This window comes from Engraulis encrasicolus, chromosome 8 (assembly GCF_034702125.1).
Source record: "Engraulis encrasicolus isolate BLACKSEA-1 chromosome 8, IST_EnEncr_1.0, whole genome shotgun sequence".
NCBI classification, from domain to species: Eukaryota; Metazoa; Chordata; class Actinopteri; order Clupeiformes; family Engraulidae; genus Engraulis; species Engraulis encrasicolus.
The window spans coordinates 25,100,812-25,241,032 of record NC_085864.1 but is presented as its reverse complement, the minus strand read 5'-3'; the positions used below and the strand labels follow the sequence as shown (position 1 = coordinate 25,241,032).

The window sequence follows — 140,221 nt, the reverse complement described above, 5'->3', positions numbered from 1 at the left end:
TACTAAAAGTGATAATATGTGCACATATATACAGTAAATGTGCTGTAATGTATGACCTCCCTTTTAATCCCTTTTCATTTCGAGACGAATCGAGACGATTCAAGACAACACAGCCCCTTCTCTACCGGATTTTAATCTGGGGTGTACTCACTTTTGTGAGTACATGTTCAAACATTAATGGCTGTATTTTTTTTTTCTTAGTGAACAAGAAATGTAAGCAGTTGAATATGTTGTTAAAAGGTCACTAATCATTGTGTCAAAGTGACATTTCTGTAATGCTTTCCTATGAAAAGATATACTCTCAATCTGCAAAAACTGTGAGGGGTGTACTCACTTTCGTGATATACTGTATATACATGCATGGCAATATCATGGAGGATGTCATAGGGCCTTCAACTCTACTTTACCCATTACATGCTTTTTGGTATTTTGCTCTGGCCTAAACACAATTATGAAACACTTTGGGAAGAAAATACATATAATTAATCCAAAACTTGAAGCTAAAATGGCGAAAATCTCAACAGCCACAGTAAATTTTCCAGGTGAGCTGACATAAGCTGGAATAAAAGTGATCCAGACTGCACAGAATATCAGCATACTGAATGTGATGAATTTGGCCTCGTTGAAGTTATCTGGTAGTTTACGAGCCAGAAAAGCCAGGATGAAACACAAGAGAGCAAGGAGTCCAATGTAGCCCAACACGGCCCAGAAAGCGGTCACTGAACCAAGGTCACATTCAAGAATGATCCTTTCTTTGTAATGTGAAAAGTTTGTTATAGGGAATGGGGGTGACAGCGCAAGCCATAAAATGCATATTACAATCTGTACAACAGTGAACGCCACAACAGCAAGTCTCTGCTGCAGGGGCCCAAACCACTTCATGACATTACTGCCTGGAAGAGTGGCTCTGAAGGCCATTAACACCACTATCGTTTTCCCCAGAACACAGGAGATGCAGAGAACAAAGGTGATCCCAAACGCTGTGTGACGCAACATGCAGGACCACTCAGAGGGCCGACCAATGAAAGTAAGAGAACAGAGGAAGCAGAGAGTCAGGGAGAAGAGCAGCAGGAAGCTCAGCTCCGAGTTGTTCGCTCTGACGATAGGAGACATTCTGTGTTTGTAGAATACAGTAGCAACAGCGACAGCAATACAAGCTCCAACAATCGAACAAACTGCAAGTACAATGCCGAGGACTTCATCCCATGAGAGGAACTCAACTGGTTTGGGCAGGCATTCGGTCCTGTGGGCATTGGGCCAGTGGTCCGGAGGACATGACACACAGTCGACCGAGTCTACATGGAAAAGAAACAAACAGTGAGGTTTATATTGTATGAATTGTTAGGAATTGTGTCATCCTGACAGTCAAAGCTGTCAGCAGACCTGCCACTGGCTAAATAGTTGTAATCGTTAGATGACAAATAAATGTACACAAATTAAATATGCACGAATGCAGTATCTGTACCTGTGTCATTGCTTATCTCTCCCTCTCCACATGGTATGCAGTCATAGCAGCACATGGGCTTTCCTTTCTGTTGGGCCTTCCTGGTCCCTGGGGGACAGCTCTCACTGCACACAGACACGGGCACCTTGTAAAGGCAAACACAGCTGCAAGACTTTAACCACTGAATTTCAGAACAAAACATGTGGAGAGTTAGTAAGAAAGCATTTTCTCTAGGCTTACCTGTTCTTGGCCTTTCATCCACGTGATGCTTTCGCTGATCCTGAACTCCTGACCTTTGGGCTGTGATGCATCGTAGCGTCCCACTGTGATAAACTGCACACTTCCATCTTGCATCGTCTGCCAGTTAACAAGCTCATAGGTGGCAACCGGGTCCCCGTTAGAGTCAAAAGAAACTGGATTTCCATTTACGCTAAAGTTGACCTTTTTGAGTTGCTCAAGAACCTTGAAAATAAATGTGAATAATGCCATTTTTTAAAAATGCATGTAGATGCATCTTATGAATATTGATGAATAACATAAACAAATATGCATTCATAATGAATATAGATTGTGCATTATTCTTTAATGCTATTATAGATGTTGATTTAAATTGTTATGAAAATTGAAATGGTATTATTAAGTAGGCCTATAACCCAATCTTGTGACACAACCACAATAACAAGAAAAGATATTCATCAAATAATCATGACTATGAATTACATTTTACCTGACGTGGCTCAAGGACTTTGCTTTTGTTGCATTTGGATACAGAGCCTGGCATATCTTTGCATACAAGGCCATGGATAGCATGAGCTATGGCATAAGCTGCTTTGTAAGCCATGTTTGTGACCCGCAGCTGTGAGGTGTCAGTGTAGGGAATTTGAACGGCTGCCAGATTTTCATTCCCTTTGCATGTGACAACAGTGCTGCTATGGCCTGTTTTAGCTTGAAAATTGTGAAGGGAGCACCCAAATGCGCCCTCCCACAACTCAGTGAGAAATGGGTATTTTGACGCTTCAGCAGCCGTGAGGTCAAGAAGGAAGCGCCGAAAACCAGGGATAACTGAACGCTCAATACCGAAGCCGATGGCACCAGCACATATTTCAAATCGTAACATATCGGGGTCTGTGACCCAGGACTCGCTGCCAATCCACTGCAGAGGAGGAGGGGGACGTCGAGTCAACTCCTCCAGTAAGATTCGCATGTCACCTGAGGCGAGAAAAGCAACGATAACTCGTGCGGTTGAGCTGCGTATGACATCAGCCACCCTCTCCAACTTGGCTTGCGAATTCGATCTGTAGAAAGCCACCGAATATTCTACACAGATACCCTCTTTTTGTGCAGCTGCTAGGAATGACGCCATGCCGTTGTTACCGTAGTCAGAATCGCTGCGCACCGCTCCTATCCACGTCCATCCGTAATGTTTAATCAGTCGTGCCAAAGCAGCGGCCTGGTAGTGATCGCTTGGTATGGTTCTGAAGAAGGCAGGATGCTGCGTCTTATCGCTGAGGCAGGCACAGGTGGCGAAGGGGCTCACCTTCAAAAATTTGAAACATTTTAACAGGGGAACTTATTACATTCGTTAAATAGTTAACATGGCAAGGTCAATAGGGAAACAATATTTACAGAAGACATGCGTCCATTTGAGTAAAAATGAGAATGCACCTGTGGAATTCCGAAAAGACCAAGTACTCGAGACATGCTAATTGACGGCGTTGACCCTGACTCCCCTACAAGAGCTACAACGTTGGCTGTTTTGGGACAAGACGGCATCATGGCAACACGAGGGGTGAAACCGTTGGCGAACTGGAAAGCAACTTTTACAGCCACCGGTACAGCTGCACATGAGTCGTGTATAGCATAGCCCAGCGTGATATTGGGCAAGATATCCGATCTATTATTAATTTCCTTTATGGCAAATTCCATAGCACGTGCAAATCTGAGTTCCCGCGTGTCCATGCTGTTGAAAGTAAATCAGTACATACACTAGTAAATAGTAACATAGTAAAATAGGAATAGAATAGCAAAACAGCACACAATACACAACTTCTATATCATACACAATATAACTATTGAGACATTTGTTCTTATTATACTACTAAGCCATCCCCATTATAACACACCTGCTGCCAGTACATTTCATAGGTTCTGGCACACTGGTATAGTTGTGCTGCACTTTATCCACGAAATAGTGGATTGAAAATATCCCCCCTATCATATAATCTCCTTCCTTGGAAAATGCAGGGGGTATAGTGGATCCTTGCAGCCTGCAGGTGACTAAGTCAGAGTCAGCCTTCACAGTTGTACTAAGCACCACAGCCCACAGAGTAACTAGGAGCATGACAGACCTCGCCTTTATGACAGACATAATTAGATGTACATACTCTGCACACTAAAGACTGACTGAGCTTAGCGCTGTCAGGTACAGGATTAAATATCTTGTCCACCATGTTTCCTCCCCCTCCTGATCTCAGCTAAAGATGAATAATGAGTTGGGGTTGGGCTAAGTTTTTTTTTACTTTCCTGTCTTTAATTGGAAGGATAGGAGGTAATCAAAATTGCATTTACCTGTAATTTTCATTTTAATCTTCAAATTGGTGTGTTTGATTGTTTTATCCGAGACAAATATAGGGGTTTTGTGAATATCTCTTCACCCTCATGTCTTTATTTTCCCCATCACATCAACATATGTACACATTTTTTCCTCAGATCAAAACATTTCCATGTTATTTTTTTGCCATTGTTGAATGCCTTCATTGTACATTTCGGAAGTGTGGTTTATGACACAATTTATGAGGCATTACTTTAACATTTATGACAGAATACACTGCAATCCTTTATTGTGTACAGTAATGAATGTGTATGTTTAGATCTGTTGCACGACTACTTTATCTATTACACTTAAACACTTTAGGTTTTCTTTTGCCTTGAGACATGTACAAGTTTTTATCTTTTACCTACATGTCTTAGGGCAAATGAAAACCTAAGGTGTTTAAGTTAAACAGTAAGACATAATAAACCTTATACATATTATTTATTACAGGTTTTAACAGTTTTTGCTATTCTGTCTTACTTGGACCTGAACTTAATTCACCATTTTAGCCTCGTACAAAATAAAACGTCTTTCTTGTTGTTTTTGGTCAGTTGGTTCAACATTTTTTCCCAAAGATTTTGTCAATACTCTCCACCATTCTTAGAATTATTATCGAATAGTACATTGACCACAAAATATCTTATTCAATGTCGTAATTAAACTGAAAATAAAAACTTCAGAAATATGTATTGTTTAAAAGGGGGAAGAAATTAACATACAAGACTTTGTTTGCTATTAATGTGATGCTCTGTCCTTTTGTCATTTCAATGAAGCTGTCTGGGGGATAAGGAAATGGTGCTGTTGACAAACACAGCAGATGATGGTGCCACTCACAGGAGGCAGGCGGAAATTACCTCTGATGAGGCAGCCAAATGAAAGTTAGGTTTAGTGTAACAGTAGCTTAATTGTGAGTGAGGGATATTTGTAACAAAATCCCCCACAATAACGGATGGCAGCTAGCTTAATTGTGATTGAGGAATATTTGTAATGAAATCCCCCACAAGAAAGGTTGTCAGTTAGCATGATTGTGAGTGAGGAGTATTGGTGAAGGAATCCCTCACAAGACCTTACAGATGACCCACAACCTGAGCTCTTCAATCTATTGCGCATGTCAGGAATTTTGGGTGTGCCTCTATTGTATGAGAACATATTTCTGGAGGTTCTGATCAATGACATGCACATACTGTATCTGTTCACAGATGGTGTCCGCCATTGTCAGACGGTCTGACAATCATGGCCATGCGCAGTCCAGTACTAGGCAGAAGTACTACCAAGGTGTGACCGAGCAGGTATGATAAGTACAGAAGGAGGATTGTGTGCCTAACAAGGTTGTGCTGAGATATGCAACTTGTTATAGCCAATAAACCTCCGTCACATAGAACAGGGGTTCACAACTTTTTTTTTAACTTGGGGCCCACTTGAAATTTTCACAACAGTTAGTGGCCCAACTCTGACCCAAGAATCAGTAAATAAATGGTACAATAAATATTAAAAAGCAAGTCGGAAACACTGCCTTAGAATATTATTTCACTGATAAAGGCTTGTGGATAGGATCTGTCTGACATTTCTCACTGCCTCTGTCCATGGTACTGAAAGTGCTTTCGCCCAACGCTGTAGAGCAGATATATCCCTGTTGACCCTCGTTTCTGCTGATGGCCCTGGCCATTTGCAAAACATTGTTACACCCTGTCCTCCTAGCTGCCAAACAGGTAGCCTCTTACTGCAGATAGGGTCACCGGCGGGCCTATTCACTATTTGCTGAAATTACTTAACTACATCATAACAACAATGCTTGGACAGTACTCCGAGCCTTAAGTAACAGATTAACCCCTTAGCGCAGCACTATGGATCTCTGTAATGTCATGGCAATGTTGTTATGTTACGTAGTGGGTCTGGTTAGCCTGGGCGAATAGACGACTGTTGACTCTGTCAATCAGTCTGGCAAAAGCATACAAATAACAAAACGAAAGTGTGAATCAGTAACGGAGCTCGCGGGTGAGTTCTACGTCACCACTCTCAACTGTTTGCTGATTGGCGAAACACTGAGCGAACCGAGCTCGAGGCTTTTGCCAGACGATGTGCGGAGCCAAAATCTTTGGGTGGAGTACATGGATGGCGTCGCCAGGCTAGGGTCTGGTGGCCTGACCCCTGAGACTTCTGGGTACTGGGTGCTCTTCGAGATATACAAAGTGTAAAGCCTCATTGATGCTCTTTCGGTCTGTACAGGACCAAACTAAGATTCCAAATTAAATGTCAGATACAATGTATTACATTCTGCTGTTGACATCAGTATGTGTGTTATAAAGGCTGGAAAATTAAACTTCAGGGATGTTAAAAACCTGAGTGTTTGTTTTTTGCAAAACTATGCCAGCCTGGTGTATAAAGAAGCGTACCAGCCAGTCCTGATGCATCATGCATTCAGGGATTAAAGTTCTCCGGCATATACCGGATTTCCGGCATTTTGTAGCGATTGCCCATGGGTTAATTTGTTTTTTAAATACTCGGAAATAAATTGACGGTAAATAAATAAATAAAAAGACAACCGTAATCCCTCCTGCGTTTGTCAGCCAATGGTAGCAAAGGAGCTCACTAAAACTAACATTGTCAACCAATCAGAAGAAGAAGGGGGTAGGTCTTAGGAAAGCGTGCTACTTCAGTATCTCGCTCGAGTCGGACCACCACAGAGCCGGCGGTCTAGAACTACGAGCAATCGCCGACTCGCCGTTCTAATGCCGCGGTCACATATTACAGAATGTCGATAAGCATACAGCACAGACTTCTATTATAAACATATATCCGCAGTCCAGTTATACTATACAAGTCAGTGGCATACAGTGTTGATAGAGCTTCTCTGCTCAGTGCTAATAATTAGCTCTCCACAACACACAAGGTTCTGTTTTTTCCACAGACGAACGGTTCGATCCCTCTGTGTCTTTTCATAATTTCTGAACCCAACTTAGAACCAACATTTAACACAGAGCTGTCACAGCATCTCCCGGAGTGTGGAGCGGTCGAGTGGACCGTTTATCTGTGTCTCATCTCCTAATGTCAACCACTGCCTGTGCATTATGCTACCGGTAGTTCCATTCAAAATAATGGCTGGATAGCGTGATTCATGAATCAATCACCAGATTACTTCCTGGGGTTGTTGGAAGAGGTTGTAGGAAGATGTGCTTCAGTCTACAACTACTTGTGAGAACACCAACAGTAAGAGAATAATTGTTATTAGTTAGAATTTAACAAAAAAGCTTAGTTTCACTTCAGCATGTTACAGATGCCACACTCGTGCTGAGTTTTGTTAGCGCGCTAACTACCGAACTTTTATGCTAATGTTTTAGCTAAGAGGAGTCGGGTTACTTATAATAAACACCACCTACATATTAACTGATATTATCTCCGATGGAAAAATCAATGCAAAAGTATTGACATTGGCGCTGTGTTCAACTTAAAAGTGACTCAAATAGCGCCTAGCAAGATGGCAGTCTGCATGCAGACAGCAGCAAGTTTCATCCCACTAGCTGTAGTATAATACAGGTTTGGTTGTTGGGTGTATAATTCCTGTCATTGGCACGTTTTTAGTCTACATTCACATCTCAAGGTGCCGTTTTCATGATGATCGTGAGATCGTTAAATAATATGTCACATAATGGCTTGTTGATGGCTTTTAACAATCTGTTAATGGGCTTTAGTTTTCAGTGAAATTCTAGTCATTGATTGGAGGCTAAAAATAATACTGCTATATGGTGATGGACAGAACAACTTGGGCTTGATGATGAAGCAAGGCAGTCTTTTTTCTGAGAATAGCCCAATAGGAGAGTAGCCAAAATATTACAGGGCAGGCACTACCAATTCTGACCTAGAGCTAGCTCTATCCAAGGCTCTATTCAGACTGACTGTACAGCTGAGAAACCTAGAACCCATCTATCTACAGACACAGACAACATCTAGTCCATAGTAGCCACCAAAATGACATTAATGAATTAAGTTGATTTGCATTTGTAATTCGTTAAAACTAAAGGTATTTTGCATTATTATTCAGCCATGTCCAGGCATTTGCATTTTCTTTTTTTTAAAGGCAGGATTAAACACTTAGACCTAAGTAACCAAAGATTATGCTTTTACCCCTGTTATGTATCTAACATGTCATGGTATTTCAATCTTTGTTGGTCATATTCTGCTACACATACTTTTCTCATGCTTTTGTGATGAAATGGCCTATGTAACTACAATATTATGCATAATAAGTATGTAATTATGTAATAATGATTATCGCTACACCCTTTTGGTCTCCTTGGTAGGCCCTATTTGAGTTGCAAAAGGCATTTTGACCCTGACATGGCACCCACATCAGAATAAGATAAATAAGACAAACATAAGTGTAAATACTAAGCTTAAAAAGCAATGAAATTCTCGTTTCACCGTGTATCGAATAGGGTCGCGTGGACGCACCAAAAAGTTCAGGCTCAGGATTTTTTTTTACTTTAATCCCTGTGCATTGCATGGTGGACTTGTGTCTTATTGATGCTAAAGCATTTCAGATGGGCCTGTGGTGTGGGTATACTGGGCGTGGATGTACAATACGTGTATGACCATGATTCAGAGCGATTGTGTTATAACATTCTTCAGTTAAGAAACCTAAACTGTCCTTCTCGGTTTGTGCCCTGCAATCTCCTCTGAGAATTTTCTTACGTCCAAGCAAGAGAATGGCAGGAAGTAGTCAGAAGCAAGGGTTAGTTATGAAGGCAAAGGGCAAAGGGGGTTAACGTGAATCATTAATGTCTATTGTCACCTGTGTCCATTTGCTTCACCTAGGGAGTGGGCTTTTCAACTGAGGGTCAAGTATAGAGGCCACTTGCTGGTTTGCAGAGAGTGTTCTGGGACACCATGGTTACCATGCAGCGCTCAGGTGGATAAAACACATTTGAGGCAGTCACTGTAGTGTAGGGAGATATCCTTTGATTGCAAACCACTGTGAATTCATTGTATTCATTATTTTTAGTGTTTTGTGTATGGCGGTGAGATGTTTGAAGACTGGATTGTTTTTTTGCAGGGCAGCACAGTGATGCAAGAAGGTGGAAGAGACTGGAACGATATGCATATCTGGACTTCAGGAAAGGGCAGTATTAGCAGTAAGTACAGTGGATTAATGGTAGGAGAGGCACAACCCACAATGGTTGACTGTGGTAAAACACTTTATTTTGTAAAAGTAAATACTAAGTAAATAGACATCTGCTTATTTTATGTGATTCTAGGTGCATTAACTAATTACATTGGGTTACTTTTCTTTTCCCATTAAGTGATTCTTTGTATTCTTTTCTGGTTTTATCAAAATAATGTAACATTTGGGTGCAAATAAGCACAGCAGTAGGCCAAAACTGGATGCTAAAATGGCAAAAATCTCTACAGCAACTGTGAACTTTCCTGGTGAGCTAACATAGGCTGGGATGAAAGCTAACCAGACTGCACAGAAAATCAGCATACTGAAAGTAATGTACTTTGCCTCATTAAAATTCCCAGGCAGTTTGCGGGCCAAAAAAGCCAAAACAAAACACAGACAAGCCAACAGTCCGATGTATCCCAGAACACACCAGAAGGCCAAGTCAGATCCTACGCTGCATTCCAGAATGATTTTGGAGCGCTGGTACTGTGTGTTTCTGTTGGGGTACGGGGGAGCCGAGATGAGCCAGGCCGCACAGATGATGACCTGGACCAAGGTGCAGGAGAAGATGATGACCCTCTGCTGCTTGGGCCCCAGCCACTTCATGATGTTGTTTCCGGGCCGCGTGGCTGTGAAGGCGGCCAGCACCACCAGGGTCTTGCCCAGGATGCAGGAGATGCAGAGGGAGAAGGTGATGCTGAAGGCGGTGTGGCGCAGCATGCAGGACCAGGCTGTGGGCTCGCCAATGAAGATCAGCGCACACAGGAAACACAGCGTGAGGGACAGCAGGATGAAGAAGCTCAGCTCAGAGTTGTTGACCCTGACTACGGGCGTGCTTCTGTGGTAGAGGAACACTGCTAGGACAGAAATGGTCAGACAGGCCCCAACAACGGCGATCACTGTCAGAGTTATTCCCATTGCATCATGGGATAGAAACTCAATCTCTTTGGGTATGCAGTGTGTTCCTCCAATATTGGACCAGAAGTCTTCAGGGCAGGCCATGCAGTCTATTGAATCTTTGAGAAAGAAACATAAAACGGTATTACGTATACATTTGAAATAACACTCATGGTTTGTAAATGTGGACTTTAAACAATCTTAAGAGATGACCATACATATAGCTTTTGTTTATCTCTTAAGTGAATAATAATTACTATAATATTAATTAAAATAGAATTCTAATAGAGTTTATTCATTTGTAGGCCTCACCTGTCTCATTGCTAATTTTGCCGCTGTCACATGGTACACAGTCAAAGCAGCAAATAGGCTCCCCAGCACGGACAGCCTTCCGGAATCCTGGGGGACAGCTGTCGCTGCACACAGACACCAGCACCTGTTGTTACACAGTAGAGAGACAGAGAGAGAATCATGCAGTACAGTACATACGGTGATCTTTCAATGCAGTAATACCCTGCACTGGTAGTTCTGTTGAAAGGTAAAAATGTACTTTTTGTGATTTTTAGATTATATGCTTGCTCAGTCACCTGAATTTTTTAAAAAAAAATATATATATATATTTTTTAGGGGCATTTTTGCCTTTATTTCGATAGGACAGTATGACAGGCGACAGGAAGTGAGTCGGAGAGAGAGATGGAGGGAGGATCGGCAAATGACCCGGGCCCGGAATCGAACCTGGGTGGCCGGCGTAGTAACCCAGTGCCCTACAATTAGGCCATGGCAGGGCCACCTGGATTTGTTTTGCAGGGAATGAGTCTTTTTTATTTATTATTTGCTTTGGGATATTTAAGCCGCCTTTATTGGGACAGGAGAGTGGGGATGAAGACAAGAAATGTGGGGGAGAGACACTGTACATGTAGGATTGGGACATGTCTCAGGCACGGACTTGAACCCCAAGTGCAATTGAAGCCCAAGCTGAATATGGTACCGGTGTGTTAGCAAGCACACTGTGCCACATCCCATTCGAGGCTGCCCCCTTGCACTGGTGAGGCATGAATGCAATTTCGTTGTGTGCAGTGTGCACTTGTGCGCTGTGGAGTGCTGTGTCACAATGGCAATGAGAGTTTCCCAGGTGGGCTTTCACTTTTCGATTTCAGTAATGTTTTTTTTTTTGTATTATTATTTCACTCACCTCCACCGCACCCTAAAGAACTTCAACAGATGGCACCTCATGTATTCACAAACACACTGTGAGCAGCTTGCCTGGCTCCGGTGACCAACCCAGGTGATCATATTGTCCTCAATGAGCAGCTCTTTCCCGGCCTCCTGGGCCCCGTCAAATAGGCCCACATTAATGAACTCGATATTGCCCCCGTGGCCTCTCTGCCAGTTAATCAGGTCGTAGGATGGAATCGAGTCCCCTTTGTCGTCAAAGTTCACCACCTCTCCTGCTATGGTGAAGGAGACCTCTTGGAGGTAGTGCTGGAGCTTATATACATTAAAATCATACACACACACGCACACACACACACACACGCACACACACACACGCACACACACACACAAGATTTACCAGAGAACAGGTGGTAGAATCTTGAAAAAATAGAAATGAATAGCATGAATTACCATTTCATCAACACAAACAATGCCCATTTTAAAATGAGGCGAAAATGCTCAAAATTATATTAAAATCGTATGTAACGTGTTGTGTTTTTTTCTGGCAGTAATTCTTGACATAATTCATGAATTACAAATAAGATAGACTAAGTTCCCCAAAACAAGACAGCCTTTCTTGAAATGTATTTTTGCATTGTGGGTAGCTGTTACAGTCATGTATACCTGCCATGGATAAATGTTGTCCAGGTCAGCACACGAGGAGTTTGTAAACGGGCCCCGTCCTTTTTCACAGAGCATAAGGTTGTGCAGAGAGTGAGCCACGGCGTATACACCTTTGTACACGTTGTAGGAGATGCGGGGACTGGAGGTGTTCATGTAGGCCGAGTGCTGCTCGTTCAGAGTCTCCTGCCCTGTGCAGACGGGAAACAGACCCCCACCGCCATCGTCTCTGCTGTCGGCAGAGCAGCCATACAGCGTCTCCCACAGCTCGTGTACTAGGCAAGGCAAGGCAAGGCAAGGCAATTTAATTCTAAAGCGCATTTCATACATGGAAGCAATTCAATGTGCTTTGGAACAAGATAAAAACCATTCAAAAATGAGAGAAGACAAAAAGCATAATAACAATAGCCGCACAAGGCGTGCTGTAAAAGAAGACAAGGCAGATAAAAACAAGATAAAAAAAAGGCAGGAATAAAACAGGAAGGTAAAAGAATAACAGAAAAATAGCTAAAACAAAACATCTAAAAGAAGGCATCTGAAAACAGCTTAGTTTTGAGTTTGGTTTTAAAACAATGAACAGATGGGGCACTTTTAACATCCTCAGGAAGCTGATTCCAGAGCCTTGAGGCGTAGAAACTGACGGCTGCGTCACCACACTTTGTTTTAATGCTAGGTAAAACCAACCTAGCTGATTGGTGGGGTACTGCCAAGGGTCCACCGTGTCGAGGTAACCGCTGAGCGCCGGGATCTGGCCTTGCCGTATGCCAAACCCGATCGTGCCCCCCAGATAGGGGTAGTACTCGCTCCCCGTGAAGACGGAGGAGGTCACCCAGGCCTCGCTGGCGATCCACTGGATGCCCGTCACGTTGAGCGCCATGTAGTCCTTCAGGAAGGGCGTGAGCTCGCCCTCGGCCGAGAAGACCACCACCACCCGGGCGGAGGAGGAGTTCATCACGCGGATGATCTCCAGCGCGCGCTCGCTGTTGTACAGGAGGGGGATCATCTCCTGGTAGGCCACGCACACGCCTGTGCCCTCCAGCTCCTTCAGGAGGCCCAGCAGGGCGAAGCGGCCGTACTCGTGGTCGCCGCGCACCACTCCCACCCACGTCCAGTTGAAGTGCTGCAGGAGCTGGGCGATGGCCTTGACCTGGTATTCAATTCAATTCAATTCAGTTTATTTGCCGGACTCTTGGTCCACAGTCACATCATACAGAAGGACACATAAAAACACATATCAGGACAGACCAGTACAATCAGACAGGAGCCCCACACAGAACAAACAACAACAACAACAAAAAACACACACAAAAAAGTACAATATAAAAGAATTAAAATCTATACAGACATTTCATCCTGTGCGCTCTTAGCCTGGATGAGTACCTGGTAGTCGTCGCTGGGGATGACCCGGAAGAAGGTGGGGAACTCCTTCCTGTCGCCCAGACAGGCGCACGAGGAGAAATAGCTGATCTGAAAAGAATTGGCAATTTGACATAGTCTCAAGCTTCTGTTATTGTGCATTTGCTACTTTCAGTCATAGCACTACTACTATACAAATACAGTATGGCACAATTACACACATTCTAGGGCTGCTCGATTATGAGTAAAATCAATATCACGATTATTTCAGTCAATATTGATATCACAATATTTTTAGACGATATTCCTTTTAAAGACAAATTAATTGTGCGAAACAATTCACAATCTTCCCTCCCTTCAGCAGTTGGAGTGGAGGGCCATAGAGAAACACACAGTGGTGTTCTTCATGAGCATTGGGTAGCAAATCTGCTTTGTGCTCGCAATGGCTCAAGTGGAGGGGAATGCATTACGCTTAGTATAACCTACCTTTTGGCAGTATAGACAAATGACAAAAATGTTGTTGGAAATCGATATTATGAAATTTGATATTGTTTTATAGCAATATTGATATCACAATATTAATACGATATGTTGCACAGCCCTAACACATTCTACATACAGTAGTCTTACATGGAATGATTCATTACTCTTTTCATTGTTTGATGTATTGTATAAACCGGACATGTTTTTTTTTACATTTTCACATAGACAAACACATAGGCACAGTTTTACCATTGGTATTCTGAAAGGTTGGAGAATCCTGGACACTACTATGGACTGAGCAGAACCGGACTCTCCTATAACAGCTAACAGGGGACCAGCGCCCGAGCAGAGCGGACTGCCGGCCTCACCGGGTCCATTTAGTATGGCCAGGGCAGCCCGCTGGCCCGTTAACGGGTAAGCACAGGAGTCAAAGATCTTATAGCCCAGAGTGTGGTTTGGTAACAAGTCATTACTCCTGTTGATCTCCTCCACAGCCAGCCTCATGGTTAGGGCCCAGCGGAAGGCACGAGGGTCAAACCTGCATCATGATATACATAAAGCGTATACTGTACAATAAAGTAGGCTATATACAGTATAAAATATATACAGTATATGCAGATACACACAAATATTTATAAATGCATACAACTATATACAGAATATACAGGTATTTCAAATTCTGAGTCTCTTTTGTGCACAGAAATAAAAAAAAATGACAACTTTTCAATGATGGAGCCGGTCCTTTTGTCCTGTATACATCAATGAAAGACAACACAATACATGCACAGATGACGCTGTGTAAAACTGAGATGCATTCCTGTAGAGGCAATCAATTCATCCTTTTTTCTCACCCATTACACTGCACTGGTGCAGGTTTGTAGGTGCAGTTTATGTCTGGCATCTCCATGTTGTAGTGTAAAGGGAAGATGCCTCCGATAATGAAATTTCCCTCGGCTTTGAAACCTGCCTCGAAATGATTCTGCAGAGCACATGGTGTGGCTGAAGCCGAGGCAGGAGAGAGAGCGATAGAGAGAATGTATAGACAGGAATGGAGGAGGAGATGTAGAGACATCCTCTGACAACGCGTCAGTTGCCCTCACTGACGGGGGGTGGCTGACCGAGGCGCTGTTTTATAGGCCTAAAACCAACATGGCTGCCAATGCAGCAGTTCACCGACTGAATTATTTTATTGGACAAAATGACGTAATTGTAAAACCACTCACTTTGAAACAGTGGTGTTCACTAATATGCTTTACCAATATCTAAATGATTGATCTATAGGATATCTTTAGGAATTAATTAATGTACATAAAATATATAGGTCTTTGTTGGTTGATATGAGTCAACATAGTTGAAATGTGATCATACACCGACTTCAATGAACTGAGTGCAGTACCCAAAACTGTTTTTTATGGCCCTGAAATCAATAGTCCAGGTTTTAATGAAAACCATTGGGAAATTTCAATTCCCATTGTCATTGTGACACAGCACGTCACAGCACACAAGTGACCACTGCACACAAAAAATTGCATTTATGCCTCACCCGTGCAAGGGGGCAGCCCTCAATGGAGCCCCTAGGGAGCAGTGCGGCGGGATGGTACCATGCTCAGGGTACGGTAACATGCTCTGTCATGGAGGAGGATGGGGGAGAGCACTGGTTGATCACCCCCCTCACCACCTGGCCGGTCGGGAGTTAAACCGGCAACCTTTGGGCTTCAAGTCTGACACCCTAACACCCATGACATCCCATGACTGCCCTAAAATTTTATGTTCTATTTCGAACACTTAGTCAGTTTGGATAGGCCTCAAATTAGCTGCATAGCTAACTCTGGCACAGTAACTGTCCTTTACATGGCCCCTGTTAAATAAACCAATTAAATAAAGTAGCATTTTATGCCCATTGAAATCATTGATGATATCTAATATCACTTGTATGTATTTATGCTGAAAAAATATATAGCCTATAATTTACTGCAGAAAATCTATCGAGGAAATGAAATACATTTTCCATTTTTACAATGTGTCAAAAATAATCTTGTATTACAGTAACGGCAGTGTTGAAGTCAAAATGAATGTAGTTCAAATAATTTCTAACGTAATTAAGGCAGATTTAGTTGGTATTTGGAACCCAATGCTTGTTCACATATACATGTCATTCTCTATCAAAAAGTAATATCATTGCCTTGTTTGTGAATGTTTTATGAAAACAGCTACAGTACAGGTGCAGAAACATGTGAACTGCACAGGAATGGCCAGCAGAGGACACCCTAGCTGCACAATGCATGTAAAAAGTGCTTCCGAGCAGGGACGGCCTCTTCTGTGTCAACATGAGGTGAAAGGATATCTGAATGTGACATTTATGTGATAATCTTTCCTTATTTATATGTAAAAGTGATTTGTTATGTAGTACATAAAGTGTGCTTTAGAATTGGAGGATGGTGGAATTTTGTGAGAAATTATTTTTTAACTCTCATTGTATGACTTTGTTTACTTTAAGATCTTTGTTATGCTGTGACACAATATATAGAATGCTACTTATTAGCACAGCAAACGTCATAAAATGTCCAGTCATACACCTTTTTAGCAGTGCAAAAAGTGCAAAGTGCATTTTATTAGCATTTTATTCCTGAAATACAACCATTTTCATGATCTCAATACCAGAATATTACATGTTGTCCATACATGTCATACATGTCTCCTTCCTTACTTGTCTTTTCCCATTAAGTGATTCTTTGTATTCTTTTCTGGTTTTATCAAAATGATGTAACATTTGGGTGCAAATAAGCACAGCAGTAGGCCAAAACTGGATGCCAAAATGGCAAAAATCTCTACAGCTACTGTGAACTTTCCTGGCGAGCTAACATAGGCTGGGATGAAAGCTAACCAGACTGCACAGAAAATCAGCATACTAAAAGTAATGAATTTGGCCTCATTGAAGTTTCCCGGGAGTTTACGGGCCAGAAAGGCCAAAACAAAACACAGACAAGCCAACAGTCCAATGTATCCCAGAACACACCAGAAGGCCAAGTCAGATCCTACGCTGCATTCCAGAATGATTTTAGAGCGCTGGTACTGTGTGTTTCTGTTGGGGTACGGAGGAGCTGAAATGAGCCAGGCTGCACAGATGATGACCTGGACCAAGGTGCAGGAGAAGATGATGACCCTCTGCTGCTTGGGCCCCAGCCACTTCATGATGTTGTTTCCGGGCCGCGTGGCTGTGAAGGCGGCCAGCACCACCAGGGTCTTGCCCAGGATGCAGGAGATGCAGAGGGAGAAGGTGATGCTGAAGGCGGTGTGGCGCAGCATGCAGGACCAGGCTGTGGGCTCGCCAATGAAGATCAGCGCACACAGGAAACACAGCGTGAGGGACAGCAGGATGAAGAAACTCAGCTCCGAATTGTTGACCCTGACTACGGGCGTTCTTCTGTGGTAGAGGAACACTGCTAGGACAGAAATGGTTAGACAGGCCCCAACAACGGCGATCACTGTCAGAGTTATTCCCATTGCATCATGGGACAGAAACTCAATCTCTTTGGGTATGCAGTGTGTTCCTCCAGTATTGGACCAGAAGTCTTCTGGGCAGGCCATGCAGTCTATTGAATCTGCAAAGGGGAGGACAAAAGTATAATATAAATATATAAAGTGAAGTAATAAAATATGAATACAAGATTATTTAAATTGTTATTTTGGGGTAACATGGTGTAGCGCTCTAATGCATCTGCCCTAATGCATCTGACTACATGCTGCCCCAGGTTGGACTCATTTAAAAAAAAAGTTTTTTGGGGTCTTCTTCGTCTTTATTTGATAGGACAGTGTGAGGGGTGGACAGGAACCGAATTGAGAGAGAGACGGGGAGGGGCAGGCAAAGAACCCGGGCTGGGAATTGAACCCAGGTCAGCCACATGGCAGGCGAGTGACCTACCGGTTGACCACAGCAGGGCCAACTGGGTAATTTCCAAGCCCTACCTTGTCAGTCTCTTCCTTTCTGCTCTCCCAATGTCCTATCTGAATAAGGTTGAGCCCCAAAACATGTCCCAAAAACAATTGTCTTCTAATTTGTAGGCCTCACCTGTCTCATTGCTAATTTTGCCGCTGTCACATGGTACACAGTCAAAGCAGCAAATAGGCTCCCCAGCACGGACAGCCTTCCGGAATCCTGGGGGACAGCTGTCGCTGCACACAGACACCAGCACCTGTTAAAACAACACAAAGTCATATGTTAGCCCTAAACTTCAAATAAATCTGATCCTACTTCACTTTAACTTTTCAAGCACCATGTTGGTAGCAGGGCCCTAAATTAACCTTTTTCACCACCAGCCAAAATGGCTTGAGGATGTTGATCTTACTAGCCACAGACACTCACTAATGGGTCAAAGTGGCTTCTAGTTTGTCTTTTCTAAGAGCCAAACCGGAATTTCACCAGCATTTGGCCAGTTGAAGGGTGTTCATTTAGAGCCCTGGTTGGTAGTATGTAAACGTCACATTGTTTTTACATAAAAAAAGTATAACTGGGGGTTTACTTACTGCATATGCTGCCTATAGTACTTCAAAAGGTGACATTGTAATTCCAAAAAGGTGCCTCTTGCCTCTTTCCGCTGTCCTGTCCACTTGACTTTGTCCATATCAATAACCAACTCTTTGCCAGAACCTTCCGCACCTCCATCATATTCATATAGACCCACTGTCACAAACTGAATCTCTCCGTCAGCATCCCTCTGCCAGTTGATGAGATCGTACGATGGAATGGAGTCTCCTTTCATATCAAAATTCACTTTTTCTCCAGAGATGACAAAGGACACGTCCTGCAGATAACGCTGTAGCTAAAACAATAGATAAAACTGTGAATGTCATTATGAAGAATATTGTATAGTATAGTATAGTATAGTATAGTATAGTATAGTATAGTATAGTATAGTATAGTATAGTATAGAATACAATGGATCTTTATCATAGGTCAGTGAACGGTGTTAGCATTAGGATGTTTGGCTCACTAACATTGAACAGACCATCAGAAAACATAAAAATCCATGATAAATTGAACAGAATATATAGTTTTCTGAGCATAAGTGTTGTTATATGGTAAAGTAACTATAGTAAATATCTTTTTAAAAATATTTTTTATGTATTTTTTATATTTTATATTTTTTTATATACCTGCCATGGTTGGATATTATTAATATCGGCACAAGAACCATTGGGGAAAGGGCCAGAGCCAGGGATGCACTGGAGGAGGTTGTGCAGAGAATGGGCAATGGCATAAACCCCTTTGTACACATTATATGCAACCCGGGGGCTAGAGCTACCCAGGTAGGCCGAATGCTGCTCCTGCACCGTCTCATGGCCAGTGCATGGTTTCAAGGGGGTGTTCACACTTGTGGCATTGCGGGGAGAGCAAGCATACAAAGTCTCCCACAGCTCCTGCACAAGTGCATTAGAGGGGTAATTCCACGGATCCACCGTCTTCACATAATCTGTAAGGTTCGGCACATCTCCTTGGCGGACGGCAAAACCGATGGTGCCGTCCAAGAAAGGGTACGTCTCGGCGAGCACGGAGGCTGAGACCCACGCCTCGCTGGCGATCCACTGGATGCCCGTTATGTTTTGTTTGCTGAACTCTTTCAGGAAAGGATAGAACTCCCCCTCGCCCGAGAACACCACCACCACTCGGGCTGTAGATGTTCTCATCACCTCGAGTATTTTAAGCACTTTCTCGGTGGTGTAATCTTTCGGTATCATTTCGTGGTAGGCCAGACAGATGTCTGTGTTCTGTATTTCCCTTTTCAAGCCCTGCAATGCGAACCTGCCATAATCGTGATCCTCTGTCACCACCCCGATCCATGTCCAGCCAAAGTGTTTCAAAAGCTGGGCGACTGCCTTCACCTGGTAATCGTCACTCGGCACCACTCTGAAAAATGTGGGGAACTGTGTCCTGTCACTGAGACAAGCACATGTGGAAAAATAACTGATCTAGAAAAGAAAACCAACAACACAAGAGTGAATTGTCACACTACCAAGCATCGAATTGAGACATGCACTGCAGCTCAAGTCAGAATGGGAAGTTAATGTCAAGTAAACATTTTGAAAGGGAACAGATTATTTTGTTAGTTATTTACAGTTTTCCTCCAGTGGTTTTAGATGTAACAACAAATCACTTCCACCCACTGTTCATGAACCCCAGCTCCATAGTACAGTGTACGCACATGCTGTGTTGTTGCAGGCATTTTACAATGTGCAATATGTAACAGCGACAGCAAAATACATTGTAACAAAATCATGTATCAAACCAAATCAATATAATCAAACAGGCAATTTATGTACATTTTGGGTCACTTCTTGCGTTATTTTTTTACCATTGGAATTCTGAAAGGTTGTAGCGTCCTGGACACCACGATTGACTGTGAAGACCCAGATTCCCCAATGATGGCAAAGAGAGGGCTGGAACCCTCAGACTCAGAGCACATGGCGCTTGCTCCGCTGTCCTCCCCATTCAGTACGGCGAGAACAGCCCTCTGTGCCGTGACCGGTGTGGCACAGGAGTCGAAGATCTTGTAGCCCAGAGTGTGGTTTGGTAGCAGGTCTCTGTTGCCGTTGATCTCCTCCGCTGCCAGCCTCATGGTTAGGGCCCAGCGGAAGGCACGAGGGTCAAAGCTACATTAAAGACAAACCAGAACACAGCAAAAAACAGAAGATCAAAGATCCATGCACAGCTTCTATGTGCTGGTAAACGCAGGAGTATGCAATACTTCAAAAGGAAAAAGTTTAATACACACTTCTTTGACTTTATGCTCTTTTATTCAGAGCGAACAACATGTTTCGCCTCTGTGTGTCAACAGGTTTGCTCAATGCCTGAGCAAACCTGATGACGCACAGAGGCGAAACGCGTTGTTCACTCTGAATAAAAGAGCATAAAGTCAAACAAGTGTGCGGTAAACTTTTTCCTTTTGAAGTACAACAACAAACAGGTTAGAACAATAGAAACATTATAGTGAATTATAGTATACATGTATGGCAACAGTATCTAGGCATATACAGTACATTTCAACACAATACACATTTCAATGTTCATACAATGTTCAGGTTTAAATAATACAGCTCTTGAGCTCCAAAGCTCACCCTCTACACTGGGCTGTGAGTGGGGGTGTTTTGAAGTCCGTCTGTGGAAGCTCTACTCTATAGTGCAAGGGGAATATGCCTCCGATGGTGAAGGTGCCCTCGGACATGAATACAGGGAGCTCGAAACCTCCCTGCAGCGCGCATGTGGTTGCTGCCGACATGGCTGTCAGCTGCGATAGCAGGAGGACCAGAGGCAACAGGATCATGTCCTTGCCCGCCGCCATGTTCAGGCGAACCACGCAGTGGATGAGGCTTTTTATTGGCCTGCCTCTTCTGCATCATCGCGCTTGATTTCTCCCAGGACTCAAAGATGGACTTCTTTGTGTAGTTGTAATAATAATATTGTAATAATAATAATAATAATAATAATAATAATAATAATAATAATAATGACAATGATGATGCATTAAGTTTATATAGCGCTTTTCAAGGTATGCAAAGACTGCATGAGGTTATTTTTTAGGTCTTAGGCCTTATCATGTGACAAATTCTGTACACTAAAAAAAAAAAACCATACAGGAGTAAAACGGCACCCCCCACATCATCAAATACATACACATACAGTGTGCCCACTCTCACATTACCGACGAAAATGTGTCAAATACAGTAGGTAATGTACTAATGAAAGGAAAAGGGAACATCTGCACACAACCAAATAAAGCTCCACAAGGAACCTTGTGTGGTGTGTAGATATTCTTTTAAAAATATTTTTTGGGGGCATTTTGACTTCATTTTTATAGGACGGTATGAGAGGCGACAGGAAGTGAATGGGAGAGAGAGCTGGGGGGAGGATCGGCAAATGACCTGGGCTGGAAGTGAACAAGGGTCGCTGGCACAGTAGCCCAGTGGCCTATTGTTAGGCCACGGCAGGCAGAGGTGATTCTAGGGTCAGGTGGGGCCCTAAGCGAAAATGCAAAAGAATTAACATTTGAACCAAAATCGCCACTTCTGTAGCACAGTGTGGGCTGTTATTCACTACCTAGGGGCTTGGGGGCCCCAAGCGGCTGCCTGCCCTGCCTGGTGGCAAGATGCGCCTCTGACAGCAGGGCCAGATATTCTTTGTCCTCTCATGCATTAAGCATTGAATTCTGTCCTATTTTGTTTAGCAATACCTAATTTGTTTAGCATTGCACTTAAGGAAGAATTTAATATATACTCAATGATTCATTTATCGCAGCAAGAACGAAACAGTTAACATTTTATGTTAAGGGGAAGAATATTATAATAAAACACATCTACAGTATGTGTGTGTGAAAAAGGGTAAGTTATTCAATATTGTAACCATGAAGCACTGCATGAGCAGTGAAATTAATCCCTACCTGGACATGCACTGCCATCTACAGTTTCTGAGTGCGTATGGCAATATATTCTACCCTAACTTTTTATAAACCCAGTGCTTATACCCATTCAGGCTGGCTGCTAGAACTCTTGGGCCCTAGGAAATAATTTACATTTAGAGAAGCAGCATTATTATTCAAATATTTTATTGATAACCTTCAACCTTATAGATAACCTCATCTACCATTACTGGGCCCTTAGAATCATATTAAACCCCCCCCCCCCCCAACTCATTAATTATTTAACAATAATTTAAAAAGACTCCTATGCTTAACATCTGAATGCATTGTCTTCTCCCAGGGGTTGGAGCGTGGCAGCCATTGGTACATCTCTTTTGCAAGACTAGGGTCACCTCAGGTTACGCCAGCCCCCTGATTCCTCAGTCCTTTTATAAACGCGTCTACATTTCTGAGAGCTGGGGTGAGCAATGGCATACATCTCCAATACACTTCTGGTGGTCTGTCTTGTAGTACTGACACGTATGCCTTTTCAACTTGCCTCCACGACGACCTGTGTCTTCATAGGTTTTGAGGAGCACAATAGTTTCTATTTAGAGGGCGATGTTGTTATTGGGGGCTTGTTTCCATTGCATTACCACCCCGAGTCCTTTGAGCAGTCGTTTGTCAAAAAACCTGTACCCTCTGGACATAAATAGTGAGTTTGGTTTATATGTGTATGTTATATTTCCTGAACTTCTGTGTGATTGTCTGCGATAGTTTTACTTGCAATGCTGGAAGATGATGCTAGAAGTTAAGTCGTGTCATGTTGAACATGTTTTTTTTTAAATCATTCAAGTGGAATGATGTGTATGGATTGTATATTGATTGAAACTGACATAAGATAACATCACTTGTCATAGTACAGTTATCTTTTTACTTGTGAATTTGTGTCAGTTTTCTCTCCAGAGCTTTGCGTTGGATGCGCACAATGATCTTTGCCGTGAATGAGATAAACCAGCGCCAAGACTTGCTGCCACAACTGAAGCTGGGCTACCACATTAGAGACAGCTGCGATGACATCCCTGTCTCCATTAAAAACGCCCTCCTCCTGGTCAACGGGCAGTCTGACAGAGGCACTGGTGCCTCCACATGCTCGGACGGTAACAGAAAAGTGTCGCCTGTAATTATTGGAGATGCAGCTTCAGGGGTGTCCATGGCCCTATTAAGAACTCTGGGTCCATTTTATGTTCCCTTGGTAAGTTGTTGCTTAGGCCCTGATGTCTTAGGTCAGGGGTGTCAAACTCAAATTGACTGAGGGCCAAAATCAAAATCTGGAACAAAGTCGTGGGCCAAACTCAACAATTATTTTTAAAAAGGGACTAAAATTGTGCATGCATGCGCTTCATACTCACAGTTAAATTTCGCATACACTCTTTCCCATCATATTTGTTAGTTAAAATGCGTCTGCACATCCTGTGACACAGCAAATTTCATGTTCAAGTCATGTTACGCTATGTGGGCCAAATGTAATGCACATTTGAAATTATCTCGCAGGTCGAATAAAATGGCTCCGTGGGCCAAATTTGGCCCCCGGGCCTGAGTTTGACATCCCTGTCTTAGGTTTTCAGAATCTCCTCTACTGGTTGTGCCTAGGGTCAGGTATAAACAGGGTGAAATGACATTTGTCATTATGCTGCAAAATGCTGGAACCAACTTCCTGTCCAAATTAGAACTGCCCCAACAGTATCTTGTTTTAAAAGGAAATTAAAAACAGCTTTATTCTCATCTGCCTTTGGTGATAGTTACTTACACACTATCTATAACACAGTATCGTTCTTTCTTCTATTTTCTCTATTCTTAAGCACATTGAATGACATTTATATATGATAATGTGCTATATAAATATTTTTGATAAATTGATTGATTGTTTTATACCTTGTCCTAAATACAACTGTGATATGATAAGAGCATGGCAATTTGAACTTTGATACTGTAACAATGAACGTATTCATTGATGATTATTTTACTAATGAGCAACTCATTTATGGTCTCACACACACTCCTTGGTCTGTTTTCGAAACAAAGGTCAGCTACTTTGCATCGTGCAGTTGCCTGAGCAATCAACAGGAGTTCCCGGCTTTCATGCGCACAATGCCAAGTGATGCTTTCCAGACGAAGGCCCTGGCCAAACTGGTCAGCCATTTCCACTGGACCTGGGTGGGTGTGATCGGATTGCAGACAGACTACGCCCGGTCTGCCATACAGCTGTTCCTCCAGGAGGCAGCCAGGTATAATAATAATAATAATAATAATAATAATAATAATAATAATAATAATAATAACTGTATTTGTATGTCATACAAGGCATGCAGCTCAAAGTGCTTAACAAATGTATAAACATCAATGTTAAGGTATGAAGTCTGCGCTGCCTATGTCCATTTCCTGGCTGTGCCGCCGGTGAAAGCCGAACTTGAGGCCCTGGTGAGCCGTATGAAGGCGTCCTCTGCCAGAGTTGTGCTGGGTGTGGCTGGGGACAGCGACATGAGGGAGATCCTGGCCGAGTGCAGGCGGCAGAACGTCACAGACCTGCTCTGGATAGCAAGCGAAGCATGGTCCACGTCGCAGGCACTGTGGGCCGATTTTAAAGACCTGTTAGCCGGAACGTTAGGCTTCGCCATACGAAAAGGTGACATCCCGAGTCTCGGGGGGTATCTCGGCGGACTGCACCCTTCTGAGGCGCCGACCTCACATTTCGTTGCAGAGTTTTGGGAGGAGACGTTCAACTGTAGACTCAATAATTCAGCTAACACTCATTCACATGGGCCGGAGGCCAAAAACAGAGGGCCATGCGACGGACAGGAAGCGCTGAGCCAAGTGTACTCCACATACACAGATGTGTCTCAGCTCAGAGTCACCTATAATGTCTACAAGGCCGTCTACCTCGTAGCTCATGCGCTGCATGACATGAGCAGGTGTGTTCCTGGTAAAGGGCCCTTTCCCAATGGGACATGCGGCAGCCTAGCACAGGTGCAGCCGTGGCAGGTGAGCAGGAAAGAGGTAGAAGTAAAAAAAAAAATACTGAATACACAAACTGATATTCATATGTATGAACATTAATATACTAACTTATATGATTATATATGTATTGGCATTGTATTGCTGACTTGTCTAGCTCAGGTACAGCCATGGCAGGTGAGCAGGAAAGAGGTAGAAGCAACAAAAAATACTGAAACTGATATTAATATGTATTAATATTAATATACTAACTATATTATTATATATCTATTGGCATTCTATTGCATTGGACTATTGCTAATTTGTATAGCAATGCTAACAAAGAGCTTCCAAAGTGCTAACTGAAGGCCTACGTCGATCTGGATTTTTTTTTTTACATGTGTGTAAATTATGTGCAGTTAACATAAATATTCATGTGTGTTTCAATGCTTCTGTCATTTCCTCTCTCAGCTCCTTCATTATATGAAACAAACAACATTCACAACAGGAAGTGAGGAGGTGAGATTTGACGAAAACGGAGACCCGATCGCTTCGTATGACCTTATGAACTGGCAACAGGGCCAGGATGGCTCGCTGCAGTTGACCAAAGTAGGGTATTATGACGACTCATTAGGCAGTGGAAAGGACCTGGTCATCAACAGGTCTGCACTGAGAGGGCATGAAGGCTTCCAGGTTCGTCAGCTGCCTGCAGTGTCAAAACATTTCACATTACAGATACTAGTCGTGTATTGCTATTTACTTCTTGGTAACGCAAAGGCTGTGTATTTTTCATTTTGAAACTGTAATCATTTGCCATAGCTGAATCATTGTCATTAAAATTCGCAGTGTATTCTGATGAATAAAAAATGTTTTTATTTAATAAATGTAGTATGTTTAATGAATGTGGTTTATCATATGAATGCTCCTTATTTCCTCAAATGAAGTACCTTAATCCATGCCACATAGTGTACAATATTTTAAAATACACAGTTGCTTTCATGTGTCTTAATTGTATGTCTGCATGTCTTCCATGACTCCCCCCTTCACTGATAGCCACCAGTGTCAATATGTAGCAAGAGCTGCCGGCCAGGGTTTAGGAAAGCTATCAGGAAGGGCCAGCCCATATGCTGCTTCGACTGCATCCCCTGTGCCGAGGGGGAAATCAGCAACGAGACTGGTATGCCTTTCTTTAAACAGTAGCAAATAAAAAAAAATCCAAACTAGTATCCTACTGTATCGCTTTGTAAAGCACATTGAATTGCTTCCATGTATGAAATGCACTTTAGAAATAAATTGCCTAGCCTTGCCTATCCTTTAGTAATAAAAAAACTACCCCTTTATGCATTAATAACCAAGCTGGGATGTTCATACGTTTGTATTAAAATATATCATTTCTCTTCCGTAATATTTTTTTAATCACCCTTTCCATACAGATTCAGTGAATTGTTTGACGTGTTCAGAAGATACATGGCCAAATGAAGCACAGGACCAATGCATCCCTAAAAAGATAGAGTTTTTATCCTATCATGAAACGATGGGCATAGTTCTGTGGGTGGTCTCAGCTTTCGGGGCTCTGACTACATTAGCTGTGTTAGGAGTGTTTGTGGCGTATAGAAAGACACCCATGGTTCGGGCGAACAACATGGAGCTCAGCTTCTTGCTCCTCCTTTTCCTCTGTGCCTGCTTCCTGATTGGCTTAACGTTCATCGGGGAGCCCACGGATTGGTTCTGCCAGTTCCGCTACACGGCGTTCGGCATCAGCTTTGCCCTCTGCATCTCCTGCATCCTGGCCAAAACAGTGGTGGTTATGATGGCCTTCAGGGCTACCCTGCCTGGAAGTAACGTCATGAAGTGGTTTGGCCCCATGAAACAGAGGGCTAGCGTGGTCCTATGCACTTCCATACAAGTCCTGATATGTGTTATTTGGCTCTGCACCCGCCCGCCATACGCATCGCACAACACCAGGTTTCTGAATGCCAAGATCATCCTAGAGTGTGTGGTGGGGTCAGAGGTCGGATTCTGGTGTGTGCTGGGCTACATAGGCTTACTGGCCTGCATGTGCTTTTTAATGGCCTTCTTGGCCAGGAAACTACCGGATAATTTCAACGAAGCAAAGTTCATCACCTTCAGCATGCTGATTTTCTTTGCCGTTTGGATCACTTTTATCCCCGTGTATGTCAGCACGTCGGGAAAGTACACGGTGGCTGTTCACGTCTTCGCCATCTTAGCCTCCACTTTTGGGCTCCTATTTTGTATTTTTATCCCCAAATGCTACATCATCTTGTTAAAGCCAGAGAAAAACAGTAAACAACACATGATGCGAAAATAAAAGAAATTGATGATGACATCCCATAAAGACTTTTTTCTGTTTGTAAAATAAAGGCCTTATTTACTTTTCACGTCCTTAAAAACCCTATTTATCACAGCTGGCTATTAACTTCATAATTGCTTCATTTATACACGTATAAAGGTTATCTGTAATGTCCCATGAATTAAAAATAAAACAAGTCTTTTTTACTTGATAATCTGTGGCATATGATTTGTGCTATGATGCTGTTGGGTATGTATTGTTGATATGTATATTGCCAACATGCAACTACAATGTATGGAATGGGATAGATCTCATTATAATAAAAATGTTCTGAAACAATAAAAGTAGTTGACATTTCAAATTTATTATTTACAGTTCCTTTATACATAGTGCCATTTCACCATTTACTTCTCATCAAATGCTTAAATGAATGACAACAGACATTAAGGTAAGCCATTGGAGTACTGTTTCTATGTAACATTCAAAGCAAATTCAAATGACCATACCAAATGCCGTTGACCTCAACAATTCACTTCATTATGCGCAATCTCATCAAATGCCATTCTTAGGCACTTTACCCATCATATGTTTCTTAGTGTTTTTCTCAGAGTGAAATATAATAATTCTTTTTATAGTGCAATTTCACCATTTTCTACTTCTCATCAAATGCTTAAGTGAATGACAACACATATTCAAGAAGGCATTAGAGAATCTACATATGCAATATTCAAAGCAAATTCAAATTACCACACCCTTGACTGCAACAACAATCCACTTCATTAGGTGTGACCTCATCAAATGCCATTCTTAGGCACTTTACCCATCATATGTTTCTTGGTGTTTTTCTCAGGTTGAAATATAATAATATAACATTTTGGAGCAAAAATACAAACAAGTAAGCCAAAAGCAGAGGACAAAATAGCAAATATCTCCACGGCAACAGTGTATTTTCCTGGCGAGCTCACATAAGCAGGTATGAAGGTAATCCACACAGCAATAAACACAAGCATACTGAACGCAATAAATTTGGCCTCGTTAAAATTATCTGGCAATTTTCTCGCCAAGAACGCCACAACTAAACACACACCTGCCAAAAAGCCAATGTATCCCAAAACAGAGTAAAAAGCTGTGTCCGACCCCGTATTGCACTCTACGATAATCTTTCGGTTGTTGTGCCTTCTCTGGGGATAGGGCGGCGTGATAGCCAGCCACAGTATACAAATAAACACCTGGACCGCAGTGCAGGAGCACACAATCACCCTCTGGTGCACGGGGCCAAACTTAGACGCGCCGGGCAGCGTGGCACGAAAGGCTGTGACGACCACCAGCGTTTTGCCCAGAACGCAGGAGATGCAGAGGGCAAAGGTGATGCCAAACGCTGTGTGACGCAACATGCAGGACCAGGTGGTGGGCTGGACGATGAAGGTCAAAGGGCACAGGAAGCAGAGGAAGAGGGAGAGGAGCAGCAGGGCGCTCAGCTCCGCGTTGTTGGCCCTCACCAGCGGCGTGTGACGGAACAGGAGGAAGACTGCCGCAGTGGACAGAGTCAGGAAGGCACCGGCCAGAGACACAGCTGTCAGGACTATTCCAAGGGTCTCGGTGAAGGACAACACCTCAATGTACTTCAATACACAGCTGGTTCTCGCCTCGTTGGACCAGTATTCTTTAGGACAAGTGCTGCAGTCCAATGCCCCTGTTTCATGCAATGTAACATACATAAAATGTCACATACAGCACATTCATATATACAGTATGTGTACATACATAGTCACACAATAATTAACCCCTTAGCGCAGAGCCTATGTTATAACTTTACTGTCACCAAAATTGTAATGGCTGTCTTAATCTGTTACTTAAGGCTGTCGGTAAAGTCATAGCAATGTTGTTATTATGTAGTTGAGTATTTTCAGCAAAAAGTGAATGGGCCCGCCGGCGACCCGAGGCTGTGCATGATCTTTAGGGCAATATTTGGTGCGGCCAATTCTCTATATTGTGAAATTTAACAATATTGCTTGGAAATAAGATGCATCAATTGGTGTAAATGTGACGTACCGGTCTGATTACTAATGGTCCCATCTGCACACGGGACACAGTCAAAACAGCAGCTTGGCCTTCCTTTAATTGGGGCTCTCCTCGTGCCGGTAGGGCATACCTCTGAACACACAGCACGTGGCACCTGGCCACGAAGAACACACACACATTTTATTAATCATTATATTATATTATAATATTATATTATATTATGATTACTATTATTAATATTATTGTACACATTGCAAGTGTAAAACACTGGTTCACTCCTGATATTTTTTTTAAGTCCTTTTGGATACACAGTCTTACAAAAATTGTCAATATGGAACTTACAATGGCAAAACTGAATAAAGCTTGACCAGCTACAGTAGAAATCTTGGAAACAATTCTCATCCACGTTTATTTCTTGTATGAGATATTAGATCATTTAACCATGCTTTGTCCAACATTCTGACATGTAGAATTTCAGTTTTATAATTTCTTTTGTCCTTCTTTTGCAGTGTTTCACTATTGTATGATTGTCCTCAATACTCTACGTCTGTAACCCCACCTCTCCCCCTTCCTCCTGCTGTAAATCAATATCAACATTGCAAGTGGTCCAGGATGTGCCAGTGCATCTGGGGATCACTCAAACCCAAGCCCAAAATCCCAGTGCTGTCGGAACCGGTATGCAGAGTTCTGTTTATCAAAACGGCATTGGTTACAAATGTCCGCTCACGTCATGCATGTGAAAACCTGTTTCCTGCAGCTCTCCGCTGGCTGGTCCACCTCCTTGTGCAAGAAAAAAATGCATTGGTCTATAATATGCATCTGGTATTTACACGGAACGGAATGGGCCCATATTATTGTTCTCAGTCTGAAACGGCATTAGGTTACAGATGTCTGCTTGACTAACGCATAAGGCTTGCCCTCGCCTGCCCCCGGACTGCGCTGGTTATGTGAAAACGCCTCCTTGACCTCAACATACCCTGCACGCCCGCCCTCATCATAAGACTGTCACCACCCTCCTAAGTTAAAAAAAAAGATTAATGCCCCCCCCCCCCCCCACCCCCAAATGGCAACTGAGCACCCCCTCTCAGCTGTCTCCTTCTCAACCCTAAAGGCTCCCTAATGCCCCTGGGGGGTTGTAGAGCCCCCATTGAGAAACAATAGTATAAACATATAGTTGATAGTGGGAACACTGCCTACCACTTTCCCAGTGCTCCACCTAATGTCGTCCTCTCGTATGACAAGCTGGTAGGCCCCCTCCTCAGTGGTGCTGAAGTAACCCACGGTGACATGCTGCACCTCACCCTGCCTCAGCTGCCAGTTGATGATGTCGTAGGAGGGAGGAAGGTCGCCATTTCTATCAAAGAACACCATCTCTCCAAATTCATCTACAAATTTCACTTGTCTCAGCTGCTCTGTGACCTGCAAAACAGTAACAGTCACCGAAAATATATTAAAACAGACTGTGGCAGTCTTTAAATGGTCTTTGGTGTAATGATGATTTGGTGATGATTGTGTTGTAATCATAATGCATTTAAATTTTGAATTTGCTCACCAGATTCGGACTGATCTGTGATGCATTTAAGCACTTGTCTGTCGGTGAATTCCGTTCACAAAATATTAGCCGATGTATGGCATGTGCAATAGCATACACGGCCTTGTAAACATTATAGGAAACTCTCAGCTGAGTGACATTGAAGAATACACTGGTCAAGTCAGGAGTTTCATCCCCGCGACAGTAAGGGATGCTGGATGACACACCAACATGATCGAATGGCTTACAACCCACCAGACTTTCCCAAAACCTGGCCACAAATACAGCTCCTGGCTGGGAACGGGGATTAATGTTTTTAAGAGCGTTCTCCAGCTTTGGAATGGCCATCTTGCGTACTGAAAAACCAACCGTTCCTCCGAAAGATTTAAACATCTCTACAGTGGATGGCCGAGCAGCAGTTATCCAAGCCTCACTCGCGATCCACTGAATTCCAGTTATGTTTTGTCTCACAACCTCTTTCATCACTGGATGGAGGTCCCCCTCAGGCACGAAAGCGAGTATAACCTTTACCGTTGACACTTTAATCATATCAACCACCTCCAGTATTTTACTATGAGGGTATGTTCGTAAAACAGTGCCGGTAAAGGCAATGCAAACCCCCAGTTTCTCCACCTCGGAGATAAATGCTGACAGTCCATTTCTGCCATAGTCGTTGTCTGACTGCAATGTTCCTATCCAGTCCCATCCAAACCTTTTCACCAGGAAGGCCAGGGCTTTTGCTTGGTGGAAGTCACTTGGTATTGTTCGGAAAAACGTGGGATATTTACTTTTGTCACTGAGGCAGGCACACGTGGAGAAGTAGCTCACCTGCAAAATTTCACAATAGAATAGAATACCTTTTATTCATCATCATAGAAAGTACAGTGAAATGAAGCAATCCTTGCGCTAGAAGAAACACATACATAAAAATGATTAGAAAAAAACTCACATACCCACAGATTTCCATACCACACACATCCACACATCCAATTACACACACACCCACACCCACACCACAGCCATGCATACCCACATTCATAGGTGAAACAAATATACTTTTGTATAGCACAATTAAAAAAGTCATGACTGTTGGATTTTGCAATCATTTGTTATTATACAGTGAATCCCCATACTTCAAAGGCATACCACTTAACCCATTTTAGCCTTAGGCACCCGCAAAAAACACCTGCAGAATGCCTGAGGCCTTTTTGGGAAAAGGTGCACTCTGCCTATTACGTAAAACCTAAATATATCAGCCTCTGAAGCACATAAAAACATTAAATAAGTTGCATTTAAAAGGAGACTCATTTTGCATTAGAATGTGTTCATTCAGTTCTAACATACCCACACTTCTAATTAAAAAAAAAAAAAAATGTATACAGTGTCTATGTTGCTACAGGTGCCAAAAGCCAAACAACGTATACGCAGCATCAGGCTGAAATGGGTTAACTATGCAGATATTATAACTTAACTAGTAACCAAAAACAATACCATAGGCAAGTTAAAAGGCCCAAACGTTCCAGCCAGAGCCATTGACTGAGATGAGCCCGACTCTGCTATTAATGCAGACACAGGTGAGTGGCACTGAGTGGTAGATCCCTCTCCGTTAGACTCACTCAGGAGTGTGAGGGCAGCACGTAACGTATTAGTAGGAGAGGCACACGAATCAAAGATCCTGTATCCTACGGAGATGTTTGGAAGTAAAGCGCTGTCACTGTTGATTTCATTAATCGCAAATATCATCACCTGTGTCCACCGAAAGGCCCGCATGTCAAACCTGTGAAAGCAAAATGTTGTATCAGAAAAGTTACTTTACATTATCATAAAATGGCTAAACAAAATATGAAATAAAAATTAAATAGGGGGCAAAAATGAATTGTCAAGTCTTACCCATGACATGTTATGTCTCCAGGTTTTTCCTCAAATGACGCGTGCAAGATATTTTGCTTGTTAGACACAGGAAAAATGCCGCCAATCACAATATCGCCATCCTCTGCTAAACTAGGCATACCAAAGTCACCCAGTAGATCACAGGCAAGGCATGAATGCAACCAAATTATTAGGCATTCAAGAGCTCCATGTCCAAACATAATTTTTCACCAGCCTCACAAGTGTGCTGCCCTTCATTTCTTTGATGTGCGCTTTTATTCTCTTGGATATTTTAACAGGAAGCATTGCAATTGGATGCAGGGCGTGATACTCCCTGGGACACTGGGTGTGGTAAATCAGGCAGTAATGTGCAGTTTTGTTAAATGATTATGCTCAGGATATGCGGAAACTGACAGCACATTTTCTTTTTTTCTCTCTAAAAAATAAATAAATGTAACTTCAGCAATATTTAATTAATTGACCATGATATGTATTAACTGGTTCCCAGTGTGTGTGTGTGTGTGTTGGGTGGGGGGGGATCTAGGTTTACAGCGCATGATGTATGCATGATGCCTGTAGAGGGAGTCAAATACACAACAAATCACAGACTCTTTGGCAAGCCCTTGTACATGTTAAATGAGTCACATTATGTCGGGCTTACACTGTGCAATTTTTTGCCCAATTTAGCCATAATTTGTCGGAAGTTCCCATCATATTCACTAATTACGTCTTTATCAAAGTCGAACAATCTAAGGAAACTAGCAACAACAGTTTCGAGAAACACAACCCAGTTAGTTAGTTTGTTTCTACACTAGTGCTTAGGCCCGTAACGGTGCACTGTATTCATACCGAACCGAACCGAAATGACCTACGGTACGGTACAGTGCTGTGCCAAACGGTGCAGAAATATGTTATGTTTATGTTTTCACTGCCTGCTGCCGCCGCTACAGCAGCAGGAGGACCCGTGCCCGATTGGAGGAGTAGCTTAGTGGAAAAGTGTACTGCTAGCAACCAGCAACAGCAAGAGCTTGAAGTAGGCTATGGTTCCCTCTCACTAAAATATGCAGTTTGGGAAAACTTGGTGACATATGCAATGCTTCAATCGCTTTCAGACGACATGGAAGGAGAGCAAACGACGGGGTAAATTTCCCACTGTCCAGCGACTACACAGCAATATAAGCAGCGTGCACAGCAATGTCTTGTGCAGGGAAATAGACGATTGTGCTTTGTGAGAACTTTTGAAAGCGCTATTACTTAGGGCTTCCGCACATCGGCTCCGACACAGTGCTGCGCACTGCTCCGCAAGAGTTCGAGGTAACACTTTATTTTAGGGATACATCTATTAGCACTAATACATACAATATTAATGCCTGTGTAAGTAACTTGTAAGGCATGTACTTGGCAAAATAAGACAGTTGTTAAGCATGTATTCACAAATGTCTTGTTCATGCCCAATTAGGGATTTATTACTAATATAACCTTAGTAAGGACCAGTAAGCCTATATTTCTATTTATTAGTAAGTAGTAAGTGGCAGAATACAATGTGTATAAGCTCCCGACACACTGTGTGAACAAACCCTGAACAGTGTGAAAACAGATGCAGAATAAGGGTCCCTATTCTAAAGTGATGCATTGGTCAGCCCAGATGGCTCAGGGCCTCTGCACTACCAAAGTCCTAGGGCCCCCACACCACCCAGGCCTGCACTACCTAGCCCCCCCGATCTACAAAGTGTAAGGGTATATCAAATAATTAATACTTACCCAGCCGAGTCATCTAATATTCTCTAGGTCATATCAATGATAGGGAGGTAACAAGAGCCTATATATAGCAAGGATTGAACGTACACTTGTCAATGGCGGTGGGTTGGTGAGATGTATTTTTTTTTCATGTACCACTGAGTTTTAATTGTAAAAAAAAAAACAAAATAAATGCAGAACATTAGAATAATAGTTTTGAAGCAAAACTAAACTACTCTTTTGTGATAATTAGGTGAATGTTTGAGAACATTAGCTTCAAGAAGTGCAGTGCATGATGGGTACGCAATCTAGGCCAACAGACAACCTACCCAGCTCTGAGCCTACGTCCTTAGCTCCTCCCCTCACTTGTGAAATTTAGTTGCTATCCAAACAATTTGCCATGTACATAACAACAGAAATATTATCATTGCTGCATTGGCCATGCATTGCATTTCTGACTAAGGGCGTACCCATCATGCACTGCACTTCTTGTAGCTAAGTTTCTCAAACATTAACTTATTTATCAGAAAGGAATAGCTTAGTTTCGCTTCCAAACTATTACTCATCGTTATATTCTGCATTTATTGCAGGGTTTTTACAATTAAAACTAATTGGTGTATGAAAAAATGACATCTCACCACCCACCGTCATTGATAACTTTACGTCCAATCCTTGCTATATAATGCTTCCAATTACTCTTCAACATAATGAGTAGAATAAATGAGATCTTCATACCTACTGAGACTAAAGTAGAATCTGAAATATTCTTACACTTTGCTTCCCGGGGGGGACGTAGAGTGGGGGCCCTAGGTAGTGCGGGGGCCCTAAGCCATCTGGGCTGAGCAATGCATCACTTTAGAATAGGGACCCTTATTCCACATCTGTTTTCACACTGTTCAGGGTTTGTTCACACAGTGTACCAGGAGCTTATACACATTGTATTCTGGCCCTTACTACTTACACATAAATAGAAATCTAGGTCTACTAGGTTCTTACTAAGGTTATATTGGTAATAAATCCCTTATTGTGCATGAACAAGACATTTGTGAATATATGCTTAACAACTGTCTTATTTTGCTTAGTACATGCCTTACAAGTTACTTACACATGCATTAATATTTTATGTATTAGTGCTAATAGATGTGTCCCTAAAATAAAGTGTTACCAAGTTCGATTCCATTGTTTTCAATAGAACCACGCACACTGGCGCCGATGTCCGCGGACATTCTCCGATGTCGGATAGCAATAAGAGACAAGTTCTATTTTGTCGGCGGCGCCCATTGACTACCAATGCTATGTTCGTGTGAAATTTGGTTTGGGGGTCCGAATTCTGTCGGAAGCAAAAGTGCGCTGCACTTTGTCGGAGCCGGTGTGCAGAAGCCCTTACACTGATGAAATGTCCGACAAAAAGTAGCAGTTTTCACTGCAATGCCCGTGTATCAATAAATCCATTTGACAACGTCTTGAATTGATAGTTGAGCTTTAATCTTCGTCTTAACAGTTTTAAAACACACATGAACTAAATAAAATAGCAACTAGTGCCATAAAAAGATGAATTCATTAAAATGTAAGAAATGAAACTAAGAATAAATTAAAATCCACTGTAAATAGGGCTAGTGTTTAAAAAATAATTTAGCTTATTAATAAAATGCAGCACTTTGAATGTATTTATTTTATTGGTTATTTTGACAATTTGTGGTGCAATAAACCACACACTGAGGAAGAAAATGGTTTTGCTATTTTTTTTTTACCATATACTGTACCGAAAATGTACCTAACCGTGACCTCAAAAACCGAGGTACGTACCGAACCGTGATTTTTGTGTACCGTTACACCCCTACTAGCGCTGTATGCATTCTGTCTGCAGGGGGAACAAAACACACACCAAATCATAGACGAACTCTTGGGCAAACATTTAATAACCCTTTTACTTTTATTTATGCTTTCTGTTATGTTACGATACATTATACTGATGACTGTTTTATGATTTGGGAAGGCCACAAATAGCTGGGCTCTGAACTGGTTCAAGGAACGAAAATGAACAGAATTTTACAAGGAACGGAAATGAAAAGGTCTTCAGAACAACAGAAATTCTGAAAAACTACATTAAAAAAAAAAAAAAAAAAATTGTACGCATAGCCTGTCAGGGGAAAAAAACTTTTGCTGGTTGTGCGTTCACATCGCCGCCGGGCCCGTTAGGATTAATCCAGGCAGCTGTCACAATTTCCCCAGTGAGAGACGCTTCGGCGATTTACCGCACAAAAATAGATTTGGTAAGCCCGCCAAACACTGCCGGAACGATAAGAACCAACAATATTTTACATTCGGTTCAGGAACGATATGTTGGTGGCGGGACACAAGAACTAAAACGTTAATCATACCTGAACCATTCTGAACGGAATGATTGTTAAATAATTCCGTTTTCAAGCCTTGCGCAAGAGTGAACTCATGGGCTCTTTTGTAACGTGGTGGTCCAACTAAAGCCGGGCATACACTGTGCGATATTTTCGCTCGTGGGTATTAAGCTCCTGCTCACACTGCACGATGGAATTTCACTATTTAAAAGTTCACATCTCACGACTCACGTCCTCACACTATACGAGCCGAAAGTCGGATGCGAGCCAAATGCTTCCACTGCGCAATGCGACATTCATGTTTCCCCGGTCTGCAGAGGAGGGAACATGCACACCTGAGGTGGAGATGAGGTCGCGCTCAACAGCAAATCGCACGGCCCTATTAATTTGAGCATGTGAAGAGTCGGCTCATAGCACTGTTTTAACTGTGCGATTTACGCACGAGCCACGACCAGGATTTCAAACAGTTTTGATTTTCTTGCAACCCTGCGATTGCACAATCGTGAGGCGAAATCGCTTGTCGTTACCCCATGTACACTGCACGATGCAAGACTCACGATAGACCTGAGATTGAGCAAGAAATCGGCCCGACTCCCACTAAGTCGCGCGAGTGCCAAATCGGGGCAAAAGTCGCACAGTGTAAGCCCAGCTTAAAGGATTTATCCGGAGTTGGAACAAGTTTGCCTGATTTTTGCATGTTTGGGATGAAATACAGTCACTCTAGAGCAAAATCAAGGCAAACGGATGCGTTTTGAGAAAGTTTGATAATATCACGTTAGCCTCGTTAGCCATATCAGCTATGCAATATGAAAGATGTGGGCATCGTTTTTCGGCGGTTACACACATTTCAAAAACACAACATTTTAAAGTCTTGCACAGCTCAAAACAACGTCACACGTACCTCATAATATGTTGAGGGTATCCACACATAAACCGAAGTGTCCAAAGCCCTTCATGTATTCTTGAAAGGTCTGCAGAATGTGTTTTGTGAAGCTACTACCTTGAGAATATCTAAATTACGGTCAAGACAACTATTTGACACTAAAGTCCACCAAGTAGATTGCCGAGTGCGTCGCACCATCAGCTATGATTATTTCCATAGCGAGTAACCACAGCTGATGGTGCGACGCACTCTGCAATCTACTTGGTGGACTTTAGTGTCAAATAGTTGTCTTGACCGTAATTTAGATATTCTCAAGGTAGTAGCTTCACAAAACACATTCTGCAGACCTTTCAAGAATACATGAAGGGCTTTGGACACTTCGGTTTATGTGTGGATACCCTCAACATATTATGAGGTACGTGTGACGTTGTTTTGAGCTGTGCAAGACTTTAAAATGTTGTGTTTTTTAAATGTGTGTAACCGCCGAAAAACGATGCCCGCATCTTTCATATTGCATAGCTGATATGGCTAACGAGGCTAACGTGATATTATCAAACTTTCTCAAAACGCATCCGTTTGCCTTGATTTTGCTCTAGAGTGACTGTATTTCATCCCAAACATGCAAAAATCAGGCAAACTTGTTCTAACTCCGGATAAATCCTTTAAGTAGGGGATGGTAGCGGAAGCGCACCAATGCTCCCATGCACTATGCAGCTCTATGTTTCCACAGCCCATTGGTTCCACCCGGGCTCCGCCCTACTGGTGACGCAACGCCTTTGGCTCAGCTACACACAGTAGGGCCAGGAGCTTGTTCAAGTAGAATCTGATCCCCCCACTTTGTCTGGAACCAATCAATTGAGCATTTTCAACCGTCCTGGGTAGAGGCGTGTTCAAGGCAGTGACGTGGTTTAAGCAGAGACGTTATATTGGGACTAAGAAATGTTTGGTTTAAACTTCGGCACAGCCCTCAACCAGTAACAAGCTGAGGGATGCGGGTTAACCAGGCCATTTGGAAACACTAATCGTTATAGTCCTGGTCAGACCAGAATCGCAGTACGTGATCTGAAGTTTATGAAAATCAGGCAACGTTGGTCCCACTGCTGATTCATGCTGTTCCATGTTCCAACATTTTTAAGAAATTATTCAAATATAGGCCCTATGTTCCACACATGTTCCCATGTTCCCACATTTCCAAGTAAATTAAGAGAACATGCCTTTCTCCCCGTCATTCAACCTTCATCCGGGTACTTTGCTCGTAAATGTGTGTTACGCCCCTTTATGGGTGAAAACAAACAGAATGTCTCATCAACTTACATGCTACATCGGCTTGTATAAATGAACACAGTCCATGATTCAGCCACGGCTGTTTGGCTATACTATTTGAACAGCCGGCAACTCAACACGTTTTTGGCATGTTACGCGTGAACAACGCTAGTCTACAGGTCCGTGTCTTTTGTTTATTAAACCCCAACAACAACAATTGACTTGCATGGGTTGTTTTCCCCCACAAATGGGCGTAACGCACATGGAAAACGTCACACCGTTCATGAGTATAGGGCCTGAATTTCAACAAAAAAAAGAAAAAGAATTGTGGGAACATGGGCCAGTATAAGTTGTAGGACTATGGGGTCTTACATACCAGGGCGGTAAAGCGTCGTGGAACAGCCGCGTTTTTTACCGCCGTTGGTGAAACTACATTGAACCATATCTGTCCTTACACACCAACCGGCGCTGCATTTGGAAAATAGAACTCGGGCGTATTTTTCACGCCGGCGACCGGCGGTGTCTCATTCAAATGAATGGCAGAGTAGCATGCTAGCTTTGGCTGTGGGGAGGGTTTTGAACAGGACTGCCCGCGCACACCGACGCTGTCAGTGTGAAAGGCAGAGAAAAACAGCCGGCCAAAACTAAGCAGAAAGACCGCGTTTGTCTCGCGACCGTTCCGTCTTGGTATGTTTTGGCCCTAATGGGCCTGAGAACAATGTTAAAAGCAAAGAGGCTTGAGACAAGAGGGCTTAGTCACGTCATAACAGCGTAGTAGGAAATGATGGCGAGGGGAGTACGGAAATTTTATTCACTGTGGAACAGGTCATAGGACAGCGTGAATGTCTGTCAGCTGTCCTTAATTACCCCCAGCAATTACTGCTGACCAACAGCTGCCGTTAATTGGCCACAAATTATCCATCATGGTGCCCCCCCACTGACCATGTGCAAGGGAGTACGAAAATTGTATCTATCACACCCACTGACCAATGACCATGCGCAAGGGAGTTAATTTTCCATCCACTCGTGTCCTCAGGCAACGCCCCTGTACTACACCGTGGCCAATGCATTTCCCCCCAAGAGATTGGTCTTCTGTTGAGTTTCTTTGGTTAGAAGTCTTAGTGATGTGGGACCAATGGGCTGTGGGAACATAAACACGCTCCCCACCTTGGGATAATTATTGTAACAGGGCACAGGTGTGAAGCGGGAGGGTAGAGCACAATGATAAGGGGAAATGGGGGAGTGAAATGATATGTGCAGGTGCGGATGACGGGCTTCATGCAGCTCCCGCCAACACCGCCCAGAGGAGACACAAAGACCCACCAGAAAACCTAATTAATTTACCTCTCTCGCTCCTTCTGTTTGGTCCTCTATCTCTCGCTTATCTGATCCACTGTGGACCACCTTTTATCCATCCTCCTGGGTCCCATCCCGATATTTGTTGCAGGTGAATGTAATACTGCAAGTGGAACCACGTTTACTTTCTCATGCTAGTTCTAAGAAACCAATGCCATCAAAACATGTACAACGTGTTTTCCTGCTTAGCTGCAGTTCACTTCCTTACCACTTGGTGGAGTCTGTTCGTAACCCAAGTCAATAACCACAGAACAAGTGAATCTGGAGTGGCAGACTGTAAACTGTAACAGTCATGTGGAAATCGGAAAATAAATCACAACTTACAAATATTTCCATCCCTTGGTAACCAATCTAAATATCACAGGTTCTTGAAATACTGAAAACGAAACTATGTTACTAAGATCTAGTAAACTTCCGCGATCTACGGTGTCTGAACATTATCAGTAGAGAAGGGGTGTGGCCAATTTACTGTATGACACCGTCACTGAGGTATTGCAGTCGGGTAGACGGTATATATATTGGTGAGTCAACAATGATTCCATGATAAGAAGTGAATTGTAGTTAGTTTGCCTTCGCAATGAGTATCATAACACTTTAGGGCCGGCTGAGAACATAATGCTGCCGCCATAATACATTTCACGGCCGCGGCCCACCGGGACAAGTCCCCGATCTCACAATGGCCACTCCGCGCTTGCCTCTTCCTCGATATACTCCGGTTCGGGATAAAGACGCCCATCAAACTCATCCTTGAAATAAGCCGTGTCTCTGTTATCCGCCATTATCGTCGTCCCTAAAGTCAGCTTTAGACAGTCTCCAACTGCAGTCCATTAACCACACACAGAAACGACACATTTGGAGTTATCAGAAATGGCGCACCCACCTCTCTCAGCTGCCGTCTTGCCACAGGCGTCCGCAAAATTGATATCCGAAGTGATACCTCATAGTAATCCATTTTATTTTTGTCCACCAAAGACGAGCCCCAGGAAACCAAATCACACATTTCCATGGGACCATTCCATCAACGGCGGTAACCCCAAATCCGAGCTCAAGTCTGTAAACTACGCTATTTTTAGACAGAGATCCCTTCCATCAGCCTTGCTAACCTGAAACTCAGCTGAGTTGCCACAGTAATTTATACTCCCAACCCTAACCTGGTAGCTCCCAGGTTAAACACCAGGCTAAATTAATCAGTGTTGCAAAAAAATGAAATTGTAGGAAACAATGTCACAGTGGGCACGTTCCGCTTAATTCCTGCCATCATTTTACGAGATCAAAGCGAACCAGTCACTCGATTTTAATAGTCTATGATGTGATAATGCCAGTAAAACTACATTAGTTACCATTGTCTTTCATTTCGGGGGATTTCTGATAATCAGCACATTTTTAAAAACTTTTATAGTGTTGATTTACTACTATGATGTTGAACAACTCCTTCCACCACATCTTCAGTGGTGGAACGGTGTCAGAAGCCGCCGTTAGTTGAAACTCGGCTTTTGCGCGTAAGCGCCGCTGAATTCAGTGCCAATGATGGAATGGTCCCCATGTCCTGTATTATTGTTTTCAAGCAGTCAGATGACTCACGAAACATCAGTTTTGCTGTGATGTCACAGCATCACATGACCACTGGAAGGAGCGCACATTCGCTCATCCGGAGTTATTATTCAGCAGCGAGACAGAGGTGCCTCCTCTGCTGTTAAGCAGCTTCATGTAGCTTTTTAAGGGCTTTCTCCCTTTCAATATCAATGTCAATGTCAATATCAATGTCATCAATGTCTCCTTTACCTGCTAAGATATTGAATAAAAACGTATCATCTCATCATCATCTCATCTCTGCATTAGTGGAAAAGAGACTTCTGTTATCAAAGAACATCTACGTCTGTAACACCGGTTCCCTGAGTAGGGACCAGACCTATTACTCATGGGACATGATCGACTGGGGTCGATCCACGAACAGTGTTGCCAGATTGGGATGTTTCCCGCCCAATTGGGCTGTTTGGGATGGCTATATGTGGGTAAAAATGGGTAAAATAGGGCATCTGGGTGGGTTTTTCTGCAAATTCGTGGCCATAGCAATAAATAGAATGTAGTGCAAATTGGGCACGTTGGGTTTTGTGCATCTTTTGGGCTGGAAATCACCAGTCTCATCTGGCAACCCTGTCCACAAAGCATTTTTTAATCTTTAATCAAGCCGAATGGCAGACAGCTATGGCAGGCAGGCAAGGGCCCGCCCCAGGGCGAGGGCTTTAGTTACCCTGACACAGCCGTCTTCCACCTCTTTCATTGCTGAGTACCTCAGCAGAGACACTGTGTGCCCAACTTAGTAATAGGTCTGGTCCCTACTCAGGGAACCGGTGTTACATACGTAACCCAGATGTTCCCTATCGCAGGAACTGCGACCTATTACTCATGGGACCGCCTCCAATCACGCAAATGAGTGTCAATGCAGAGGGCACCATTCGGAAGGCACGGCAGGAAGGGCCCCGCAGCCCCACAGGACAGGGTCCCCACTCACCAAGCACCACACCTGCACAGTATACAGACGCTCAGCTATACACAGGGGAGCGGCAGAACCGGCAGATTCAGAAAAGTCAGGCCACCTCGCTGCCCGCGCCCAACACAGCCTGTGGGACAGAAGGCTCAGTGACATCCAACATGTAGAAACTAACAAAGGTGTGAACGGAGGACCAACCTACCCTTGGAAAGGGCTTTGCCCCTCGCGGCACCCCCATGGCACACAAAGAGCTGATCACAGCGTCTGAACCCCTTTGTACCATCCAAATAATGTCGGAGGGCATGCACAGGACAAAGTGTATGGAGGGACTCTTCTTCCTCCGAGGCAAAAGGCGGCGGAGAGAAGCTAGATAATTCAATCAGCTGAGTTTGAAAAGGGGCTGTGACCACCTTAGGCGTAAATGCCGCATTCAGCCACCTTAGGCGTAAATGCCGCATTCGGGCGGAGCACCACCCTGTTGCCCCCGGCAGAAAAGCGCAGACAAGTTGGGTGTACTGACAGCGCATGTATTTCGCTGACGCGCTTTGCCGAAGCCAAAGCCAGCAATTATGCAGTTTTTAGGGAAAGCAGCTTAATGCTCACCGATGACAGCGGCTCAAAAGGAGGCCCCGAAAGTGCTCGCAGCACTGTCGGCAGGTCCCAAGCTGGAAAAAGAACAGGACAGGACACCCTGAGGCGCCGAACGCCCGCCATGAACTGAGACACCAAGGGATGGGAGCACGGGCTGGCATCCCCCAGGCCATAGTGACAGGCCGATATGGCCGCCACGTACACTTTAATTGTGGAGGCCGCCTTCCCTTGCTCCAACAGATGCTGTAGGAAATCCAAAATGACAGACACAGAACACTGAAAAGGGTCATGACCCTTGGCAGAGCACCACGCCGCAAAAACACGCCACTTTAGTGCATAAAGCGTGCGGGTAGATAAGGCCCGGGAGCATTGGATAGTAGCCATCACCGCAGTAGACAGGCCTGCCTCAGGTGCTGTTTCCACGTAGCAGGATATTTTTTAGCAGGGTATTTTTTTCTCCTGCTACGTGGAAACGCAACATGTGGATAAAAAAAATCCTCCATTGTAACAAATGCGTTTCAGACCCCTAAACAGGATATTTTTTTCTCCTGCTATTTTTTTCTCCTGCACCTGGATTTTTAAATATCTGCTACGTGGAAACGGAAGGCCAAAACTAATGCAAAACCAATACAAGCAGGAGAAAAAAATATCCACATATAAAAATATCCAGCTACGTGGAAACGGCACCTCAGACAATCTCAACCTTTCAGCTGCCAGGCCGCCAGTTTCCACAGTGCAGGCCGAGGGTGCATGATCGCCTCCCTGCCCTGCGTCAGCAGCTCCCGGCGCGTTGGGATCACCCACGGTGTGCCCACCGCCAGGCTGCAGAGATCCGGAAACCATGACTGGTTAGACCACAGCAGCGCCACCAGAATGAGGGCCACATGATCTTCCCTCACCCGGGCCAGGACTTGGAGAAGAAGTGTGATCGGGGGAAAGGCATACAGCTGACCCGTGGGCCAGGGGTGTGCCAACTGCCAACGCATCCACGCCCAGGGGGGGGGGGCTGTCCCCTCCCAGGGAAAACCACAGAGGACAAAGCGCATTCAGACACTTTGTGAAAACAAGCGGGGACAGAGCGAGGCCAAAGGGTAGAACTTTATTGCCTCTGAAGGCGAAGCGCAGATATTTCCTGTGCTTCACATGGATTGGAATGTGGAAATATGCTGACTTCAAGTCTATTCTCACAAACCAGTCGTTTGTCTGTATGCATGCAACGAGACGGCGTGGCGTGAGCATACGAAATTTCCTTTTCAGTAAATATGTGTTCAGGACGCGGAGATCTAGGATTGGGCGCCAACTGTGGTCTTTGACTAGGAAGTACCGGCTGTAAAAGCCTCGTTCCCTGTCGTGCAGTGGAACAAGTTGAGTAGCACCGTTTAGCACAGGGAATCTACTTCATCCTGTAAAATGTGCGCACGTGCCTCCAGGACGTGTGACTGAACCACGCCCGTGCGGAGATCTAGGATTGGGCGCCAACTGTGGTCTTTTTTGGGGACTAGGAAGTACCGGCTGTAAAAGCCTCGTTCCCTGTCGTGCAGTGGAACAAGTTGAGTAGCACCGTTTAGCAACAGGGAATCTACTTCCTCCTGTAAAATGTAAACAGTGTGTGTGTGTGAGTTCCACCGGGTATGACACAGGGAGGGAAACACATTTTTGGTAGGAGAGGACACTCGTCGACCCCCAATCCCCTCTGCTTTCTGTGCGTCCTAGGACTGCTGCTCTCGCTTGGGGGCGCCACGGCGAGGCCGAGAGTGCTGGCGGTTATGTCGCCTCACTGGCTGCGCAGCTGCTGCGACTGGGTAGGCTGTGGTGGCCAGAACAGATGTCGAGTCCACCCCTTCGGCTGGGACTTGGGTGGGCGCGCCGGAGAGGGAGACCCACTCGCCCTCTTGAACGGCTGCTTAGTAGCCTCGGGCCGAACAAACTGGCGAGACTGCTGTTGCCACAACGACCGAGGGATACACGCCTGTAGAGCCTCGCGATCCTTCTTGTCAGCCTCGAACTTGGACGCCATGAGAGCGACGGTGCCACCAAAGACACCCCACGGACTGATGGGAGCGTCCAGCAGCGGGCCCTTCTCTGTGTCGGATAGCCGGGACAGGGAAAGCCATTGACACCGGCTTAAGACAACCAACGCTGCCATGTTACGACCCACGGCCTGCGCATCGTAGCGAGTGAGGCGAAGGGAGAGATCCGCAACCTTTTGTAGCTCCGTGAGCAGGTCGGGACACAACACGCTGCCGTCCAACTCCACCAGTAACTGCGCCTGGTAGCGCATCAGGAGAGCCTGGGTGTTGATTGCACACGCAGCCTGACCCGCAGCGAGATAAGCCTTCTCGGCGACAGCCACCTGCTGCTTCCCAGCACGCGTAGGTAGGGCTGGCTTCTTCTTCAATCTCAGGGTGGGGGAGGCCGGGTTCAAATAGCCAGCGACCGCATCTTCAACGGGGGGAAAGGCCAGGTACCCCAAGTCCAGCGCCTGGTCCACCTCCATGAAAGCATCGAAGCCCCGGACAGACGACCAAGCTGAGAACGGACAACCCCAGAATTTCGTGAGCTCCCGGTGCACGTATGGGAACAGGGGAATAGGCGCGGGTCCAGGTGGCGGCGGCACAGAGAAGAATGCCCCATCTAGCAGAGAGGCCACGGGCGCAGGGGGCACAGCCGGGGGGATGCCCAGCTTCGCAGCGGCGCGTGTAGCCAGGTCACGGAGCTCCACAGTCAGCAGCCGGCTTCCAGCTAGCGGCTCCGCAGGCGTCGACTGGCACGAAACAGCCACACTTGCAGAATCGTCGGGTCCGGGAGCGACTCCAGGTCATCCGACGTGTAGCCAAATATAACGGCGTCCTCAGCCGCCTCAGGGTAACCCCTGGGGAGTCGCAGGGGTGGGGGGCTAGCAGAGCGTGGTAGCGAAGCAGGAGGGGATCCTCACACGCCGCCAGTGCAACATGTGGCACTGGGTCTGCGTCTGCGGGTTCCTGGACAGCCCAGTCGCTGAGTCGCTTCCTCAGCCTCGCCAGGGGGAAGGACGAGCATATGCGCAGGGGTCTTCCTCCTCCAGGAGAGCGGCTTCCGCATGCTCTCTACCCAAGCACTCGATGCACCGCCGGTGCTGGTCCCCCTTGGCGCACGGATGTCTGCACTCGGGATAAAAGCGTGACATAATTTCACTGTGAACACACAAAATACAAAGTTAGTATTCGCGTAGGGACTCGTAGCTGGTATACGCCTGCTAATAAGAGTAAGTAGCCACGCTTAAACAAAGTCACAATGAAAATCAAGCAAACCAATATTTCGTGGATTCAACTTCAGACGAAGCAAGAAAGAGGTGGAAGACGGCTGTGTCAGGGTAATTATAGCCCTCGCCCTGGGGCGGGCCCTTGCCTGCATGCCACAGCTGTCTACCATTCGGCTTGATTAAAGATAAAAAATGCTTCGTCGACCCCAGTCGATCATGTCCCATGAGTAATAGGTCGCAGTTCCTGCGATAGGGAACCAGGATTACGTTCTGTAACCTAATGTTCCTCACCGATTGCCTCTTTTGCGGTGGAACTTTTCATTTGGACATTCACCCTTGGCATTTACTTACCTCTGCATTACGTTTCCTTCTGTATTGGTGGAGGAAGAGCTTGAAGCCATTTTCCTGAGAAAATAGACAGAAGAGAAAATGTTAATCGAAACTAGTCGTCACCACATGTGAGTTGTTCCAAGTCAAAACCTACTAGCAGCTTAACCACCATGTGCTGGGGAGCGTACCTATGTTCCCACGCCCCACTGGTCCCACAGCCCATTGGTCCCACAACCCATTGGTCCCACAGCCCATTGGTCCCACGTCACTAAGACTTTTTTTTTCATTATTTAGGCCCATTGGTCCCACAGCCCATTGGTCCCACAGTCCATTGTTCCCACAGCCCATTGGTCCCACATTGCTTTTTTATTTGAATTTTTAGGCCCATTGGTCCCACGGGACTCACTAGTTCGACGCCCTTTCGGTACTTACCGCTTACGTCATACGACCCTAAACCTAACCCTAACCTTAACCCTAAACCTAACCCTAACCCTAACCCTAACCTTAACCCTAAACCTAACACTAACCTTAAATCGCTTGTTTGAAATGTTTGATTACCATGTGAAGTACCGAGAGGGCGTCAAACTAGTGGGTCCCTTGGTCCCACAGCCCATTGAACTGTTTGTGATGTGGGACCAATGGACTGTGGGACCAACGGACCTAAAATGAAATTAAAAAATCTTAGTGATGTGGGACCAATGGGCTGTGGGACCAATGGGCTGTGGGACCATTGGGCCTAATTTTGAAAAAACGCAAAAGTCTTAGCAATGTGGGACCAATGGGCTGTGGGACCAATGGGCCGTGGGAACATTGGGCTGACCCCATGTGATGCTATTCCCGCCTAGCGAATTGAGGTACGGAAGGCAAAACGTTAAGAAGTTTTCAAAACGCAAGCTGAACGCATTCACCTCCCGCCAGCAACCAAGTGCTGGGTGGAGAGTTAACTAAAGCAAATTATTCTTGCAGGTAGGTTAGCTACGTAGGAGTTAGCCCACATCGCTGCTCTGGGAAAGTTTGCCACAATGCGGCCACTTTACCAGAGTTGGAAAGTAAGATGAATAATCTCACAGGGTTCTGTGCATGGGGTTAGATGAAAAGGGTCTCATTAAATCCATTCTCAAAGCATCCGCCTGGTCCTTTTTCTGCCTATTCTGTCACTCATAAAAACACTGAAAAGACAAGTTTTAAAAGTCGCCAGATCCGCTAAAAAGTTGTGTAAGTCGCCAGAGACGGCCAAAAGTCACTAAATCGGCAACACTGGCCGGGCTAGGTAGGTAAGTAGAACTGGCTATGGGGAATTCCTGCAAACGGACAAGAGAAAGTACGTCAGTTTGCACGTTGCTATATCTGCGGGCCTGAGCAGCGTTATTAAAAAAATTATGAATGACTGACTGCCAGGTCAGGCGTTGCATGAGAGCCATGAATTTTGGATGAGGACAGGATTTATCCCAGAAATCTAAGAGATATGGCCATGCCCAGGGTTTTCTCGGGAGAGAGGGGGCACCTATTGCTGTGAAAATTTGACATAGCATGTCAAAGACAGTAGAATTGGTTTTCGGGAAAGTGGACGAGCAAAAAATCGTCTAGTAGGTGCAGCGCGAAAGGCAGCTTAGAACTTAGAGCCAGTATAGAGCTTCAGACAGATCATAAAAAATGTACGGACTGCAACGACACCCCAAGGTCAATCTGACTGCGAAATATAACTTGGACTGCCATTTGACGCCGAATTGGGGGCGGTCGCTATGGAGTATTGGCATTGTCCTAAACGCGTCTGTAATATGCGCTTTGGCCCAAAACGCCCGCCCCCCTCTACCGTAATAAGATTGATGCTGTGGTCGACTGTTGAATATTGCAACGAAAATGGCTGCAGAGGGATTCAAGCCTCGGAGGCAAAGTGAGGGAAGTACTTATCAAAAATCAGTCTGTTCTTTCCTGAAGATTTATGTTAACGTGGAATAACCTGAATAGGGGGGTGGATAAGGGGCTGATCACGTAACCTTTGGTAACCTCCACGGCGAGCAATTCGGATAGGTGAAGGTTTACGTGCAACAAAAGTGTCAATGGGAGGCAAGATACCTTTTTTGTAGAAGCCTTACTTTGAGGATGGGACCGGCGGGGGCACACAGACTTTGGGTGGGGATACGAATACGAATACTTTATTGTCCACAATGTGGAAATTTGTCCTCAGTTTCATCACATACAAACAATTAATCATTAATCTCACAATACACAACACAAACATATCAGACACTGCATCTGCACAAACATTTTTTCATGACAGAGAAGGCGGGGGACCCGAGGCAGCAGCCTGAGGGGAGTGGACGCAAAAAATAGTCCGGGGCCACAAATCCGTGGTGTGGTCGTTCAATGCGTGCACTTTACATGACAGGGTGCGCGGACCGCTGAAGTGCCTGATCAGCAGTTCGGTATCCACTACGGACCAGTCCAGGCGACGGTTAAACAAGCTGATGCAGGAAGCAGCCTTGGCAGCAAACGATTTGTGGTATTCGTAAAAAAAAGGGTATCACCATAGCGCACAGAAAAATCCGCTAGATCGGCGTCAAGTTCTGTAGAGCGGTTGGGGTAGATGCTGCACATGACGTCGCACTAGACACCGAAGGTGACGTGAACTCTCCGAAAGTCTGGTTCTTGAGCAGACGTTTTCAGCAAAGAAAGTCAACACAGAAGAACTATCTCTCGGGGGAAAAGCATTGGCCAAGGTGTAGTACGGGGGCGTGGCCTGAGGACACGAGTGGATGGAAAATTAACTCCCTTGCGCATGGTCAGTGGGTGCGACAAAACATTTCCGTACTCCGCAAAATCCGAAAGAGGATATACGGTTGTCAGCATTCAGTGTTTTGTCAAATTAACTGCAGCTGTTGGTCAGCAGTAATTGCTGGGGGTAATTAAGGACAGCTGACAAACATTCACGCCGTCCTATGACCTGTTCCACACTCCGACCCTCGCGGAAGTGGCATTGCACTTTCCCATGCTTCCAATAATGACCGTAGAAGAAGAATTGTACTCCCCTCGCCATTATTCCGTACTGCGCTGTTATGACGTCAGTACACCCTCTTGTCCAAAGCCTCTTTGGTTTTCAGCAGGACTGACACTTAACGTAGTTAACGAACTGGCAGTCTGTCTTATAGTTGGGGAGGAGCAAGGAGGCTAAGTTCATGTCCTTCCTATTTGAAATGCTTATGCGCACAGCTCTGCCATGAAGGACGTTCACTGAGCAGGCGCAGGTTGGGCCGTTACCAGAGCAAAGCCCTGTGATGGAATCGGATCAGCAATGGAGAGAGGGATGAGGTTCGTCAGCAGAGGAGAGAACAGGGGAACTTGGAAAGACCGTGTAGGCATCGTAGTAGAGGGTCCGGTTGCAGGCGCCAAGGTAGGGGCAGTGGTGCCATAATCTAGGCTGCGGGGGGACTCGAGGGAACAGAGGCGAGAGTCCAGGCGTCGCACAACACCAGCGAGGGAGGGTGGATGGATGCGTCGTGCGCCACGACTGATTGATGGCTGGTGAGCTGCCGCTGGCTTCATTCTCTTGGTGAACGGGGGCAGGTTGTTGGCCTTAGCCTTTCCGCTTACCCAAAGGACGAGAGGGCCCGCCAGTTGCTGTCCGAGCCGTAGCTTGGGCTGAGGGTGGGCTGCCGAGAACCTCTTGGACCAGTTGAGCGAGGAGGTCATCCTTGGAGAGCCCCTGCTCATAGAGGATCCTCAAAGCAGTGAGGGCGTCCCTGATGCAAGTGACGGAATCAAGGACTCGGCAAGTACACCTGCGAGGAGACGGTGGCGCCTCCAGAATAACTTCCTGACTATCAGGCGATGCATTGAGGACAAGAAGTGGAGAGATGGGCTCGTTGTCTGCCATTGAAGGTAATAGTAGATCATGAAAAATGAACAATAACAGCCCTTGCGACAGTTAGATGCGAGCGGCAAACGTCTGACTTGGCTTGCACTAGAAAGCAGAGAACAGTTTGTGACAGGGTATCTATTGGCTGAAATATTGCAGAATCCCACAATTAGTCGTGTTTCTGAGCATGGTTTGTTGATATGTTAAACCATAGTCACAAAATTAAAACCACGAATGACCATGATCTATGGTTAGGTTTCATAGCAAAACGATAGTTAAACCAGTCAGGAACCATGGGCCAAAAAAAACATGCAAAAGCCATAGTTGCCTACCGGTAATACTACAGGTGATTCAGAGTATGTATAGAAACCATAACATACCACTGCATTAAAAAAAAACATGTTTGATTTTCGCAAGGTCACCGAATGCAACCGGGGGGGGGGGGAGAACATATTAGATAGTTCGATAGATAGATAGTTTTAGATAGACATTCATCGTGATAACACCCAAATAAGGAGGTGCACCGGTTCGATGGTTTAATCCAGTGTTTCTCAACAGGGGTGCAGGGGTGCTGCATGGCCCCCTCAGGGGTGCCGCGGAAACGTGGCTGATAGATAAATTGTCTATTTAGACAAATATGTATTATATTACATAAGTTAATGCTAGTCAGTGGAATCTTTCATCTGCCATTTACGCTCAATAAAGTAAGTATAGGTTGCCCTAGTCAGCTGCAACTTCGAACGTAGGTCGTGTGACGTCTCCAAACGTGTTACTTTTCTAAGCTTGTGTAGTATCGGATGCGATGCCATGTTACGGCTTGTTGGTTTGGGGTGCCTTGACATTTTTCATGAATTGAAAGGGTGCCTTGCCTAAAAATAGGTTGAGAAACACTGGTTTAATCTACCTGCGAGACCTCACTTCACCATCAACATCAACTTTAAGGAACAAGTCATCTCATGTTACCCTTACCTAATTCAGCTGTGCATGCTCCATCGAAAAAAATAATAATAATTTTGTCCCGTATGCTTAACTATCCCATGCACTTAGTATACTATATTATATACCTTGAAAGATCCATCGGACCAACTGGAGATTATTTTTTGTTTTTCTGTATTCATAATCTGAAAGGTCTGAGATCAAGTGGGGGGTTAAGGTGTGTGATCTCATGACCTACGTCATTTCACACTTTGTGCTGTTATATGTGAGTGATACAAATAAAACTGTTCTGGTATCAAGTAACTGATGTGAGCGTGTCGTGAATCCTTCTTGAGTATTATATTTCCAACTAGCTATCTAATGAAGGTGAAATGGTTGCACCAACCAGTTGTCCTACTACCATGCACCATTAAAGGCATTATTTTTTTTTGAACTATGAAGGTTTGTGGAGTCTGGCTTGCAAGAGACTTAATTCATTCCCCTCATGGCATCTGTTATTGGGAGGTTAATGTAAAGTATTCAGAACAATGACTGTACAATAGTGTGTATTTAGTGTTTTCAGAATGTGTAGGCCTAAATGTAAAATGAATCACAGGACAACATTTTTAAAAGAAATATTTTATAATGACTTAGATACATCTTTTCCCATCATATGTTTCTTGGAATTGAGTTGTGGTTTAAATACAATAATGTAACATTTGGGAAAGAATATACAAAGAAGCAGTCCAAAACTTGAAGCCAAAATAGCAAATATCTCAACAGCCACTGTAAATTTACCAGGAGAGCTGACATAAGCTGGAATGAAAGTGATCCAGACTGCACAGAATATCAGCATACTGAACGTGATGAATTTGGCTTCATTGAAGTTATCGGGTAGTTGACGAGCCAAAAAAGCCAATATGAAACAGAAAATGGCAAGGATTCCTATGTAACCTAACACTGCCCAAAAACCGACAGGTGATCCAAGCTCACACTCAAGAATAATCTTCTCCTGATAAAGGCTCATATTTTCATAAGGAAAAGGGGGTGATATGGCCAACCAGAGCACACATATGAGGACTTGTATGAGAGTGAAGCAAAGAACGCTGAGTCTCTGTTGCAGAGGCCCAAACCACTTCATGACATTACTGCCTGGAAGAGTGGCTCTGAAGGCCATTAACACCACTATCGTTTTCCCCAGAACACAGGAGATGCAGAGAACAAAGGTGATCCCAAACGCTGTGTGACGCAACATGCAGGACCACTCAGAGGGCCGACCAATGAAAGTAAGAGAACAGAGGAAGCAGAGCTTTAATGAGAACAGCAGCAGAAAGCTCAGCTCTGAGTTATTGGCTCGGACCATTGCAGTTTGACGAAAATTAAAAAAGATCGTTGTTGTAAGTGCTGTCAAAAGAAAACCAAAACAGGAAAATATAACCAACACCATTCCCATCGTTTCTCCATAGGACAGAAACTCTGTCGGCTTTAAAACACATTTGTCCTTCCCACTGTTAGACCAGTATATGGGTGGGCACTGCAGGCAGTCAGAAGAATCTGCAAAGACATTTTGTATCAATTCGCCTGTTAGTTTAGTTATTTAAGGGAATATTTTGTTAAAAAAACAAATAAAAAACAAGAATAATTGACGACATCTACAATGAAAATGCAGTTACCTGTTTTATTTGCAATTTTCCCATCAGCGCATGGTAAGCAGTCAAAGCAACATATTTGTTTTGTTTTGTTCAAGACCTTTCGACTGCCAGGGGGGCAACTTTCTGTGCAAACAGACTGAGGCACCTTTCAACAGTAAAACAGAGAGAAAAAGATTTTGTCATCTATGTTTTACATACAAGTAGGCCTAGTAGCCTAGTTATATTATATTCTGTTATTATTATACGTCCTGTTACCTCAGATTGGTTTCCTCCCCATACGATCATGTTTTCCTTAATTAGGAATTTTTGTTCATCCGGATAGGATGCATCATATCGACCAATGTTAACGATATTAACCGATCCATCGCTCCTCATCTGCCAATTCACCAGATCATATAGAGCCACTGAATCCCCATTTTCATCAAAAAAGATCCTTCCCCCAGACAATGTGGAAAAGTTCACTTTTTCCAAGCTTTTCACCACCTGTATATAAGATGAAATGAAGAGTTATGAATGGAATAACATTGAGGGACTATATCGTTGATACTTTTGCCAACATTTATGTAGGGGAGTTTTTTCCACAGGCCCACTGTAGATGTGGATTTTACCTGAAAAGGCTGAATATTTGTCTTGCTAAAGCAACCACCAGTGACTGGGTTTGTACCATTGGTGCACTGCAAGAGATTGTGAAGGGCATGCGCCACTGCGTACACAGCGTTATACACATTATTGACAGTTCTGCTCTCTGTCATGTCTGTGTAGTCATTTTTAATCGTACGCATGTCTTCCGACCCATCACATTGCTTTTTGTACAAAGACTGGTTTGAGGCCGACAGGCTACATTGAAACGTTGTTTCCCAGAATTCTCTGATGTATGTGCTGTCGGGTGCGTCTGAGGGCTTCAGACTCAGTAAGAATTCAGTGAGTCCTGGTATTGTTGCCTCTGGTATTGCAAACCCCATAACACCTTGTAAAATGTGCATGTTCTCAACAGAAGCAATATCTGCTGTCGTCACCCAGGATTCAGAGCCAATCCACTGCTTTCCTGTGATGTTCATAGACTGAATTCTTGCCAGGATATGTCTGATATAGTTTCTGGACATGAATGCTAGAACAACCTTGGAGGTGGATGTCTTTATGGTGTTGGCAATGTCGTTCACTTCTTGGTCAGTGGACTTCATCTTGTATTTTTGGTCATATTCAACACAGATTCCCTCCTTTTTGGCCACAGCATAGAATGTGTCTTTTCCCTCTTCTCCATATTTTCCAAGGCTGTACACAATTCCGACCCAGTTCCAGCCAAAGTGTTTCATGAGCTTGACAAGTGCAATAACCTGAAAGTAATCACTTGGCACTGTGCGGAAAAAAGTTGGATAGATTTCTCGGTTGCTTAAACATGCACAAGTGGAAAGATGACTGACCTGTTTGAATTAAATAAACAGAGATGGAAAAAGGTCAAATCATAATCTTATGGATGTTTTTTGTTTTTTTTGTTTAAACGCTTTAAGGAATAACAACAAGAATCACATAGTAAATGCATGACAACCCATATTCATTGAGGCAGTGTGCAGAACAGGTGTACAGTATATCTCCCATAAGATTCGTTAAGCCTCAGTGACAGTTTGTGGATCCGCTAGAGTCTGAACCCTTTGGGAGGCTCAAGTGTGAGCATTTCTCTTTCACAGCATCTGACAAATTGACATGGGGAGCAAGGACAATACAAACAGGTGAAACAATATGGATTTAGGCAGTGTATATAATATATACTATGGTATAGTTTATTTTTTTTTTAAACTCAAATCAAATATTTTTGTTTGTTACACCATACGGTGAAATAATAGTGCATGGTGAACCAGTTGCATTTTGAATACTATACACAGATCAATTGATTGATTAGTTATTAAGGCAACATAATATGTATACCGTAACACATTAGATTAGGGCCAAATCGAATAATCTGATAACACAAATAATCCATCAACCCATGTCTGTGTCACACCATAGCATGATAGTGGTGCATAATCGCCCCTGCCGTGGCCAAACGGTAGGGCACTCGTCTACCACGTGGCTGACCCGGGTCCTTTGCCGGCCCTTCCCCGTCTCTCTCTCCCCACTCGCTTCCTGTCACCACCTTCACTGTCCTGTCATAAATAAAGTTAAAAAAAGACCCCAAAAAAATACATTTCAAAACGAGATAGTGGTGCATGATCGACCTGTGGCATGCCGAAAGGACTAATCAGCTGATTGATCTTTGTAGAGGGCCCCGAGGAAGAGTGGCCTACGATGGCGTGGAGATCGGTGCAGCCGCGGTGATGCTGGCTCTCCGCTCCACTAATGGCCTCTAGAGTGGCCCTCATGAGGTTAATGGAGCCGCAGGTGCTGAAGATCTTGTAGCCCAGCGTCACCCCGGGAAGGAGCTCCGTGCTGTTATTGATCTCCTCCAGGGTGAATATGAGCGTACGGGCAAATTTGAGTTCCCTGTAGTTTTTTCTGCAAGGGAGAATGATAGATAACACAGGCAATGCATTAGAAAACATCAGACATTGTTGACAATACATAGTGAGATACACCTGTTTCTTGCACTTTTTTTTTTGCTTACAGAGTACAGATAGCCAGCTTGGGTGGTGACATGAAATCCTGTTTAGGAGTCCTACTCCCACTGTCTAGCGAGAACACACCACCAATGAGAAAGTCTCCATCTTTGGACAGCTCTGTGTAGCCTCTGTAACCAGTCATTTTACATGTGGCAGTACAGACTCTGATGTTTTTCAGAATAGCAAAAAGGATGAATATCACTTTAGTCATGGCAGACACACAGCAATAGCCCGACCCCCCTCTACTAGCATTCCCGAAGACTGGTCTCTGACTTTTTAAGCCTTTCCCTGACCAATCAAGAGCGGCAAAATACTCCCAAAGGCCCTTGACATCACAGCCATCTGTGACATCACGTATTTTGGTGAAAAATATTTTGACAGGTTGAAAAGAAAAAAAAAACTATTATCTAGCCAAGTCATCTCATTTGACTTATTTTGAATACATTTGATAAGTCTAAATAAAATTAAAAAACCATTTACATTTTCGGCCATGCTGAATAAAAGGTATAGCCAAGTGTAAGACTACCGTGATTCACTTTAAAAACTACTCTGCCTATTAAGCTGCTGTATGTTGAGGTTTTGTCTTTCCACGGCACCAAGCAATCCATATTTATTACTTGTTTTGTGATTGTCCCCCCTTAGGGGCTACAGCTGTGAGACCCGACCAGGAAACCATTCTTCTGTGAGGCCACTAGGAGGAGCTTATGATGCTGTGATCAACCTGTTCATGTTTTGGTCGTCATATGTAAGTACTGTACTGTACATGAGTTTATGAGGGCCTGGTGTCCACACATGGGGCCTATGCTTACAGAACGGCACCATGGGATGCGATTTGCATATAGCAAAGAACATCAAAATTGGCACATATGCAATTGGTGCCTAGTGCTTGTTAAAGATGAGAGCAAGTTCACACTGTATAAAAAAAAAGAGAAAAAAGTCAGCGTCAACCATGTTTTTTTGCTACCACTTGTTTTTTGTTTTTTTTTCCCCGTGACGTTTCGGGTAATCACCCTTCTTCAGACGTTACCTGAAACGCCACGGAAAAAAAAACAAGTGGGAGCAAAAAAAACCCTGGTTGAAGCGGACTTCTTCCTTTTTTTATCCGGTCATTTGCTTGTCCTGCTCCTAGGTCAGACGTTTGGATGTGCAGACTTTAACTCACTCTTTTAGCAAGTTCACACTGAACACGTGACAGTCATGACAAAGTCTGGAGATGCCATGGAGAACTTTATGCTGCCCAAAACATCATTTTTGAAGTGCACAGGCCGCCAATGGTGCAATTTGGATGGTATAAGCGAATTGCTCCGTATGGTGCTGCTCTGTAAGCATAGGCCACACGTGTTGACACCAGGCCCTTATACCTAACCCAGGGACAGATTAAGATGGAAAAGTAAAATGTTTTTTTTTAACTGACATGACGTCTGATAGTGGCGCGCATGGCAAAAAGGTTGCATGATGGGAAGTGTGTGTAATGAGACATCATTTATTGGCCCTACTTCATATTTTTCAGCACAAGGCTTACAATGGTTTTTAAAGACATTAAAACATCATTACAGTTTATGAATAACTAAATGTAACAGACAGTTTTTGGTCATAAAAACAACAATATTAATTTCAGCAATATGAACATTAATAAACAATGTGCAGCTCACTGTGAACTGTATGAGTGTATAATACAAACATCAGAACATTTTAACAATGACGGCATACTTTTTTGGCGGCCTAACAATTTGCATAACTGCAGTTGTTGGAGTCATGAGCAGATGCACACTTAAGAGGAAATAAAAACTGCTAGTTACAGTGCACAAGATGACAGTAAAAACAACACACATCACAGGCAACGCTATTTTCCATAGGCCTGCATACCTTAACCAGGCCACAACATTAAAATTGCATTCAACAACAACTTTGGTAACATAAGCCTTGTCGATTGTACCAAAAACTGAATGGGTAATGTTCACCAGAATGAAGCAAACTGGAAAATATATGCAAGTAAGAACACTGAATCTGTTTAAAAGGCATTGCCATTTCATGGCGTTTTGAACTGTGTATACACAGGCTACAGACATCACCACGTTTTTCCCTGGGACACAAGTGATACTGAAAATGCAGGTGATGCCCAGAGCTTTTCTCTGCAGCGTGTATGAACCTCTGAAGGGTTGTGGCATTATATGAAGAGAGTGCAGAACGCTTAACCATAACATGGTGAGTGTAGAGAGGGCCGTGCTGGACACGCGAGGACCCTTGTGGAGACGCACAGCTACAGAAGTCACTGTGGCTAAGACAGAGAGGCCTAGTAAAAACAGCCATCTTGGAAGCACCCCTACTCCAACTGTCCCTCTGATGAGGAACACAGCTCTGCAGCTTGGCTCAGATACTGTGGCCTTGGCATCTACACGAAAACAAAAACAAGTCGGGGATGAACATGAATGATCAAAGTTTAAGGATTAAAGACAAGTGATTTAAAAATATATATATAATTAAAATTGGCAAAATCTAATAATACACAGAAATAAAATCATGCTATTTTCATGAATAATGTACGCATTCACCATGTATTAACAAACCAGTTGAATTAACCAGAGTACCTACATTCTTAATATCATCATCACCATCTTACTAATATGTTCATGATTCCACCCCTAATAATTCATATTAGGATGAAATGCCATGAGGCACGGTATACTAGTATTATTTACAATAGTGTTTATAGCAGTAGTATTTCAATGTAATGTCCTTTCCTAGCTGTTTCTTACCATCTGGACATCTTGAGTCTGTCTCATCATTTAAAACGCATGTAATCGTTTTTAATCTTTCACGTGGTCCACTCCATCTTGTCCAACAGTAGCTTTGATTAAGCACTGACTCAAAGTTTTCCAATAAGACAACATCCAGAACCTAAAAAAAAAAACTTAGATTATCTCTTATCGCACCAGCTGTAAAACTCTTGATTTGGAAACATTTTATAAACTAGATCCCATTTTTCAATTGCGATTTAACTCTCTTTTATCTCAGACCCAAGATGTGTCTGTTAAAAGATGATAGATACAGTAAGATAGAATCACCAGACTTTTGTATCTGAGATCAAATAATTTTAAGCTGTTATATTATTAATGACAAGAATGAACATTCTTAAAACATCATTCAAAACCTAGCAAAGCACATGAAGTGAGTGTTGTGACATAAAGACGCCACAGTTGTTAGAGCTCAGTCACCTGGGACATGTGGTGTGTTTGTGCAGGGAGCTCCCAGCTGCTTTCTAAATGCCCTTGGAGCAGAGACATGCTGCACAGACTACTGATCCTGCATGCATACACAGACATGGCACTACAAGGTCCTATACACAGTTTCCACAGAGAACACAACAAAATCCCTGCTTCCACTTTCCACAGAATGTTTCTTGGTGCAAAACGTGACTGTGTCAGGCATAATGAAGTCTTTCTGATTCGGGTTGAATATTTTTGTTGGCATTGTCCTCGGATACAGATTATCATGTCTTGGCACATTCTGATTTTCAAGTCATGTTGTGTGATTATTTGTGTGTCATTTCGACTGACAATGAGCATATCAATGCCGTCAACTTTCCGCCTGTGTTCCATCACCTGTATTGGAACAGAGACATAGCAGAAGAAGACATCATTTCAATTGTACAAAAGCAATCGGTTGAGCTTCACAAGTGTAAGGTCACGTTGCATAGATACTGAAAACAATCATATGATATGTTTCACCTAGGATAACAATTTGCAACAATAGTAACATCAATAATACACAGAATATATTGTCCATAATGATATGCAGTATATTTTATAAAACAGCAATGTATGCCTGGTCACACCTGTGGTCTAAAAGAGTGTCAGGCCAGTGTAGTGCTCAGAGTTGTATAAAGTAGAAGTAAGCATACTTGTACTTGTACAATGTAATTACAACACTGTGGTATGATGTGTGGTACATGGTTTCAACTTTGTAATATCGTACAACTAGTGTTGTAATTACATCTGTCAGAATACTTCTACTTCTACTTTGTACAACTCTGGTAGTGCTTGCATAAAAAACAGTTTTGCTCTCTGCTGCACCTCCAGCCTACTTGCTCCCCTAATTCCCTTCACTCACACTCTCTAATGTAGACCTATGGAGATTAATGGGTCTACAGATAGTGTTGGGTACGCTGGATGCTCTGCTGTTGAAAGAGGATGCTCTGAGGATATCTGCTGACATGGGCATCGTATCATAACTAGGCATTTCTTTAAGCATCACTGCAGGCCTGGAGAAGATAAAAAACAATGACACAGTATAAAATGAAAGCAACATCAAATAAATACATTAAAAAACAATTAAGAACCCTATTCTGATGTCTATTAAGTGTAAAGCATTAACTTTTGAGAAGAGGATTCTGACAAAACCAAGTCAATGGTACCAAAACCGTTTAAAATGAAGACATTGGCATTGGCATTAGTTGCTCACATACTGTACATCTCAAGCAATGCCAATGCAAAATAAAAGTCGGATAACAGATATGATCAAATGAAAAGCCACATCTTAATTACTGAGCAGAGACTCATAGTGACATCTCAAACCATTTCAGATGAGCACATTTACCAGAAAATGAGCTCTTTCGTCAGAAAACGAATATGTACACTTAACATCTGCGAATATGTACACTAGACATCTGCTTATTACTCACCTGTCTTTAATCACTACAAATTCTGTTCTACGAATAGTGATGTTGCAACACCACACCTCACAAACAGCAACAGTTAAAAAGGGATATAAAGCCCCTGAAAGAAGGGCAAAGAGTGCTAGTGCGTCTGCCCTCATCTCCTTGGCTTGCCTCAAGAAGAGCCACTGTTCTGGAAGGTATCTTACTTTTATACGCTTCCTCGGCTGCTGAAATACAGTAAAAGGTCATCAGGTTTGTTGCGGAAGAATCCGTCCAATTCCCAAAGGTATACGCTTGACTTGTGCACAAATCCTTCCACATATTAAGTACAGGAAGACAAGCATGAAACACGAATGGGTAAATCAGCTGTACACTTGTGACAGGTTAATTGTTTGTGGCTAATAACATACTGACAAACATGGCCAAGGTCCTACTAATTGGCATTTAGAGGGCTGTGTAAAATCAATAACGTAATCGCTGAAAGTGACGAAGGACTTTAATATTTCGTTTGAATTATTGAATCACTACTGATGTATTCCATCTGATTTTGTTAAACTTTGACAATAGCAACTAAGCTCTGTGGTTTGTTTAGGTTTGCTTGTAGCATGCAACTATTTAGAAATCATTCTCCTCTGTATGTTATGTCACATGTACTTTCCACAGTGGTTATAATTGCACAGTGGTTTTAATCGATGCTGACATGTCATGTGGAGCGATGGTTTTATTATTATTGACTTTTTAAAAGTGTATACCACACTAAAAGTATAGCAACTACTGTATGTTATATTATGTGTAGTTATATGTATGATAGGGCAGTGACAGAGGGACAGGAAGCAAGTGGGGAGAGAGAGACGGGAAGGGACTGGTAAATGACCCAGGCCGGAATCGAACACGGGTCACCGACGTAGTAACCTTGTGCCCAACTGTTAGGCCACAGTAGGGCCTTTGCTGACGATTTTATCCAACACATTAGTTATTATTTCAGGGTATTGGTTACAGTCCCTGGAGCAATGTGTTTGGTGCCCTTTTCAAGGCTACTTCCATGGATGAAGGTGTGTGGATACACCCCCTTCCCATTGGCCAAGGTGGGATTTCAGCCTACAACTATCTGATCCGATGACTCCCTACTGAAGGGGTTTCAAACATAAGGCCTGGGGGCCACCAGATTGTTTAATACAGCCTCAGACTTGGGTGGGTGGGGGAAGCTAAAAATGCCAAAAATAGTAAATGTCTAGCCCAGTGGTCTCCAAATGGGGTCCCATGGGCCAAATCCGGTCTGGGCTTGGCAAACACTCTGCCATGAGGTTGGAACAAATGAAAACATACGTATTCTATCTGTGGCCATACGGTCGGGCGATTTGTTTGGCCCTCAGCCTAATTTGTGAAACATAATTTGGCCCTTGAGGAAAACTAAGGTGTCGAAGACTTCAGGTTTTCAATACTTTCACCTGCCATTTACAATCAAAGCTCCTGATATACAGTAGCTGCTGACATCCACCTTGAGATGATTGACCAGCAATTAGATTCCAATATGAGGCAAATCATTTTTGCAGTATTTTGCAATTACATTACTGGCCCAGTACACTTGAGACTTGAGATCAAATGCAATGTAGTATGTGTTCACTGATCCGAAATGAATCTGACTCCCCTGCCCTAACCATTAGGCCACGACTGATCCACAACATGTGTCTACTGCGTGCTAGCAGGGCCACTGACAGCTGATGCCAGGGACAAAGACACATAAAGGGGCCCCAAACCCAATACATACAATATAATGAGGATCCAATTTGGGCCCTCCTGTGTCCCTGGGCCCCGGACAAGTGACCCCTTTGTAATCCCCCCCCCCCCCCCCCCCCCCCCACCCCCACCCCCCACGGCTTCCCTATTTGCTAGTATTTGAATTGATTGGCTGCATGTTTTGGACCTCGTAGTAAACTATTGTGCATCTAACAAAATGTTACTGCGGTTTGGGTTTGGGTTTGTGTCAGGTCAGGTTGTGTGTGTCTGTTTATGGGCAGATTGTCAGTGTGTCTTGCAATATGGGATATGACATTAGTCAACCTATAATGATGTGACTCCATCAATATTAGTTTCATAGTTTTCAATAGATTGTGAGCCATCATTAACATGGTATATAAAGAGGTTAGTAAGTGATGCACTTTCAGATTTTTATTTAGTCCAAGTGCTGCCTGTATCAATTGTGGACCTTTACTCCTAGGTTTCACAAGGAATGGACAGAATACACGTACATGGTTCAATATCTGGAGAGAAGTGAATGCTAACACTGAATGCTGCTTTATGTACCTGTAAATGTCAGGTAAGTGACAATGTTTGCCAGACAGATTTTGTTATGACTGTGTTGTGTACTGTGTGAATAGACTGGCATTGAGGGTTTTTTTTTTAAGTTGACTGCGTTTTTGCATTACGCTTACAATAGCTTACCGCCTGACTTTCTGTACAGTATATTGAACAGTGCAAAGCAGCTTGAGGGGTCAACTTAGGTGATATGATCAGTAGGCCATTATCAATTCTTTGTGGCTCAACATGCAATCAAAGTGTTCCACTTCACATTGGTAGTCCAGTATCTAGGTCCACCCAAGATGCCAGTTTGGTGTCCGGTTTTATGCAAGCTAAAAATTATCTCTGCATTTGGTGCACCCATTTATTGGGCCGCTGACAGCTTTCGCTGGGCCCAGGAGAAAGTCATCGGAAAGGGCCTCCTACTGTACCCAATACATACAATGTAATGGGGACCCATTCGTTTCCTTTCGCACAGCCTGCTACCATTTATTGGGCCTGTTAGTAGGTATTATTCTGTATGTCAGTGGCAGCACAAGGCCAAGGCTACTTGAGGCCAGCGGATCAAACAGGACATGTGTGTTGGTGATTTGAGTCCATTATGGTATATAGCAGATACACATACGTCTACTGCGCCACATGAAAAGTTATATGTGATATAATAATCCATGGAGTATTTAATCTACATATTTTGTTGTCTAGTAAGCTTATAGGTACGGTATCTTTGTAATTACTGTTGTTATTCTCTTGCCTTCCACCGAGGTGTTGCTTCTGTGCAGTGTTTGTTTCTTTCCACTAGATGGCAATGCTGTGGATGTTTAACAGGCAGTGGTTCAGCTTGTGAGTTTTAACAGTGTTACTATTGATACACCGTACAGTATAGATACATGCAAGACACTGCTGTTAATATGGCACATTTGGTTGTTTTATTGTGTTTTATTGTTATCAGTGTTGTACCTTAATGTGGAAAGTTTGTGTTACATGAATAGTTATTAGTTAAGACTTTGAAGCACTGTAAAGCTTGACAACAAGAGGCAGATAAAAAAAACATCTTGATGCAAAAGCTGTGCATCATGTTGACTTATTACTGTTGGAGCAAAAACATACATCACAACTGGCTGACAATCAAAAGTCCACATCTAATGGTGATCCTTTTGCATGATATGTTTCCTGGTGTTTTCATATGGCCTAAAAATAATAACAAAGCATTTGGGAACAAATATGCAAAATAATAATCCAAAGCTAGATGCTAAAATAGCAAATATCTCCACGGCTACAGTAAATTTACCAGGAGAGCTGACATAAGCTGGTATGAAAGTGATCCAGACTGCACAGAATATCAGCATACTGAATGTGATGAATTTCGCCTCATTGAAGTTATCAGGTAATTTGCGAGCCAAAAAAGCCAATATGAAACACAAAAGAGCAAGGAATCCAATATAGCCCAACACGGCCCAGAATCCTATAGCTGAACCCAAATGACATTCTAGGATTATCTTGTGTTGGTACCAACTCATATTCTGATATGGGAATGGGGGTGATATGGTCAACCAGAGCACACATATGAGGACTTGTATGAGAGTGAAGCCAAGAACGCTGAGTCTCTGCTGCAGAGGCCCAAACCACTTCATGACATTACTGCCTGGAAGAGTGGCTCTGAAGGCCATTAGCACCACTATCGTTTTCCCCAGAACACAGGAGATGCAGAGAACAAAGGTGATCCCAAACGCTGTGTGACGCAACATGCAGGACCACTCAGAGGGCCGACCAATGAAAGTAAGAGAACAGAGGAAGCAGAGAGTCAGGGAGAAGAGCAGCAGGAAGCTCAGTTCTGAGTTGTTCGCTCTCACTATGGGCGTATGCTTATAATGGTAGAAAATCCCAGCAATAATTATGGTCAAAGATGCACCCAACAAGGAAAAGAATGTTAAAATAATTCCCATGAGTTCTGTGTAGGATAGAAATTCGATGGTCTTTAAGAGACACTGATCACGCTGCTTGTTGGACCAGTATGCTGGCGGACACTTCAGACACTCAGTTGCATCTGCATTTAGATGAAAGAAAAAGATGAAGTGTTATCAACAGTGCACGATACATGCAAAATGGCATATAGTATACAGGCAAGGCAGGGTTGGTGTGTTTTTAAGTTTGGGAGAGCAGGGTTTACATACTAATTTAGTGTATCAGAGGTTAGCTTAAATACAGTCACAATAGAGGGAAGTCTTTACTCACTTCTTACAGATTGAAAGACATCCTATACATTGGCTTTTGGATGCTGGGTTGTCTTGTTTGTTGTTATTATATCAAGTGTTTAGTAGGGTATGACTTTGACCAGGAAATCTTTTGAAAGTCTCACTCATGTCAAAAAATGGCATCTCTCCCCCAATCCAGCCTTGGCTCACAACATCAATTGGTCAGAACAGTGTGTAGAATCTTCTTTTTTGATTGAGCATCAGCATGACTACATAAAAGAGAGATGTTTTACCTGAAGTGTTACTTATTTCTCCCTCTCCACACGGTATACAGTCATAGCAGCATATGGGCTTTCCTTTCTGTTGGGCCTTCCTGGTCCCTGGGGGACAGCTCTCACTGCACACAGACACGGGCACCTGCAACAATAATCCAGGTTTATTCTTTTCTGCATATCATTTAGAGGTGGCTTAAGTGAAAGAAGAAGTACATTTGCGGTGTAAGTACAAAAATAACACATGGTATTGCACAACAGTTGCATCAGCTATTCCAATGTATCTAATGAGTTGGCTAGACATTGTTGTTACAGAAAAAATCCTAATCAGGTACATCACTATATCAATTATACTGAAAACTATTTGTTTTTTTGCTTATACTTTTACTTTGGCCATCAACAATTATGATTACTGTGCATACTCCATAGCGCAAAAAAACAACAACTAAGATTCATACTGTTGAAAGGCCTCCTCTCCAGACAATGCTGACATTTCGTAGTTGAAGCTGTTGTCCTGTAGTTGCAAATGTGTTGTACTGGCCGACTACCGCTGCTTCCATAGTCCCTTTGTGAATTCTTTGTATATTTATAAGCTCATAGCCGGCTGGAGAATCACCATAGCTATCGAAATACACGTTATCACCCTGTTTTGTGGTGAAGTTTACTTGTTGCAGGTATTGTAAAACCTGTAAATTATAAACCACAAGAGGGAAACATGTCAGTATGCAGAGTATATGCGTAGGCCACTTGGGTGTAATATTTCATAGGAAAGAAAATGTTGCATATTATGGGGAATTGTTAAAAAAAAAAAAAAAGCCATCTTAACCTGCCATGGTTTTGTGTCTGTGGGTGTTGCACAGGTGTTGTTAGCAACAGACCCTTCGCCAGGCTGACAGGTGAAGATATTGTGCAAAGCATGTGCCACTGCATATACAGCTTTGTAAACATTGTAGCTGAACCTTAGTTCAGACACATCAGTGAAGGCATTATTGACATATCTGAGATTCTCCGATCCGTTGCATTGTCTTCTTTCATCATTCCCTGTTGGTAGATTCAAAGAACAGTCAAAGACTGACTCCCAGAAATCTTTGAGAAACTGGCTGTTGGGGTGCTTGGAAGGATGTAGGTCCTGTAGAAATGGTCCAAGACCGGGAATCTGTTGTTTTCTGACAGTGAATCCAATGGCTCCAATCAAAAGCTGATGCCCGTCACTGTCTGTGAGGGAGTCATCTGTGAGCCAAGCTTCACTGCCCACCCACTGCAGTCCAGAGATGTTCTGCCTGTGCAGCTCAGACACCAACACTTTAATCTCTCTGTGTGACATGAAGGTCACGATCACCTTGGACGTGGCGTTTCTGATGATGTCCCCTATTTTACGAACTGAATGTCCCGGATCGGTGCTCTCGAAAGCCACTTGATAGTCGATGCACACCCCTTCGTCCTTTGCTGCCCTCACAAAACCAGCCATGCCGTTTAGGCCGTAATCGTTAGCATTGCTTATGGCTCCGACCCAGGTCCAGCCAAAGTGCTTGACCAGCTTGGCCAGGGCTCTGCTCTGGTAGTAGTCACTGGGGATGGTCCTGAAGAACGAGGGATACTCTTTCCTGTTGCTTAGACACGGGCATGTGGCAAAATGACTGATCTGTATAATGCACAACATGTAAAAAAAGTTACATTTGCATATTACTCCCACAACGAATTAAAACATGCTCATTTGCTGTCATGTCATGTCATGTTATACTTGCTTATTACCTCTATAAACAAACAATTAACACAAGCATATTTGCTGTCATGTATCCAGTTTAAACAATGATATTAATTGAGTTGACTGAGGTTTTGTTATCTGGCTTTAGATGATAAAAAGATGACATCTGTTTGTTTCCACATCCTAACAACTGACAAAACTGTTGATTCCAATCAGCACACATCTTAAGACAGGTCCATTATAATTAATTGACAGTGTTTTGTTTTACATATATACAGTATTTGTAATGCAAATTGACAATGAAATGTAAATTTAAACAGTAAATATTCTGTCCTTTAGAATGTATGCAGCTAAAGAGTATTACCACAGGAACTTGAAAGCGTCCTAATATTCGTGCGAACCCCATAGTCGGAGCCGATGCTGAGTGCCCTATGATCGCTTCAGCTTTGACCGAGTGTGAGCAATTCCTCCCATCAATAACCTTTTCCACACCACTCGCCAGTGCCATGGCAGACCTCATTATGTTGGAGTATCCACAGGCGTTGTAGATCCTGTAGCCTACTCTGTGCCGTGGGAGGATGCTGGGATTTCTATTGATCTCTTCAACAGCAAATATGACAGTGTGCGCAAATTTAAATTCCCTGTAATTAAGGCTAGAAAAGATAGTATTGATGTGCATTAATAATAAAGTGAACAGAAATACCACATTTCAAAAATACAAATTACAGAAGTTTACAGCACAAATTATACATTGGTACAGTAATTAGGCTACAATGCCGATAAAGCAACTAGAACTACATTTTAGAGAGATTGTAAAACACTCACTTTCTGCATTCAGGCTGATTTGGCAAGCTTTCAAAGGTCGGTATCTGCCCCTTATAACCGGTGCGAAATGTGAAGATACCACCAATGATCAGGTCTCCTTCTGCCTCTAACTCTGGGGCCAGTGCCTCCCCTAGTAGCCTGCAGACAGACTCTGCTCCTGAGAGTGGGGGGGCCAGGGCCAGGACCAGCAGCCCCAGCAGGAGTAGCATTGTGAACAGTGGGCCTATCGACAGCAGCCTTATATACTGTATCACATCCGTGTGTATCTGTTGGGTAGTACTGCTATTTCTTTGGAAAATCTGTCTCTCTTGAGGATTAATTTTACTGTTACCCTAAAGATTCCCGCACGTTTGTCAGTATAATTCAAGCCGTTTCTTGTGTATACAAAAGATGTGATGATAAATGACAACTGGCTTCATTCAGTAAATTGTGTTTATTTAAATACATACAGTACAAGGTGGAGTTTTCTATATATCAAAACTCTTTTAATTTTCTCTTTTCCTGATTTGTAAGTGGATTTTATTTCTAGAGAGCTTTACTGGCCGTTTTCTTCATCATGTATTTTTTAGTGTTTTGTTCCGGTTTAAACAGTATGATATAACACTTTGGGAGGAAAATACAGACAAGTAAGCCGAAACTAGAGGCCAGTATGGCAAATATCTCTACTGCCACTGTGAACTTTCCAGGAGAGCTGACATAAGCTGGTATGAATGCAATCCAGACTGCACAGAATATCAGCATACTGAATGTGATGAATTTGGCCTCGTTGAAATTATCTGGTAGTTTACGAGCCAGAAAAGCTAGGACGAAACACAACAGAGCAAGTAGTCCGATATAGCCCAATATGGCCCAAAATCCTATTGGTGAACCCACATCACATTCTAGAATGATTTTATCTTTGTAGTGGTGCATATTCTTATATGGGAAAGGGGGTGATATAGTCAACCAGAGCACACATATGAGGACTTGTATGAGAGTGAAGCCAAGAACGCTGAGTCTCTGTTGCAGAGGCCCAAACCACTTCATGACATTACTGCCTGGAAGAGTGGCTCTGAAGGCCATTAACACCACTATCGTTTTCCCCAAAACACAGGAGATGCAGAGAACAAAGGTGATCCCAAACGCTGTGTGACGCAACATGCAGGACCACTCAGAGGGCCGACCAATGAAAGTAAGAGAACAGAGGAAACACAGTTTTAATGAGAACAGCAGCAGAAAGCTCAGCTCTGAATTGTTTGCTTTAACAATTGGTGTTTCTTTGTGTATTACAAAAACTACAGCTGTGCACAATGTCATTGACACGCCCAGTAAGGAAAAGGCCACAAGAACTCTTCCCATGACCTCCCCAAAAGACAGATATTCTGTGGACTTGAAGACACACTCATCTCGCTGTGTGTTTGGCCAAAGGTCAAGTGAGCATCGGAAGCAGGTGACTGAATCTGTAAAGAAATCAACAGTGCAATTGTCACGTCCAAATATTGTAGTCTTTTATATTAGATTTGAAATGTGATACAGCACTTAGATGGATCTGGATCTTTAGGTGGATCAGTGCTGCTAGATCAGACATAGGCAACTTTGATGATAAGGAGGGCTGCATTTTTTTCATCGCCGCCACCGGGTCATATGACCACACATCTGACTGCAACTCGCAGAGTTTTAGGTGCAGTTGGTTGCTCACTGACTGTGGATATGGTTTGGAAGGAATAAGAGTGTTCTCAATAGACCTACAGTGAAATACATGAATATTATAAATTAGTCAATCCATTTCACTGTCGGTCTATCACAACCAATTGTGTTTTATCTAGGAGCGCACAGAGTGAGGAGGCGGGCCGCATGTGGCCCCTGGGCCTCCAGTTGCCCATCCATGAGCTAGATACATTAATAATGCAGTAGCCTACTTCACCTGTCTCGTTGCTGATTTCTCCCTCTCCACACGGTATACAGTCATAGCAGCATATGGGCCTCCCTTTCTGCACAGCTTTCCTGGTCCCTGGGGGACAGCTCTCACTGCACACAGACACGGGGACCTGTGTCACAAGTGAGAGTCTTACTTATCATTTGGCCTCTGCATTCTGCTGCCATTACTAGTGGGTGAAATGTTGTGGCGGTTCTAGACCAAAATTGCCAGGGGGGCCGAGGTTGGCTCAATGTGTTTTTAGGGGGGCACATTTAATGAAAAGAACATTGTATTTTATATGTATTTTAAAATTGTATTTTATTTTTAGATATTTCAGTAAAAAATTATATTTGGCATTGGTTGTTTAGTACAGGGGCTGCAACAGGGGGCCAGGAGCAATTCTACAGAGACTGTGGCCCATCCTGGCCCCACTTCTACAGTAGAACCGCTTATGAATCTCACCTCCTGTTGGTTTTGGGTCCACACTATGCCACTATTTGTCTCAGGGAGCTGGAGAGGGTCATCTTTCGAGGCATCGTAGAAACCCACTTTCACAAAAATGATTTCACCGTCGGAACCATGCTGCCAGTTGAGTAGGTCATACCTTGCTGCGGGGTCTCCATTGTCATCAAAGTATATATTCTCTCCACTTTGGATAGAGAAACGCACACTCCTGATGTTTTCAAGAACCTTTAATTAAAAAAAAAAAAACAACAAACAGCACAACCACAATATTTTTGTCATTGTGTGAAGAGGTAGGGTAGCCTCTTAGTGCAGATGGGGTGGCCGGCAGCCTAATGACTATTTGCTGAAAATACTCAACTGCATCATAACAAATTGTGATGACATGACCGAGAGCCTTAAGTAACAGATTAAGACATAACCATTACAATTTTGGTGACAGTGAGGTTATAACATAGGGCCTTAGCAAAGGGGTTGAAATGCTTGTGATTTAGTACGGTACTGGTATAGTGAAAATAGTTTACCTGCCATGGCCTGAGTTCATCTGTGGATTTCATACAGTTGAGTCCACTATCTGCTCCTGAGCAGGTGCCCATGTCATCCAAAACGTGAGCAACAGCATACACAGCTTTATAGACATTGTTTGCAATTTGCAGATCAGATACATCTGAGTATTGGTTGTCGACATCAATCAGGCGTTCAGTACCACTGCACTCAACTTGGTCTGAGTTGCTGTCTCTTTTCAGCTGACATCCAAACACGGTCTCTAACAACTCCTGATAAAGAGGCACGTCTGTGGACTGGTCAAGATTAACGAGAAACTCTCGCAAGCCCTTTATTGTAGCTTTCGGAATGGCAAAACCCATAGACCCTTGTAAAATATTGTGCCATTGACCTGTGGCAATATTCTTGTCGGAAATCCAGGATTCACTACCGATCCACTGCAGACCAGTAATGTTTTCGTGGGCGAGTTCCTTCAATAACACCTCCATGTCAGAATACGAGACAAACGCCACAATAACTTTCGATGTGGCTTTTTTAATAATGTCCACAATTCTCAGTATGTCTGCTCTGGGGTTTGTCCTGAAGAATGGTTCTGAAAACTCAATACAAACTCCCTCTTCGCTGGCCGCTTGTATGAAAGTGATCATTCCATTGTTGCCGTAGTCGTTGTCACTGCATAGAGCTCCAACCCAGGTCCAGCCAAAGTGCTTGACTAATTGGGCCAGTGCCCTGCTTTGGTAGAAGTCACTAGGTATTGTTCTAAAAAAAGACGGATGCTTCGTTTTGTCACTGAGGCATGCACAAGTGGCAAAGTGACTGATCTGAGCCAGAAAAAGACATGAATACATACATAAGTGTTCCACACAGTCGTTCAGCACAACATTGTTGCATCATAACAGCATAGTGTGTTTTACAGACAATGTCTGCCTGTCTGTCTATAGAATAGAAGTATTAGAAACACCATCATAGTTCTAAAACAGGGGTTACTTTCTTAAACAATAGGTACAGGTACTATACAGTACATAGAATAGACTGCCATTATCAGATTTACTATCTGAAAAACTACAGCATCAATCATGGTGAATTCGGCTGTAATGTTAGTGTTACACAATCGTACCACAGGCATGTATAAGGGGCCCACTGCAGCAGATATGGCAATTGTAGGAGTAGACGAGGTCTCTGCTATGATGGCCTGAACAGTGTCTGGATGAGTGCACGAGGTGTTGGATGTAGTGTTTTCTTCTTGGCCATTGATCAAGGATAAGGCGGCTCTTACTGCCAATTCCACAGAACCACATGAGTCATAGATTCTATATCCCAGTCGCACATCGGGAAGGAGAGTGGTGCTGTTGTTGATTTCTTCGATGGCAAACACCATAGTTTGAGCATTCTGGAATTCTCTGAGGCTTAAACTGTAACAAAACACACACATTATCAATATCTGTTTTTTCTTTAGTACAAATATTACATAAATACAATACAATCAATACATAACTCAAAATAAAAACATACCTCAAGGCATAGTTGCGAAAAGTACATTTAGGAAAAAATGCTGCTTCAATGGCAACGTTTACATGAGACATTTAATTCCGAATTAACCCCTTTTAATTCTGAATAAAGCTTAATTCTGCTTTGAAAATGTCATGTAAACGCCTCTTAATTCAGAATTAAAGGAAAAATCAAGGTAAACTCGCTGGGACTATTCAATTATGAATTATTAATTCGGAATGAAAAACATCATGTAAACGTAGTGATTATGACACAGACTGTGTAAAGGTCAGATGCCTAGCCCTGATATACTTTACCTTTTGCACTGTGGGCGCTCTGGGCCTATGGTAAAGGAGGGCTTGCTTTCTGTCCAGCTGTTGTGGAAAGAGAAGATCCCTCCGATGATCACGTCTCCATCCATGCTGAGCTGCGGAGGGTCATGCTCCCTCCAGAGCTTGCAGACGGGCTTGGCAGCATATGCCAGCATGATCGGGAACCATGAGTACAATAGCACCATCTTATTATGCCCTCACACTGAGACAACCGCCCCTCTGATCCGACTTTATATATTGTACTGGGCATTCACGCTGTACTCGTTGGTGTCTTCCACAGGGAATATTGCTGCCTATACGTGTAAGGGTTAACTAGAATGTTGTAAGATGGGCTTTGCCACACATAAAAGTGATAAGTGACATATGTTCTTTCGGCTGTTATTTCTATTATGACTTTTTGTTGTTGTTGAGTTTTGTTGATTTAAGATTCATAACCGATATTTTCTCAACTCAATTACGTTGAACTAGGTTACCTGGCGAAGAGCGCACAGGATGGCCTCTGTTGCATGTGCTGTATTTAAAAGGCTATAACATTTCCTCTGCCCCTCAAACTGTTAAAAACTGTTTCAATATTTACTAATATTTATTAACTCTTTTACGTGGTGTTTGGGAATCAGCATCCTTAAACTGTGGGTCTGTCGGCCTGTCTGAAACGCATTCTTTAAATCGTAATTCCATCCTGTGTCCACAAGGCGGCAGAGTTGAGTTTTTGGCCTAGAGCTCCCAGGGCCCCTCTGCATAGACGGACACATCTTTGTCTGCCTGACAGACTTGTTAGGGGCATTTTTGCCCTTATTTCGACAGGACAGTATGAGAGGTGATAGGAAGTGAGTATAGGAGAGAGAGACGGGGGAGGATCTGCAAATGGCCTGGGCCAGAATCGAACCCGGGCCGCCAGGCCACGGCAGGGCCTATAGGGTCATTTCACGTGAAATTAGACACTTTGGGACCCGACCGACACGGATTTCAATCATACTTGGTGTGCCTTTTTAGTAGCAAGGTAGCAGCCCAGAACTGCATTGGTTTTAATCTGACACTAATATTAAGGGAGAAACAGACTAGGAAAAGTTCACATGTGAGGGTAGGACACTATACAGCTAGTGCAGAAATAATTAACAGTCATCACTTATAAGTTAGGAGCGGAATTGAGACGGTGAATGCAGGACAGAATAATAAAAACAAAACACCTTCGACTGGCGGTCTTGTTTAGGGATCACGCTTGTGTTATTATCAAATGCCCAATGTTACGTGCAACGCGCAATTGGCTGACTCTTTCCACTTGTAGCCTACTAAAACTGAGGGAGGGATCAACGTACAATGAGCTACACTGAAGCAGAAAAAACAGCAAAAAAACCAGTGCACCAATAATACCCCCGTCTTCAACCTACTATTTACCAGATATATAGGCTAGTAATAGTATTAAGTTGTGCTACCTTTTTTTGTGGTAACGACAGTGTAGATCAGGTAATAGCCTGCAATAGGGGAAGCGGCATGCGCCAGTTTTAAAGACAGAATGTCGTCGCCAAATGTAAAATCACCTCTCTCATGCTGACATGACGGGGCACTACTTCATTAGGCTATAATGTTGTTCATGTCTGTTTGACTCACACTATACGAGTGGTTCAATTTGTGTTTTTGTGCTCATCGCACAAATGAGACAGACAGGCTTGCTTGATAGGGCTACACAAAGCAAGCGACATCGGTCCACTCAAAATGGTCCGAACTCCGCCGCTTGATTTCATGTCTCCTCAGTCTCTCCATTACGGTTTATTAGCCTACTCTGTTTTGCTATTTTCGTTGTTCTTAGCCCTGGCATTAGAGATGAAGCAACTGTGATCAGTGAGGTTGTGGAAACGGTTGAATAGGCCTATGGTCCTAAATTGGAAGCGGCCGATGCCAGTTTTGAAGACAGAATGTCGTCGCCAAATTTAAAATTCGATCTCTCTCATGCTGGCGTTACGGGACACACTTAATTACAATGGTGTTCCTGTCTGATTGACTCGGTTTTAATTGTCTTTACCGGTTCAAATTGTAGGTATGCAAACTCTGTATCCTGAGGATACCCGTTCCTGGCTTGAATAGTGCCGAAATAAGTTAGGGATGGATTGGGAGACGGTGAATGCAAGACAGAAAAAAGTCGAGTTTAAATTCACATGGTGGTCTTGTTTAGGGCTCACACTTGTGTTATTATCAAATGCCCTATCAAATGCCCAATGCTAAATAAAACATGCAATTTGCTGACTGTATTTCTACTACTACTATAACTGGGGGATGGACAAGCACGGAAGCACAGACAGACAAACAAACACAGGCAGACGCTGCTCTGCAAAAGCAGTGCTATACTGCCCCCCGCATTCCGAATGGCCACAGGGTGTAATGATCACGGTGCGCTGCCGCGGCACGGTAATGTTGTGAGCAGATTGAAGTTACACCATGTGTACATTCAGCCTTGGTTATATCAGTCAGTGTTAGTCGCAAAAAGCTGTCTGTGGTGTTGTTTGAAAGCTCTTTTCTGGCTCTACAAATAACACAATCAGCTTGGAGTACAACAACCCTCAGAATATGAATTATGATTAATTGAAAAATGAAACATTGAATATCTAAAAAAAACTTGTATTTTAAAATGGCCAGTTCCTTGTCTTAACATAGCCTGCAATGTCATGAACAACACTTTATTCTTTATTCATTTCAGAGATAATGGAACTCAGCATGTCTATTGGAATATGTGAAGGATGGAGATGGTCCATGAGGATGCAGGAAGTTCAGTTTCACCTCTCCAATGCTCGGCATACATCACTCATCACATGAGTTCAGTTCTGGGGTGCTACCTTGCTACTAAAAAGGCACACCAAGTATGATTGAAATCCGGGTCGGTCGTGTCCCAAAGTGTCTGATTTCACGTGAAATGACCCTATAGAGGCATTTTTAAATGACCAAATCCAAAAGATGCTAGCATGCCCTGATTAACATGACAGTGCTGGTCGACCTCAGTCCTGGCCTACCAGCATGTGGCTTGGGCTGGACTCCATTAATCCAACTTAATCCTGAATGCTCATGTTTTATCATAACATACTGTACATCCTACCATATGGTATCTCATCCCTAAGCGTCATCTCTCTGGGAAAAGTTTTTTTCAGAGCCATGGAATTCAGAGTTGTGACAAGCGGTTGGTGACGTGAATCACGTAGATTCAAATAGATCTCTGAAATGGCTTTCTGTTTGCTAGAGACTTAATAGAACAACTACGAGCAACAATTAAAGGGACACTGTGTGAGATGTTTAGTTGTTTATTTCCAGAATTCATGCTGCCCATTCACTAATGTTACCTTTTTCATGAATACTTACCACCAGTATCAAATTCTAAGTATTCATTATTACTGGAAAAAATGCAATTTTCACACATGAAAAGGGGGATCTTCTCCATGGTCCGCCATTTTGAACTTCCAAAAATAGCCATTTTTAGCTGCAAAAATTACTGTACTTGGACCATACTATAAAATATGTGTTTAATACTTAGTAAACTTTCATGTAAAGATCAAATTTGGCAATAGGCAGCCGAATTTCAAAAAGCAGCATAGTTGCAGTACCTTTTTTGTCCATTTCCTGCACAGTGTCCCTTTAAGCAAGTAGATGAATTACATTTACCTTTACCAAAGATTTTCTTATTTCGACCTTTAGCGTGTGTCTGCCTTTGCCACACTTCTACACACACTTCAGGGAACTATTGAAACTATCGTGAAAGGCTACACAAGCTGGCCTGAACCACCATTGTTGTGTAAACAATGGACCATTAAGGTAAACGAAATTGACTGAACTTTCACTTCCATCGGTCTGGTTTTCTCTAGCTGTGGTACCTGGCCTAGATGCTGTAGTGACATGAAACTGAGAGGAGGCACTAGCTGATGCCAGCCTGGCTATGTTTCATAATGCTCATTCTTTTGAATTACCCGTTAAGACACAGCCCCTGTTATAAACTGGCTGTTACCAGAATGGGAAGGATCAAGTCATAATGCATTACCAAAGGCATTGTGTAATGTCATAGTAGTGTAGTGTAGTGAATATTATTTAACACATTAGTCTACTGAACTGTACTCATTCAACTGAATCTTCAAGAGTGAATCAAACAAACTGCTTTGATTTTATGATTTATTTATTGATTGATATTTCTCATAATTTGTTGCCTCTTCTTAATAATGAATATCAGTGGATGACTTTCCCATTACATGTTTTTTTGTGTTCAGGTTAGGCCTCACTAAGATAATGTAGCACTTTGGTAAGAAAATACAAAACAGTAAACCTGCACTTGAGGCTAGAATGGCAAATATTTCAACAGCGACGGTAAATTTTCCAGGAGAGCTGACGTAAGCTGGAATAAAAGTGATCCAGACTGCACAGAATATCAGCATGCTGAATGTGATGAATTTGGCCTCGTTGAAGTTATCTGGTAGCTTGCGACCTAGGAAAGCCAGTATGAAACACAGGAGAGCAAGCAGTCCGATATAACCCAGCACTGCCCAAAAACCTATAGCTGAACCCAAGTTGCATTCTAAAATAATCTTGTCCTGGTATAGAATCATATTCTTGTAAGGGAAAGGGGGTGATATAGTCAACCATAGCACACATATGAGGACTTGTATGAGAGTGAAGCCAAGAACGCTGAGTCTCTGTTGCAGAGGCCCAAACCACTTCATGACATTACTGCCTGGAAGAGTGGCTCTGAAGGCCATTAACACCACTATCGTTTTCCCCAGAACACAGGAGATGCAGAGAACAAAGGTGATCCCAAACGCTGTGTGACGCAACATGCAGGACCACTCAGAGGGCCGACCAATGAAAGTAAGAGAACAGAGGAAGCAGAGAGTCAGGGAGAAGAGCAGTAGGAAGCTCAGCTCTGAGTTGTTAGCTCTGACGATAGGTGTGTCTTTATGACTGTAGAAGACTGCTGCGACCATAAGTGTGAGAAGCACTCCAAATGCTGCGAACCAGGCCAGCACTATGCCCATAATCTCATGGTAGGACAGATACTCAATTAGCTTTGGGACACATACATCTCCTCTCCTGTTAGACCAATACTCTGCAGTGCACTGCATACACTCAGCAGCATCTGTGGGAGGGAAATAAAGTCAACCACGTTTACATTTGCTATTTCCACATTTCCATACTGTCTTAAGTCCATGTATAAGTACTGTCTATGTCTATACTGTCTATGTCCTTACCTAGATTAGTCTATGTCTGTATGGGAAAGCAAGAAATGTAATTTCAAATTCTTTGTATGACCAGTGCATTTAAAGAAATTGACAATAAAACCTACTTGACTTGACTTGACTAAAGAGGTAGGGGAAAATTACATGACATTTAGATGTTTTTTTTGAAGGGGGGGGGTGCTTTTGTGCTTTATTTGAGACAGGATAGTGACAGAGGGACAGGAAACAAGTGCGGAGTGAGAGATGGGGAAGGATTGGCAAAATGACCCGGGCCATCTAATCAGGGTCAACGGTGTTGTGAGCTAGTTCTCTACCGTTAGGTCATGGTGGGGCCAACATTTAGACTTAAATTAAAAGTTAAATTCATTTTTGTAGATTACAGTATAACATGACTATATTATTTTATGTTTCATTACTGACTACATTACATTTTGTACTTTTTACGCTTACATAATCTTGACTCAATCTAGTGAGTTATAATACCAGTATGTATCACCTGTGGTGTTGCTGACCGTGCCAGGAGGACACGGTATACAGTCATAGCAGCATATGGGTTTCCCTTTCTGCACAGCCTTCCTGGTCCCTGGGGGACAGCTCTCACTGCACACAGACACGGGCACCTGACACAGACAGAGACAAATGCACCTTCACTTAGTGACACATTCAGACACAGAGGGTAACTCAATCTTTGTCAGACCAGACACCAGATATGTAGGACACTGTATGTAGTCTGCTATGAAGTAACATATCAAGATATTATGTATGTATCAAAATATGTTGTAGCAATATGTATCAAAGCTACAGCACAAAAGCCATCCTGGTTGTCTGTGTGCATACAGTTGGTAGTGAGATGATGGATGATTGATTATCATATTATACACTCCTCCACAACTTAAACTACTGTACATCGGTGGAGCACATTATATGGGAAAAGTTGTGGCTAATCCAACTCTCTGCCTACTCCCTAATACCAATTTATATAAGCTTGTGTATTGTTCATACCTCTTTTCGCCCTCCGCTCCAGTTAATATTTGCAGGGTTCATGCGGAACTGCTGCTCTTTAGGCAGTGATCCGTCATAGTGACCAATTGTTTCAATGTTGGTGGTTCCTTTTGTGATATTTCTTATGTTTATCAGTTCATATCTTGCCGGGGAATCTCCATTGCTATCAAAATACACTTGCTCTCCACCGGGCATGGTGAAATTAACAGATTGCAGGTAATGCAAAACCTGAAAAAAGGGTGAATTTCACATTATGATTATGTGAAATGATTATGTCCCATTATTCTTATATTATATATACGTTTGTATATTGTATTATCAAAGATACAAATGAAAATATTGTGTATTGTGTGTATTGTGTATTGCTCACATGCCACGGTTTTGGGGCTGTATGTGTAGCACAGGTGCCATTGTCAAAGGGCCCCTGACCAGGCTGGCAGGTGAAGACATTGTGCAAAGCATGTGCCACTGCATATACAGATTTGTAGACATTGTATCTGAACCTTAGGTTAGACACATCAGTGAATGCATTATTTACATTTCCGAGACTCTCCGATCCATTGCATTGTCTCCTTTCACCATTCTCTGTTGGTGGATTCAAAGAACAGTCAAAGACTGACTCCCAGAAATCTTTGAGAAACTGGCTGTTGGGGTGCTTGGAAGGATGAACGTCCTTTAGAAACTCCCCCAGACCGGGAATCTGTTGTTTTCTGACAGTGAATCCAATGGCTCCAATCAAAAGATGATGCCCTTCACTGTCGGTGAGGGAGTCATCTGTGAGCCAAGCTTCACTGCCCACCCACTGCAGTCCAGAGATGTTCTGCCTGTGCAGCTCAGACACCAACACTTTAATCTCTCTGTGCGACATGAAGGTAACTATCACCTTGGAAGTGGCGTTTCGTATGGTGTCAACTATATGAAGAATCTCGTGGTCTGGTCCGGTTATTTCAAATGTCTCATGATACTCAGTACACACTCCTTGCTCTTTTGCCGCTTCCAAAAACATAGCCATTCCATGGATACCATAGTAGTTTCTATTGCTTATGGCTCCGACCCAGGTCCAGCCAAAGTGCCTGACCAGCTTGGCGAGGGCTGCGCTCTGGTAGTAGTCACTGGGGATGGTTCTGAAGAAGGAGGGAAACTCTTTCCTGTTGCTTAGACACGGGCATGTGGCAAAGTGACTGATCTGTTAGCATATACAACACAAAATTAGCATATAAATGAGCATATGAATATCACAATATTGCATTATTATGATTACATTATTCTTAGAGGACATTTTTTTTGTCCAAAGGGCCTTACAGATATTACAGGCTAGGCTGTTGGTTACAGTCCTTGGAGCAATGTGGGGTTACTGTATGTGTCTTGTTTGCTCACTCCAGCCACTGATGGAGGTGTAGGGAGTGGTAAGGGCAGGATACATACATTAACAAAATGTTTTAATTAGATTAGATGGGTAAAATGACTGAGTGGAACATCCTGGCTTAAGTAGCAGTCACACTATATTACATTCCCCCATCAATTTAATGACCCAGTTTATAATAACATCTTAATTATTCCCCTTGGATAGATTATCCAATTAGTGAAATCACCTCATTTAGTACGCAGGTAGAAACAAACACAGTGGCCTCGTTAACATGAGAGATTTAATTCAGAATGAACTCAATTTAATTCTGAATAAAGCTTAATTTCGTTTTGAAAATGTCATGTAAACAGTTCACAATTCAGAATTAAATGAAAGTTCAAAGTAAACTCGACGGAACTATTTCATTCTGAATTATTAATTCGGAATTAAAAACATCACTTAAACGTGGCCATCATAAGACTATAGCTTTCTGAAGCTGCTGTTTCATCCACAGCACACATTCTTACCACTGGTATCTGAAATTGTCCAATCAGTCTGGCAAAGCCAATAGTTGGCATTGACCCAGAGTGTCCAACGATGGCCTGCACGCCACCTGGAATAACACACTTCTCCACGCCCTGTGGACCGTTCACCAAATTCACAGCGGCCCTCAGTATGTCCATAGTGCCACAGTCATCATAGATCTTGTATCCCAGGGTCATTCCAGGCAGCAGATCAGGCCGTCTGTTTATTTCTTCTATTGCAAAAATAACAGTGTGGGCAAACCTGAATTCTCTGAAATTGAAACTGAAACATTTTTCATCAGCTGTGTGACAGGTGGTTTAGAGGCATACAGTACAACAGCAACCATGACTTTAAGAGTTATGAATGAAACAATGCATAATACATATTGGCTTTACATAATGTGTACAATAACAGCAAAAACAACAAAAACAAAGTACATATTTTCCAAACGTCATCCACCATACTACATATACCTACTTTTTGCATTTGCGTTTACCAGGTATACTGTTGAACGTCTCGTCTACACCGTCTTGCCCTGTGCGGAAGGAGAATATCCCCCCGATGACAAGGTCTCCATCCTTCTCATACTCTGGCAGGTATGGCTGCCCTAAGAGCCTGCACGGAGGCTCCTGGGCCTGGAGGAGGAGACCCTGGAGGACTACCAGCAGCAGCAGCAACAGCAGCCGCATGACACCCTCCATCTGTCTACCTGCTAGGCAAAGTGCTTGGCCCCTAACTTATATACAGTAGGCTAACATGCACTCTGACCTGCAACCGTATGTACGCCTACCACATCCACCACTAGGGCGCATCAGACATTACGTGCGCAGAAATGCACAAATGCCTGCAGGGGCTGATATTTAACTACATTACTATTATGTGTTGCTAATGTCTTTTAAAGCATATTATTGTATCAAAAGAAGACAATCCGCACACTTCAGGTCTATTTTTGTGCAAAGAAGCTTTACTTGACTTGCAAGCTTTCGGTCCTTAGACCTGCCTGATGAAGGTCTAAGGACCGAAAGCTTGCAAGTCAAGTAAAGCTTCTTTGCACAAAAATACACCTGAAGTGTGCGGATTGTCTTCTTTTTATACAGATATTTCTACTGAATCCTGCACATTCTAAACAGATGAGCGGTGGCCTATCACAACTTGAGAAAGCACATTATTGTAAAATTATGAACTGACTTGCGACCTGCATCTGTACGCCTGCATCATTTTATTTTTAAAAAAATATTTATAAAAGGATTAATGTTGACATTGCTAGTTACTGAATACATTTTTCGTTTTCTTTATTCCTTTATTTGTTTATATTTATTTGCTTAATATTCTTGTACAGTGACTATTTTTGTGAGGTAGGAAAGACACATTTCTTAGTATTAATGTATGCATTGATACACAGGCCACAGAATAATGTGTGTTTTTTGCCATACGTTTTTCTGTTCCTGTGCTTCAATTAGAAGAAGAAAAAGATCTCAACAAGACCAGGGTGTTGGGGTCAAGCCATCTTCTTTATTCCATCTGGATAACATCACTTAAATGGAATTTTATTATATACATGTTTATTATTTACAACTTCAAATACTATTAAATAATTTGCAAAACAATGGAAACAACAAATGCATATTATATACAGCAATAATTTGTAAATATCTGTAAAATGATAAGTCAAAGAGCTTTTGAAGGCATTTTCCCCATAAGATGCTTTTTGGTGTTTTTATCTGGTTTATACAAAATGATATAACATTTTGGTAGGAAAATGCAAAACAATACCCCAAAACTAGATGCAAGAATTGCAAATATCTCTACTGCTACAGTGAATTTTCCAGGAGAGCTGACATAAGCAGGGATAAATGCAATCCAGACTGCGCAGAATATCAGCATACTGAATGTGATGAATTTGGCCTCGTTGAAGTTATCGGGCAATCTGCGAGCCAGGAAAGCCAGGATGAAACACAAGAGAGCAAGGAGTCCAATATAACCCAATACAGCCCAGAATCCTATTGATGATCCAACATCACATTCTAGAATGATCTTTTCCTTGTAATGAGTCATATTCTTGTAAGGGAAAGGAGGTGATATGGTCAACCAGAGCACACATATGAGAACTTGTATGAAGGTGAAGCCAAGAACGCTGAGTCTCTGCTGCAGAGGCCCAAACCACTTCATGACATTACTGCCTGGAAGAGTGGCTCTGAAGGCCATTAACACCACTATCGTTTTCCCCAGAACACAGGAGATGCAGAGAACAAAGGTGATCCCAAACGCTGTGTGACGCAACATGCAGGACCACTCAGAGGGCCGACCAATGAAAGTAAGAGAACAGAGGAAGCACAACATCAGTGAAAACAATAGCAAGAAGCTCAGTTCCGAATTGTTTGCTTTGACAAGGGGTGTGTGCTTGTACTTAAAAAATATTAGGCCGATTAAAAATGTCAACCAGGCCCCAATGACTGAGAAGGCAGTCAGAAGAATGCCCATGATCTCTTTGTGGGAAAGAAATTCAGTTTCCTTTCTGAGGCATTTGTCCCTTTGCTTGTTGGACCACAATTCCTGATTGCAAAGACTGCAGGTGATGGAGTCTAAAAATAAAAAAGAGAAGCATTTAATTAGGTACATACCAAGTCAAAATGCAGTATAAAACACATCTAAATCAAGAGCATACAATGGATGCTAAAAAGGTGTTACTTTTAAATATAAAAGCATTTTCAAGAGCCCTTTCAAGAGGTAGTTAAACAGAGGCCTTCTTAAAAAAAGATGTAAAGAATACACTGGATTTAAAATGGTGGTGCTCTGTAGGCCCTGTACCTACAATAAATTGCCATAAGTTGTGTATTTTCACAATGGCTTCAGGTCACTCACTTTTAATACGTATTGCACAAGATTAATTATTGTCTTCATTTATTCATTTTTCATGCTCCTACATGAATGTACTTATTGCAATATAGATCTAAATGTCTCCAATGTAATGTACTTGTGTTTGTAAACATGCACCTGTGTCATTGCTTATCTCTCCCTCTCCACACGGTATACAGTCATAGCAGCATATGGGCTTTCCTTTCTGTTGGGCCTTCCGGGTCCCTGGGGGACAGCTCTCACTGCACACAGACACGGGCACCTACACAATATGGATGAACAGAGACACGTGTACATGTGCATGTGAACGATGATCATGAAACCAGCTCATTCGCGAATAAATATTGTTTTATAAATATTTCAAATGATTATAAATATTGATGGGTTCCCTTGCAATTATATGTTGCACATTGCATTTGCGCTACAGTATAAAGAGAATACATTTTCATGTGCCAAGTGAATGTAAATGGACTAGTACCTCTGTGGCATTTTTAGCCCATACTATGGAGCCATTTACTTTGAGTCGATGTTGAGCAGGTAATGAGGCATCATAAAGTCCTACTGTCACAAACCCCAGCTGCCCATCTTTCTTGGGCTGCCAGTTTATGATCTCATATTTGGCAGTGGGGTCTCCATTAGCATCAAAGAACACTTCATCTCCCTCTTTCGTCTTAAATTTGATCTTTTTCAGGTGCTCTAACATCTAATAATAAGGGACACAAGTAAGAAAAATCAGTTTATGAGAACGAAAAAAGCAAAAATGTAATTAATAATTTCAAAGTGTCTTTGATTAACAGCCACGTCAGGCACCCCACCGTATGAGGTTCAGGCTGCCTCTTGGTAGCACAGGTGTCTTTGCAGCGAAGGGCCCGATGCAATGCGTGAGCCACAGCGTACACACCCTTGTACACATTGTTAAAGATCGCCATCAGAGACATGTCTGTGAAGGTGTTTTCCACTCCTGACAAGTCTTCTTGGCCGGTACACGTTTTAACCTTAGAGTTATTCAAAGGAGCGAATTTACACTTGAACAGAGCCTCCCACAGCTCCGTGAAAATGGCATTGCTGGAAGAGTTCAATGGCTGGATGTCTAGGATGAAGTCTTTCAGCCCTGTAACATGTGCTTGGGGGATGGACAGCCCTATGGCTCCGCTTAGAATGTGATGTCGGTCCAGACTGGCTACGTACGAGTCCGAGATCCACCCTTCGGTTCCGACCCACTGATAGCCTACAAGGTTTTGTTCAGCAAACACCTCCAGAAGCACCTCCAGATCTAGATGTGAGACAAATGCCACCACTACCCGTGAAGTAGACAAACGAACTTGCTCTACCAACTGCAGCATCTTTTCGTGGGGGTCGTTTCTGAAAAAGGCCACCGAGTACTCCAGACAAATGCCCATTTGCTCCGCGACTGCTTGAAAAGTGGCCATCCCGTTGTTTCCATAGTCGTCGTCGGTTCTGATGGCGCCGACCCAGGTCCAGCCGAAGTTCCTGACCAGCTCGGCCAGGGCCCGGCTCTGGTAGTAGTCGCTGGGGATGGTTCGGAGAAACGACGGGTACTTGCTTTTGTCACTGAGGCAGGCACATGTGGCATAGTGACTTATCTGAAACAAGGCAAGGCAAGGCACGTTTATTTGTATAGCGCATTTCATACACAGGTGCAACTCAATGTGCTTCACAAGATTAACAAATGCAAAAAAGAAAGGAAACATGGAAGAAAGAAGGAAACAAACAAGACCCCCTGGTGTGAAAGGATGTGAAAGCAGAGAAAAAGAGCAATTCACCACACACTGGTGGGCTGACACTTACGTGTACAGCATGGTTTATTTTAGTCCAACAATGTGGCAAATCTAAGTCCATCAGTGTGATTTCTCCCTTTTCTCTGGCTTACTTATGACTGCGCACCATCAGTACCTGGACATTGGCTTTGCACAGGGCCCTTATTCTTTTAGACATAATAATGAATTGTTTTGTCCCTTACATATAGGGTTGCCAACCATCCCTTGAAATACGGAATCGTCCAGTGTTCAGAAATAAAAGTACGGGTTCTGTATTGAACTGAAACGGGACACGGGACGTTAAAATGCAGGAAATTACATTTAAGAAATACAACATTTTCTGGGTGAAAATCCCCAGCCCCCCAGCTACAATGAAGTGTCCCGTATTGTTGTCATTGACAGTTTGCAACCCTATGTACTGTACCATGGGGATGCGGAATGGCCCGATGCTGGTTGCGATGGCCATGCAGGGCGAGGACGACGTCTCCCCGATGAAGGCCACCACCTGGGCCGCCTCTGGACAGGGACCCTCGGAGGAGGCGGCGGCAGCAGTAGCAGCAGCGGTGTCACTGTAGCCGTTGCTCAGAGCCATGGCCCCCCTCACCCCCATGGCTACCGAGCCACACGAGTCGTATATCTTGTAGCCCAGAGACACTCCCGGCAGCAAAGACGTGCTATTATTGATCTCCTGCACAGCATACAACACCGTCTGGGCATACTGGAGGGCTCTGAAATTCAAGCTGGATAACAAACATACAACATTGAATACGTTGGAAAATTTCAATTCATTATTTTCTGATTATGAGCTTTCCATTGTTTTGGTAATACATTTAGACAATTCAAACTTAAATCACACTCTTCTGTTGGTAAGAAATGGTACGGTGCACCACTCTCTCAGCCCTGACATTAAGGCTGGATAACAAAACAGTCAAACAATTTGAAATGTTTCATTATGATAGGTACAGGAATAATTTGACCAAAACGTATTAACAAATATCAAGAAAATACAAAGCAACACAGCAACTTTGCAATACAATAGAACACAAAAAACGCTGTAATATGATCCACTTCAACCAGGCTGACCTGGTGCACTGCAAAGGAGATGGGTGCTCTGAATAGGAATTGTCTTCATTCTTCCAGCTACTGTGGAAGGAAAATATTCCTCCAATGATGATGTCTCCATCTTTCTGCAAAAGAGGGTAAAAAGGGTTTCCCCTTAGTTTGCACTGAGATTGAGTGGTCACTGATACACAAACAAATACCAATATCAAAAGGGCTTTGAGGTTTTTTGAATGGTCAACACAAAACATATTTCTTCCACAGTGCTATGATTACAAGTGGGGTAGATGATAAAATGGCAACCATTTATTTATACTGTAAGGGTGTATGCAATCCTCAGTGGTACACACGTGGAGATTTTCTGGAAGGAGGTACCTTATGCAGATGAAATGAAAATGATCGAGAAAGGCCAGTCATATTTCATTTGCTCAACTGTATATCATCTGGCCCAATGGATTTACAATAACTGGCAGATATCAGGATGTTGAGGAACACACCTGGCCCTCAATAAGATACAATGGCACATTTACTTCTTACTAATGTTGCTGTTGCTTTTGCTGTCTTTTCAAGGTTTATTAAGGTAAGGTTGGAACATAACAATAAAGTATCCAAGGCACTCCTCAAAAAAGTTAAAATAGCTTTATTGTAATGGCTAAATCATATTTGATTATTAAAAAAAAAAAAACGGCATTATGTTTCAGCCAGTGTAGATCTTACATTGTGGGTCTTCATTATCTTTCTATTACTAAAGAGCACCTTCACCCTACATTTCAAGAGTAACGCTGCACCCCCCAAACCTACAACATGTTTGTTGTGCAACCTTTTGCACGCACACAACCGAGTGTGAAGCAAGTGCAAGTGGGCCTTCCTGGTCCCTGGGGGACAACTCTCACTGCACACAGACACGGGCACCTGCACAATATGGATACAACCAAGTGTGAAGCAAGGGCTCATACTTATGGTCAACATTTTCTGTCATTGTTGGACCCTACTGTGATCTCAATGCTCCCTCAATGGTTCCTAGGGCTTGTGTGTCAATATTGCACAATAGGCACGTTCATCTAATCTTGCATTCAAGTGAGTTACCACATATGGGTGTAAAAATGGGTGTTAAATTTGCATGGCAATTGCATGACAGGTGCAGACATGTCATAGAGGAGGCAATCTGTAGTTATTTTGAAACCATCTGAGTTTGTGGCCTTGAATGTCCATGTCTAATCATTACCCACTTAATTATGCCCACTGTCATTAGGCCAACAAAGCAAGAGGATGTAACCTTAATTCCCCCCCAGGGATCAGTAAAGTTACTCTACTACCAAGTTAAATTAATACACTGTATAATTCACATATCGATCTGAAGTGTAAGAACGTTGCAAATCAAAACCTTAGTGACCAAATTAGTCATTAGTCATTAATCAGTCAGTAATTAATGCATTTTCCATAGCTCACTAATTCATAATTGGTTTGTAGTTACAGCTAACCTCAATCCACACATTATTTACTGTCTGTACACAATTAAGAGAACCATGAAGTTGTACTAAATTGGATGGTGGATGGATATGGATTTGGATGGAGTTGCATTCTGAGGGGTTCTTTGGTGTTGTCGTGAAATGATCACTGTTCAGTTCACATAAATGTCCATTGGAGGGCGTAGTAAGGCTCATCCAGGCATGAAATATACAGTTTTATGCCTGGATGAGGTATGGCTCTGGGCATGGCTTTGGACAAGTGCTGTCTACACAGAGCTCTGTAGAGAGTGGAAGTAGATAGCATACCTATTCCTCACTCTAAAATAAGCGAAAGAGGACAAAATGTTAGAATTTGCATATTCAATACAGGATGTAGAGATATTTTTATAGTGCCACGCTAAACTGGTAACCCTACTCGAAAAGCGTTGAAGCATGCCATTATTACTAGACTATGTATGGTGTGTAAATAAATACAGAACTGACACCATTATGGTTTTGGAATTGTGTCACTTTACAGTAGATATACCATAAATTAATGAATAATAATATAATTTATTCAATTTACGTCAAATCATTTAGGCAGAGAGATTCCACACACTACAAAGACAAAATATTTCTGAGGTATGTTTAATAAAAAATCTTCGGTCGAATACACTGCAGACGACAAATACCTTTAATACACTCTGTGGAGACGTACAAAGTCAATGTCATTTTTTATTTTGTAGTAGACGATGCATATCCAGAGCATGCATGAGACAGATGTGGTGAGGGGCTGTCCTGTGTGTCTGGGTCTGACCTGGAGGACACCACAGTCTGTAGAGGGGCCTGCGGAGAGCAAAGCTAGTGGGTCAGGGCCCTCTGGGGAACCTACTGTGTAATACTATTGTGATTGTTGTCCTGTGGCAAGTGCCTTGATGCAATGACCGCCATGAAAAGTTATATTTAAAGGGACACTGTGTAGGAAATTGTCAAAAAAGGTACTGCAACTATACTGTGTATTGAAAATGGGCTGTCTATTGCCAAATTTGATCTTTACATGAAGTTTACTAAGTAATAAACACATATTTTCTTCTGTGGTCCAAGTACAGTCATTTTTACAGCTAAAATTGCTATTTTTGGAAATTCAAAATGACAGACCATGGAGAAGATCCCCCTTTTCATGTATAAAAAGTGCTATTTGTCCAGTCATAGTGAATACTTAGAATTTGATGGTGGGGGTAAGTATTCATGAAAAAGGTAACATTAGTGAATGGGCAGCATGAATTCTGGAAATAAACAACTACAAATCTCACATAGTGTCCCTTTAAATTAATATTTACAAAAATTAAGGACAATGTTTTATGCCTACTTTTTTGTTATCAATAAGTATTTGATAAGACTGTAAATAAGAAGAAAAGAGGAATCTGAGTGTGATCCACCTTTTCTTAGAAATGGTAGCGCTGCCCAAAAGAGATTCAGATACATTCTTTGTAACACTTTACTAATTTTCTGTTCAATTACCATACACATTGAGTACTTCATAGTCGTCAATTAACCCCTACAAAGCCTTAGGCTCTGTCTTTCCCATCATGTGTTTCTTTGTGTTTTGCTCAGGCTTTATTAGAATAATGTAACATTTTGGTGTGAAAATGCACAGAAGTAATCCAAAACTAGAGGCCAAAATAGCAAATATCTCAACAGCCACTGTGAATTTCCCAGGAGAGCTGACATAAGCTGGTATAAAAGTGATCCAGACGGCACAGAATATCAGCATACTGAATGTGATGAATTTGGCCTCATTGAAATTATCTGGTAGTTTACGAGCCAGAAAAGCCAGGACGAAACACAACAGAGCAAGTAGTCCAATATAGCCCAATATGGCCCAGAATCCTATGGCTGAACCCACATCACATTCTAGAATGATCTTATCAATGTAAAGGTGCATGTTTCTGTAAGGGAAAGGAGGTGATATGATCAACCAGAGCACACATATGAGGACTTGTATGAGAGTGAAGCCAAGAACGCTGAGTCTCTGTTGCAGAGGCCCAAACCACTTCATGACATTACTGCCTGGAAGAGTGGCTCTGAAGGCCATTAACACCACTATCGTTTTCCCCAGAACACAAGAGATGCAGAGAACAAAGGTGATCCCAAACGCTGTGTGACGCAACATGCAGGACCACTCAGAGGGCCGACCAATGAAAGTAAGAGAACAGAGGAAGCAGAGAGTCAGGGAGAAGAGCAGTAGGAAGCTCAGTTCTGAGTTGTTAGCTTTCACTATGGGTGTGTCTCTGTGTGTGAAAAACACGGCTGCCACCAAAATAGTGACTGTCGTACCAAATACAGAGAAAAATACCAGCACAATTCCCATGATCTCAGAATAAGACAGGTATTCAATATATTTCAACACACACTTATCCTTACTCTCATTCGACCAGTAATCTGGAGGGCAGGGAAGGCAGTCATGTGAATCTGGGGAAAAAAAGAAACAAAAGTTTATTAATGCATATGTCCAAGTTTCTGTATATCCCATATAGTTGTTATAATTGGTGGGTGCTCTACCGGTTATATTGCTTATCTCTCCCTCTCCACACGGTATGCAGTCATAGCAGCATATGGGCTTTCCTTTCTGTTGGGCCTTCCTGGTCCCTGGGGGACAGCTCTCACTGCACACAGACACGGGCACCTATTGATATTTAGAGAGATGAAATTGATTAATCACAATCAGTTGTTGTAAATTTTAAAAATACATTTGTAAAAATTAAGTATCAGATCAGAACAGATTCGGTTTAAATCAGTACAAGTAGAGCGCTGCACTTCATTTCTTGTACCTGTGATTGGCCACCGGCCCATGCCAGGCCTCCTTGGTTCAAAACAAAGCGCTGTTCTGAGGGTGCAGATGTGTCATAGACTCCAACAGATTTAAACTGCAGAGTTCCCTCGTCATCGGGCTGCCAGTTGACCAGCTCATACCGAGCAGCAGGGTCTCCCCTGGAGTCAAAAAATATCTGCTCCCCAGTCGTGGAGGTGAAATTCACCTTCTTCAAATATTCAAGCACCTGTTGGGTAAAGTGGAGACAGTGTAAGCTTCGTTGAGAGATTATTGATTTACTTTTTTAGTTGTTCCGTTTCCCATTTACCTTTGGAGGAGCTAACACATTCTGTTGGGTTTCATTGTGTATGGCATCCATCATTAGATTATGAAGAGAGTGTGCAACCGCATACACAGCGGTGTAGACTTTGTTAGAGATGCGCAGCTCAGACACATCAGTGTACTGATTCTGTAGAGCCAGCAAGCTCTCCAATCCTGTGCACTGTGAAGCGGTCATTTGACTGTTTTCAAAGGAGCACTCAAAGGCTGTCTCCCAAAACTCTCTGACGAGGAGGTTATTTGGAGCTTTATAGGGATGCACATTGACCAGGAACTCCTTCAGCCCTTCTAGTGCCACATTTCCTATCGCAAACCCTACGGCTCCCGTCAAGAAACTGTAGGATTTTGTCTTGGAAATGCCTTTAGAAGTGATCCATGACTCGCTTCCCACAAACTGCAGCCCTGAAATGTTATGCAGTGCCAGCTCGTTCAAAAGAGGGATAATGTCTCCCTGCGCTAGGAACGCCACTATTACCCTGGACGTGGCCCCCTTGATAACGTCAACTATTCTTTGGAGCTCTTCTTTGGGATCTGTTCGGAAGTAGGCCTCAGAATACTCAATGCAAACACCAAGCTCATGGGCAGCTTCCACAAATGTAGCTATTCCGTTATTCCCGTAATCATTCCTACTTCTTACGGCCCCCACCCAGGTCCAGCCAAACAGTTTGACCAGCTGTGCCAGGGCTCTGCTCTGGTAGTAGTCACTGGGGATGGTTCTGAAAAAGCTCGGAAATCTGTCTCTGTTGCTGAGACAGGCGCATGTAGCGAAATGACTGACCTAGAGATATTAAAGAGAAAAGACTGATTAACGGGAAAATGCAACCATAATATACCATGTTTGTAAGGTTACACTGTGTCATAAACAGATAATACACTGTAAAACATTGCAATTCAATGAAACGTAAAAAAGATAGTTGCCCTGCTGCCTTAAGTTTGTAAGTTAACTCAACTCTAGCCTTTCTCAAGACGAGTCAACTAACAAATTTAAGGCAGCGGGGCAACTTACTTTTTTGCATTTAACTGACTGCAATCTTTTACAATGTGTACATAATTATGTCAGTGGTTCTATTGGTCATTGCAAGCTTAGCCACATTTACATTTTGAGGAGAGAGCACACCACAGCTAAACATTTACTGTTGTGCATTCACTTTTCAAAGACATGTTAAATTTAATCTGTTGTGTGCTCCAACTCTTTCCTCATCGAGCATTGTACCACTGTGATGCACCTGCCAGATGATGTTTATAGTCTCAATTTAACATTCAGATTCATACAACTTTATTAATCCCATCAGTGGGGAATTAAGTTTTCAGCATTTTCTTTACATTTCCGTATCGTCTCACCACAGGGATGCTGAAAGGTCCCACTGCAGAGGCCATGCCAATAGTGGGAGTGGATCCAGACTCCCCTACGATGGCTTGAACAGCTGGTGGCCGCTGGCACGACGTGTCGCTCAGAGTCTCCCCAAAGCCGTTCATCAGGGCCATGGCTGAACGGATGGCCAAGATAATGGAGCCACAGGAATCATAAATCTTGTAGCCAAGTCTCACGCCAGGTAGGAGGTTAGTGTTGTTGTTGATTTCCTCTACCGCAAAAATAAGTGTCTGAGCAAACTGAAACTCACGCAGATTCATTCTGTAAAAGTATTCATGACACAGACAATTCTCGATTTGTTTTCACATGACTAGGAAAATGCACCCAGAAAGACTTGTACACTTATTAAGGATGAACATACTGTGATCGTTCCACAATTGGTACTGGCCAAGCCACAAGCAGCTGTGCCAACGTATGCACGGGCATTTCCATTTGTCTGTATCTATGCCAATCCTCAAATTATCAAGTCATCAATATGTACAAATACTGCATTGTCCCACTTAACATACAGTAGGACAGCTGACATACTATAGCATTATTATGTTTTAGGACACAGATGTGAATTCACCATGTGAGCAATGAGCATTTACAGTACATACCTACATACATACATACAATACATAAATACATTTCAGTGACATTAAAACGAATCAAAACGATTCATGAACCTCATCATTGTTTCATAGAAAATGATTTGACTGTTTTTTTTTTGCGTAGGCCTAATGCATAAAACTCATTAAAGTCATCATACAGTTAGGTAAAACAAACAATACAGTGACCCACAATACAAACCTGATACATGAGGTAGGCTCTGGCTCTGAGGTAAAACTATGAGCTTTCATCACAGGTTTTCTGTGTAAAGAAAAAACTGCCCCGATATTGACATCCCCTTCGGCAGCCAAGAGAGGCAGAGCTGGTTGGCCCAGCAATCTACAGCCCTGTAGAGATAATCTGGCCAACAGACTCAGCAACAGCAGTATGAGCAGAGAGGGGTGGGCCATGACTATGTACCGTACATCCACAGAGTGGAGGCCAGTGAAGTGATAGGGTGGTGGGCGACATCAGTTTATTGTAGAGATCGAGATGCCCCCAGGGGACAGACACAGTATATCCTCCAACCTCTCCTCCTCCAATTCCACATGTCATCTCTCTGTAAAAACATACCAGTAAAAAAAACTAGCACAGTCTTAATGCATAGATGGTATAATTCCTAATGCATTTTAAAATCGGTTCTTACAACATATTAAAGACAAAAGATGTCCTTTGATTTCGCTGGGTATCCCATGACAGTAACATTCAGTTTCATTAACTTTTATATATTTTATACTTGTTAAGTCTGTTATTGGTACAGTGCAAGAGCACTTACTGTATAGAGTGCAGACCTCTACCAAGACATCTCAGAAAATCACCAAACAATATCAAGAGACCTACAGTGTGTCACAGAAGTGAGTTCACCCCCTCACATTTTTGCAGATTCATTTTCATAGGACAACATTAAAGATATTTCACTTTGACACAATGAACAATAACCTGTGTACAACATATAACCACATCAAATTGTGTCGTACACGCCATGTTAAAATCCTGTAGATAATGTTTGAGAAGGGGCCATGTTGGCCCGAAACATCACAAAATTAAAAGGGATTAAGAGGGAGGCCATCGATGTGCGTTTCATCCCTGCCTTACATTGAACTTTAACAATTTGACTCAGCACCTGGCTTAAATAGATGTTTGGCTAAATTATTTACCCCAACCTAGCATATAATTGAATCATATGCCATCTAGCAGCTAGTTAGAATAGCGGAAGTAAAGAATTAACAGTATTAGGAGCAGTGCACGTTCACGTACAAACATGTTTGGAAACACATGTGGAAAATGTAAGGACATTCGTAAGATCAGTTGTTAATGTCTGAAGCCTGCCACGCATCATTATCAGGAAATCTAACAGAGGGCCCCTCTCAAAACCTAGGACAGTGCACTTCCAAGTGTATCAGCCTAATTAGTCACATCCAGTGATTGGATACTCTTTATTAGTCACACCCAGTGATTGAATATTCCGTGGAGTTCACCAAAGAGCATCCAATCACTGGGTGTGACTAATTAGGCTGATACACTTGGAAGTGCACTGTCCTAGGTTTTGAGAAGGGCCCACTGTGCGCTCTGGTTCTTGATTGTGATTGGCTGATAGCCGTTGTAAATTGTGCGTAAACACACACAATTCCAAATGAAGATTCTATGCGCGATTCTACTCCGCTTCGCATTGTGCCCCACTCCTCTTACCTGTTATAAATTGAACACAAAGCCACGGCCTCTCGTGGCTTATTCCCTAAATGCAACCCAGACAGATGCATGGTCCAAGGCCTAGACCTACATACCATGGCTTTTCCCTGCTATGGCATCTTCTTTTACTGTTGCACAGATTCAAACCCCAAGTAGCTTTATGGTTTCATAATCGTCAGTGTGCTATGCTCTGCGCCGTATCCGATTTCTTCTGAATTTCCCCAGGTTAGCATGGTCACTTACCCTTTCGCCCTGCTTACCCAAAGGGTATCTTGGTGTCACAGTGTCAGAGCACCCCATTGGACCTGGCCATAAAGGTGCACTGTGTAATATTCACAAACGTTACCTTTTTCACAAACACTTACCACCACCTTCAATTTCTAAGTATTCATTATGACAAGGAAAATTGCACGTTTCAGACATGCAAAGGGGGATCTTCTCCATTGTCCGCCATTTTGAATTTCCAGAAATAGACCTTTTTAGCTGCAAAAATTACTATACTTTTGTCATACTAGTAGTGAATATCAGTTTATTCCTTTAGAAAATCATTGTTGGCAGTATTTGGGCAATTTGGCAGTAGGCAGCACCATTTCATACCCAACCCCCCCTTACGACAATCGGTGGAACGTTAGCAAGTTGCCAATCGCAAATCATAGAGCTCAAACACTGTTTGGCGCAACCCGCCTTCAAAATTGGACACAAAATTGGGAGTCGTGTAGTTTGAGCCTGGCTTTAGATCACAAGGCATAAAAGTGACTAAGAACAACCATAAGATCAGTGCTGGGACCCCTTCTGTTTGCGAGGTACACTCCCGCCCAGATCAAGCACAAGGCCTTGACCCTTGCCTACAAAACCATCGCAGGAACAGCTCCAGTTTATTTGAAGGACTTACTAATCCATCTGTTCGCTCTAAGTACTCCCAGTCAAGACTGTTCTCTATTGTTTACCCAAGTGGTGGAACGGCCTCCCAGAAGCAACAAGACTAAGCACGTCTCTTGCAGCCTTCAAGAAACCTCTTTCATGACTATCTGCTCTGCTAGACTAAAGGGCCGTACACACACGTCGCTGCTAGTTACTCGCTCAGCGAATTAACTCAGTAGAATGTCAATGTGTTCCAGCGAGACTCGCAGGCGAGTACTGTACAAGCAATGCGATGTGGGTGGATGCCGAGTTGAAAATATTTTATCTTCGAGCGAGGCGATAAGCAAGTAACCAATTGGAATGCAGAGCTCAGTACTTCTCGCCTGTTCATTGGCAGTTAAAGCCACGGGAACTTTCAGGGAACGTTCCATGAAAGAGTGGCGAGTAGGCGAGCAAGCGAGAAGCTAGTAATGTGTGTGTACGCCGCTTAATGTCTGAGCTGCCCTATCCCCAGGCCAGACTCTTGACATGATGTGTGTGTGTGTTTTGTACTCTACTTTACAAAAAACCCCTAACCCTTCTTTGCATTTGCACTTGTTGTGTATATTTCCTGTGTGCTTTGTATATGCTAGTGATGTTGGCTATGATGATGTCCTCGTTTGAAAGTCGCTCTGGTTATAAAGTGTCTGCCAAATGCAATGTAATGTTATATAATGTAATGTTATTAGGGCCTACTGCTCCACTCTCTACATAAACATTTACCATACTATAGGATATCTAGTTTGTACCTCAATGTGGTTTTGTGCCTGTGACATGTCTGATTCACTTCAATTGTTTTATGGGAAATGCTCAATGTTCTTAGAAAATATTATGTTGATGAATAAATAAAAACTAGATATTATCAAGGGACTCTTTATTGCATAATATGCAGGTATATACAAATGTTGAGAAAACATCTGTCATTGACGCAAACGATCAGAGGAATCCATATCTTCGTAACGTGCAGCAATATAATCAATTTTGGAAACTGACATATGAAAAGGCAACTTTATTTTTTATTTTGTAGTAGACGATGCATATCCAGAGCATGCATGAGACAGATGTGGTGAGGGGCTGTCCTGTGTGTCTGGGTCTGACCTGGAGGACACCACAGTCTGGAGAGGGGCCTGTGGAGAGCAAAGCTAGAGGGTCAGGGCCCTTTGGGGAACCTCTCCCTTGCAATAACATTGTGGTCAGATTTCAAGTACAAGTACTTTGACAAAGTGGTACTTATTTAAGATTTAATGGGTGCATATTTGGGGTGAAAGTCAAAGTATAAAGGATTGTGGACTGGTGTGATGCTATAACATACCGTATACTATATATAGGCCTACACTATGGTAATTCATAATAATGAAAAATATATGTGGGAGCTGAACATTTTCTTCCTTGGCAGCTATATGGAGCCTGGTGCTGTTTTTCCCACGTGTAAGGGTTTTGTAAGGGTTCAAGTACTTTGACAAAGTAGGACTTATTTAGGTTTTAATGGGTACATATTTGGGATGAAACTCAGTGTACAGAGTAATGTCTATTGTTGCTTTAAAAAGCATAGGTTGTGCTATTTCTTCATAATAATGAAAAATATGTGGGATCTGAACATTTCTTCTTGGTCTTCTATATGGAGCCTGGTGCAGTCTTTCCCATCATGTGTTTCTTTGTGTTTTGCTCAGGCTTTATTAGAATAATGTAACATTTTGGTGTGAAAATACACAGAAGTAATCCAAAACTAGAGGCCAAAATGGCAAATATCTCCACAGCCACTGTAAATTTTCCAGGAGAGCTGACATAAGCTGGAATAAAAGTGATCCAGACTGCACAGAATATCAGCATGCTGAATGTGATGAATTTGGCCTCGTTGAAGTTATCTGGTAGTTTACGAGCCAGAAAAGCCAGGACGAAACACAACAGAGCAAGTAGTCCAATATAACCTAATATGGCCCAAAATCCTATGGCTGAACCCACGTCACATTCTAGAATGATCTTATCAATGTAAAGGTGCATGTTTCTGTAAGGGAAGGGAGGTGATATGGTCAACCAGAGCACACATATGAGGACTTGTACAAGAGTGAAGCCAAGAACACTGAGTCTCTGTTGCAGAGGCCCAAACCACTTCATGACATTACTGCCTGGAAGAGTGGCTCTGAAGGCCATTAACACCACTATCGTTTTCCCCAGAACACAGGAGATGCAGAGAACAAAGGTGATCCCAAACGCTGTGTGACGCAACATGCAGGACCACTCAGAGGGCCGACCAATGAAAGTAAGAGAACAGAGGAAGCAGAGAGTCAGGGAGAAGAGCAGCAGGAAGCTCAGTTCTGAGTTGTTCGCTTTCACTATGGGTGTGTCTCTGTGTGTGAAAAACACGGCTGCCACCAAAATAGTGACTGTCGTACCAAATACAGAGAAAAATACCAGCACAATTCCCATGATCTCAGAATAAGACAGGTATTCAATATATTTCAACACACACTTATCCTTACTCTCATTTGACCAGTACTCCAAATCACATGGAATGCAGTCATAGGAATCTGAAAAAAAGATGTATTTTATGCATTAGAAGTGGTTGCATAAAACATATATATATTCAAAATTTGAAACACAAGATATGAGCTATGTTCTACCTGTTTCATTGCTGATTTCTCCCTCTCCACACGGTATACAGTCGTAGCAACATATGGGCTTTCCTTTCTGTTGGGCCTTCCTGGTACCTGGGGGACAGCTCTCACTGCACACAGACACGGGCACCTTTTTGATAGTTAGAGAAATAAATTACCGCAACCAGCCATTATGAATAATTTAGCATCAAACATACGTGGATGTCTGTATGTGTTAAATGTTCCTGTTATACCTGTGATTGGCCACCGGCCCATGTCAGGCCTCCTTGATTCAAAACAAAGCGCTGTTCTGAGGGTGCAGATGTGTCATAGACTCCAACAGATTTAAACTGCAGAGTTCCATCGTCATCGGGCTGCCAGTTGACCAGCTCATACCGAGCAGCAGGGTCTCCCCTGGAGTCAAAAAATATCTGCTCCCCAGTCTTGGAGGTGAAATTCACCTTCTTCAAATACTCAAGCACCTGTTGATGTAAAGCAATGACTAAACAGTGAGCAAACCTGACATTTGTTTTTGCAATTGTATTCAAATCATAAACACATAGACATTTCTATTGTTTACCTTTTCAGGAACTAATACATTCCATATACTGCCATTGTCACTGGCCTCCATTATAAGGCTGTGTAAAGAGTGTGCAACAGCATACACAGCGGTGTAGACTTTGTTAGTGATGCGCAGCTCAGACATATCAGTGTACTGATTCTGTAGAGTCAGCAAGCTCTCCGAACCTGTGCACTGTGAACCTGTTATGTGAGTGTTTTCGAACGAGCACTCAAACGCCGTCTCCCAGAACTCCCTGAGAAGGAGATTGTGCGGTGCTTTGAAAGGATGCACGTCGACCAGAAACTCCTTCAGGCCGCTGAGCTGTACGTTTCCAATTACAAAGCCAATGGCACCTGTGAGGAAACTGAAGGCTTTTGTCTCTGACAAGCCTTTGGAAGTTATCCATGATTCGCTACCCACCCACTGTAGCCCTGATACGTTATGCTGTGCCAGCTCGTCCAAAAGAGGGATGATATCCCCCAGTGACATGAACGCCACTACAACTTTGGCCGTCGCCTTTCTCATCACCTCAACCACAGCCCGTATTTGCTGTCTGGTATCTGTTCGGAAAACGGCTTCAGAATACTCAACACAAATCCCCAGCTCCTCCGCGGCCTCTGTAAAAGTGGCCATTCCGTTATATCCGTAATCATTCCTGCTTCTTACGGCTCCGACCCACGTCCAGCCAAAGAGTTTGACTAGCTGTGCCAGGGCTCTGCTCTGGTAGTAGTCACTTGGGATGGTCCTGAAAAATGTTGGGAACCTCTTTTTGTTACTGAGACATGCGCATGTGGCAAAGTGACTGACCTAGAGGTGAAAATAGGGCAAAAAGAAGGAAGCATGACATAATTTTATACCCAAATAAGTTGCCTCACAACAAAGATGTGTCATTGTGGCAGAAATACACGTTTTACACGTAGCCTCTTACTGCAGATGGGGTCGCCGGTGGGCCTATATACTACTTACTGAAAATACTCAACTACATCATGACATTGTTGGTATAACATTACAGAGAGCAGAAACAGATTAAGACATAGCCATTACAATGTTGGTGAAAGTAAGGTTATAACATAGGCTCTGCGCAAAGGGGTTAATAATTCCTTAAAAAAAACCTAATCTCACCACGGGGATACTGAAAGGTCCCACTGCAGAGGCGATGCCAATAGTGGGAGTGGAGCCAGACTCCCCTACGATGGCTTGAACAGCCGGTGGCCGCTGGCACGACGTGTCGCTCAGAGTCTCCCCAAAGCCATTCATCAGGGCCATGGCTGAACGGATGCCCAAGATAATGGAGCTGCAAGCATCGTATATCTTGTATCCTAGAGTTATGCCTGGTAGTAGGCCGGTGCTGTTGTTTATCTCCTCTATAGCAAACATAAGGGTCTGGGCAAACTTAAACTCACGCAGATTCAGTCTGTAAAAAATACAGATTAAAAATATGTACAATACACATAACATTGTGGTTTAAAACCGTTAACATGCGCAAACGTTTTCACTGCAACTTGCTCGTTATGCTTTCATTTTCAAAATGTAAGATACAGTACAGTAGTGCTGAAAGTACAAACCTGATACATGAGATAGGCTCAGGCTCTGAGGTAAAAGTATGAGTTTTCATTACAGGTTTTCTGTGTATAGAAAAAACTGCCCCGATATTGACATCCCCTTCGGCAGCCAAGAGAGGCAGAGCTGGCTGGGCCAGCAATCTACAGCTCTGTAGAGATAATCTGGCACACAGACTCAGCAACAGCAGTAGCAGCAGAGTGGGGTGGGCCATGACTGCGTCCACAGAGTGGAGGCCAGTGGCGAGGCACAGCAGTTTATTATAGCGATCGATATGCCCCCACAGGGACCGGCAAAGGACCGGCATAGAAGAGAAGGGTGTTTCTATAATTAGAGTGACATTTCGGGAAAAGCTACATGTCAATTATCAGTATTTATATCCCCGAAACGCGGAGCATCTGGGATATTATTTTTATATCCCCGAAACGCGGAGCGTCGGGGATATTATGGTTTTGCGTGCGCCGCCACCGCGTTAGGTCTTTCGTGTTAACGCGATACATTTTGAACGGATGTTAATGCTCTAGGGTAGGTTCATGAACTGATTAGAGTTTGGAGGCCTACACTTTCAAGATGGCTGAATTCAAGATGGCCGAATTTTTGTTTGGCCCATAACTTCTGACCGGGTAGATGGATTTTTCCCAGATTTGGTGTGTGAATGCTGTAGGGTAAGTTAATGAACTGATTCGAGTTTGGAGGTCAACACTTTCAAGATGGCTGAATTCAAGATGGCCGAATTATTGTTTAACCCATAACTACTGACCGGGTGGCTGGATTTGTCCAAGATTCGGTGTGTTAATGCTCTAGGGTAGGTCCATTAACTGATGAGATGTTGGAGGCCAGCACTTTCAAGATGGCAGAATTTTTATTTGGCCCTTATGGTAACTTCTGACCAGTTGGATGGATTTGTCCTATATTCGGTGTGTTAATGTTCTAAAGTAGATTCATGAACTGATTAGATTTTGGAGGCCAACACTTTCAAAATGGCAGAATTTTTATTTGGCCCATAACTTCTGACTGGGTGAATTGATTTGCCCGGTAACACCTTATTTTAATAGTTCACCATTTCAGTGGATCTACCACATTAGGTACAGTGTAATAACCAGTGTAACAATATTTCATACCATGTAATACTTGTGTAATACCAGTGTAACAATATGCAATACCATGTAATACCACTTACACACAAATACATGATGTAAGTACAAAATTGGTACGTGGTGTTACACTAGTATTACATGGTATTAAATATTGTTGCACTGGTTATTACACTGTACCTAATGTGGTAGATCCACAGTAATAGTGAACCATTACAACAGTGTTACCATTTGCCCCATATTGTTCTGTCTTTTCTTTTCTGCCTATGCATGTCATTTATGTATGTATAGATATCAAATATATTTCTTTTATTTTTGTAATTTAATATATAAGTTTATAAGAAGGTGGACGGGAGTGGTAGGAATGATGGGGGACTGGAAGAGATATACCTTTAGCAGTCGGAGGCGACTGCATACAGTAGGCCTAGTTTTTTCCAAATAAATACCTAGATGTTTCCATAGTATACACCCTTAAGTTTCCAAACAAACTAATTGCCAAGCTTAATCTTAAATCATTTGTAAAATATTTGAACAAAAACGAACATTTGATTGATGATTTTGTCAACAGTGCTATGTACAAAAGTTATGTCATTTCAAGCATAGGCGGTGTATATCAAAATACTACACAATTGAAAAGACATAAGATTGAGTGCCTAAGTTCTTTACAAGAATTCACTGTGATACAGACTGACACTTTTTTCCATTATAAATCCCTGTAATGTCAGATTTGAATATGGTCCGTGGCCGTGGTGCTGATGTACTGCCACGGAAAAGAAATGTCTATACGGTAGACATTCCCAAGTTCAGGAGTAAGGGGCGCCACTGAGCGTTCGGGCAGTATCTGCACCCGCAGGTATGTGCAAGGTCTGAGTGGACATCCCCCGGCCGATGATGGTCAGAGAGCAGAGACTGAACAGCGATGGAAGGGAGGTGAACGGGGAGGTGGTGGGTGCGAGCAAGAAAGCAAATTTCTGACTGGAGACAGGTGAGCAGAGAATAAATGCTGAGTTTGTAATTGAGGGGCATTCCACATTTCAGTGCACTGAAATAACACCGAATGATGGCTGAGCGCAGAATGAGATTTAGGGGGGAATATGCGTGCCTATCTTTTGCGCTGAATTTCGACGAATGATGGTGGAGTGGACAAGAGAATGCAGGTGGTAGTTAGGGTATGTCAAATTTCTTTACGCTTCTCCCAAACTTTCCTTTAAATTTCCTTTTTTACAAAAAAACGTCCATTTAGTTAGTTCACTCTCAGGTATGCATACATCTTCGTTCTAGCTGGAGAACGAACTTCTCGTGATAGTGCCTCTCTCGCAGGAGAGTGGTTGTCCACACGGTGGACTAATCATCAAAGTGCTTCACGGGTCCGTAGGGACCACTGCACTCAAGAAGCTGAGCTAGATTACGTGCCGTATTGGGCAAGATCGCTGGCCATGGTGCTGAAGTGTTGCCACTGCCGAGAAATGACTATGCAGCAAAAATTCTCAGGCGCGGGAGTACAGGGCGCCACTGAGAGCTCGGGCAGATATGTGCGAACTCTGAGCGGACACCCCCTGGCAGATGATGATTGGAGAGGAATGGAGGGAGTTGAACTGGAAGGAAGCTAGGTCAAAACTAGCCTCGCGAGCCATCCTACGTACTTCCGCCAAAGGATTGGCTCCACTACTGTAGTCTGGCCGTGCTTCTCTGTGGAGTGCCTGGAGCAGTAGAATTTTGATCGCAACGCCCCCCCAGAAAACAGCCAATAATCGAATACGCCCCCCACGTGGGGACGAAAGGGGGAGGACGCTCGTGACAATGACGTACACATCTGCGCCAGAGCCATTGGTCTGCGCTATGTTGTTGTTGAGTAACTGCCAGCGATTGGGTGAGAGGTGTCCAATAATTTCAAACCATAACTGAGTGCAAACTTCCTGCTTCCTACAATCGCTTCAGAGCAAACAAATGCCAGACCATGAATACGAAATGAAATGGTAGTATTATGGGATGGTCAGGACCAGGCTAGGGCAAAACACCTGACGATTCGATCGAACAGCAGCAGAAGGGAGGTGAACGGGGAGGTGGTGGGTGCGAGCGAGAAAGATTTTTTTTTTTACTGGAGACAGTTGAGCGGAGAATAAAGGCTGTATAGTTAATTAAGGGGCGTTACAAATTCCAGTACGCTGAAATTCCATCAAATGATAGCAGAGCAGAGAATGAGATGGAGCTGGTTAAATAAGTGGCCTATCTTTTCCTGTTGAATTCAGGCGAATGACAGTTGAGTGGAGAATAGAATGCATGTGGTAAATTACGAATGCCAAATTTCATTACCCTACTGTTGAACTTTCGTTTTGAACAAAACGTGCATTTTCAGAAATGCACCCCTGAATCTGTACCTCAACATGGCTTTGTGACTCTGACCTTCACATTGCAGGCCCACCTCTGGAGCCATTGTGACTGTGGAAATGCTCACTGTTTTCTATCCGGACACTGATCTTATAGCTTTAACCAGGTCATCAAATCAAACAATGTGTAGATCATCAAGTAGATCTTTATTACACAATAGATATATACAAAGATGTGGAAATCATGTTCAGAATCCTGCATCATGATCATATAATGTGCAGAAAAAAAATCAATTTTGCAAAGAGACATATGAAAAAGCAACTTTATTTTTTATTTTGTAGTAGACGATGCATATCCAGAGCATGCATGAGACAGATGTGGTGAGGGGCTGTCCTGTGTGTCTGGGTCTGACCTGGAGGACACCACAGTCTGGAGAGGGGCCTGCGGAGAGCAAAGCTAGTGGGTCAGGGCCCTCTGAGGAACCTACTGTGGAATACTATTGTGATGTGAGTGATCAGACTTCAAGTGCTTTGACAAAGTAGGGCTTATTTAAGATTTAATGGGTACATATTTGGGGTCAATGTACAGAGTGATGTGTATTGTTGCTTTAAAAAGTACAGTATATGTAGGATGTAGGTTATGGTAATTCTTCATAATAATGAAGCATATGTGGGTGCTGAACATATTCTTCCTTGGCTCCTATATGGAGCCTGGTGCAGTCTTTCCCATCATGTGTTTCTTTGTGTTTTGTTCAGGCTTTATTAGAATAACGTAACATTTTGGTGTGAAAATACACAGAAGTAATCCAAAACTAGAGGCCAAAATGGCAAATATCTCAACAGCCACAGTAAATTTTCCAGGAGAGCTGACATAAGCTGGAATAAAAGTGATCCAGACAGCACTGAATATCAGCATACTGAATGTGATGAATTTGGCCTCATTGAAGTTATCTGGTAGTTTGCGAGCCAGAAAAGCCAGGATGAAACACAACAGAGCAAGTAGTCCAATATAACCCAATATGGCCCAGAATCCTATGGCTGAACCCACATCACATTCTAGAATGATCTTATCAATGTAAAGGTGCATGTTTCTGTAAGGGAAAGGAGGTGATATAGTCAACCAGAGCACACATATGAGGACTTGTATGAGAGTGAAGCCAAGAACGCTGAGTCTCTGCTGCAGAGGCCCAAACCACTTCATGACATTACTGCCTGGAAGAGTGGCTCTGAAGGCCATTAACACCACTATCGTTTTCCCCAGAACACAGGAGATGCAGAGAACAAAGGTGATCCCAAACGCTGTGTGACGCAACATGCAGGACCACTCAGAGGGCCGACCAATGAAAGTAAGAGAACAGAGGAAGCAGAGAGTCAGGGAGAAGAGCAGTAGGAAGCTCAGTTCTGAGTTGTTAGCTTTCACTATGGGTGTGTCTTTGTGTGTGAAAAACACGGCTGCCACCAAAATAGTGACTGTCGTACCAAACAATGAGAAAAATACCAGCACAATTCCCATGATCTCAGAATAAGACAGGTATTCAATATATTTCAACACACACTTATCCTTACTCTCAATTGACCAGTACTCTGGAGCACAGGGAATGCAGTCATTGGAATCTGGAAAAAAAGAGAAAAGTTTATTTTTGTATATGTCCGGTATTTCTGTATATCCCATATACACTGTAAAAAATGCCCGTTGAAATTACGGCAAAAAACTGTCAAATTGCAATAGTCAGTGACCGTAAAATGTAAAACAGTTCATCTCTGCACTAAATACGGCAAGCTACTATTAAGTCAAAAAGCGCTACATTACTTTATTTTTGACATGTGTCATATGTAGAAAATACTGGACTCCTTCTCTGTAAACGAAAATATTGGAAAATACCGTTCAGTGAAGATGAAGTAGTCAAGAAACGGTACACAACTTTATTTTTCACTGGTGTCATATGTAGAAAATACTGAACTGTTCACTGAAAAGAAAATATTGGAAAATACCGTTAAGTGAAGATGAAGTAGTCAAGAAACGGTACATGACTTTATTTTTCACTGGTGTCTCATGTACACAGCAAATTTGTCAGAGTTAGATTGATCAGAGTTGGACTGGTGTTCAGCCAAAATCTTAACATCAGGAGTTGCAGCAAGATTACACAGCGTTATTTGACTCCTTTGGATCAGAGTGGTTGAGCTAAGAGAGCTAGAGAGTTAATGTTTAACTCCCTAGAGAGTTATGAAAACCATGCTTCAGCCATTTTTGTTGAGTCCCCTATAAGTGAACCAAACTCAATCCTCTGTAAGTGAACCAAATTGTGAACCAACAGACAAAGAACTCTGTTCTGCTTTTCTTCACATTGTGTATACTACAAAAAGTAGATGCTCTTTCTGATCGTGTTAGGCTCTTTGAGTCCTCTTTTTGTCCAATAGATCTCTTGTGATTGGACTTGTTCCAGGAGTAACTTGTCAAACCACTTGTTGTAACAGGCAGAGTTTGATGTCAACACACTATTTGCTACTAGACTACAACCCTCTGCATGTGTTCTAGTTCATCCTGCACAAAATTCTCCACCGTAATCATTTTTTCTAGAGATGTCCGATAATATCGGCCCACAGATATTATCGGCCCGATAATAGCATAAAATGTAATATCGGTCAATATCGGTATCGGATTTTTGACCTATCAAAACCGATATAACAATGCTTGAATTACTGTGCACTTTTCTCCTTAATTATTTTTCTATTTTGCACAGACAATGTTAATATTTGGAAAGGTTTGTTGCATTCGAGAATGCATCTAGTGGGGCATTACAATAAACGTAAGCATATTTTGTTCCACAACAGCAGATTTGTAATGTTACTAAGGCTGTAACGATATTGCATCGAACCGAGGGATCGCGGTACGCAGACCCACGAACCCTTATCGCGAACCTCCCTCGCAGAATCGCGATGCGCCCTTTCAAAGTTGTTAAGGGCTCTGCATACTTAACGTGCGCATTTGGCGCGAGAACCATTAAAATGTAGGCTACCCCTCAGTCTAGAAAACAGCAGGATACAAATGTTTGCATATGCGCTTAAAAAAGACGAGTAGAAAAGGGGCGCACTGACATGTGCGAGTAACACTTCCATTCACCCCTCTCTTATAAAATGTTACGTCCAACCAGCACGTGCATTTGTTGTTATCAATTGCCTGAGAAACCTCCGCGAGACGAAAAACTTGGGCAAACGTCGGAAGGTAAAGCATGAAATGAACAACTGACTATGAAGGCTTTATCAAACGTGTGAATATTTTTTGATTCATGCATGCGCCGATGCATGTTGAGTGGGGACTGACGTTGAGCGGAGAGAGAGAAAGAGAGCGAGAGAGATGCTCCGCCTGCCTAAATTCTCAAACCACGCTACACTCTAATAAGGGAAGTGTCTGAAGTCGGGCGAACGTTAAGGTCGATGTGGATATTAGGCAGCATTGCCGCATTGACCGCCTGCCTAGCGAAAACATGCTCTATTTCAGCCTCTGCATCCATTCCCGCTCTTGACAAAATGTCAAATCACAAAACCAAACAAAGGACAACGTGCGTGTTGCAAAGTGAGATGAGAACATAACTGAGGTACATTTCGAGTTTTGTTTAGACTAAGCGTGGCGCGCTGCCGCACCATCAAAAAAGTTACAAAAATATTAAACATCAAAATCAAGTGTTGCATTTCTGTAAGTAACATAATACAACATGTTTCCTGACGAAATATGATCAGTGTTGTTTTCAGTTAATGTTTGGATATTAATTGGATAATGTTTGATAATGTGAGACAGTTCTTATAGGCTACCTACTGGAACCCTGACCCTTCTCTCTCCGTCTCTGTCTCTCTCACACACGGTCAGCATCTCAGCATGATATGATCTAAGCCTATTAATAATAAGCCTATTTTTCGTTGGTGAACTAATATCCCTTATTTCTCTGTGTTGTGCTTTGATGTCAACACCTGGGGAACAGGTTGCAGTGGTAGGCCTATATCTGCAAAATCATTTAGTACACCTCCAAAATTAATGTAGGCAGGTAGCCTAAATGCAAAAAGAAAGCATATATAGGCCTATATATATATATATATATATATATATATATATATATAAAATTTATTTTCTTTTTTTTTCCTTAAATAAAAAATAAAAAAAATCGTGGGGCGTATCGAACCGTAGGTCATATATCGTGATACAAACCGAATCGTGGGTTGGGTGTATCGTTACAGCCTTAAATGTTACCTAAAATTTGTTATGAGGAAAAATAACCCACATATATCGGCATCGGCATCGGTATCGGCCGATATCGGAATCGAAAATTGAGAGTTGGACAATATCGGCATATCGGATAGCGGCAAAAAAGCCAATATCGGACATCTCAAATTTTTTCCCTGATTGGACTTTGAGGCTTTGCCATCAGAGTTTTCGATCGAGAGGCAAATTGACACAGTAAACCTCTTCAAAATTCAGAATATCCTTTTTTACATTCCTCCTACCCAACAGAAAGCAATGAAGGTTATAATGAATTAAATATTAATTACTCCACATAAAACAGATTGCCTGTCTGCTTGGCTCCAGGTGCCTCCACTTTATAGATTTGACAACAGTCAACAGTCAACTGTGCAACAGTTAAGGACTGCAAATGGCAACAGTTTGCACTTTTTGCAGTAATTCACTGTAACTTATATATTTCTCCGGTAACAGCCTACAGTTTAGCCTTATTTAATGTGTAAAATATACCTATAGGCTAGCATAATTTGAAAAAGTCTACCTGTGACAGTAATCTCAATAGGTACCGTTTCCGGAATGAGGGCGAGTGGACGCTGGCGCGTTTTGGCTGCCGCTGCTCGTTCTCTTCCACTCCTAATCATTCACTAACTCAAAAAATACACACAAAACTTTCGGACTATTTTCACCCTTTTTGGAAGAACCTGTCACCGATGCCTGGCTGTTGGCAAACTTTAACGGTGTTACAGCTACACGTGCGTTGGCCCGCTGCTGTGGCTGCACAAAACCTGCTGTTCTCGATTGCTGCATCCGACGCCTGCTCCAACACTGTCTCCAGGAAGTCCGGACTGCTGTGGATCCAGCGTGGCTGCTGGTTTCTCCGACCACTCTACACCATGTGCCGTTTCCTGGCTGCAGACTTCTCCAACTACCACAACCTGCACTGCCTTCGTCGTCCATCCTCGGCTTCCTCGCGGCGTCCATGCCCGCGTCTTGCTCGTTGTTGGTGACATGGCGAGCTCGGATGCCCCCCTCTGCCGGCGTCTCTGCGGCTCCTCCATCCATAGAACTTCACCGGCTTGTTTGGCTGCCTCCTTCAGCCGAGCTCGCCCCCACGACGGGAGGCTCTGGATTTTCGTATCCTGCCATGGCCTTTTCATCGCCGCCCCCGCTGTGGGCTTCCATATTTATCCACTACTGTGAACGCTCCATACCGTCATGATTTATGGACAAAAAAGAACTTTCCATTGCCGTTGTGTTGTGTTTTAGTCTCTGTATGTCTTTGAATGTCTGTTCATGTTTTTGTTTTATGTTACATGTTCTGTAAAGCGTCTTTGGGTATTTAGAAAAGCGCTATACAAATTTGATGTATTATTATTATTATTATTATTATTATTAATCCCTTGATTCAGTTTCTTAGAAGCAGCCCAGTCTATTTGAAACTGTCATTCTACCCCATTCAAATCAATCTGTCAATCAATTCCTGACCTCACCTGAGTGCTAAGGGCTGTCATGCAATGATTAACTTACTGCCTGCACCTGCCAAATGCCTCATCACTCGGGTCACATGGTTCACTTGAACATGTATTTTAACCGGGACTGTTGCATTGTACTGCTCACTGGTTGCTAGCTAGCTAGCTGGCTGACTGGCTGTAACGCCGGCCGGCCGGCCTGCCCTCACCTGGCCTGGCCTGGCCGGCCAGGCTAGCAGGTCACGTTATAAAGGTGGCTGTATGGCTTGCTAACTAGCTTGTTTCTTAGCTTGCTTGCCTCGCTAGCTGTGGCCTTCATTTTCCTTAAGGTTATTTTCAGGCCTTTTTTAATAAGGAATGCATTTGCATACCCTTCATTGATGATACTAGACTGGTCCACCTGCCAGCACTAGACAATCTGGCAATTGGGCATTTATTTAGGTATCTAATTAGGTTGATGTTTATTGGACTCCAGTGAGTAGAATCAGTCCAATCAGTTGTCTGTGATTGCAACTCTATAATTGGACTCACCTGAGTATAATCAGTGCAATCAGTTGTCTGATTGTAACTCTATAATTGGACTCACCTGAATATAATCTGTCCAATCCCCCCACACACACACACACACACACACAGACACACCTTCACTCACCTTAGCCCCCCTCACGCAGACACACACACTCACACCCACACATTCACTTAGCCCCATACCCCCCCCCCCCCCCAAAAATACAATACTTTTTAAACTCTAAAATACTGCTAAAATCGCAGCGTTTTAAAATGTAAATAAATTTTTTTGCCGTACATGAGGGGAAACTTTTACCGTAATTTAACGGTATAGTTTTGATATCTACTACTACTATTATTTCACCGTAAAAATGTCATAATTTTTTAGCACTGCTGCCGGCAATTTACCGTAAAAACAACAGTTCTTTTTTTACAGTGTAGTTGTTATATTTGGTGGGTGCTCTACCGGTTATATTGCTTATCTCTCCCTCTCCACACGGTATGCAGTCATAGCAGCATATGGACTTTCCTTTCTGTTGGGCTTTCCTGGTCCCTGGGGGACAGCTCTCACTGCACACAGACACGGGCACCTTTTGATATTTAGAGAGATGAAATTGATTAATCACAATCAGTTGTTGAGTAAAATATAAATTCAGTCAAGTATCAGATTACACAGATTTGGTTTAAATCAGTATAAGGAGAGTGTTGCACTTCATTTCTTGTACCTGTGACTGGCCACCGGCCCACGTCAGGCCTCCTTGGTTCAAAACAAAGCGCTGTTCTGAGGGTGCAGATGTGTCATAGACTCCAACATATTTAAACTGCAGAGTTCCATCGTCATCAGGCTGCCAATTGACCAGCTCATACCGAGCAGCAGGGTCTCCCCTGGAGTCAAAAAATATCTGCTCCCCAGTTGTGGAGGTGAAATTCACCTTCTTCAAATACTCAAGCACCTGTGGGGTTAAATGGAGACATTGTGAGCTTTGTTGAGAGATTATATTTTGCATGTATGTATGTTTCAGCATGAATTTCCATTTATAAGTACCTTTGAAGGAACTAACACATTGAGTTCAGTTTCATTGTGATCCATCAATAGTTTATGAAGAGAGTGGGCAACAGCATATACAGCGGTGTACATTTTATTAGAGATCCGCATCTGAGCCATATCAGTATACTGACTCTGCAGAGTCTGCAAGCTCTCTGACCCTGTGCACTGTGAACCAGTCATGTGGTTGTTGTCAAATGAGCACTCAAATGCTGTCTCCCAAAACTCTCTGAGAAACAGATTTTGTGGCGCTTTAGAGGGATGCACGTTCAACAAAAACTCCTGCAACCCTTCTAGAACCACATCTTGCATTGTGAACCCTACGGCTCCTGTTACCAAACTATAGGTATTTGTGTTGAAAAGGCCTTTGGAAGTGATCCATGATTCGCTTCCCACAAACTGGAGCCCTGACATGTTATGCAGTGCCAGCTCGTTCAAAAGAGGGATCAGGTCCGCCTGTCCTAGGAATGCAACTATTACTCTGGAAGTGGCCCCCTTAATCACTTCAACAATTCTTTGGAGCTCCTTTTTGGGATCTGTTCGGAGGTAGGCCTCGGAATACTCAATGCAAACACCAAGTTCCTCAGCAGTTTCCACAAATGTAGCTATTCCGTTATTCCCGTAATCATTCCTACTTCGAACAGCTCCGACCCACGTCCAGCCAAAGTGCTTGACCAGCTGTGCCAGGGCTCTGCTCTGGTAGTAGTCGCTAGGGATAGTTCGGAAAAAGCTGGGAAATCTGTCTGTGTCGCTGAGACAGGCGCATGTGGCGCCATGACTGATCTAAAGATGAAATTAAACAGAAACAAAAAGCAACTTTGTGAGTTTACACTACAACATTCATATACTGTACATCTTCATATTGTACTGTGTACTGTAATGTCTGTTCTCCACTGCTGTTTTTCTGGTAGGCCTACAGCTCGGCACAGCGCGAGTCGGCCGCCACTTTTTGTTTTTCGAATAGGCATGACACAGTGCAATCGTAAAGCAAAAAATGGCCGCCCAGTCACACTGTGTTGAGCTGTAGGCCTACCAGAAAACTGGCAGTGGAAAAGAGGCATAATTGTATCGGTAGCCCCTACTGTCCACTGAGCATGTTAAGACACATGTACTAAATGTAAAAAAAATTCTCCTCATTTCTGTATCGTCTCACCATGGAGATGTGGAAAAGTCCCACTGCAGAGGCGATGCCAATGCTGGCAGTGGAGCTAGATCCCCCTACGATGGCTTTAACAGCCGGTGGCCGCTGGCATGACGTGTCGCTCAGAGTCTCCCCATAGCCGTTCATCAGGGCCATGGCTGAACGGATGGCCAAGATAATGGAGCCACAGGAATCATAAATCTTGTAGCCAAGTCTCACGCCAGGTAGGAGGTTAGTGTTGTTGTTGATTTCCTCTACCGCAAAAATGATGGTCTGTGCAGTTCGAAACTCACCCATATTAACTCTGTAAAAAATATTCATCACAGAGATAATGTCACAAGACTTGCAAGACTCTACAAGGACAGCACAATGTTCAGACACAATGTTCAGACATACCCATTGCATACTGTATGCATATACTGATCTTCCACAGCAAGTACAGTACTACAAGCCAAGTGGTAAACAGTTGTACCTACTTACATACACTGTGGTATTAATATTTCTCAGTGTATGCCATAATGCCCCAATTCCCACATATAAGCAATACAGTATTTTTGTTTATAAAGCCACCAATTTTGCATTTTCAGTCACTTACCTTTAGCAACAAATGAAATGATTTAAATCAATTCATGAACCTCATCATTGTTGTCATAAAATGTTATCAGTCTAACATAAAACTCATTACAGTCATCATCATATATTCAAGTAAAACAAACAATAGAGTGTCACACGGTACAAACCGGATACATGAAGCAGGCTCTGGCTCTGTTGTAAAACTAGGAGCTTTCACCACAGCTTTTCGGTGTAAAGACAACACTGCCCCGATATCGATGTCACCTTCAGAGGCAAAGACAGGCAGAGCTGGCTGGCCCAGCAGGCGACAGCTCTGTAGTGATGCACTGAGACACCACGGGCTGAGCAACAGCAGTAGGAGCAGAGTGGGGTGGGCCATGCGTCCTGCGTCCACAGAGCGAATGCCAGTCGAGTCCTGGCAAGGTGAAGGGCCACAGTTTTTAGTACACGAGATGTTCCCCCAGGGACAGAGAGAACACAGATCCTCCCTTCAATAACACGTAATATGAGGTCATGCAAAAATAAAAATAAAATACGGATAGGAGTGGGCAAGTGTATTGTGTGACACATGACATCATGTTAAATCATAGCCCATTTCAGTGAGTGTTATTGTTTCTTAGACCAATGGCTGCAGACAGCGTTTTATGCAATGTGAACACAAGTACGCGTGCATTGTTTGCATGTATGTGTCTGTTAGAAATGCTTTTTTGACGTATTGCAAGACCCAATCACTCAGGGTTTTCACATGGCATGGTCCATGGCACAATATGGTGTCTTATACAGACTTATTCAACAAAGGGCAATTCTGTGATATGGTATTCATTACATTACCCTTAACTGATGCTTTTATTCAAAGTGACATACAGTGATTTATGTACAGGGTATTGGTTACAGGCCCTGGAGCAATGCAGGATTACCTACTTGGCGTGAGACTTGGCTACAAGATTTATGATTCCTGTGGCTCCATTATCTTGGCCATCCGTTCAGCCATGGTCCTGATGAACGGCTATGGCAAGACTCTGAGCGACACGTTGTGCCAGCGGCCACCGGCTGTTCAAGCCATTGTACGGGGGGTCTAGCCCCAGTGAGATATTTGGTGATCGAAAGCCATTGGCTGGGGGTGGTGAGGCCCGGGGTTCCTGGTGCCAATGCCAATGCCAATCTGGCAACACTGGCCCTGGGTTCAGATGCGGCCCTTAGATGGAAAGGTTCTGGCCTTTCATAAGGTCAGAAAAAAAAAAAGTGTGCATAATTTGCACTCTGTAGCTGTGCATAATTTGCGATCACTAACACTTCAGGTTGGGGATATCTTTACTATGCATTCACATGAGAGTGAAATCTTATCTAAAACAGGGTCATAAACAGACCATCCTAAGGCTACTAAGAAATAGAGAAGCGAATATCTGTTCTGTCGGGAAAGCTATCCACTTGTTTTGCACCTTAACCTCGGACACTGTGCTGCTCGCAGTTATACTCTACATAGAGTGTATTTTATCTCATCTATCACATCTATCAGCTGCAGGGGGTGACAGGGAGACGTCCCTGTCACTGCCCCGCCACCGTAGACGTTTCGGGATGAAACGTTGATGAAACGGTGGTTCCCGACTGATGACCCTGCAGCTGACCCATGGGCACCGGAGGAGGTGTGACAGGCAGCAATGCCCAGCAGGATGTAACACCTTCCTGTACAAATCCTGAAGTTCTGGCAAACCCAGTGACTACTGTGAATAGGGCAGTTGGAGTCCAGGGAAGACTGGAGGACGTCCAGGAGAGACTGGATGACAGCAGGGAAAGACCGCACTGGGCGTGGGCGGCTAGTTACCCAACCCACTGGTCTCTCAATAGAGAGACACCCAACTCTAACTACAAAGAACCAAAGAAAGCAACAACCCGAGGGCCCTCCGAGAGGCGGGATGGAAGATGGGCCCAACAGGACGGATAAAATGATGACCACGGCAATGGAAAAGTATTACGAAAAAAACAGAACGCCAGGAAATGAGAAGATCCTCCGAAAGTGTGCATGTGGATGGGAGAAAGTGACCCCGTTTAGGTGCGTACGGATCCACCAGGGGAAAGCAAGAACCTTGCAACCTTGCACTGCAACAGCAGGTGAGACAAGAGGGACCAAAAGCTAGGGCAAAAACCACAGAGCCAATGGACCCAATGTTGCTGACGGCGTGAGGGTAGCAGAGGAGGATGGTCCACTGACGGAGAACGAGCCCCAACACGAGCACGAAGACCCAGTCCTCCCCACGCCAGACAGGGCAGAGCCAAACACAGAGACCAAGACAGCCGCCAGAAGGAGCAAGATCAAGTGGCCAAAGTCTAGTGAAGCAGAGGCATGGTGTACACTGGACACACACTTGATCAATATCCTTGAGGAGTCACTGCATGGAGGGGCAGAGGCCAAGCTCAATCTGATTGGGGACATCATATACCAGACCTGCAAGGACAGGTTTGGTGAGTTTGGTGCCCAGACAGAAGACCATCCAAAGGGAGAAGGGAAGGAGAGAAAAGGAAATCCTCCAACTGGTTCAAAGGCGACGGCAACTCCGCAAGAACTGGAGAAAGGCAACACAGGCAGAGAAGGAAGGCTTGAAAGCCTTGTGGGATGAGGTCAGGAAGAGACTAGCCATGCTACACAGAGCTGAGCGCATCCGGAAACGCAGCAAACGGAAGCAAAAAGAGCGAGACTGCTTCTTCAAGGACCCCTTCAAGCATGCCAGGCAGCTGCTGGAGGAGAAGAAGACTGGCAAGCTCGACACCACCAGGGAGCAGTTGGAACAGCATGTCAGAAAGCAGTACAGTGATCCACAAAGGAGCATCCCCTTAGGAACACCAGGATACGTACCGCGACCTGCACAACCAACAGCTGAATTCAACATCATGCCTCCCAAGCTCAGCGAGGTCAGGCAAGTTGTGGAGAAGGCAAGGTCCTCCTCCGCACCAGGCCCCAACGGAGTCCCCTACAAGCTCTACAAGCACTGCCCCAAGGCACTGGAGCTGCTATGGTACCTAATGAGAACCATTTGGAAAAAACAACTCATTCCATCTGAGTGGCAAAGAGCGGTAGAAGTGTTCATCCCAAAGGAAGGAAACTCTACAGAGAATGGCCAATTCCGTAACATCGCTCTCCTCAACGTAGAAGGAAAGATCTTCTTCTCAGTGCTAGCCAGAAGGATGACCAACTACCTGCTCCAAAACAACTACATTGACACCAACTGCCAGAAGGCAGGAGTGCCAGGTTTCCCAGGATTTGTTGAGCACTCCACAATGATCTGGGATCAGATCCAGAGAGCTAAGCGGGACAAGACAGATCTGCACGTCATCTGGCTTCAAAACAACTACATTGACACCAACTGCCAGAAGGCAGGAGTGCCAGGTTTCCCAGGATGTGTTGAGCACTCCACAATGATCTGGGATCAGATCCAGAGAGCTAAGCGGGACAAGACAGATCTGCACGTCATCTGGCTTGACCTGGCGAACGCATATGGATCAGTCCCACACCAGCTGATCACTTACGCCATGGAGTTCTTCCACATGCCCACTTGCATTAGGAACATGATAGCATGCTATTTTAACAACCTGCAGATGTGCTTCTCTACCCAAGACTTCACCACGGGGTGGCAGCGGCTTGAAGTCGGAATAGCGATGGGGTGTGCCATTTCTCTGATACTCTTTGTCGCAGCATTTGAGATCATTCTCATCGGTGCTAGGCAAATGGCAGGAGGAATCAAACTGCCAACTGGCCAGAAGCTTCCCCCGCTAAGGAGCTACATGGACGACGTCACCACCCTTCTTCAGACAGCGCCATGTACATCAAGGCTTCTGAAGAGGATTGATGAGCTGATGTCATGGGCAAGAATGAAGATCAAGCCCTCCAAGTCCCGTAGCCTGTCACTCAGGAGAGGAGTCAGGAACGACAACACCACCTTTGTCATCGGAGGAGAAAATATCCCACTACTCGCAGAGCCACCCATCAAAAGCCTGGGGAGGCAGTACACTGCTGAGCTTTCCGATAAGCAGATGGGGAAAGCTGTCATGAAGCAGCTCTCAGATGGCCTGGCGAGGATCGACCAAAGCCAACTCCCGGGGAAGGTCTGGTGCTACCAATTCACTCTCTACCAGAGAGTAATGTGGCCCCTGAAAATGAGCGAGATCCCCTCATCGACCGTGAGTAAGATGGATGGGAAAGCCAACTCATTCATCCGAAAGTGGTTGGGACTGCCACGGTGCCTCTCTGACACTGGCCTGTTCGGGAGAAACATGCTCCAGCTACCATTGAAATCTCTGCAGCTGGGGTACAGGCAAGAAAAGACCAGGTTGGTGCTTGAGCTTCGGGAGTCCACAGACAAGTCAGTGAGGAAAGCCAATGCCAGGGTCCTAACTGGCCCCAAGTGAAATGCCCAGACAGAGGTCGACCAAGCAGTCAGTCGGCTGCAACACAAGGAAATCGTGGGAAGAGTCCAGGTAGGAAGAGCAGGCCTAGGATGGGGAGATGCACCACGCTTCTGGTCCAAGGCCCACCGCAAGGAAAGGAAGGAGATGGCGGTGGCGGAGGTGACAAGGATGGAGAAAGACCGCTACAAGATCAAGGCCGTGTCTCAGGGTCGGCAAGGAAGCTGGACAACCTGGGAGGGAATCTCAAACAGAAACATCAGTTGGTCAGACATATGGAAGATCCCACAGGCAAGACGCAGCTTCCTTATCCGCTCAACGTATGACACGCTTCCCTGTCCTCGGAACCTCAGCCAGTGGTTTGGAAAGGAGGAATGTTGTGCACTCTGCAGTGCTCCCAGCGCAAGCCTCCAGCACATCCTGTCAGGCTGCATAATCGCGCTCTCTCAGGGCCGCTACAGATGGCGTCATGACCAGGTCCTGAGAATGCTAGCCGAGGTGCTGGAGGAGTGCAGACAGGGTAGCAGAATACCATCGCCTGCTGAGGACTCTACCATCTTTATTGTGGAAGGAGGAATATGAAGCATCAGGCAAAAAGAAACAAGGCCCTTCACTCCCGGCCAGGAGTGGAGCATGAAGGTTGACTTGGATAGAAAGCTTCACTTTCCCACAGAGATCACCACCACATCTCTCCGGCCAGACATAGTGGCTTGGTCTGCAAAGGCAAGAGTGGTAGCTCTCATTGAGCTCACTGTACCATTGGAGGAAGGGATTGAGGCCAAGTACACCGAACTGGCTGCGGAGTGCCGGGAGGCGGGCTGGAAGACTTCCATATATTCAGTTGAAGTTGGATGCCGGGGATTTATGGGGCTGTCGACCATACGTCTTCTGAAGGATGTGGGAGTCACTGGAGGAAGGCTAAAGAAGGCAACAAAGGAGCTGGCAGAGGAGGCAGAAAAAGGTAGCTTTTGGCTCTGACTGCGGAGGAAGGACAGGAGCTGGGGGAATAACAACTAACCCCCAGAAAACAGCCACAGGGATAACATCTATCAGCTGCAGGGGGTGACAGGGAGACGTCCCTGTCACTGCCCCGCCACCGTAGACGTTTCGGGATTAAAGGGGTGAAACGTTGATGAAACGGTGGTTCCCCACTGATGACCCTGCAGCTGACCCATGGGCACCGGAGGAGGTGCGACAGGCAGCAATGCCCAACAGGATGTAGCACCTTCCTGTACAAATACTATGATTGGCCCCTTCACTGGAGGTAATTTGAAAAACTGGCCCTATGGGATTTTTACTTGAATACCCCTGAAGCAGACCAAGCCACAGTGTTTGTTTTTGCCTGGCGGTTTGGTCTAGCCTCGCACCATAGGGGATAATTGAAGCTGGGCCATGAATGCGATCTGGCACTCTCTTCCAGTGAATGAAGGAAGTGAATGAAAGCACTCTTCAGATTTTTTCTGTCTTTATTCACCCACAAACGTGTCGGGCAGACACCTGCTTGAGCTGAAGAGTGCTGTCCTTCGCATCCTTCATTCATTCATTTATGGTGTTTGTGGGATTCAGCACCCAGTTAAGAACTGTGAGAATCATTAGGCGATAGTAGGGCTGGGCGATATTGAGAAAAACAATAATCTCGATTAGTGTCTGCTATATCTCGATATACGATATATATCTCGATATCTATGCAAGGGAAAAAAAACCCACGAAATTCAGCGAATGTTTTTCTTTTTATTTAAGTGCAAACAGGTCGACCCCCCCCCCCCTCCGAAAAAAAAAAAATCCATGCAATTTTTTTTTTTTTTTTTTAAAAAGCTCGGTGGCTATCAAGCCAAAAGATGTTCAATGTTGAAATTACAATGTCATTTTTTGTTCTGTTTGTTATTTTAAGGAAGATAATATGTACACAAATAAATATATAACAAAGCATCAAAATGCTTAAACCATGTGAGATCAAAGGCTAGACTAGAGTCAGACAGGAGTCAGGCCCGTTGCTCCGGACCGCTTCCAGGTGGAACGAAAATAAACCGGTCTTTGTTCCTAGACGGCACTATTTGTGAAGCGAGGGGTGCCTCGTCAGTATGCAGCGGTGATAAACAGAAAACGGCAGTAATAAACGCTTATTAGTGTCACAGTATGCACTTATAAAAACAGCGGCAACTTTCTAGAAACACTTAAATCATACTTTAGTTGTTTATTATCATTTCGAAGCGGTTTCCAATGATTGGGAAATGCATCACGGCTGTATTAGCACAGCCGGTTTACCCCACTCTGGTTGTATGGGACAAAGATGTCTGACAAAAAGCGTCACGGACGGACAGACCAATGGACAAAGCCTCTTATAGAGATGCTCCTCATCAGAAGCTCTAAATCCGAAATAACGCCATATTATTGAGCCGTTCGTCCTTTTCTTTGAAACAAATTCTGCCGTTTCGGCTTCTGTGGGCGCCGCCATGTTGAAAGAGTTTATCAACACAAACACACACCGCTACACGCAAGGGGAGGGGGAGGAGGAGGAGCAGGGGGAGGGGAGCCAGCTCTGTTGGGGGGAAACACACGCAAGGAGGAGGCGGGGTGGACCGCTCCACAGCACAGAAGGGAAATCAGAGTGGCGAAATCTTACGCATTTACAGCCTAAACTCGAGATATTCGATATGTCAAAATATTAATCGATTTCATAAAACTTCTTGAGAAACCGTAAAACTCGATTAACCGCCCAGTCCTAGGCCATAGTGTGAGCGCGTCTTCTCTACTTTTTCTGTCCTCTAATGAAAAACTCTGGCTAGTTTTGAACTGGTGTAGCGAGTCATTGAGATGGGCTTAGCATATCCCACTATAGAGCGATGAACCTGATTCTACGCTGATTGGATTAAATTTAGTTTTTTGTGTTTTTTAAGGTTTTAGGTTTTTCAGTAACAACGTCTACCTACCTCATTAGGTACCATGGAATAACTGGTGTAACCACATCATGTGCTGTTGTTGTACTTATACCATACATTTACTATTTAAATCTGGCCACGTCTGGAGATGTCTATCCCTAGCACATAAGGAACAAGTTATTAGAATGGTTGATACATTTTATAAAGGCAGACTACTGTAACCTGCCTCTCGCCAGGTATGTTCCCCAAGTAAAAAGCTCAGTTTAGCTCTACTTACAGATCTGGGGTGCATTTTTGAAGGCATAGTTGTCAACTGTGTTTGCTACTTTGTTGTTTGAAATGCAATTTCCCATTTGCAACTACCCAAGTTGCTAACTGGCTAACAATTACACGTTTGAGAAATGCACCCCTGAGTTGGATTTGTGTTTTTAGATGGCTTGGCTTTATCAACTTCTTATCCGACTGCCACCAATAAATTCCTTGAAAACTGTTCTCTATTCATCTTTTAAAGAATCAATATGTGGTCTACATGACTTGAGTCTCCTCAATGTGAGTTGCAAGGCACTGCAGTAGGCCACCACAGTGCCACCACTTTTCCCACAACACGCAAGCTGTAAAGCTCATATAGATCAACGTATATAAATAACATTGGCCTGTCTGTAGTCATTGGTTTAAGAAACCATAATACTCACTGAAATGGGCTATGTTTTTTTCTAACATGATTATGCAATACACTTGCCCACTCCTATCCGTATTTTATTTTTATTTTTGCATGACCTCATATTACTTGTTATTGAAGGGAGGATCTGTGTTCTCTCTGTCCCTGGGGGAATATCTCGTGGACTAAAAACTGTGGCCCTTCACCTTGCCAGGACTCGACTGGCATTTGCTCTGTGGACGCAGGACGCATGGCCCACCCCACTCTGCTCCTACTGCTGTTGCTCAGCCCGTGGTGTCTCAGTGCATCACTACAGAGCTGTCGCCTGCTGGGCCAGCCAGCTCTGCCTGTCTTTGCCTCTGAAGGTGACATCGATATCGGGGCTGTTTTGTATTTACACCGAAAAGCTGTGGTGAAAGCTCCTAGTTTTACAACAGAGCCAGAGCCTGCTTCATGTATCCGGTTTGTACCGTAGGACACTCTATTGTTTGTTTTAATTGAATATATGATAATGACTGTAATTAGATTTATGTTAGACTGATAACATTTTATATGACAACAATGATGAGGTTCATGAATTTATTTAAATCATTTGGTTTGTTGCTAAAGGTTTCTATGTATACACAATTATTCAAGGCCATACGTATGATTTTATGTGGGGGAACACAGTGCTAATATAAATTGATGACTGAACTTGCAAGATTGGTGACTTTATAAACAGAAATACTGTATTGCTTAAATTTGGGAATTTGGGGATTATGACATACACTGAGAAATGGCAATACCACTGTGTATGTAAGTAGGTACAACTGTTTACCACTTGGCTTGTAGTACTGTACTTGCTGTATTACAGTACGTAATGGGTATGTGAGTCTGAACATTTTGCTGTTCTTGTAGAGTCTTGCAAGCCTTGTGACATTGTCTGTGTGATGAATGTTTTCACAGACTGCACATGGGTGAGTTTCGAACTGCACAGACCATCATGTTTGCGGTAGAGGAAATCAACAACAACACTAACCTCCTACCTGGCGTGAGACTTGGCTACAAGATTTATGATTCCTGTGGCTCCATTATCTTGGCCATCCGTTCAGCCATGGCCCTGATGAACGGCTATGGGGAGACTCTGAGCGACACGTCGTGCCAGCGGCCACTGGCTGTTAAAGCCATCGTAGGGGGGTCTAGCTCTACTACCAGCATTGGCATCGCCTCTGCAGTGGGACTTTTCCACATCCCCATGGTGAGAGTGAGACGATACAGAAATGAGGAGAAGAAATTGTACATTTACATGTGTGTTAACCCATTTTGGCATGATGACTTGTATATGTTGTTTGACCTTTGGTGGCTGGAGACACATATACGCTGCATTCAGGGTCTTAGCTTAGCTTTTTAAATAAAAATGTGGGTACGTTACAGCTGAATGAACACATTCTAATGCAAGATGAGGGTCTTAGGGTTTAAATGCAATCATGTTTCATGTTTTTTTTTTGTATGTGCATCAGAGGCTAAGATACTTTGGTTTTTATAGGCTGAGGGCAACTTTGCCAACAGGGGCTTGGGCATTCAACGGGCGTTTTTTGCAGGTGCTTTAGGCATCAATTAGTTGGCATGCTCAGTGGACAGTAGGGTCACTGATACAATTACAGTACACAGTACAATATGAAGATGTGCAGTATATGAATGTTGCAGTGCAAACTTAAACAGTTGTTTTGTTTCTGTTTAATGTCATCTTTAGATCAGTCACACCGCCACATGTGCCTGTCTCAGTGACACAGACAGATTTCCGAGCTTTTTCAGGACCATCCCCAGTGACTACTACCAGAGCAGAGCCCTGGCACAGCTGGTCAAGCACTTTGGCTGGACATGGGTGGGAGCTGTTCGAAGTAGGAATGATTACGGGAATAACGGAATAGCTACATTTGTGGAAGCGGCACAGGAGCTTGGTGTTTGCATTGAGTATTCCGAGGCCTACCTCCGAACAGATCCCAAAGAGGAACTCCAAAGAATAGTTGAAGTTATCAAGGGGGCCACGTCCAGGGTAATAGTGGCGTTCTTAGCGCAGGGGGACATTATCCCTCTATTGAACGAGCTGGCACTCCATAACATCACAGGGCTGCAGTTTGTGGGAAGCGAATCATGGATCACTTCCAAAGGCATTTTCAACACAAACACCTTCAGTTTGCTAACGGGAGCCGTAGGATTCACAATACAAAATGTGGTTCTAGAAGGGTTGCAAGAGTTTTTGTTCAACGTGCATCCCTCTAAAGCTCCACAAAATTCGTATCTCAAAGAGTTTTGGGAGACAGCATTTGAGTGCTCATTTGACAACGGCCACATTACTGGTTCACAGTGCACAGGGTCAGAGAGCTTGCAGACTCTGCAGAGTCAGTATACGGATATGGCTGAGATGCGGTTCTCTAATAAAATCTACACCGCTGTGTATGCTGTTGCCCACTCTCTTCATAATCTATTGATGGATCAAAACAAAACTCAAGTCAATCTGTTAGTTCCTCCAAAGGTACTTGTAAATGGAAATTCAAACTGAAACATACATGCAAAACATAATCTCTCAACAAAGCTCATACCGTCTCCATTTAACCCCACAGGTGCTTGAGTATTTGAAGAAGGTGAATTTCACCTCCACGACCGGGGAGCAGATATTTTTTGACTCCAGGGGAGACCCTGCTGCTCGCTATGAGCTGGTCAACTGGCAGCCCGATGACGATGGAACTCTGCAGTTTAAATCTGTTGGAGTCTATGACACATCTGCACCCTCAGAACAGCGCTTTGTTTTGAACCAAGGAGGCCTGACGTGGGCCGGTGGCCAATCACAGGTACAACAAATGAAGTGCAGCGCTCTACTTGTACTGATTTAAACCACACCGGTGTAATCTTATACTTGAATGAATTTATATTTTACAGTAATACAACAACTCATTGTGATTAATCAATTTCATCTCTCTAAATATCACAAGGTGCCTGTGTCTGTGTGCAGTGAGAGCTGTCCCCCAGGGACCAGGAAGGCCCAACAGAAAGGAAAGCCAATATGCTGCTATGACTGTATACCGTGTGGAGAGGGAGAGATAAGCAATATAACCGGTATATAACACCCACCAAATATAACAACTATATGGGATATGCAGAAATACTGGACAAATACATAAATAAACTTGTCTTTCTTTTTTTCCAGATTCACATGACTGCCTTCCCTGCCCTCCAGATTACTGGTCGAATGAGAGTAAGGATAAGTGTGTGTTGAAATATATTGAATACCTGTCTTATTCTGAGATCATGGGAATTGTGCTGGTATTTTTCTCTGTATTTGGTACGACAGTCACTATTTTGGTGGCAGCCGTGTTTTTCACACACAGAGACACACCCATAGTGAAAGCGAACAACTCGGAGCTGAGCTTCCTACTGCTCTTCTCCCTGACTCTCTGCTTCCTCTGTTCTCTTACTTTCATTGGTCGGCCCTCTGAGTGGTCCTGCATGTTGCGTCACACAGCGTTTGGGATCACCTTTGTTCTCTGCATCTCCTGTGTTCTGGGGAAAACGATAGTGGTGTTAATGGCCTTCAGAGCCACTCTTCCAGGCAGTAATGTCATGAAGTGGTTTGGGCCTCTGCAACAGAGACTCAGCGTTCTTGGCTTCACTCTCATACAAGTCCTCATATGTGTGCTCTGGTTGACCATATCACCTCCTTTCCCTTACAGAAACATGCACCTTTACATTGATAAGATCATTCTAGAATGTGATGTGGGTTCACCAATAGGATTTTGGGCCATATTAGGTTATATCGGACTACTTGCTCTGTTGTGTTTCATCCTGGCTTTTCTGGCTCGTAAACTACCAGATAACTTCAACGAAGCCAAATTCATCACATTCAGTATGCTGATATTCTGTGCCGTCTGGATCACTTTTATTCCAGCTTATGTCAGCTCTCCTGGAAAATTTACAGTGGCTGTGGAGATATTTGCCATTTTGGCCTCTAGTTTTGGATTACTTCTGTGTATTTTCACACCAAAATGTTACATTATTCTAATAAAGCCTGAGCAAAACACAAAGAAACACATGATGGGAAAGACTGCACCAGGCTCCATATAGAAGCCAAGGAAGAAATGTTCAGCACCTACATACGTTTCATTATTATGAAGAATTACCATAACCTACATCCTACATATACTGTACTTTTGAAAGCAACAATACACATCACTCTGTAGTACATTGACTTTCACCCCAAATATGTACCCATTAAATCTTAAAGAAGCCCTACTTTGTCAAAGTATTTGAAGTCTGATCACTCACGGTACAATAGTATTCCACAGTAGGTTCCTCAGAGGGCCCTGACCTACTAGCTTTGCTCTCCGCAGGCCCCTCTCCAGACTGTGGTGTCCTCCAGGTCAGACCCAGACTCACAGGACAGCCCCTCACCACATCTGTCTCATGCATGCTCTGGATATGCATCGTGTACTACAAAATAAAAAATGACATTGACTTTTCATATGTCTCGTTGCAAAATGGATTATTTTTCTGCACATTATGATCATGACGCAGGCTTTCTGAACTTGATTCTCCACATCTTTGTATATATCTATTGGTGAATAAAGATCTACTTGATGATTTAAACATTGTTTGAGTTGATGACCTGGTTAAAGCTATAAGATCAGTGTCCTGATAGAAAACAGTGAGCATTTCCACAGTCACAATGGCTCCAGAGGTGGGCCAGCAATGTGAAGGTCAGAGTCACAAAGCCATGTTGAGGTACAGATTCAGGGGTGCATTTCTCAAAATGGACATTTTGTTAAAAGCGAAAGTATGAGAGAAGCGTAATGAAATTTCACATGCCCTGATTACGACCTGCATTCTATTGTGCACTCAACGTCATTCGTCAGAATTCAGCGCAAAAGATAGGCACGCATATTCCCACCTGAATCTCATTCTCCACTCCACATCATTTGGTTTTATTTCAGTGCACTGAAATGTGGAACGCCCCTTAATTAACAACTCAGCATTTATTCTCTGCTCACCTGTCTCCCGTCATAAATTTGCTTTCTCATTCGCACCCACCACCTCCCCGTTCACCTCCCTTCCATTCAGTCAATTCATCAGGCATCCAGCCCTAGCTTCCTCTCTAGTTCACCTTACTGGATTGCTCTCTGACCATCATCGGCCGGGGGGTGTCCGCTCAGACCTCGCACATACCTATGGTCGCAGATACTGCCCGAATGCTCAGTGGCGCCCCTTACTCCAGAACTTGAGAATGTCTACCGTGCAGACATTTCTCAGCTGTGGCAGTACATCAGCACCACAACCAGTGATCTTGCCCAATACACAGGGTAATCAAACTATCTCAGCTTCTCGAGTGCAGTGGTCCAGATCTGTGATGTTCCACACAGCTCCACCAAGAGATTTAGTCACGTCCATTGATTGGATACCCCACAGAGTGCACCAAAGAGTATCCAATCACTGGGCGTGATTACGAAGGCTGATACACTTCGAAGGACGCACACTAGACATTAGGAAACTGCCACTGATGCTGTCATCCATCCATAGCAGGATTCATTAGCCTATAATCTACTAGACCAAACCACAGTGTATGTTTTTGCCTGGCAGGTTTGATCTAGCCTTGCACCATAACGAAGGACAACAGCACTCCTCAGAGTTTTTCTTTTTTTATTCGCCCACGAACATTTCAGGCCGAGCCCTGCTTTTGCATGTAATGTTCCTTACACGCTGAAGAAGGGCTCTAAAGAGTGCTGTCCTTCGCATCCTTCATTCATTTATGGTGTATGTGGGATTCAGCACCCAGTTAAGAACTGTGAGAATCATTAGGCGATAGTCTGAGTGCAGCTTCTCTACTTTTTCTGTCCTCTAATGAAATAGCTCTGGCTAGTTTTGAACTGGTGTAGCGAGTCATTGAGATGGGCTTAGCACATTGACTTCGCCCAGATACATTTAAAAATATACTCTGCTGCCAGGCTAATGATTCAGAACATCTAATTTCAATTTTGTGAATTTTAGTAGTATTGCCCCCATTGTCCACCAAAGGCTCACTCTTGTGTTTTAAAACAAGTAGAATTTTCAGAAAAAATGACAAATCATCTGCAAATGAATTGCAGTTAGTTCATTTTGTGTTGTATGCATCTTCAGAAAAACACACGGCCTAGATCATATGATGTTTTACCATAATTAGATATCTTTATTTTATTATTAGAATTTTGTCTGATTTCTCTCTGCAAATGTATACAGTACACAGGACATACACAATAGGCATTGGATTCCTTCCTCAAAAAATGTATATCACATTAATATAGATACAAATGGTATATGAAAATTCATTTGATGAACAGTCTGTGAAATAACACATTTTAATTTAAGGACATCAGAGAAACATACTGTATGTCTGCATTTGTTTCATAAGTATGCTGCAACATCACACAGGGCAGGCTATGCAATCAGATACCTTTTGTTGTCACTTTCCCCATGACATGTCTCTTTGTGTTTTTCTCTGGTTTAAATAAAATTATATAACACTTTGGAATAAATATACAGAAAAGCATTCCATAACTAGATGCTAAAATTGCAAATATCTCCACGGCTACAGTAAATTTACCAGGAGAGCTGACATAAGCTGGAATGAAAGTGATCCAGACCGCACAGAATATTAACATACTGAATGTGATGAATTTGGCCTCGTTGAAGTTATCTGGTAATTTGCGAGCCAGAAAAGCCAAAAAGAAACACAGGAAAGCAAGTAATCCAATGTAACCTAATATGGCCCAGAATCCTATTGGTGAACCCACATCACATTCTAGAATGATTTTATCTTTGTAGCTTTGCATATTCTTGTAAGGGAATGGGGGTGATATAGTCAACCAGAGCACACATATGAGGACTTGTATGAGAGTGAAGCCAAGAACACTGAGTCTCTGTTGCAGAGGCCCAAACCACTTCATGACATTACTGCCTGGAAGAGTGGCTCTGAAGGCCATTAACACCACTATCGTTTTCCCCAGAACACAGGAGATGCAGAGAACAAAGGTGATCCCAAACGCTGTGTGACGCAACATGCAGGACCACTCAGAGGGCCGACCAATGAAAGTAAGAGAACAGAGGAAGCAGAGAGTCAGGGAGAAGAGCAACAGGAAGCTCAGTTCCGAGTTGTTTGCTCTCACAATAGGCGTTTGCCTGAATTGGAAGAAAATTAAGCCTATTATTATAGTTAAACACCCTCCAAACACAGAGAATGTCACAAGCAGTATTCCCATCAGCTCTTTGAATGTTAAGTATTCAGTATTTTTCAAATCACACCGAGTTCTGTCTTCATTCGACTTGAATTCAGGTGGACAGGACAAACATGTGACTGCATCTGAAAGGACAAAGACATTGAATGTTGGAATAGTGACCATTTTGAGATATCTAATCAGTGTGGCAAGCGTGACTTTTCCACAGAGTAACATTAACACGATAAGTGTAAAAGACAGAAGCCGTGCTGTCTCACTTGTGGTGTTACTGAATTCACCATCTGCGCAACGGAGGCAGTCGAAGCAACAGATGGGCTTTCCCTTTACAAACGCCCTGCGAGTCCCCGGCAGACAGCTCTCACTGCAGATGGACCTGGGCACCTAGTAAAACACAAGCACATAATACTACATGTTTGAGACATCTTCCTATATACATAAAAGATGTGAAAAATGTATACACATTACAATCTAAAATCATTGTAAATTAGAGGTTCATGAGGAGTCACATAATCCCAACTCATAAATCACATCACAATCTCATCATCACAATCTCACAGTCATAAGACATAATATTATCTTTTGCCACCTTCTGCTCTGAAACTGACATGCACATACTAGCCCAGGCCCTGCTGGAAACACACCTCACACACAACTCGCATTTCTGTGCATTCACTGTCATACAATGGCTGCATTCAGTTCATACACTGTTGTAGGACTCACAGCGTACATCAGTTTGAGAACAGTTGGTGAGAAAATACTTTCTGCATACAGTGCGTGGACAGTCAAAAAAACATGAGGCGCACACAAGGCTTTCAAGGGAAAAAAATGTGTATTGTAGCCGAAAAATTACAGAAGAAGTAATCGGAAAAGGCTGGAGCTACAGACGTTTCGGACCTAGTCCATTATCAATGTCTCCAGTAGCACATACAGTGCATACAGTACATATCTGTAGTACATGCACTGTATACTGTATTAGTGTTGCACCGATACCATTTTTTGGCCCCGATACGATACCCGATACCTGGCTGTGCAGCATTGGCCGATACCGATACCATACCGATACCATCCTATTTGAAATGTATATATATGAAGGGCTGTAGTGCATACTACTTGGATGTAAAATCATTGCATGGCTTTGTCAGGCTGCTGCCTACCTTTGTGAAACAGGAAAAAGACTAATACAAAGTGAATCCAGCAAAACTTTTTATACTTTTTAAAAACCTCTATGAAATAACTAATTTCAAGGCTGTTTAAGTGTCCTACAAGCACCTGTAAATGGTATCGGTGCCTTATTTGTTGGAACTCGACGATACCGATACCACCATTTTAGTACCGATCCACCGATACTGGTATCGGTATCGGTGCAACACTATACTGTATATTTAGTATTTTGTTCGGTGCCTATTAGACTGTATACCTCCTCTTTGCCTCCGGCCCAGACGGCACTGACACCGTCCTCCATCATGAACTGCTCGCCGTCCCGTAGCGAGGCGTCATAAATGCCGATGGACTCAAACGTGATGGTGCCAGCCGCGTTGATCTGCCAGTTTACCAGGGAGTAGCGGGCAGCTGGGTCTCCCTGCTCGTCAAAAGACACTCTCTCCTGTTGCTTTGTGGTGAAATTCACCTGGGTGAGATAGTGTAACACCTGAAATCATATCAGAGGTGTGTTTTTAACTTTCATGTATTATTCATCAAAGCACACTAAGGCTATGTAACAACTATGTGAAATGTGCTACAATAAAATGTGACAACTTAATTTGCAGACATTGGATTTTTGTTATTAGAAAAGAACTTCCTAAGGGCATGAGGGATCAGCAAACCTGCCATGGTTCAATTTTCCTTTTGTTTGCACAGGACTGATTTGCCAATTGTCCCCATCCACTCTCGCAAGCGAGCAGTTGCTCCAGTGCATACGCCACAGCGTACACAGCCTTGTAAATGTTGTTGAGCAGGCTGGCATCTGATACGTCTGTGAAGCGGGTGTCAATGGCCCCCAGGGATTCCTTCCCTGTGCACGCCGCCTTAACCCTGCTGCTGCTGCTGCTGCTGCTGCTGCCGTCTGCAGACTCGAAGCTGCAGTCAAACAGGCTCTCCCACATCTCCACCAGGCCCCTGTTCCCGGGCCGCCGCGAGGGCTGGGTAGCCAGCATGAACTCCTGCAGGCCCGGGATGACGGCGTTGGGCACGGCAAATCCCACGGCCCCGCCAACCACCGCGTAGTTCATCTCCGTGGCCACGTAGCGGTACGTGATCCAGCCCTCGCTGCCGACCCACTGGAAGCCGGTGACGTTCTGGAGGAACAGCTCCTTGAGCAGGATGTCAAGGTCGTTGCCGTCGGCGAACGCCACAATGACGCGAGAGGTGGACGATTTGATGGTGTTGACCACCTCGAGGAACTTCTCGCGTGGGTCTGTCCGGTAGATGGCCACTGAGTATTCGACACAGACGCCCTCTTTCTCGGCGGCGCTGAGGAATGTGGCCATGCCTCCATTACCGTAGTCACTCCTGCTCCTGATGGCGCCGACCCAGGTCCAGCCAAAGTGCTTGACCAGCTTGGCCAGGGCTCTGCTCTGGTAGTAGTCACTGGGGATGGTCCTGAAGAAGGAGGGGAACTCTCTCCTGTTGCTCAGACAGGCACACGTGGCTGAGTGACTCAGCTGCAGTGATACAGAAACGCAAGCCAAAAAAGAAAGCATAAACAGTTAATTTCAATGTATATACAATTTAACACCATAAACCTTCAAAATAAATGTTCTAATTAACAAAATATTAAAACAAACTTAAAGGATAATTTTAGCCGATTTCAACATGCAGTTGTAATGCTCACACTACACTGGACTGAGAATATATTTTTTCCTTCTGCCTTTTCTGAGATCCTTGTCATTGTAATGGGTGCAGAGTTTGTTACTATTTTAAAAAAAAAAAACATCTTGATTCATTCCCAAAAACATCCAAAAGGTAATGCAACATCAGCAGATAACTAGCAAACAGCGACAACTTTTGGGAAAATATTTGGAGTAGGCTTATGTTAAGAAGGCTTTTAAGGTAAACAAAATCTGCCCCCATTAGAATAGCTCAGAGTCGAAAAATGCAGAATCAGCGGACACTGACAAGTCAAGGGTAGCGTGAGCAATACAACAGCATATTAAAATTGTCAGAAGCGCTCCTTTAACTAAAAAAAACAAACAAAAAATGTCTTTGGCTACAAATTTTAACAACACATACTTGACATGTAACTAGAAAATACACTATTTTATGTCATACAGTAGTAACAGACATATCTGTGTATATTCATACATGAACATGAAAGTAGTAACAGACATATCTGGGCACATTCATACATGAACAAGTAAGTCAGAAAAAAGAGACACAGAAAGCACATACAACAAATTAACACCACAGTCAGGTAAAACAACATGCACATGTTTAAACAGGTCACTGGTAGGGTTTTAGACATGTGTGTCATCATGGAGGTGGCTTTCCCTGCATGGTCACAGTGCTCACCACTGGAATGTGAAATGGCCCCATGGTTCTAGCAATGCCAATAGTGGCGGTAGAAGTGGTCTCCCCTATCACTGCGTGGACAGTGTCGGGTCTAACACAGTTCTCTGATGACACAGGGCCGTTCATCAGGGCAAGAGATGCCCCCACAGACAGGGGGATACTGGGGCACGAGCCAAATATCTTGTAGCCCAGCGTGAAGCCGGGCAAGAACTCTGTATTGTTGTTAATCTCCTCAATAGTGAAAATCATAGTCATAGCATATTGCAGCTCGCCAAGATCAAGTCTGTGGAAAGAAAAACAGAGATATTAAAATACATCGTACAAGACAGTGTTGATAAACAGTACTATTTATTTCAAGCACTACCATCTTACCCTTCACATTTTGCATGTCCAGGGTCAACCTGAAGTGACGGGGTCACACCTGTTGGGTTTTGGTGAAATGAAAAAATGCCTCCAATATTAACATCGCCTTCTTTTGAAAAATGAAGGAGCTCTTGAGACCCATAGGCTCTGCATGCATGTGTTGCACTAAGCAGTGTACTACACACAATGAAATACACTAACATCTCTTTAGCCATTGACTGTGTCTACCAGGCAACAGCCAACCCCACTCATGCCTGGGGTCTCCTTATATTATCCAAATCCACCGCAAGACGTGGAGAGCAACGTTGACCTGAATAGGGTGTCATCGCTTCTCAGCCAATTGTAATAGAAGGCACGATGACTGACAGAACTATGGACCAATCAGGTACTGTCCTGAAGTTCCTTCACTGAATGTTGTTCAACATTATCATAGAACTAGCACTTATACATTTTTTGTATTTCTTTAGAAACCATTGTGCCAATGCATTCCATGATTCAATTGAAACAGCCTCCATTTCAGGGATGCTTGAAAGAGGTCATCAGGCTAAAAAAGAAATCTGTCATCAGATTTTTTTTATTTATCAAAAGATTATCAAAGTGGTTGTTACCATTAAATTAAGAGTTTTCATTCAAAGGTATGGTTATCTCTGGATAGTGCTGTGATTTCACATCTAGGCTTTAGCCATCATTAGCCATTTTTGAGTCTTTCAAGTTTGTGAAAATATGATTACATACCCAAGTTGCGGTCATTTTGATGTACGACACCAGATCTAGGGAGCTTATCCAGACGACTCCACAAAGCTTTGAAAATTGGGAGCTCCAATGGACCATACACTTTTGCCATGTGTGGTTGTACGCGAAGCCGCTGCTGTTGTGGCAGTTTTGTTCTTTTATGTGATTCCTACTGGCACCCTCCTGCTTAAAGGTAAACAATATCTAGCTAATTTGTGTGCTTTTGTTCTCAGCCACCTGTGTTGCCTTTGTTGTTTGATCACGTTCAACAGGAAGTTCTCTGACAGGTGACGACGATTGAAATCACCTTTGACCTCTGCGTTTCCTGTGTTCTGTCTGATGGCAGCTGTCATGGTATTTAGTGGCAAGTGGTGGTGGGGTTTCTCAGTGGGGGGTTTTCACAGACACCTTTGCATTGGTATTGGTAGTCTTGGTATTATGAAGAAACAACGTTGGCACATACTGTAGATCAGGGGTCCCCAAACTAAGGCCCGGGGGCTGTATGCGGCCCGCCACCCCCCTTTGACCGGCCCTCCACCTCTCTGCACCTCACCATTTGAACTGGCCCAAAGAAGCAATCCTCACAGAAAAAAAATAATGATAAAATATATTTTTTAAATATTTTATTTTGTTTATCAACAGGCCTTCCTACAGTTTAATTTTCACTAACCTAGTGTGAATCACCAGAAGTTTCTTGTCTTGATAGTTTCTCATCTGTAATATAAACAGGCCTGCCATTTCTATTGTATCACTCATAAACTGTCAATCACCATATTTTTCTAACCTTATTTTTACATGGATATTAGGAATTAAACGGAATACCTGTGGTATCTCAAATTAAAACACATGTGAAGTACTCACTTCGTTAGCAAATCACTTGTCATTTTGTGCTAGAAATGATGGCTATAACAGCCCACATGATTGATCCCGGCCCCTGATCACAGTCAGGAAAGATAATGTGGCCCCCAGAGAAAAAAGTTTGGGGACCCCTGCTGTAGATAGTGGAGTAGAGTAGAGTACTTTTATTAATCTAGAGGGAAATTAAGGTGTCTGACAATTTTAGATATATAGATACAAGACATACACAGAAAGACCTAATATACTGTACATAATTGCATATTGCAGTAAACATATAGCAAAAATCTGGGTATAGCAAAATGCCTTACATCAGTTAACATACACACACCCATGCACTCTCTCTTACTCACACTCTCACACACACACACACACCATCTTTCTCTTACTCACACTGATAGGCAGACATGTTGGCTAGAGGTAATTAGTGACATCACCAGTGTTTATTGCAGATACAAAAGTAATACAAGACAGAACGTAGCAAACACAAGAGTGAAATGACATACATGTTGACATGCATGTAGACTATCAAGCATCATAAAGTATAAAGTACATATATGTCGTTGTGACCCAGTACCACCTATGGTAGTAGTGCTCTTGTTGAACAATGATTCTTTTTACATTACATTACATTTAGCTGACACTTTTATCCAATTTGACTTAGTTATTTAGGTACTGGGTATTGGTTACAGGTTCTGGAGCAATGTGTAGTTTGGTGCCTTACTCAAGGGCACTTCAGCCATGGATGAAGGTGCTGGTTAGGGTGAGATTTGAACCGGCAACCCTTTGATCTTAAAGGGACAGTTTGGTCAATTTCAACATGCAGTTGTATTGCTCACGCTACCTTTGACTTGTCAGTACCTGGTGATGCCACATTTTTCGGCTCAGCCCTTTCCGAGATATGAGCAATTGTAATGGGGGCAGCGTTTGTTTACATTTTTAAAAAATGAAACATAGGCCAACTCCAAATATTTTCCCAAACGGTACTGCTGTTTGCTAGTTGTTTGCTGATGTTTTATAACCTTTTGGATGTTTTTGGGAATAAATAAAAATGTTTTGTTGAAATGTAAACAAAGAGCTGCCCCCATTAATGACCAGGATCTCGGAAACGGCTGAAGAAGAAGAAAAAAAAAATCTCAGGCACCGACAAGTCCAGAGTAGTGTGAGCATTACAACTGCATGTTGAAATTGACCAAACTGTCCCTTTAAGGCTAGCACTCTAACCATTGAGTCATGGCTGACCCACATGGGTCTTCAACTAGAGGTCACGACCCCGTCAAAATATGACCCTGTCAAAATATGTTCATGGCATTTCCATGTAAAAGGTAATATGGCCAATATTACCTTTCGCAAGGAAATGCAATGAACATATTTTGACAGGTAAAACAAATGAAATGCAAATAAGATAAAATCAGGGCTATATGCTTTGTTTGTTTTTTAGTCTTGTCTTTGTATAATGTTGTAATTGACTGTATGTCCAAGTGTTTGTTGTATAGCTTCCTTGGGGCAATAAAGGTGTTCATTCTACTCATACAAGAAACAATGCAACTTTAAGGTCAGCCAACACTAGAAATGAAAAGGTCACAATGGCCTGTGACAACTCCTTCCTTAGCCAAGGACTTGGATCACTTTTAATGACATGCTTGATCAATTTCCAATCATAGCCAACTTGTAAAAATGGGCTGTAGAAAAGCCAGAGTGATTTTTCAAGTGCAGTGGTGGGGAATTTAAATGATTATGCATGTTTTCCACAGCACCTTGTCAGTGGCCCAGAGCGATGAGGTTGGCCGGCCGTTTTTTCTTATTCCTCATCTGTTTTCACACTGTTCAGGGTTTATTCACACAGTGTGTTGCAAACTTATATACATTGTATTCTGGGACTTACTACTTACTAATAAATAGAAATCTAGGCCTACTAGGTCCTTACTAAGGTTATTATTAGTAATAAATCCCTTATTGTGCATGAACAAGACATTGTATGTGTGTGTGTGGGGGGGTGTTATATTTTTATTCAATTGGACAGTTTGAGATGGTGACACACAGCAAGTGGGAGAGAGATCAGGAAATGATCTCGGGCCCGAATGGAACCCGAGTCCCCGGAGTGACATTGCAGTGCCCTTCCGATTGAGCCATGGCAGGGCCGCACGCACACACTTTAAATTGCCAAGTAAGTCTGTGTTTAGATGTTTAATTTTGTTTAAAAACTGTATTATAACAAATAATAATAATAATAATAATAATAATAATAATAATAATATAATGTTTCAGCAGTACAATCCAAAGTGTGTGAAAGCCATTTAAATGACTCAAATGCAGTTCATTAAAGGTGGTCTGCCTGTGTTTTTGTCTGTTTGTCATTGGGATTTCACATGTGCTTTACCCATTACATGTTTCTTTGTATTCCTATCTGGTTTGAATAAGATTATGTAACATTTAGGGAGAAATATGCAAAAAAGGAGACCAAAACTAGATGCTAGCATGGCAAATATCTCTACAGCTACAGTAAACTTTCCAGGGGAGCTGACGTAAGCTGGAATAAAAGTGATCCAGACTGCACAGAATATCAGCATACTGAACGTGATGAATTTGGCCTCATTGAAGTTATCTGGTAGTTTACGAGCCAAAAAAGCTAGAATGAAACAGAGGGCAGCAAGGAGTCCAATGTATCCCAGCACAGCCCAGAAACCAATGGCTGACCCAAGGCGACATTCCAGTATGATTTTATTACTGGAGTAGGCCATGTTTTTGTAAGGGACTGGGGGAGCCAGTGATATCCACAGGGCACAAATGATCACTTGCACAAGAGTGCAACAGAGCACGCTTAGTCTCTGAAAGGGCAGTGAACACTGAGGAACACCCGTCCCTGGCACAGAGGCCTTAAAAGCCATGACAACGGTCATGTTCTTAGTCAAAACACAGGACAGGCAGAGAGCAAAAGTGATCCCGAAGGCTGTGTGCCTTAGCCTGCAAGACCACTCAGAGGGCTGGCCAATGAATGTGAGTGAACAGAGAAAACAAAGGGTGAGGGAGAACAAGAGCAAGAAGCTGAGCTCTAAATTACTGGCTTTGACGAGGGGTGTGTCGATGAAACAAAAGAACACAACTGCCACGGCGATGGTGAAGCACGCCCCGGCGAGTGAGAACGTAGTCAGGATGATGCCCATGTTCTCGGTGAAAGAGAGGAACTCTGTTTGCTTTGGAGTGCAGCGGCTGCGGTCTTCATTGGACCAGAACTTCAGCGAACACTTTGTGCATTCAGTTGAATCTGCAACAGTACATATAGTACATTGTCATCACAAGATACAGTGACAGCAACAGCACACAATTGCTACGTTTACATAAGACATTTAATTCGGAATCAGCTGACTTTAATTCCGAAATAAAGCTTAATTTCATTTTGAAAACGTCATGTAAACACCTCTTAATTCGGAATTAAAGGAAAGAGCAAAGTCAACTCGACAGAACTATTTAAATTCGGAATTATTCATTCGTAATTAAAAACATCATGTGAACAAAGTGATTGTCATCACGAGATAGTGACATGTTTTCCGATTGAACACGTCTTCTGATGTTTGAAGGTATTATATTATATTATATTGTATTACATTATATTTTTCTCTTACCCACTGTACTGCTGATCTCTCCATCAGCACACCGCACACAGGAGAAGCAGCAAACAGGCCTTCCTCGGATCACTGCCTGCCGATATCCTGGTAGGCAGCTCTCGCTGCACACAGACCTTGGTCTCTGGAACACAGTTAATGCAATGGTCAAGTTGAAGGCTATGGTATGTCAGACACTTGTACATTATGTTTTGGCACAGAGTACTGTAAATAGAAATGTACAAATAATGGGCCCATCGAAATGTCCCTGCATTACTTCATGGCACCCTAGAAGGAGGTGTCCCTTCATTTGTTCCACAGCATATTTAATGATTTAAATATTTAAATTATGTAAAAATATATTAAAAATGTAAATATATATATTTTTAAATACCCTTCAGCCAAAACAATGTTGTTGCTGCAAACTCGATACGACTTTTTACTCAGCCACAAATATACTTACTTATATGCATTTCATAAAAATACATGAGATGGAGACACACTCATAATTGTACCTACTGACTTGGTATCGCCAGCCCAAACGATATCGACGCTATTCATGGCAAACTGGTGACCTTCAGGCAGCGAGGCATCATACTCCCCAACGGTCACAAACACTGTGTCTCCAGCTGCCGTTTTCTGCCAGTTTACCAACTCGTATCTGGCAGCTGGGTCTCCATTTTGGTCAAAATAGACATCCTCTCCAGAAGGCATGGAAAAATTCACCCCATGCAAATAACGTAATACCTGAATTTGAAAAATGAATCATCAATATTTATGTTTCATTTTATTTTATTTATTAATTGTATCTTTTTCTTTACTGGTCAAAGACAGAACTCTAATATTAACATGCAAACCCTTACCTGACCTGGCTTAACATTTTCTCTCAGTTTACACTCTCTGTTCTGTGTGCTGTTATCTGAGCGGTGCTCATCACCTGTGCAGCCCAAAAGGTTTTGCACCGCATGGGCCACCGTGTACACGGCCTTATACACATTATTAGAGATCCTTAGCTCTGAAACGTCAGTGAAGGGATTTTTAAGCTCTGCCAGGTTTTCCGAACCTGAACATTGCCTCGGGAATTTTGTCTCACTTTCTCCGGACAACTTGCATTGGAATGCCGTCTCCCAGAATTCCCTCACAACGGAGCTGTTTTCCGACAGGCTGACTTTCAAGAGAAAGTCGCTAAGGCCGGGAATCGTGGACCTGCTAATGGTGAAGCCGAGGGCCCCGCTGATGACCCTGGCCGTCCTGCGTGTGGCGAGGTGCCTGGCTGTGATCCAGGACTCGCTGGCTATCCACTGCAGTCCCGTGACGTTCTGGAGTAGGGCCTCCTCCAGTAGCACCTCCATCTCGCTCTGAGCCAGAAAGGCCACCAGGACCCGAGCTGTGCCCGTCTTGATCAGCTCGACCACGCTGGAGATCCGCTCGCGAGAGCTGGTCCTCAGGATGGCCTCCGAGTACTCCACACACACTCCCTCCCTCTGGGCAGCCTCCAAGAACGTGGCCATGCCGTTGTTTCCGTAGTCGTTGTCGCTTCTCACGGCCCCGACCCAGGTCCAACCAAAGTGCTTGACCAGCTTGGCCAGGGCTCTGCTCTGGTAGTAGTCGCTGGGGATGGTCCTGAAGAAGGAAGGGAACTCTCTCCTGTTGCTCAGACAGGCACACGTGGCAAAATGGCTAATCTGTTGGCGGGGTTTAAAAAAATGCATAAATCTTGACACGAATTTATATTTAATAATAAAAAAAAACAGTTAATAATGATACAAGTGCAAGCATGTTTTGAGATAGGTTTCTCCGCAGGCTTCAAAAAGTAAAAGTTTTCTTTTATGTCTTCATTCTGTCTGAGTCGACTCAACTTTGTTCCTGTGTGTCTGTGTGCTCAATTAGTTACATTATTATTAGACAGGACTTTTTTTTCTTTCTGAGGCTGTTATGACACCTCTGTTTCAGATACATTACCACAGGTATTTTGAAGGGTCCCGTTGTCCTGGAGAGCACAATAGTAGAGGAAGACTCAGACTCTCCTATAATGGCATGCACTGCTGACTGTCCAGAGCATGATGCCTCCATTGTGGCGTCTTGCCCATTCATTAAAGCCATGGCTAACCTTATGGACAGTAGTGTTGAGCCACAGCTGTCATATATTTTATAACCTATGGATACGTTAGGAAGTAAAGTGCTGCTATTGTTTATCTCTTCAATGGCGAAAATCATTGTCTGAGCAAAGCGGAATTCTCTGAAGTTTATGCTGGAAAAAAGAGGGAAAACATCAAAGGAATTATACTGTACATGTTAGTAATATTACACTTCATAACATTATTATCACATCTCATGGCAATAGTCAGACTTAAATTACATCGGTTATTGCAGTGACACACAGTGAAATACAATGACACATTACACATTTTACATACATTTGCACATTACATTGAAATGCAAGTTTTTGATAAACATCAAAAGGCAAACCTAGAGCACTGGACAGGTGCAGGTTTCTCTGTGAAGGTTATGTGGGGATGTGTGATTTTGCTGTGAATTGAGAAGGCGCCTCCAATCACCACATCCCCTTCTCTCGATAGCAAAGGTGCCTCTGGCATCCCCATCAGGTGGCAGACAGGGTGTGATGCCTTTGCCAATGAAGCGTAAACCAGGAGGAGAATAGCAAAGACAGACATCGAGTTTCCCACTTTGACAGATGGACTGGGGGACCCTGCCTGCACACACCCTTATGAATAGCCAGATGCTGACGTTGTTGAGGTAACCTCAGCTCCCATACACTCCCACACCCCACACACACCTTCATCCTAAGTGGATTCCACTTTTTGTCATAGACAAATTATTTGAGATTTTAGAATGGATTAAATATGGCATGTTGCATGTTGTTTCGTAGAGCATCTTAAAATATCAGCATTGCAGGACAAGGTGACTATTTTCAGGGCCTTCCATAACAGGACGTAGACTTTTCAAATCAAGCATGCAGTATGGCCCTATGTACCTGTCCCTGCTGTGTCCACATGTGTTTGAACAGCGCAGCGGAAAATGTAAATCTGCAAGTCTTTCACATTTGGCTAACGCATGGCAATTCAAATGAAATGACTCTCTTAGGAAACAGGTGTGCAGGTTCCAGCTCATTTATACTGCTAACAAATCAGTACACATACAGTACAGTAAGTCACTTGGAGAC

The 140,221-nt window shown here is 43.3% G+C and overlaps 15 protein-coding genes and 1 pseudogene across 15 annotated transcripts; 2 read left to right on the top strand and 14 right to left on the bottom strand.

Annotated features, from left to right (window-relative positions):
- Positions 1–381: 381 nt before the first annotated feature.
- On the bottom strand, positions 382–3,602 carry LOC134454349 (extracellular calcium-sensing receptor-like). Its single transcript, XM_063205303.1, has 6 exons — positions 3,568–3,602; positions 3,110–3,404; positions 2,172–2,981; positions 1,685–1,906; positions 1,466–1,589; positions 382–1,295 (listed from the first exon to the last, which is right to left on the bottom strand). Exons 1-6 carry the CDS (start codon positions 3,585–3,587, stop codon positions 382–384), a joined length of 2,385 nt encoding a protein of 794 aa, XP_063061373.1. The 5' UTR covers positions 3,588–3,602.
- A 5,710-nt stretch (positions 3,603–9,312) lies between these two features.
- LOC134454341 (extracellular calcium-sensing receptor) lies at positions 9,313–14,689 on the bottom strand. The gene is made up of 8 exons (XM_063205297.1): positions 14,619–14,689; positions 14,017–14,305; positions 13,309–13,395; positions 12,613–13,075; positions 11,932–12,203; positions 11,356–11,580; positions 10,405–10,528; positions 9,313–10,211 (listed from the first exon to the last, which is right to left on the bottom strand). Exons 1-8 carry the CDS (start codon positions 14,672–14,674, stop codon positions 9,313–9,315), a joined length of 2,415 nt encoding a protein of 804 aa, XP_063061367.1. The 5' UTR covers positions 14,675–14,689.
- A 1,781-nt stretch (positions 14,690–16,470) lies between these two features.
- On the bottom strand, positions 16,471–21,104 carry LOC134454340 (extracellular calcium-sensing receptor-like). Its single transcript, XM_063205296.1, has 6 exons — positions 20,881–21,104; positions 20,118–20,415; positions 18,922–19,734; positions 18,354–18,587; positions 17,837–17,960; positions 16,471–17,369 (listed from the first exon to the last, which is right to left on the bottom strand). Exons 1-6 carry the CDS (start codon positions 21,102–21,104, stop codon positions 16,471–16,473), a joined length of 2,592 nt encoding a protein of 863 aa, XP_063061366.1.
- Positions 21,105–22,645: 1,541 nt separating this feature from the next.
- LOC134454336 (extracellular calcium-sensing receptor-like) lies at positions 22,646–27,480 on the top strand. Its single transcript, XM_063205291.1, has 7 exons — positions 22,646–22,872; positions 23,112–23,412; positions 24,243–24,445; positions 24,569–25,199; positions 25,623–25,844; positions 26,205–26,328; positions 26,585–27,480. The coding sequence occupies exons 1-7, from the start codon at positions 22,646–22,648 to the stop codon at positions 27,478–27,480; spliced, it is 2,604 nt and encodes an 867-aa protein (XP_063061361.1).
- Positions 27,481–27,855: 375 nt separating this feature from the next.
- LOC134454342 (extracellular calcium-sensing receptor) lies at positions 27,856–32,939 on the bottom strand. The gene is made up of 6 exons (XM_063205298.1): positions 32,906–32,939; positions 32,507–32,792; positions 31,037–31,843; positions 30,682–30,903; positions 29,515–29,638; positions 27,856–29,155 (listed from the first exon to the last, which is right to left on the bottom strand). The coding sequence occupies exons 2-6, from the start codon at positions 32,783–32,785 to the stop codon at positions 28,257–28,259; spliced, it is 2,331 nt and encodes a 776-aa protein (XP_063061368.1). The 5' UTR covers positions 32,786–32,792; positions 32,906–32,939; the 3' UTR covers positions 27,856–28,256.
- A 19,602-nt stretch (positions 32,940–52,541) lies between these two features.
- LOC134453816 (extracellular calcium-sensing receptor-like) lies at positions 52,542–56,289 on the bottom strand. Its single transcript, XM_063204564.1, has 6 exons — positions 56,153–56,289; positions 55,767–56,043; positions 54,162–54,974; positions 53,809–54,036; positions 53,575–53,698; positions 52,542–53,455 (listed from the first exon to the last, which is right to left on the bottom strand). Exons 1-6 carry the CDS (start codon positions 56,287–56,289, stop codon positions 52,542–52,544), a joined length of 2,493 nt encoding a protein of 830 aa, XP_063060634.1.
- A 7,952-nt stretch (positions 56,290–64,241) lies between these two features.
- On the bottom strand, positions 64,242–68,305 carry LOC134453814 (extracellular calcium-sensing receptor-like). Its single transcript, XM_063204562.1, has 6 exons — positions 68,097–68,305; positions 67,636–67,924; positions 66,393–67,208; positions 66,058–66,252; positions 65,588–65,711; positions 64,242–65,146 (listed from the first exon to the last, which is right to left on the bottom strand). Exons 1-6 carry the CDS (start codon positions 68,303–68,305, stop codon positions 64,242–64,244), a joined length of 2,538 nt encoding a protein of 845 aa, XP_063060632.1.
- Positions 68,306–68,621: 316 nt separating this feature from the next.
- On the bottom strand, positions 68,622–72,874 carry LOC134454352 (extracellular calcium-sensing receptor-like). The gene is made up of 6 exons (XM_063205307.1): positions 72,765–72,874; positions 72,077–72,371; positions 70,980–71,780; positions 70,456–70,683; positions 70,000–70,123; positions 68,622–69,535 (listed from the first exon to the last, which is right to left on the bottom strand). Exons 1-6 carry the CDS (start codon positions 72,866–72,868, stop codon positions 68,622–68,624), a joined length of 2,466 nt encoding a protein of 821 aa, XP_063061377.1. The 5' UTR covers positions 72,869–72,874.
- A 4,092-nt stretch (positions 72,875–76,966) lies between these two features.
- On the bottom strand, positions 76,967–81,544 carry LOC134453813 (extracellular calcium-sensing receptor-like). The gene is made up of 6 exons (XM_063204561.1): positions 81,333–81,544; positions 80,858–81,137; positions 79,356–80,171; positions 78,986–79,213; positions 78,480–78,603; positions 76,967–77,883 (listed from the first exon to the last, which is right to left on the bottom strand). The coding sequence occupies exons 1-6, from the start codon at positions 81,542–81,544 to the stop codon at positions 76,967–76,969; spliced, it is 2,577 nt and encodes an 858-aa protein (XP_063060631.1).
- Positions 81,545–82,523: 979 nt separating this feature from the next.
- On the bottom strand, positions 82,524–87,502 carry LOC134453812 (extracellular calcium-sensing receptor). The gene is made up of 7 exons (XM_063204560.1): positions 87,442–87,502; positions 86,573–86,732; positions 85,914–86,229; positions 84,527–85,315; positions 84,190–84,414; positions 83,850–83,973; positions 82,524–83,437 (listed from the first exon to the last, which is right to left on the bottom strand). The coding sequence occupies exons 1-7, from the start codon at positions 87,500–87,502 to the stop codon at positions 82,524–82,526; spliced, it is 2,589 nt and encodes an 862-aa protein (XP_063060630.1).
- A 2,052-nt stretch (positions 87,503–89,554) lies between these two features.
- On the bottom strand, positions 89,555–92,779 carry LOC134454343 (extracellular calcium-sensing receptor-like). Its single transcript, XM_063205299.1, has 6 exons — positions 92,489–92,779; positions 91,572–91,925; positions 91,137–91,376; positions 90,828–91,055; positions 90,559–90,682; positions 89,555–90,468 (listed from the first exon to the last, which is right to left on the bottom strand). Exons 1-6 carry the CDS (start codon positions 92,777–92,779, stop codon positions 89,555–89,557), a joined length of 2,151 nt encoding a protein of 716 aa, XP_063061369.1.
- Positions 92,780–97,313: 4,534 nt separating this feature from the next.
- On the bottom strand, positions 97,314–103,943 carry LOC134453811 (extracellular calcium-sensing receptor-like). Its single transcript, XM_063204559.1, has 7 exons — positions 103,888–103,943; positions 99,978–100,269; positions 99,449–99,662; positions 98,874–99,415; positions 98,548–98,775; positions 98,321–98,444; positions 97,314–98,227 (listed from the first exon to the last, which is right to left on the bottom strand). The coding sequence occupies exons 1-7, from the start codon at positions 103,941–103,943 to the stop codon at positions 97,314–97,316; spliced, it is 2,370 nt and encodes a 789-aa protein (XP_063060629.1).
- Positions 103,944–104,328: 385 nt separating this feature from the next.
- Positions 104,329–113,181, bottom strand: LOC134454338 (extracellular calcium-sensing receptor-like). Its single transcript, XM_063205293.1, has 6 exons — positions 112,970–113,181; positions 112,242–112,533; positions 111,089–111,871; positions 110,769–110,996; positions 110,510–110,633; positions 104,329–105,450 (listed from the first exon to the last, which is right to left on the bottom strand). Exons 1-6 carry the CDS (start codon positions 113,179–113,181, stop codon positions 104,537–104,539), a joined length of 2,553 nt encoding a protein of 850 aa, XP_063061363.1. The 3' UTR covers positions 104,329–104,536.
- Positions 113,182–120,987: 7,806 nt separating this feature from the next.
- LOC134454339 (extracellular calcium-sensing receptor-like) lies at positions 120,988–124,838 on the top strand. Its single transcript, XM_063205295.1, has 6 exons — positions 120,988–121,199; positions 121,683–121,974; positions 122,470–123,252; positions 123,341–123,568; positions 123,710–123,833; positions 123,925–124,838. The coding sequence occupies exons 1-6, from the start codon at positions 120,988–120,990 to the stop codon at positions 124,836–124,838; spliced, it is 2,553 nt and encodes an 850-aa protein (XP_063061365.1).
- A 2,351-nt stretch (positions 124,839–127,189) lies between these two features.
- On the bottom strand, positions 127,190–131,755 carry LOC134454345 (extracellular calcium-sensing receptor-like; annotated as a pseudogene).
- A 4,034-nt stretch (positions 131,756–135,789) lies between these two features.
- LOC134454337 (extracellular calcium-sensing receptor) lies at positions 135,790–139,712 on the bottom strand. Its single transcript, XM_063205292.1, has 6 exons — positions 139,507–139,712; positions 139,000–139,288; positions 137,901–138,722; positions 137,557–137,784; positions 137,059–137,182; positions 135,790–136,700 (listed from the first exon to the last, which is right to left on the bottom strand). Exons 1-6 carry the CDS (start codon positions 139,710–139,712, stop codon positions 135,790–135,792), a joined length of 2,580 nt encoding a protein of 859 aa, XP_063061362.1.
- Positions 139,713–140,221: the final 509 nt, after the last annotated feature.

Excerpts from the sequence above, each read along its gene's own strand:
- LOC134453813 (XM_063204561.1), bottom strand. The coding sequence starts at position 81,544 with ATGCGGCTGCTGTTGCTGCTGCTGCTGGTAGTCCTCCAGGGTCTCCTC. Across the intron at positions 81,138-81,332 it reads GGTAAACGCAAATGCAAAAA|TTTCAATTTCAGAGAATTCA; the intron begins GTAGGTATATGT and ends AAAATGTTTCAG. Across the intron at positions 79,214-79,355 it reads CAGCCCCAAAACCGTGGCAT|GTTTTGCATTACCTGCAATC; the intron begins GTGAGCAATACA and ends CCCTTTTTTCAG.
- LOC134453816 (XM_063204564.1), bottom strand. The coding sequence starts at position 56,289 with ATGACTGGTTACAGAGGCTACACAGAGCTGTCCAAAGATGGAGACTTT. Across the intron at positions 54,037-54,161 it reads CAAATATTCAGCCTTTTCAG|GTGGTGAAAAGCTTGGAAAA; the intron begins GTAAAATCCACA and ends TCTTATATACAG. Across the intron at positions 53,456-53,574 it reads GAAAATTGCAAATAAAACAG|ATTCTTCTGACTGCCTGCAG; the intron begins GTAACTGCATTT and ends ATGTCTTTGCAG.
- LOC134454343 (XM_063205299.1), bottom strand. The coding sequence starts at position 92,779 with ATGAATCTGCGTGAGTTTCAGTTTGCTCAGACACTTATTTTTGCGGTA. Across the intron at positions 90,683-90,827 it reads GGGCCGGTGGCCAATCACAG|GTGCCCGTGTCTGTGTGCAG; the intron begins GTACAAGAAATG and ends AAATATCAATAG. Across the intron at positions 90,469-90,558 it reads AGAGATAAGCAATATAACCG|ATTCACATGACTGCCTTCCC; the intron begins GTAGAGCACCCA and ends TTTTTTCCCCAG.
- LOC134454336 (XM_063205291.1), top strand. The coding sequence starts at position 22,646 with ATGGCATACATCTCCAATACACTTCTGGTGGTCTGTCTTGTAGTACTG. Across the intron at positions 22,873-23,111 it reads GTACCCTCTGGACATAAATA|TTTTCTCTCCAGAGCTTTGC; the intron begins GTGAGTTTGGTT and ends AATTTGTGTCAG. Across the intron at positions 24,446-24,568 it reads TTCCTCCAGGAGGCAGCCAG|GTATGAAGTCTGCGCTGCCT; the intron begins GTATAATAATAA and ends ATCAATGTTAAG.
- LOC134454352 (XM_063205307.1), bottom strand. The coding sequence starts at position 72,868 with ATGGATGGAGACGTGATCATCGGAGGGATCTTCTCTTTCCACAACAGC. Across the intron at positions 72,372-72,764 it reads GAGCGCCCACAGTGCAAAAG|TTTAAGCCTCAGAGAATTCC; the intron begins GTAAAGTATATC and ends GTTTTGTTACAG. Across the intron at positions 70,684-70,979 it reads ATGAACTCAGGCCATGGCAG|GTTCTTGAAAACATCAGGAG; the intron begins GTAAACTATTTT and ends TTTTAATTAAAG.
- LOC134454340 (XM_063205296.1), bottom strand. The coding sequence starts at position 21,104 with ATGGCGGCGGGCAAGGACATGATCCTGTTGCCTCTGGTCCTCCTGCTA. Across the intron at positions 19,735-20,117 it reads AACCTTTCAGAATTCCAATG|ATCAGTTATTTTTCCACATG; the intron begins GTAAAAAAATAA and ends TTTCTTTTCTAG. Across the intron at positions 18,588-18,921 it reads ATAATATCCAACCATGGCAG|CTACAGCGTTATCTGCAGGA; the intron begins GTATATAAAAAA and ends CTATTGTTTTAG.
- LOC134454341 (XM_063205297.1), bottom strand. The coding sequence starts at position 14,674 with ATGGAGATGCCAGACATAAACTGCACCTACAAACCTGCACCAGTGCAG. Across the intron at positions 14,306-14,618 it reads GCACCAGTGCAGTGTAATGG|GTTTGACCCTCGTGCCTTCC; the intron begins GTGAGAAAAAAG and ends ATCATGATGCAG. Across the intron at positions 12,204-12,612 it reads GTACCCCACCAATCAGCTAG|TACACGAGCTGTGGGAGACG; the intron begins GTTGGTTTTACC and ends TGCCTTGCCTAG.
- LOC134453811 (XM_063204559.1), bottom strand. The coding sequence starts at position 103,943 with ATGGCTCCAGAGGTGGGCCTGCAATGTGAAGGTCAGAGTCACAAAGCC. Across the intron at positions 100,270-103,887 it reads AGTCACAAAGCCATGTTGAG|ACTGAATCTGCGTGAGTTTA; the intron begins GTACAGATTCAG and ends TATTTTTTACAG. Across the intron at positions 99,663-99,977 it reads GACCTTTCAGTATCCCCGTG|GTCAGTCACTTTGCCACATG; the intron begins GTGAGATTAGGT and ends TTTCACCTCTAG.
- LOC134454339 (XM_063205295.1), top strand. The coding sequence starts at position 120,988 with ATGGCCCACCCCACTCTGCTCCTACTGCTGTTGCTCAGCCCGTGGTGT. Across the intron at positions 121,975-122,469 it reads GACTTTTCCACATCCCCATG|ATCAGTCACACCGCCACATG; the intron begins GTGAGAGTGAGA and ends TGTCATCTTTAG. Across the intron at positions 123,569-123,709 it reads GGGCCGGTGGCCAATCACAG|GTGCCTGTGTCTGTGTGCAG; the intron begins GTACAACAAATG and ends AAATATCACAAG.
- LOC134453812 (XM_063204560.1), bottom strand. The coding sequence starts at position 87,502 with ATGAGCCCTTGCTTCACACTTGGTTGTATCCATATTGTGCAGGTGCCC. Across the intron at positions 86,733-87,441 it reads GGTGCCCGTGTCTGTGTGCA|TGACCACTCAATCTCAGTGC; the intron begins GTGAGAGTTGTC and ends TTTGTGTATCAG. Across the intron at positions 84,415-84,526 it reads GGCAGCCTGAACCTCATACG|ATGTTAGAGCACCTGAAAAA; the intron begins GTGGGGTGCCTG and ends CCTTATTATTAG.
- LOC134453814 (XM_063204562.1), bottom strand. The coding sequence starts at position 68,305 with ATGCTACTCCTGCTGGGGCTGCTGGTCCTGGCCCTGGCCCCCCCACTC. Across the intron at positions 66,253-66,392 it reads CAGACACAAAACCATGGCAG|GTTTTACAATACCTGCAACA; the intron begins GTTAAGATGGCT and ends TATAATTTACAG. Across the intron at positions 65,712-66,057 it reads AACAGCTTCAACTACGAAAT|GTGCCCGTGTCTGTGTGCAG; the intron begins GTCAGCATTGTC and ends TTATTGTTGCAG.
- LOC134454337 (XM_063205292.1), bottom strand. The coding sequence starts at position 139,712 with ATGTCTGTCTTTGCTATTCTCCTCCTGGTTTACGCTTCATTGGCAAAG. Across the intron at positions 137,785-137,900 it reads AAAATGTTAAGCCAGGTCAG|GTATTACGTTATTTGCATGG; the intron begins GTAAGGGTTTGC and ends TTTCAAATTCAG. Across the intron at positions 136,701-137,058 it reads AGAGATCAGCAGTACAGTGG|ATTCAACTGAATGCACAAAG; the intron begins GTAAGAGAAAAA and ends GTACTGTTGCAG.
- LOC134454342 (XM_063205298.1), bottom strand. The coding sequence starts at position 32,785 with ATGCGGGCCTTTCGGTGGACACAGGTGATGATATTTGCGATTAATGAA. Across the intron at positions 31,844-32,506 it reads GGCCTTTTAACTTGCCTATG|GTGAGCTACTTCTCCACGTG; the intron begins GTATTGTTTTTG and ends GAAATTTTGCAG. Across the intron at positions 29,639-30,681 it reads GGTGGAGCACTGGGAAAGTG|GTGCCACGTGCTGTGTGTTC; the intron begins GTAGGCAGTGTT and ends CTTCGTGGCCAG.
- LOC134454338 (XM_063205293.1), bottom strand. The coding sequence starts at position 113,181 with ATGGCCCACCCCACTCTGCTCCTACTGCTGTTGCTCAGCCCGTGGTGT. Across the intron at positions 111,872-112,241 it reads GACTTTTCCACATCTCCATG|ATCAGTCATGGCGCCACATG; the intron begins GTGAGACGATAC and ends TTTCATCTTTAG. Across the intron at positions 110,997-111,088 it reads ATGTGTTAGTTCCTTCAAAG|GTGCTTGAGTATTTGAAGAA; the intron begins GTACTTATAAAT and ends TTAACCCCACAG.
- LOC134454349 (XM_063205303.1), bottom strand. The coding sequence starts at position 3,587 with ATGAAATGTACTGGCAGCAG. Across the intron at positions 1,590-1,684 it reads GGATGAAAGGCCAAGAACAG|GTGCCCGTGTCTGTGTGCAG; the intron begins GTAAGCCTAGAG and ends TGCCTTTACAAG. Across the intron at positions 1,296-1,465 it reads AGAGATAAGCAATGACACAG|ACTCGGTCGACTGTGTGTCA; the intron begins GTACAGATACTG and ends TTTTCCATGTAG.